General features: G+C 52.4%; 1 protein-coding gene and 1 long non-coding RNA gene across 14 annotated transcripts; one reads left to right on the top strand and one right to left on the bottom strand.

The window, feature by feature from the left end:
• Positions 1–1,711: 1,711 nt before the first annotated feature.
• Rnf32 (ring finger protein 32) lies at positions 1,712–33,654 on the bottom strand. Of its 9 annotated transcripts, none has more exons than XM_078040920.1 (9): positions 33,515–33,654; positions 32,567–32,655; positions 31,572–31,836; positions 25,461–25,603; positions 23,097–23,129; positions 22,448–22,572; positions 22,158–22,266; positions 3,103–3,270; positions 1,712–2,411 (listed from the first exon to the last, which is right to left on the bottom strand). In XM_078040920.1, exons 2-9 carry the CDS (start codon positions 32,579–32,581, stop codon positions 2,136–2,138), a joined length of 1,134 nt encoding a protein of 377 aa, XP_077897046.1. In that variant the 5' UTR covers positions 32,582–32,655; positions 33,515–33,654; the 3' UTR covers positions 1,712–2,135. The 9 variants fall into 9 exon arrangements, with proteins under 9 accessions (XP_077897046.1, XP_077897047.1, XP_077897051.1 ...); XM_078040921.1 differs by having other exon boundaries at positions 1,712–2,384; XM_078040925.1 differs by having other exon boundaries at positions 2,298–2,491.
• Positions 33,655–33,859: 205 nt separating this feature from the next.
• On the top strand, positions 33,860–71,116 carry LOC120891771 (uncharacterized). Of its 5 annotated transcripts, none has more exons than XR_013435562.1 (5): positions 33,860–34,126; positions 36,255–36,365; positions 61,620–62,171; positions 63,565–68,908; positions 69,877–71,116. It is a non-coding gene; the product is annotated as an uncharacterized LOC120891771 (long non-coding RNA). The 5 variants fall into 5 exon arrangements; XR_013435565.1 differs by lacking the exon at positions 33,860–34,126 and adding an exon at positions 34,910–35,630 and having other exon boundaries at positions 35,727–36,365; positions 69,877–71,115; XR_013435563.1 differs by lacking the exon at positions 33,860–34,126 and having other exon boundaries at positions 34,910–36,365; positions 63,565–64,724; positions 68,795–68,908; positions 69,877–71,114.
• Positions 71,117–121,896: the final 50,780 nt, after the last annotated feature.

Here is a 121,896-nt window from a genome sequence, read left to right as displayed (position 1 = left end):
GATTCAAGCACTGTACAGTTATGTTTTCTTGGTTCATAAAGATTCATGACAGTTATATCCTCATTGTGGGTTGTAACCTTAATTGTTATAAATGCCTCCAGCTCCACTAGTCTCTCAAGTATTTTCTCCTGCACTTGATGGTGGTTTTGTAATTGCCTCCAACCCAGAGCATGCCAGGCTCTTAATTATGAGGATTAAAGACAGAAGGGAGGTGTGAGGAGAAGGCAGGAGGAGAATGGGCTTCATCTTGCAAGGTGACCCAGGGGGCTAGCGCCTGCGAAGGGACTGCTCTGCCTGGCAAGGAAGCACAGGGAGACCCGGGACACAGCCTCACGCCCTCTGAACCCTCCCGCTAACTCTTATTTCTTTCTCAGTCAGTGCTCCAGTTTCCATCCGGGAGACCTAATGGGAAGGTGATGAGGCAATGTAAAGGTTTGCATGTCCTCGTGTCTGGACCCAAAAGCGTTGTGCTCAGATTGTCTGTGGAAGAGCTTTCTCCTCCTGTGCTGCAGTTGTTTCCACACCTCACAGGCTTGCCATCCCAGAAGGCCACTTTTCCATAATCACCTACTTGGTCTTTACTGTCACAGGGTGCCCAAGACCAATCCCTCAGTACTCATCTCTGATGGGGTCCCATGACCAATGCCAGACTTCTGTCCCCATTGACTTTCCTGAGAACCTGTTGCCTGCAAGTAGCACCAGGGAGCACTTGGTTGCAAAGAACAGAAGCAGACCACCAGCCAAAGCAGGAGTGGACTCGCTGTCACCTGTGCTCTGTGCAGGTTCCGAGTCAGGGCAGTGCAGTCACTGCCCACGGCCTCGCTGCAGGACAGTGCCCTGCCTGTCAGAGCAGGAGACACATCTGCTGCTTGGGCCTTCTGAGTGAAGGAGTGGGGCTCTGCGATGTGGCATCCCCCTGCTAATTGTACAAAGCATTCTCCAGATCAGTCTCTAGATTTTGTAATGTCATATACCCATCATAATAAAGGGTTTGAGCAAACCCTAACATGCACATTTATTCACATATAAATTAAAAGAACCATGCCAGAGTGTGAATGTGCCCCAGTGAAACCCATTATTCCCCATAATTATATGAACCAAAAGTAAAAAAAAAAAAAAAGGCTGAGATGAAAATAAACAGAAATATGGATGGTCACTTCTCTGGGTTAGTTTGGACCCTGGCATGTCACATGCTTGGCAGCCTGCCCCTCTGCCACCCTTGGGCCAGGCTGTGCTACTTCTGCACATAGACCCCACCTATCGGCCTGGTCTGTCTTCAAGCAGATCTACCAGGGGTGCTGTCAAGGAGCTGCGGCGCTGGCGGGCCTGACGGGTGGACCCTTGGCCTGCCTCACTGCTCTGTTGGCAGGAACTGGGTAGGGTCTCCTCTGTGCAATGCCACTCTAACTGGCCACTGTAAATAACCAGCCCCTATCCACGGGGTCTGCATCTGTGGATTCAGCCAACCTGGATCAAAAATATTCAGAATAACATCTGTACTGACCACGTACAGATTTTCCTTGTTATTCTTCCCTGGCGGGATTTACAGTGGTGATCTGAAGCATTCGGGATGCTGTGCAGGGAGCCAGGAGGGCGCTGCAGCCAGTCTCCACCTCAGAGACAACTGTCAGTAGGGCTGCTTGGTCAACTCATGTCGCGGATACAGTAGTCTGTGCTGTTCTGTCACTAAAGTATGACTGACTCTATCGAATAACATGGAATATTTTTATTTTATTGCTTTACACAAAGTTCTCAACTACAACAGCAATCTATTACCCAAAATAAAATGATTATTACAAAGTAAGTTTAGGACCAACAGACTGTAAGGTATGTGTTGGTGGAAAACATCTCTAACTTAAAAGTGTTTCAGTTTCTCAGCTTCTTGGTCAGACACTAACTGTATTTTAGATGACAGAATTCCTCATTTTATTTCAAGAGATTAAACTAAGGAATCTGATATTTTTTTAAATAAATAAAGGCTAAAACTAGATAGGTTGGTTGACAGGTTTTGCAATATAGTTATATTTCTTCTCTGTAATTACAAAGAGTTGTCACTGGGTTAGAAATGGCCCTGTAGTATTTAACTCAAAACTCAATACAGTCCTTAAGTTTTCTCCTCAGAACTATACAACTTTTCAACATTCAAGAATTTTCTTTTGGTAGCAGGAGCGGCAGAGAGGACACACATGGAAGGGGGAACGATCCCCCACGGAGAACTCCTCCAGAGCCTGTAGGCAGGTGTGGTGGAACAGGTGCGCACAGGACAGGAGGACTGTGGCCCGGGGACGGGGACACGGGTGGCTGCTCGTCCCCAGGGCTGCTTGTACATCAAGGGAGAGCGGGGTCAGGCAGATGGAGCACTCGCAGATCTCCCGATGAGCAGCCTGCAACACAGGGTGGACAGGTTTGTCCTGGGAGGTGGTTAGTCCCATCAGGCTAGATGCACAGACCCGGAGACCCGGAGTGAATCTTCTAAAGGACCAAGTTCACCCTGTCAGATGACAAATTATAGGCGCGCGCGCTCACACACACACACACACACACACACACACACACACACACATACGTACACACGTGAAATGGAAGAGATAGTAACCCACTTGTAACAAGCAGTTTTAAAACAAAATTACTTTGTAAAATACTGAGCATTGATGATATAATAACATGGTTCCTTCTAATTAAACAATAAAAATAGAAATGTTCACAATACTTGAGTCTTTGTAACCACTAAATCTCCCTACACTTAGGATGTGTTGTTTCCCCCCATGGCTTTGAGTCATGGGAGGCCTTTTCTCTCTGTCCCTGGGTTCTGTGAGTGCAGGAGAGGATGCGGGGGAGTCCCAAAAGACCTCTAGGAAGAGTTCTGGTTGCTCAGCAAACACATCAGGCAGACGGCATCTAAGCGATTTCACCATGAAGGGACCCTGGCAGCCACTACCTGGCTCATAAAGGCCTGCTGTCCCGTACGGGTGCAGGTCCAGCTAGGGCAGGCCTCCCAGGCTCCTGAGTCCTCCAAGGACCCCTGTGGAGCTCCTCCTGCCCTCTTGCTCACCTGTGCCTCAGTCCACTCCTTCAGGGGTCACTAGGTAGTCCAAAGCCTACCTGCACTTGGATCTTCTCCCAGTCCTCTTCTGTGAGCTCTTGCCCACACTTTTCATCCAACTGCTGAAGAATGCTTCGGTTCACAGCCAAGCAGTGATCGATTTCTGAGAAGAGTTCTTCTATGTTGGTGTCGTAGGAGCACAGGATGCGGTGACTGATCTCTATGAACTGGGGACGGAAGAGGTTGTCTAAGAGACTGCAGGCTGAGGGGAGGAGCTTCCTGGAGTCCTAACCACCTGTTTACTAACTTGCCTCAAGTCTGTGTCTGAACAATGCTTTTTTGGGCAGTAACTATAAATCCTGGCAATCGTTCTGGACAGATGACTAAAAATGTCGTGATGGGGTCAGGACACACTACTCGGAGATGCTGCAGCACCTTGACATGCTCAATAGTTGAAGGAAGGTGTGTTCCTTCGTGAAGGAGAATCAGCAAGTCCAGGAGAACTCTGACCCCTGCCCCTCCCCTGCGGTCAGGATGAGTGCCCTCGTGTGAGGGCTCCGTGTACCTGGAGGACAGGCCTTGCCAGGTTTTTTCAACCTCTGCCCTGTCATTTTCCCTTCTACTTTCCAGTCTTCATCTATCCTAGCAGAACCCCTGAGCTTAGCTGTTTGCTCAGAACTTCACGTCCTCAAGAAGGCGCCCATGTCACGTGTCTCCTGGTCATCTGTCTTGTTATTCTAATTTACCAGCCTGTCCAGGTGAAGAACGTAGGAGGGTAGGGGGGAAATATATTTTCTTCCCCTATAGTTTATTTGGTTGTAAACTCTAGCAAAGAAGCAAAGAATGCATTTGAAATTAAAAAGTAGGAGACAGGAAAAAATAGGATTTTACAAAATTAGGTCACATTGTCATCGTGCTCTGGCACCATTTACTCTAAGTCACGACTCCTGGCACCAGCAGAGCTGGTTCATACCGCTCTGCTGGCCAGCCGTCTCCTCACAGAGGTTGCATTTAGGTGAATTTAGTGTGACGTAAGAACACAGAATCCAAGAGAAAGAAGGTGGCCTTCTTTTGACTGACTTCACCCTGCTTTTCTCATTGGCTCTGAACTCGAGGTTTCAAAGTACTCCCTGCCTGAGGCCCTTAAGCAGCCTCTCGGGCACAGGGGTCGACTCCCACAGCAGCCTGCAGCACTCACTGCCAGCACTGGGACAGAGGCGGCGGTTCTGTCCCCAGACTACAGGAAACTTGCTCTGAAAGTCCTGTCCTTCCGGCATTCTGGAGTGGCCTCCAAGCCCACTTCTTTGATAAGCATTCAGGGCTTGGGGCATGGACTGCACCTGCCTTTATTCTCCCTCATCATCTCAGAGGTATATCGCACACTCATCTAAAAACCTTTGTGGACTGATTGATAGAAGCCATGATACAATTATTTTGAGGACTTTCTAATGGCATGGCTCAGGAGGTGCCCTTGACCACTGACCAAAGGAGTACAGCCCAGCCACATGCACTCTTAAAAGTTTCGAGTAATCACCTTAAAAAAGCTCCTAAAATTAATTTTAACTTTTGTTCTATCGGCACCACCAAAACATATGTTGACATCTGCTCGGCCATGAGCTGTGTGTTTCACATTCCTGTCACCCACCGAGGACTGTGCACCAGCACTTCGAGTGGGGTGGCCTGTGGCCACCTGTACCAGACCCTTCATGTCACAGGAAAGTGTACAGTTTCAGGCTGGGTTGTTGAAGGGTGGCCACTGATGTCATTTGTGAGAGCTTGCTGGGCTCACACCAGTGGCTCCTTTGAAAGAAGGTGAAACCTAATGCAAGTGGCAGGAGGACCCTGCCTTAGAGGGCAAGACCGTGGACGCCAGCTCTGCTCTCCTGCTCTGCTCTCCATCCACTGCACAGAGTGGCTACTGGACGCTGGCCTCTGCTCCGCTGGGACTCGGATGTTCCTCCTGACGGGATGGCCGTGCAGCTGGGTCCCTGGCCACACAGGCGGGTCTCTGAGGCTGTGGTGCAGCAGAGTGCCCAGGGCAGCTGCCGCCAGAACCCGCACTGCTGCGGGGAGACAGCCCAGCTGTGGCATGGTTCCGTCTGCAGGTAACAGGGCGCGTACCTGCCGGCAAACTCACCGCTCTCCACCTGTCCTGTTTTCTTTGTCCTGCCATTGGTTCCTCTCTCCAATTAAAATTTTTTTGCGCCCTTTTTTACTCTATCACCTTGAAGATGAAGCCTGTTTCTATTCTTGTTGCTGTCACCCTAGAAATGCATACCCTCAATCACACAGCGTATCAGAAGCTGCAGCCTCTGAGACAGGGCGGGATCTTGGGGCACTCGAACTCCAGGCCTCTCCTGCCTTATTCCTCTTCTTCAACGGGTGGGCGCCACTGTTCGCACTGGGCAGAATCAACGTCCACATGAGCTTCTGTTTTCCACCACGAGGGCCTCCGCCTCTCATCCAGGCATTCTCTCCTCTGAACGCATCCTTTAGCACTTGCCTTAATGAAGGCATTTGGAGGAAGCCGGGGTCGGTCGGTGTAAAACAGTGTTCCTTTTGCCTCTGATCCTGCACGTGGTTCTCGTTTGGTACACCCATGATTCTGTCTCCCTACTTCGTCTTTTCCAAGATGTGGCTTCTGCTGCTCCCTCCGGGGCCCTGTGGCAGGCCTTCTTCTACTGTAGTGGTGTCCCGGGCTTCAGACTTCTGTCCCACATTCCCTTCCCTTCTCAGCTCTGGTGACTGGCAGGGCCGACACATCCTCGTAGCAAGTGAGGGCCTCACAGCCACTTCATGGGAAACGATGATCTGGAGGAACAGGAGAGCCAGCCGCAGAAGGCCCTTTCCCCAGGCCTCACTCGCCAGGGACCAAGGGCGAGTGTCTGCGTAGCCCTTCAGCTGCTCCGGTCAGAACGAGCTGCACAGGTATTACAAGGTAGAAATTCAAACTATGATACTGGTGGTTCCACGTTTGAATTATGTTTATGTCTGTACTTGACCTGGCATGGTGCAGTTTAAAGATAACTGGTAAAGTCCATATTAAGTTAAAACTTTTCCTTGGAACAACATTAAATATTAAGAAAATAAGAAACAGCACAAGAGGAGAAGGGAAAGTTTTACGCCTGCATTTTGTTTTCCGGGCCCTGGACCGTGCTCCTCCTTCCAGCCCCCATGGGGCACCTGCCCACTGCTCTCCCCCCTCCTGGCTCTGGACCTCTCTCCTCCTACACAGGCCGCCAGGCCCTCCCTCCCTGGGCTGCTCCTCCTCACCAGGGAGTGGTGCTGGGAGCACACAGACTCCTCACTTGGCACTCCTGGTCCTTTCTCTTTTGGGGACCAGGTCCCTCGCCTGGCTTCCAGGACAAGCCACCTATCTGCTCTCCCTAGCACTGCTGGTCTCCTGACTGAAGACATGCCACCTTCTCTGTTCCTCCCCTGCCATCGCCCTGCAGCTTCCCACAGCTTGGAATCCTCTTCCCTACCTCCAGGTTGTCCATCCATTGCCAATGGACAGTCACTTGCAGCAAGCCCAAGGCAGTCCCGGCCCAGCCCCTCAGCCTCCTCTCCCTGCTCTTCTCCTTCTCTCCGAAGAGTACACTCAGGTTGCTTTGGTTCAGGTCCCAGTTGTCACCCACAGGTGTCTCTTTTTCATCAAATTCCATGTCCAGCTGATGAGCAAATCCGGTCAGTCTGCCCCTGAACACTTCCCCAAACTGGGAGCTACCTAGGTTGCTCCCCCAGCAACTGTGTGATCACATTGCAAATGTCACCGTGGGTTCCCACTGGCAGCTTCCAGAGTCACCAGTGAAGCACCAGACCTCCTGCCCCGGTCCTGGGAGGTGGGCTGGGTGGCCTCCTGTGCTGTGGTCCGGTCATGGACATCCTCTGGGAGCTGGGGCAGGGCCCTGTGTCTGTTTCATCTCCATTCCTCTCATTTAAAACACCACACTCCCCACTTTACCCTTGATTTCCAGTCGGCCTGTCCTTGTGGCATTTACTATTTCCTGCAGTTTCCAGTGTTTTTACCGAAACGTTCTTGCCTCTCCTGACTCGGCGCAGGCAGGCACCTGGTCGGCTCCTCACTGAGAATGCGGCTTTGCAAAGTGCAGCCACTCCAAGCATCAGCCCAGGAGGGCAGTTTAGGTGGACTTTCCACTGCTGGTTAAATTTATACTCTGGTACCACTGAGTCTGCCTCACCAAACAACACTTTCACACTTAGCACCTACACCCCCTTATGAAATCAAAGGCGTTTTTTTAAATGAGAAAAAGAACCTCCCATTATATGCAGTAGTGGTCAAAAGATGCTCTTTGATTCCGTCACAGGTATCGCATGGTGAACGACAGGAGGTTAAGCCCGTTTTCAGAAGAGCTGGGGGGCTGCGGAGCTGCTCCCCCCGCCCCGAGCTGCCCCGAGGCCTGGGAACACAGTCACTCCTCGAGGGAGCTCTTCCGGGTGGCAGGACAGGCGCCCCGCCACCTGAAGTGTTGCCTTCTGAAAGGGGGCTGGCAAGTGGAAGCAGGGCACAGGGCCAGGGGTAGCACAGCTCAGGCGAGTGGCCAGGGCTAGGTGGCCCCAGCGCTGCCCTGGCCATCCGCCGTGCTTCTTTGCAGGCTGCCATCACTTCTCTGTGTGAGCGAGATGCTCTGTTCCAGACCTCCCGCCCCGCTCCTGGGAGGTGGGCTCGTGACCCAGCTCTTGACACCCGTCTGGTCCTCCGTCTCCATCTCCGTCATGCCACTCCTGGGACTGCCGTGGGGGTCCTCCACAGGCACCCTGGTGCTCGGCTGGAGGTGCATTTTCTCTTCTTGGCTCCCAGTACTCTTCTGGTGCCTTCGCCTGCTGGAAGTTGTCCTCGTCTGCGTGTGTCCTTCTTCTCAAATGCGCCCTTCAGATGCAGGGAAGCACCTGGGTCCTCTGTGTAAGGCCCTTAGCATTCAATGAAATATTCTGACTTCAGATTTGCAATGGATTCAAAATAGGGACAAATATATGCCCCAGAGGGACGTATGTATCTGAAAGGACTGCAATAGAATTCCTTCTTGGGGGTAGAGAAAGGAGTGATGCGAGCCTTTGGTGATTTTGAAGTTACTTCTGGTGTCAGAATTTTTTTAAAAAATTTAGGCTATTAACAGAAACATTGGTGCTAGCTTGTTATTAAATATACTCAAAGCCCTTGGGCATGTGTTTATGATGTGCTCCTGAAAGTGGTCTGATACGACTCTTCTTGTAGCCCCAAGTATTTGAGAGCTAGCAAGGGTGATGTTTTGGGGTCTAGGGTGCATCTCAGTGGCAGGGCATGCTTATCAGTATGTGCAAGGCTCTGGGTTCCAGAAAGTATTTTTCAACATCAAGGTATATTGGCTGGCCACTATTGTAGTCACTCAAGGCAATTTTGCAAGGGGTGGCTACTGTGAAACATTCTGAAATATAGATCCTGAGGTACTCAACGTTCTCTCTTCCTTTATTTTCTCACTTTTCTTGTGGTGAGATGACCTTAGTAATTGAAATGGAAATAATTGTCCAAAGGGGGGGAAAAAAAAGAAACCGACAAGTGAGTTTTAAACTATGGTCAACATCACGAATTCCACACAAACAGATAAGAACACAAAATGTTCAATTTTAAAAAGAATATGTTTTTCTTTTTCAGTCTTCTATTTCAGACACTTGATAAATTAAGTAACCAAGAGTTGGGGGGCCATTGATATGTAAAGCAATTACTGGTCATTTACAAATAGCATACTGGCTAAACATTAAAAAAAAAAATTACTAACAGAATTCCAGGTGAACTCTGTCTGCCCAGGAGGCTGTCCTGAGTGATCCATCTTGATGTCAGCAAATTGCTTACTAATGTGTTGACTTATGGCCGCCCTCAAAAGCAAAATGAAAAGCCTGGAATTTACAGCATATCAATGAATCAGGTGATAAGCTTTTACTGGTTTAATATCCTTCCAGTCTTGCTGGTTGGAGCCACTTGAAGTTAGCAACAGAATGTTTGCCATCTCTATGTGATAAAGGAAGTCAAAGGACTGAACAAACTTCAAGACCATTATGCTGTTTGGTAAGATGGAAATGAAAAGCCCGCGGAGTCCCAGGCTGGAGGGTGGGAGCCGTGGCCCCTGCAGCCAGTGCAGCTCCTGACAGATAGCTGACCTGCCTTTCAAACAATGGTCCTGGCTTTAGCTGGGGTGGAGATAACATAATGCATCTGAGAAGTTTTAATTGCAGCAATAAAAGACCATGCCTCAATTACATGACATATGCTAGCAGAATTCCCAGATAAGGATCAGAGGCATTCAAGGACCAGCCACCGGCTCTGGGCAACCTGGGCTTTCTGTACACACTGCTGGTGGAACTTAGCGTGACAGCTCCAGTGGCCTCTCCAGCCCTCTTTGATCTGAGTTCCCAAGATTTTCCTAAGTGTGAGGGACTAGCCTGTCCTCCCCAGACAGCTCCAGCACCCTCTCTGACACTTGACTGTAGGTGTACCTGTGTGGTAGCACCACATCATCTTGTGGTGGCTGATTTGTTAGGAATGTGCGAATGGTACTTTAAAGCCTATTTATGGGAAGAGAAGGTCCCAGGGTATGTATTCTTACTTGTACAGAGATGAACCCTGTGTTTATTAGTTGACACAAAAGACACATGGAAAAACAAAGAAAAGACCATTGACTCTCCTGGGAACAGAGGAGTAGAGATGCAAAAACCACAGTTCTTTTACAAGTGAAGTAAATTAACCATAAAACCAGAATGGCCCGAGCTGATCTAATATGGACCGTCATACATCCCTCCTAGCAGGGAAACAAGGAACCCAACTCTTCCTAATTTACTGCGTTAAAACTATCACACAGATTATGCTCCTCTTTCCCGTTTTCTATTGGCTGTACTTCCTTTTCCCTGAAGGTGATTTATCTTTGACCCAAACCAGTAATTCCTAAGTGAAGCAAAGAGAAGCGTTGACTCTCATGCAGCAGAGGAAAGTTAAAGTCAAGGCTGGAACATAGGTGAAGGTAAGTGTGTGCAGGGCTGGGCACGGCCTTGCCACCTGCCAGGCTAAAGGCTCTTTTACTAAATGATCCTGAGAGTATATGGTGTTTGGTTTTTATACAACTCCTGTTTGGTAAAATAAAAAGTTGGTATGACTTGTTGAAGCCCCAGATTTCTCTCACACTTCTAAGATCTCAAACGTCTGGAAGCCCCTGAGATGCAGGAGTGAGAGGGCTGTTTCGAGACAGGAAGCTCAGCTGCCATTTCTCCAACATTTATCTACCTCCTTTCAAATGTGCCACATGGTTTATTTCTCCTAGTAATTGGGAATTTCATTTTTTAAAAATTAAAAATAAAATGAATTTGCCTCAGTTTAACTTTCACCAGCGGTGAGAATGGAGATTAGCTTAGAAATGTGGCTGGTGGTTTCACATGCCACTCCGACTCAAGAACTGTGGTCACCGACACATAACTAACAACTAGTCACATCCCATTTTGTAAAATGTCAAGTTTCTAAAATTCAGACCTTTGATCTTCAGTACTTCTCTGACTGCAGAGAACCGTGGGTTGCTCCCGCACACACTGCAGCTGTGCGAGGGCAGCAGTGAGCAGGCCTGGACGGTGGTGAGCTTCTCCACTCACAGACACACACCTGGCTTCCGGGAGCTGCTTGGTGGCAGAGCGGTCTGCTGCCCAAAGGAGCCTCGACAGAGCCCTGTCCCTGCTGGCCATGGACTTATTCCTTTTAGTGGAAGCAATTACTAGGAAGCCTACAGATAGCATCCCTGGCTCAGCTAAAGCTGGACTCCTTACTTTATTGCATATTTTGGTTCTGAAAAGAACTTTCAGAAGTAAAAGAATGAATAAAAGAACCATTAAGTCCTTGGCTCCGGACATTTCATTTATTCAAGTGCTAATGCTCTTCTGGGGAGGTGGAGGGAAGGCTCCCTTTCCCCCCTACATGGACTGCCTTTCTCACTCACCTGAAATGTCCCCCTGACTGCAGACTAAGAATTCCTCTAGGCTGATACATGCAACTTTCTACAGCTTATCGATTTTCTATTATTTCATAAGAATCTTAGTTGCCAAAAATATAGATAGATAGATGGATAGAGATATCTAGCAAGGATCATTAATCTTTCTTCTAAAAAATGTTTAGCTCTTTGTACTTGATGAGATAATCTTTAGAATTCACCTGTAAAATTCCAAGTGCATGGTCAAGTGCATGGTGAGTTAAAAAGGATACAGAGTTCATATAATCTGGAGAAAACAGACACTTTTGTTTGCATTCACCATTTTATGCAAGTTTTTTATTTCATTAGAAGAAAATCTGTCTTAAGCCATGCACTTCCTCTTTCAGTTTCGTCTTGGTGTCAACTACGAGGAAAGCGATCATTTCTCATTGAGTTTTATTTCTGATTAATGCTATTTTTCAGGAAACGATGACGTCATAAATGTGCTACGGGTTGACCCATAAACATGGGCACTGTCTTGTCTCCCGTGCTGCTTTCCAGCAAAGCCTGGCCAGGTGCGCTGACAGGGGGCTCCTTTTATATCTCTAGGGCTTCACCATGGGAACAGGTGCCTTTAGTCTCCTACACAGACTTGGTCACAAGGAAGTCTCACCTGGCTCTGGTGCTGACTGCCAGGATTAGTTAAATTTTGATGTCTTATCAATAAAAATTGGGATGCTTATCATTTTTCTGTCATATTTTAAAGTTATTTCCATGTTTGTTATTTTTATAGGAAATGATTTCAATTACATTTTCAGCTTTAATGACATAAAGTTATGAAAAATAGCCTTCTTATTTTAAAATGATTACTGGGTACCCTCCTTTTCTGTATGTCTGCATTCTGTTTCATGAAATGGTTTTTTAAAAAATTTATTCAATTGATTTTATTTTTTAAAATACACGACTGTGGAATGCATTACAGTTCTTATTACACATACAGAGCACAATTTTTCATATCTTTGTATATAAAGTATGTTCACGCCAATTCATGTCTTTATTCATGTACTTTTTTTTGCATTATAATTCTTATTACACATATATACTACAATTTTTCATATCTGTTTGTACCTAAAGTAGGTTGACACCCAATTCGAGTCTTCATACATGTACTCTGGATAATGATGTCCATCACATTCCACCATCCTTGCTAATCCCCTGCCTCCTCCCTTTCCCTCCCACCCCTCTGCCCTATCCAGAATTCATCTATTCCTCCCATGTTCCCCTCTCTACCCCATTATAAATCATCCTCCTTATATCAGGGAAAACATTCAGTATTTGTTTTTTGGGATTGGCTAACTTCACTTAGCATTATCTTCTCCAACTCCATCCATTTACCTGCAAATGATATGATTTTGTTCTCTTTTAATGCTGAGTAAAATTCCATTGTGTGTATATGCCACATTTTTTAACCCATTCATCCACTGAAGGGCATCTAGGTTGGCTCCACAGTTTAGCTATTATGAATTTTGCTGCTCTAAATATTGATGTGGCTGTGTCCCTGTAGTATGCTGTTTTTAACTCTTTTGGGTATAGACCGAGGAGAGGGGTAGCTGGGTCAAATGGTGGTTCGATTCCCAAGGAATCTCCATACTGCTTTCCATATTGACTGCACTAATTTGCACTCCCACCAGCAGTGTATGAGTGTACCTTTTCCCCCACATCCTCACCAGCACTTGTTATTGTCTTCATCATGGCTGCCATTCTGACTGGAGTGAGATGCTATCTTAGAGTGGTTTTGATTTGCATTTCTCTGATTGCTAGAGATGATGAGCATTTTTTCATATATTTGTTGACTGATTGTATATCATCTTCTGAGAAGTGTCTGTTCAGGTCCTTGGCCCATTTGTTGGTTGGGTTATTTGTTTTTTCAGTGCTTAGCTTTTTGAGTTCTTTATATACCCTAGAGATGAGTGCTCTATCTGATGTGTGAGGGGTAACAATTTGCTCCCAGGATGCAGGCTCTCTGTTCACCTTTTTCTTTTGCTGAGAAAAAGCTTTTTAGTTTGATTCCATCCCATTTATTGATTCTTGGTTTTAATTCTTGCGCTACAGGAGTCTTACTAAGGAAGTTGGGGCCTAATCACACATAATAAAGATTAGGGCCTACTTTTCCTTTTAATAGATGCAGAGTCTCTGGTTTAATTCCTAGGTCCTTGATCCATTTGAGTTTTGTGCATGGTGAGAGATAGGGGTTTAATTTCATTTTGTTGCATATGGATTTCCAGTTTTCCCAGCATCATTTGTTGAAGATGTTATCCTTTCTCCAATGCCTGTTTTTGACACCTTTGTCTAATATAAGATAACTGTAATTTTGTGGGTTAGTCTCTGTGTCCTCTATTCTGTACCATTGGTCTACCAGTCTGTTTTGGTGCCAATACCATGCTGTTTTTCTTACTATTGCTCTGTAGTATAGTTTAAGGTCTGGTAGAGCTTCACTCTTCTAAGGATTGCTTTAGCTATTCTGGGGTCTCTTATTTTTCCAGATGAATTTCATGATTACTTTTTCTATTTCTATGAGGAATGCCATTAGAATTTTGATCGGAATTGCATTAAATTGTATAGTGCTTTAGGTAGTATGGTCATTTTGATAATATTAATTCTGCCTATCCAAGAGCAAGGTATATGTTTCCATCTTCTAAGGTCTTCTTTGATTTCTCTCTTTAGGGTTCTGTAGTTTTCATTGTAGAGGTCTTTCACCTCTTTCGTTGATTCCCAAGTATCTTATTTCTTTTTTTTTTTGAGGATATTGTGAATGGGGCAGTCTTCCTCATTTCCTTCTCAGAGAATTTGTCACTGATATACAGAAATGCCTTTGATTTATGGGTGTTGATTTTATATCCTGCTACTTTGCTGAATTCATTTACTAGTCTAGAAGTTTTCTGGTGGAATTTTTTGGGTCTTCTAGATATAGAATCATATCATCAGCAAATAGTGCTAATTTAAGTTCTTCTTTTCCTATATTTATCCCTTTAATTTCTTTCATCTGTCTAATTGCTCTGGCCAGTGTTTCAAGAACTATGTTGAATAGAAGTGGTAAAAGAGGGCATCCCTGTCTTGTACCAGTTTTTAGAGGGAAAGTCTTCAATTTTTCTCCATACAGAATGATGTTGGCCTCAGGCTTAGCGTAGATAGCCTTTATGATGTTGAGATATGTTCCTGTTATCCCTAGTTTTTCTAGTATTTTGAACATAAAGGGGTGCTATATTTTATCAAATGCTTTTTCTGCGTCTATCGAGATGAATATATGATTCTTTTCTTTGAGTCTATTATTGTGATGAATTACATTTATTGATTTCCATATGTTGAGCCAGCCTTGCATCCCTGGGATGAATCCCACTTGATCATGGTGCACAATCTTTTTGATATGTTTTTGTATTCAATTTGCCAGAATTTTATTGAGAATTTTTGCATCTATGGTCATTAGAGAGATTGGTCTGAAGTTTTCTTTGATGTGTCTTTACCTAGTTTGGGGATCAGGATGATATTGGCCTTATTGAATGAGTTTGGAATTACTGCCTCTTTTTTCTATTTCCTGAAATAAATTGAAGAGTATTGGTATTAGTTCTTCTTTAAAGGTCTTGTCGTACTCAGCTGTGTATACATCCAGTCCTGGGCTTTTCTTGGTTGGTAAGTTTCTGATGGCATCTTCTATTTCCTCACTTGATATTGATATGTTTAAATTGTGTGTATCTTCCTGACTCAAATCTGGGCAAATTATATGACTTAAGAAATTTTTCGGTGCCTTCAGTGTCTTCTATTTTATTGAATTATAAGTTTTCAAAATAATTTCTAATTATCTTCTGTACTTCTGTAGTGTCTGTTGTGATATTACCTTTTTCATAGCATATGTTGGTAATTTGAGTTTTATCTCTCCCTGTCTTCATTAGTGTAGCTAAGGGTCTGTCAATCTTATTTATTTTTTCAAAGAACCAACTTCTAGTTTTGTCAATTTTTTTCAATTGTTTCTTTTGTTTCGATTTCATCTCTAATTTTAATTATTTCTTGCCTTCTATTGCTTTTGCTGTTAGCTTGTTCTTCTATTTCTAGGGCTTTGAGATGTATTGTGAGGTCATTTATTTGTTGACTTTTTCTTCTTTTAAGGAATGAATTCCATGTAATGAATTTTCCTCTTATTACTGCTTTCATAGTGTCCCAGAGATTTCAATATGTTGTGTCTATGTTCTCATTTACTTCTAAGAATTTTAAAATCTCCTCTTTGATGTCTTCTTTAACCCATTGTTCATTCAGTAGCATATTATTTAGTCTCCAGGTGGTGGAGAAATTTTTGTTTTTTATTTTGTCATTGATTTCTAATTTCATTCCATTATGATCTGATAAAATGCATGGTAGTATCTCTACTTTTTTGTATTTGCTAAGAGTTGCTTTGTGGCATAATATATAGTCTATTTTAGAGAAGGATCCATGTGCTGCTAAGAAGTGTATTTTGATGCAGGTTGAAATATTCTATATATGTCAGTTAAGTCTAAATTATTGTAAGTTCTATAGTTTCTTTATTCAACTTTTATTTAGAAGATCTATCCAGTGGTGAGAGAGGTGTGTTAAAGTCACCCAAGATTATTGTGTTGAGGTCAGTTTGACTCTTGAACTTGAGAAGAGTTTGTTTGATAAACATAGCTGCTCCATTGTTTGGGGCATATATATTTATAATTGAAATGTCTTGTTGGTATATGGTTCCCTTGAGCAGTATGTAATTCTATCTTTATCCCTTTTGATTAACTTTGGCTTGAGGTCTACTTTGATACAAAGGTGGAAACCCCTGTTGGCTTCTGCAGTCCATGTGAGTGGTATGATTTTTCCCAACATTTCACCTTCAGTCTGTGGATGTCTTTTCCTATCAGATGAGTCTCCTGAAGGCAGCATATTGTTGAGTCTTTTTTAAATACAATCAGCTAGTTTATTTCTTTTGATTGGTGAGTTTAAGCCATTAACATTCAGGGTTATTATTGAGACATGATTTGTATTCCCAGCCATATTTGTTTACTTGACTTGGTTTTCCTCTTTGATAGTTTTTCCTTTGGTGTATACCTCCCTCTGCTGATTTTAATTGTTATTTTTCATTTCCTCTTCATGAAATATTTTGCCAAGGATATTTTGTAATGCTGGTTTTCTAGCTAAAAATTCTTTTAACTTTTGTTTATTGTGGAAGGTTTTTATTTTATCTTCAAATCTAAAGCTTAGTTTTGCTGGATACAAGTTCTTGGTTGGTACCCATTATCTTTCAGAGCTTGATATATGTTGTTCCAGGATCTAGCTTTCAGGGTCTGTGCTAAAAAATCTGCCATTATCCTAATTGGTTTTCCCTTATAAGTAATCTGATTCCTTTCTCTTGTGGATTTAAAAATTCTCTCCTTATTCTGTATGTTGGGCATTTTCATTATTATGTGCCTTGGTGTGGATCTGTTGTGATTTTGCACATTTGGTGTCCTGTAGGCTTCTTGAATTTGGATTTCCAATATTATTTCATTGAATAGATTGTTCATCCATTTGGTTTGGATCTCTATGCCTTCCTCTATCCCAATGACTTAAATTTATTTCTTGAATGTTCTGCTCGTGGTTTCTTACCATTTTCATTGTGTGGTCTAAGTTCTTTTCAAGATGATTTATTTGATCTTCATTGTCTGATGTCCTATCTTCTAAGTGGTCTACTCTGTTGGTGATGCTTTCATTTGAGTTTTTAATTTGGTTTATTATTTCTTTAATTTCAAGTATTTCTGTTTGGTGTTTTTATAGAACCTCTATTGCCCTGTTGAGGTGATCTTTTCCTTTTTGGATTTGTTTATGTAGCTCATTGTCGAAGTGATCTTTCACTGCCTGTATTTGTTCTCTTACGTTTCTTTGAGTCCACAGAACATTTTAAGCATGTATATCCTGAAATCTTTTTCTGTCATTTTTTTTCTGCTGTAGCTGCCAATGATTCTAATGATGTGTTGTTTAATTTGTTTGTGGCACTTTCTTCCCTTATCTTTTCATATTGTTCATGTGTCTTCCTTTCCACCTCTGTGGGTCTGGTGTGTTATTGTTTTTACCCTATAGATTTGTAGTGCTCATGGAGGGTTCCAAGATCCCTCCTTTGTGGGGAAGGACGATGTTAGCAGATCCCAATATCAATAATACATCACTTATGAACAAATTGTTGTTATTAAGACATTTACAGTTTGGTCTCAATGTCCAGAAATGTTGGATCAATTATTATTTAAAATATAATCAGTAGTCTCATAAAAAGGTTCACAGTCTCTGGTGGTGGACGATGAACTGAGGGTCGGGCATAGGACGATATGCTGCTCAGATGGAGACCTGATCTGATAGCCACACCCACCAAATATGGCGAGAAAGGTTTTTCCAAGATGGATTTGGTCCGCTTGCAGCACTGGCGTGATGACCTTGTGCTGTGGGTAGGTAGCAGCTGAGTGACCTGCGTGGGAGTGGAGCACAGTCTGGAGTTCTGCAGAGGTGCTGATAGGGGATTCTGCTAAGCCGCTTGAGAGCCGTGTGTGTGCTAGAACCACGGGCTTTGGGTCTCATGAAATGGTTTTATAGTATTTTTAAACTCTGGTGACATATTTGTCTTAAAGTATTCCCCCCAAATACCAGCTCATCCACCAGCTTTGCTTTTTTCCTAATATCTATTTTATCTTTATATTGTCTACTTCCTTTATCTAAGAGAAAGTTCAGTGTTGTTTTCCAGATTTCTGACTTAGATGAGTGGTTCATTATTGTTAATATTTTGTGCTTAGTAATAATTCTATCTGACACTACTAATTTGCCCCTAAGAATAGCTTTAGCTATTCACCAAATAAGACTGGTATTCTGGTCATGAACATCAGAATTTAGAGTTTAAATTTCAAAACACATTATTTAACATTCAATTATGCTATTTTGATTTTCATGGGATCTCGTCTTGGTCGCTGGCATGGTTGTGGTGAGCATGCCTTTACACGGAGCATTTTTGTTTCATTTTGTTCTCCAAGAGTTTGCTATGAGACAGGGAAGTCTGTCCCGGTCATGTCTGTTACTGCTGTTTTACTCTGTCATCTTACCTTCTATTGATCATCCTTCTTTGTTGCCTTTTTCCCTTTTCCTGACTTTTGCTGGAATAATTTTTAACATATAATTTTTTTTATTTAATATAGAAATATACCAAGCAGAAAAAGCAGAGAACACAAATTTTCTCTACAGATAATTTTTGGTGAAGGAAACAAAATTCACACTATGTGTATAAGGTCAGAAAGTCCACAAAGGCTTAAACAAAAGGTAATTCTCTTCCTGTCCTCGTCTTCCCATTTTTCTCTACAGAAAACTACTGTTAAGATCCATACTATATGGTCCTAAAGATTACTCAGATTCACTTCTCATTTATGTTTTAAAAAATTCTATCAAATATCCCACACGTTGCTTTTCCACGTATCTTGAAAATCTTCCTTTCTGCACATCTACCTGGGGCTCTGTGGCTGCTGTGCAGTGGTCACCCAGGGGTCCTCAGTGGGCGCTCTCTGGTGGCTGGTGCTCTTCCTCTTTAGAAACGTGGCTGTCTCAGGCATGTATGGGCAACCTCTGAGCACTCCAGGGACGGTCATCAGGACGTCCCTTCCCCCTCGGCCTCTGGGCTGGAAAGTCATCACCTTGCTTTCCAGTTCTTGCCTCTCGGGTGAGGCGGGTTCTTACCTTTCATTTTAACCACAGGAAGGCTGGACACCCCCCACCTCAGCTTGTACCGCAGTCCCTCTTCTGCAGACTGCTTGTCACAGTGTATTATGGAAATGTTTAAAGACATGTATGCTTGCAGACATTTCCCTGATGTGGTCATCTTTTAATTTTTATCTCCCTATAAAGAAGTTTTGAAATTTTATGTTGTTATCATTTCCTTTATGGCTTATGCAAAAACACATTCAGAAAAGTCCTTTCTATCTCAGATCATAAATTTATTTTGTAATGCTTTCCTCCAAACACATTGTTTCCATCTGTTTGTTTTGATAGCAGGGATTAAACACAGAGGTGTTTGACCACTGAGCCACATCCCCAGCCCTTTTTATTTTGAGACAGCCTCTTCCTAAGTTGCTTATGGCTTTGCTGTTTCTGAGGCAGGCCTCAAAACTGTGGTCCTCTGGCCTCAGCCTCCTGAGCTGCCGAATCCATTTTGTTGTTTAACTATTTATTCCAAGCGATTTTCCTTCTCCTGCCATTTTGTTCTGCTCTGGCTACTGCCCACCCACGCTGGGAAGGGTGATTTATTTTTCTAATTCTACAGATTCAGATGCTAATCTTGCTTGTGTCCTCATGGACACACCCAGAGGTAATATCAAACAGATAATCTGAGCTGCCCTCAGCCCAGTCACAGGACACCTTGGTCATGGTGAATTCTGTAAGGCAGTTCAGAGCTCTCTCAGGTTCCGTGAACAGGCTGACCTTTCAACTATAGATTAATGGTCCCTTGTGTTTCTGTAGCTCAGGGAAGGAGTCTGATGGAGCCTTAAAGTCTTAGAGGTAGGAAGAATGCCCCACTGCAGGAGTCCTGTGACTGGGACTGCGGCCGAGGAGCTGGGAGGACCCTGTGGAACACCTCCCCTGACTTCAGTCCTCATGTGTTAAGGCCAGGGGAGGGGACAGTGCTCAGAAAGGAGGTGTGAGAACTGCAGCACCAAGGGCTGGCTGCTTGCGGGTTTCTGAATTGGTCAGGAGTCTAAAGCAGATCTCCCAGGACACTTGGGACACTCCTGTGTGTGCCACGAGCTCTGGCAGGACCTCAGAGTGCTCCAGATTCACACATCCCTGTCCTGCCCTCCCTTCCACATGACAAGGGGCCAGGCCTCCCTCAGAACCTGCTTCAGCAAGCCCCTCTGTGGAATGTGCAGGGCTTCTTCCCCAGGAGCCAGGGACCGCCCCAGGTGAGTAGCACACTGCGGGCGGGCGGGCGGGCGGGCGGGGCTGTGGAGAGGAAGCAGGACAGGGCTGTGCAGGGAGCACGGGGGTCTCCTGAGCGGTGGGCACATGCCATCACTGTGAGGGTGCATTTCCTGCAGGGCAGCTCTCCAGAACCTGCCCCTAACCCTCTGCCCCCTCCCCAGTGCAGGGGCACACACACGGCAGGAGCTGTGCCTCTCGGGCTCTTGTCAGCTGGTAAACTTTACAGGGTCATCTCAGCCCCAAGTGCAGACCAGGCCGGTCACACACCAGTTTATGCAGCTTACGTGTGCTCCTTTCCTGCCTCTGGGACAGCAGTCACCTGGAACCCACGCACTGCAACAGTGAGATCCATCGCAAATAAACGAACCGAAACCTAACGCTGAGAGCAGCCCCAGCGCGAGCCTGACCGTGGAGAGTGGCCCAGGGAGAGCCTGACCGTGGACTACTGCTGCAAAAACGCACAAGAAGGTGGGTTCAAGAAGACTGAAACCACAGGGGAGACCACCATCCCCTGACGGGAGAACGACCGCTGCAGCACCTCCATGTGGGGAGAGAGCCACCGCCTGGACACACGGCGCCCCGACCTGTTCCCGTGGCAAAGCTGCAAACGTGGCTGCCACTGCGACCTTGGCCCGGGGCCGGGACCAGAGCGGAGACCTAGAAAGAAGTTGGCTGCTGCTTTCTCTGCAGCAAGAGAGGACGAGCTGTCGAGAGAAGCAGAGGCCACACACATTCTTTATCCAGTTACTTGTCAGAACTTTTAGCCCATTTGCTGTGTTTTCTTAAATGGGGATGTCTGAAAAAGAACCAGGCAGTGTGGGCAGGTGGAAAGCTTCTCACCACCAGCACACAGCAGGGGAGGGTCTTGTACCAGAAGGTGGCCCTGCCTCAAATATCCCTGCCTCCCAGTTCAGTGGTGGGACCTCAGTCTCCCTTACTCCCCTCTGCAGGGCCCCCACCTCCCACAGCCTGGGACCCAGGCCAAGAGGGGACAGCAGAGTCCACCACAGTAAGCCAATGGGATGTTCTGTTACCCTCACTCACATCTGTGTTGCTGAAACAAACACTTAAGTGTCGAGGAACAGTTTTAGAAAAAGATCATCCTGTGTCAGAGTCACCGAGGCCAGGGCTGGCAGGACTCCTATGTGGTTCTGGGATGATCCAGGTAACAAAGGGGTCTCTGAAGCCACTCTTGAGGTACAAGGACACTGAGCTTTCGTCCAAGGTCACACCAAGTCACATGAAACCTTGCAGCAGGCCGTGATGAGCCCAGACCTTATCCCTAAAGCAAAAGATCTACTATGCCATGCCCCAGGCCCAGGGCACGTGGGGAAGGGGCCTGCTCCATACAGGGAGGCGTGCTCCCACCTCGCGTTAGTCCAAGTGGGAGTCCAAGGAGCTCAGCAGAGAGCCAATCACAGGGCACTGTGGTGGTGAGTGTTAGCTTACAAATGAAGCTGACTAAGGCACAGAGTGTCAGTAGCTCCAAAGCCCTTCCCATGCACATCAGCTCCTGTTCACAGTGGGAACTCCCAATGCTGCTGTGAGCGAGGCCTCCGTAAACACGCTGTCCAGGGCTCAGACTGACACTGCAAGCTGAAATCCCTCTCCTGTCACACACAGGAGACAGGCCTGGGAGCATCTGTGACCTGCCTGTGCCCATCAGGCCGAACAAAGAAGGCAGGATTGGGTGGGCTCCGCGTCTGGGGGCACCCTCCCCTCTGCTCTGTTTCAAGAGCCTTTGTTACAAGGCACAAATCATTGAAATTGTTAAATAAGCGCTCCCCCCCCCAGCCCAGTAAAAATAGAAGTAAAGAGCAGTACAAAGCTCTGCGTGCTGCAATCCGGTGGCCCCCAGCCCAGGGGCGCCCAGCCAGAGAGCTGCCGTCTTGCCCAGCCAGAGAGCTGCCGTCTTCCTTCCCAGCTCTGGCTTCTGCTTCCCTTAGAATTACCAGGACGTGAAAACTCAAGCCAGTTTCCAAATGGGGAAGCGAAAGTTGCTAGCAGTCTAACCTGTTGTCGTTTTATGATCAAGGACTGAGGAGAGTGGGGGTTTCTCAAGCCTTCACTCATCTAAACACCCTAAAAAATGAACTAAGCCTCAAAGTTCTCCTGCCCCTGTTGGCTCTACGGACCGGGTGTGAGCACCTGCCCACAGAGACCATTGGAGACGAGCGACCCATGCCTACCTTTTCTTCGAAGAACTTCTTCCTTAACTTGGCATCTGTGGGAGGCACTGCTTGCCTCAGGCTTCTGTACCACTTTCTAACCACGTGGCCTCTCCAGCAGGCTTGGATCCTACAACACACAGGTTTGCTCGCTGTTCTGTGAGCCCTGGGCTGAGCCAGGCCCAAGGGAGACCAAGGTGACCAGGACCAAGCAGGGACATGAAGCCCTCTGCTTTTAGGCTTAGCAGCTGGGGCCCCAGACACCTGCCTCACCTGGCAGGACGCTGGCCACAGCTGGGCAGAGCTCTTACCTGGTAGCACACTTGGCTTTGAACAGACGGGCCCCGTCATGGATCACTCGGGTTTGATACTGGTTCTTTCTACAGAGAGGACATGTTTTTTTATTTGTGAACCTTTCAAAAGCTTGAAGGCATGCCTGCAAAACAGATTTCATTTAACATTTTATGAGTAATTACTTATGAACAACATTTTTACTTCTAATATAATTATAGTGTTCTATTCTCTCATAATTATGAGACTTAGTCCAATTTAGACTATGAAGTGAAGGAGTTTCATCAGATGTCAACACCTTCCTCATGAAACCTGTTCCAAAAATGGCTTTTTACAAGAATACACATGCAGAGACATCAAAACCTCCTGAAGACCTACGGGTGGTAAGGCCAGCAGCCGTGTACAAGACGGCCTGAGACCACGGCAGGAATCACGCCGTCCGTCACTCATCCTGATGTGCCTCACTGCGACAATCTGTGGCACAAATGTCTGTGGTTCTTTTGTCACATAAAATTCATGGCTTTCAAAACAGGATGAACTGCAGTGTGGCCTACAGGCACAGTGCTAACTCCAAGTGGTGATCACGGGTAAAACAGAAGGCTCTCTGGGGACGCTCTAACATGATGAGCAAGCTGCTGGGGGCAGTGTGGCGGGGCGGGGGTGACTCACCCTGTGGAACACGTGGGAGCAGGAGAGCAGCACCTGTCCGCGGGAGACAGAGGGGCCGGTCAGCACAGCATCCTCACAAGGGCGACTGTCGGGGCCCACAGGGCAGCGGCTTCACAGTCAGGACTCTGACCCTGTTCTGTTTCAGGGACCCCGCGGCAGCCAGGCCTCATGCCTGCCCCGCGGATGAGTGGGTTTAGGGGTGGGGCCGCCGGGTACAGGGCTATTTCCAGGCAGATGGGGGCCGAGAGGGACAGACGTCCACAGGTCTTGTGGGAAGGAGCAGAGGAATGCTTTGTCCAACCTAATTTTTAATACAGCTTTATTGAAATAGAATCTGAGAGACTTAAATACCAGAAATCACAGATGAAGGAATCAGTTTTTCCCTTTTTTGAGGTGCTCGGGGTTGAACCCAGGGCCTTGTGCGTGTGAGGCAAGCACTCTACCAACTGAATATATCCCCAGCCCCAGTTTTTCTTTTGTAAATGTGGGGGAAAGTGTTTACAAGAAAACCTTACCTTTCTGTGACCCATATTCCCCAACAAAAGTGATGTGCTGGGACCAAGGTCAGGAGCTTAGCCCCAGTGAAGAGAAGCAGAGAGACCAGCAGGAGTGCTGAGCTCAGTTCCCCCCAGTACGCAGCTCCACCTGGGCCCAAGGTGCCCACGGCCTGGGAGGCCCAGGCTCAGATGCAGGCCCTGGGAGGCGGGGAGGCTGTGTTTCAAGAGCCCCGTCCTCCTTGCCCTCACTCACGCCATGATTCTTAAATAGGAACAAAGGAAGAAATGGAGAATTCAGAAAGTTTTAAAACCTTTCCTTGATGCTTCCTGTCAACAATAAGTGTAAACTGGACAAATTTGTGCTTAAAATCATCCAAGAACTTAATTACTCACTCTTGGTAGAAAAATCAGGTGTTTTATCAACAGATGATTGACCAACAATAAATAACACTCTACTTCTCTAGACTTAAAATATTATACTTCTAGATGTAAACGTCCACAAATGTGCATTACTGGCAAACATCTGGTGATATAAAAAATTAATGATTGATAGTAAACAGACTAAAGTGGCCTAGAAGTCGGGCCTGAATTCTAGCTGGGCTCTCCCGTGTCTCCCAGGTGGCCTGTGGAGCACTTAGATGACTGCCTCATCTGCTAAGTGGGCATGTGCCCACCTCAGAGCTATGAGCCTGACCGGAAGGCCCTCTGAAACGGTAAAGTGTTGGGAAAATGCTAACATGGAAATAATTATTAGATATGCAAAATAAACAAAAATAATAGAATTTAGTGAGAAACAAAGAGCAGAATGGAAGAAATATTGGGCAGGATGTACCCTGACACCCTTTAAGATATTTGATTTTGAGTTTTCCATCTTCATGTGAACAATCAGGCTAAATGTTCACAGGGTAATTAAGAAAGAGGTTGCTGAGGCCAGGAAGATCCCCGTGGGTTTATTAACTCTCTTGCTACACTCAGCACTAAGTTATAAATCGTCCTATCTGGCAATCTGTTGTTCTAAACTCTCTTCTAAAATGCTCAACTCAGGTCCTGATAGAGACCTGGGATATAATAAGCATGTTTCAAATAACCTGCGAATTCAAATTGGTGAAGAACAAAAGTCTAATGATTGTGAACTTACTTGTTGATAATTCAACTTTTTGAAGCAGATTAACCCTAGAGACTACGTGCCAGGGTGTCAGGGAGGCCTGGAGCTCCCCAGGCTGGGATCCACGCCGGCTCTGACCACAGCTGCTGGCCTGTCCTGGGGGAGCAGGGTGCTGCGGCCAGCAGACAGTCCCTGAAGGGCAGTCGTCAGTACCAAGGACACTCTGGGAGCCTGAGTCTGGTGACAGAGCAGCAGGCAGAGTGGGCCACTGGTCATCAGCCATTTACAAACCCAGGTGGGATCCTTGCTCACGCACCACAGGTTCAAGAGTCAAGATGAAAGGATACGGCCTTCTTAGGGTTCTCCCCCAAGTTCTTTGAAGGCATTCAAACACAGACTCTCTCCTCTTTTATGACTCAGTTCACAAAATAACTTAAAGTCCCTTTGTGCCATTCCCCTGCCCTGGGACTCGCGGGCCTCCCTGTACCCTCCACCTGCCATCTCTGCTCACGCAACAGAATACTTCCTGTTGTGCATGCTCCTGCCCTGAGACTTGGCATCATTCAGTAAATCACAAGCTGCCTCATGAGGCTGTCTGCTCCTTCACACACACTCTGACTGGCCACATGGGGAACGTCTTAAGGATCAGAGGACGGGGCTGGAAAGAGCAGGCCTGGCCCGGCATCCCACGCACGTCCGGCTCGGCTCACTGTGTCGAGAAGGCAGCCCCTAGCCTGACCTGCTCCTCTGCATGCCACGCACCTGGGGGTGCAGCTCAAACTCCTCCTTGCATATGGGGCACGGCTGCATGGAGTCCCCGTGCAGGACGGACCTCTGTTTCACACTCTCCCATTCTTCTGAGGACAGCGGCACTGGGGGAGGCGCAATGAGGCCCAGCTTCTGGGCTGCAGGGAAGAAGCGAAAAACGAGGGTGATGATTAGAGTATGAACCCCCCCCCCCCCCCCGTGATGGTAGTAAGGACAGGCAGCGCACTCGTGGCTCACACTCCATCAACAGTACACAATGTGTTTCTACAGAGGCGCAGAACTCAGTGGTTGAACATTCCCTAGACTTCCGCTGGTGATCATTTTTACTGGTGCACTGTGATCATTCACAGTGGTGGGGTGTTCCTGGTCCCACATGCACACAGCACTGCAACACAATTTGGCCAATATCCTTCCCCACTATTTCCCTTCCTCCCCTCCTCCTCCCCTGTCCCTTCCTTTCCTACTGCTCTTCCTTTAGTTTTTAATGAGCACCTCCCAGCCCCACCTTTATTTTCCCTTTTCCTCTCTATCTTTCATATGAGAGAAAACATACAACTTGACCTTCTGAGGTTGGCTTATTTCACTTAACATAATGATCTCCCGTTCCATCCAACTTCCTGCAAATGATGTAATTTCATTCTTATTTATGGAAGAAAAAACACTCCATTGTGGACATACACCCCGTTTTCTTTTCATCCATGGACGCACCCCTGGGCTGGTTCCGTGGTTTGGCTGTTGTGAACTGTGCTGCTACGAACACAGGCGTGCATGTGTCACTGTGGTACCTTACATCATCAATAGTGATTTATGTTTTTTACAAAGAACCTCCCATATCTTACTTAGCATTCTACAAGGCAAGCAGGATATTTAACTTTATAGAAGAGAAATTGAAGGGTACTAATTTTTTCAAAAATTTCCTCACTGTGTCCTGCCTGATTTACCCACAGCCATCAGCACCTCCTCCTCCACCTTGACTTGCTTCTGCCCCCAGTGACCATGACAAGGGTGCACAACCACACATCTGCCAACTCATCCCCGCCTGGGACTCCCTGTCCAGCACTGCCTGAGCACCCACCAGGCACCGCTCCGTCAGACCTGGGCGCACGCACCACGGGAAGCGCGTGGGGTGGAGAAGCAGCATACCTGGGCAGGACGCTGGGTCCCTCCTCACCCTGTGCAGAAGAGTGATGGACATCAGCCCACGAGGGCTCTGCAGAGGAGGAGGCAAGAGAGGCGTCCACAGACCCCGAGCGGGAGGCCTGACAGAGGACCCCTCCCAGTGCAGGGGGAGCTCTGGCCATGGAAACCTCGCCGTGGAAATGCCCTCCACCGAGGGCTGGGAGTGGGTAAGGCGAGCTCACCCTGTGGGGACAGGAGGGCGAAGGGACATCCCAACACGTTCCAGAGGAAAGCAGACAGAAGGGAGAGTAAGGTTCTGTAGAACACAACCAAAGGCTGCTCTGCCAAGGTGACGCCGAGTGGGGGCGGCAGGGTGAGGGGCACAGGAGGAGCCACAGCATGGCGAGCGCTTTCTCCTGTCTTGCTTACAGAGCCAGCTGTGATGAGTCGAGGCTCCGAGCATGCCACGGCAGCCTGGCCCTCCCTTGTCCATCGGTAGACGCCAAAGTGCAGTGACTCATGTCAGGTGGCGTGTCCCCAGCCTTTCCAGCCTGCCCCCTGCCATCTAGGACCTGGCCCTGAAACAAACCTCTGGGTCCACTCAGGTCACTATCATCACCCCAAGGTGGCAGGGCAGGGAAAAGGCTGTCCGGGCGCACGTGACCCCACCTTCTCAAGACTCGCTCCTCTAGTGGGTCCTTCCATACCTGCAGCGGCCCACATCTGAACTGACGGCTGCTCCCTGCCCACCACAGAAAGGAGCCACAGAGGCTCAGCCTGATGGCTTCGCAGGTGAGGCACCCAGGGCTTTCAGGAACGTATCCTATTTCATGTTATTTCGGGGTACTGAAGAGAGGGACGACTGCCCGCTCACTGCGTGACGCTAGTGTGACCTCCACCATCCCATGAGACAAGGATGGCACACGGACATGCCTGGTCCAGCGAGGGCCATGGCCACAGGCGTGAGCTCCTGGGCAAGTGTTAGGTGCAGCATCCACCATGGCTGGACAGCACCACAATCGGGCGCCACTCAACTCTCACAAGGTTTGCAAGTCTATCAGGGTGACTCACAAAGGAGGAAACTCACCAAGAGCATCTCAGTAGCTTCAAGCCCAAAGAGTTAATAAAGGACATCTATTTATGACTTTAAAAAACTCCAGAAACTTGTTTAAAGGGAAACTCCATTTTCAAAGGCTAACCAGAAAAACAAAATAGAATAAACCTCATATAAACTGAGAAGTTGTGTTAGACACAAGAGCAAGATGGAAACGCCAAGAATTACTACTTACATTTAACACAGTTCAGAAAATCCTGGCCAGAGCAAAAAGAGACGAAAGCGGGAAAGGAGGGCAGAAAAATGGAGGGGGAGAGACAGTGATCACCCCTGCAGGCCTGGCAACTTTCTCAGCAAACCCTGGGGTCGAGGACATAGGGCTGACAGTGACAACAGAGTTCCCACATCTCTACAAATGTGCTACTCCCCCTCCACCAACCCAGACGTCAAGATCTCCAGCAGAACTGTGTACGACCCTTAGGGGAAGCATGAGAAGGGACTTTTCTTACCTCTATTAAAATGTTACAAAAGTACATTAATTAAAACAGAAAGTGACTTGGAAACAAAAGCCACAAAAGGACTCAGCAAAGCGGGAGGGAGATGGGAATGTGCAAGACAAAGCTTTAAAGGCAGATAAAGAAAACCCCTGTGAGCTCTGAAGGGGAAGGATTCTTTAGTCTCCCAAAACCAACAAGGTGGGCTGGGCTGGGGCTCAGGGGCCCAGCGCTGGCCTAGCACGTGTGAGGCTCAGGGTTCCATCCTTGGCACCAGACTAAAAACATACAAAATGAAAGTATTATGTTCATCTACAACTAAAAAATTTTACAAAACATAATAAGGTGAAAAACCAATGGACAGGGTATCAACTGAAATGAAATGTATTTATTATAAAATAGCAGATAAGGTAGAAGGAGGGCCAGACAGAAGACATCACCGTGGTCGGATCCCAGGAGGTCTGTACGTAGAACTCACAGAGAACTCCAGAGAGCAGAGTGAAGAGACAGGAGCCAAGGGCGTGTGAGGTGGGTGTGGGTGAGTCTGTACCTGATGTGAAGTACAGTGTTCTGCTCACTCACTCTCTTTCACACTTTTATTTTCCATATTGGGAAGTTCTTCCTGATGGCCAATATAAATCTTTCCTGATGAAGTTTTTAAGACTGACCATGATGAATCTAGCTGACCATCTACATAAGCTCTACATGCACAGGCGCTGTCCACCGATACACTGTGTGATGTCATTCCAAGCCTCAGCAGGCTGCCGGACCACACCATGTTCTCCAAGCAGACATGCAAAGAGCCCCGTGGCACGGCTCTGCCTGCTGACACGCCAACCCACAGGCCTGCACAACCCTGTGTCCATCCACCTGCATCAGGACACAACACTCCAACCAAATCTATTCTCCATGCTCATCATTTTAAAACAAATCTTTAATGTTTCAGTTTAACATCATTTCAGATTTATGAAAGGCTGAAAGAATTCTTGTATGTCCTTAACCCCAAAATAACATAGCATATAACCCTAGCCAACAATCAAAACCAGGACATCAATGTTGACATGATCTGTCAATTACAGCAGTCCCCCTGCAATTTCACTTTCTGAGGTTTCAGTTAGTCATAGTCAACCATGCCCGAAAATACAGAATGGAAAATTATGGAAATAATGTTTCAAAATTCCATGGCATTTAGAGTAGCATGATAAAACCTCACTGTCTCAATCCACATCCACCTGGGAAATGAACCATCCCTGTGTCCACAGTATCCACACAGTATACACTACCCACCCTTAGTCACTATCTTGGTATTCAGGATCAACTCTTGCAGTATTGCAATGATTGTGTTAGTAATGGTTCCAAAATGTAAGAATTGTGATGCTGGCAATTCACATACATGAAGGAAAAGCTGTAAAGTGTTTCCTTTAAGTGAAAGGGTGAAAATTCTTGACAACACGAAAACAAAACTGTACAATGAGGTTGCTAATATCTGTGCTAAGAACAAAATCTTCTATCCATGAAATTGTGCAGAAGGAAAAATAAAATTCATGCAAGTTTTGCCACTGAAGCTAAGCCTCTGTCCCAGAGCAGTGGAACAATCCAGCAGGGTAGACTGGATAGTGTGTGGTGATCATGGGCCACGGCTGCACAGAGCCCGCCATACCAGCGGCGGTGCAATGAGCCTGAGCCGTGGCAAGACAGGGTGTGCCGACCTGCCGTGCCTTAGCAGCCCAACCCAGGCCTGGTGCAGACACCTGCTCTGCACAGCACTGCGCCCCGAACCCCAAGCATCCACCATCCTGCAGCCTCAGCCTCCCACCTCCCAACTCCGAGGAGCAGCAAGGAAGGGCAAGTGGGGCAGAGCCGAATGGCAGTTCAGACTCCAGCGTCACCAACAGCAGTAGTACTTTTCCAAAACCTGTCAGCATAAATTTGGACCAATGTTTTTATCAAATCCTGATAAGCATAAATTTGGAACAATTGCATTAGCACTTTTCCAAACCCTACAAATCCCTACACTAGCATACTAGGTGGCAACCCTATTGTGGTCCCCTCTTGTCCTGCAAGAGTTCTGTTTTTATCATTCTCACTTGAATAAACCCTACTCCTTTAACCCATGCCTTCCACTGTCCTGTGAGACAATAAGTCAGAAAGAAGTCGTAGTGAGCTCTGGGGTCTATTGCAACACTGAAGGGCACAGCCCACACTTACCACTACAGCACAGAACTTCAACACGCATAGTGAAGAAGAATCTGGCTTTGCTGGGCCTGCTCCTCGGAGTGGGTGCCGGCAGGCATCCCCTGCCGTGATTAGCTGCCGACACAAAACAGGCTTTCTCCGCAGCAGAGGTCACAGGCCTCCCCCACCAGCAGAAGCAGAGCATCACATTTTGTCTCACACTCCAGTTTCACCATCACACCCATGTGGCCCAGGGCTGTGTCAGGAACGTCACTTCAGCTAATCACAAGATGACGGGTGAGTACAGGACATGTCCACTTAACTTCTATCACGGGGTATCGCAACGGTTGTTCTGTTACTGCTAATGCTGCTAACCGCTTACTGTGCCTAATGTGCAAACCAAACTTCATCATAGGTCTGTATGTATAGGGGAAAAGCACTACATGTGGGGTTCCGTGCTATCTGTGACTTCAGGCACCCATGGGGGTCTGGGAACACACTCCTCAGATGGGCTGGACTGCACAGTCAACAGACCTCACTTAATTTCACTGTCTCACTGAGGTCCTTTTCCTGATCTCGGAGTGGATGTCACATGGAGTTTAGTCATCATGTCCCTGTAGTCTCCTGTCATCTGGGAGTTTCTAGGTCTCTGCTTCTCTGGAGGCTTTTGAAGAGTACTGGCAGGAAATCTGGGTCTGAGGTTTCCTCATGGTCACATTCAGATGTGCATTTTGGGCAAGCCGCCCAGAAGTGAAGTCACACCTCTTCTCAGGAGGCACATGAAGTCGAGTCTCTACTGGTACAATTTGCTGGGTGAAGGTGCTGTGTCCGAGGTCACTGTGTTACTGCCTTTCCATCTGAGTGTCCACCGTCTGCACATGGTTCTCCCTGAATTCCTTTCTGCTGCTGACCATTCCTGTGGTGGTCACCAAATGGAGGTTTTTCTGTCACCCTGGCAGCTGCAATTAGTTGTCATTCCACTCTCAGAAGTTTTTTTTTACAAAATTTATTTATTCAATTATTTATTTCTATTGATATGGGTTAATGGGTATTTCTTCTAATCTGCTGTTTTTTATTCTCATTCTACCAAGTATTACTGGCTTTATGTTCTTGTTCAAATTGTCCCTCATTGTTTGTAAGCTTCAATACATACACACCTTTCTGGGTAAGCACAGGATCTCTGTATCAAAAACCCTCTATTACAAAACTCAGCAGGTTCATCAGCGCTAATGAGCCAATGCGGGGACGGTCGGATCAGCTTACCTAAAGTCAGCGGTGGTGGTGTGGGATCAAGAACGTACTCTCTTTCTGGATCTTCTACCCTGGGGCTGTGCGTGGGTTTTTTAAGTCCAGTATCTACTACTGCTTTTGCATCTCTCTTCAGAGATTTTGCCTTGTTCTCTTTCTTTCGTACTTCTGTCTTAGAATTATCTGCTATTGAAAGATTTCCAAGTTGAAGGTCATGTAAAATGTGATCTTGTAAAGCAACCGCAGTGATTGCTAAGTTATCTTTTTTAGATGAGTGATCCTAAAAAATAGGAAAAAGGTCTCATTTACGGGAGCACTGTGTAATGTATCATTGGGAAGAATCATGAGGCCTGGCCCTTGATGGCACGGGAGATGGAATCACCTGGCAAAGGAGCTCGAGCCATGGCTTCTATACCAGAGCCAACCCCAGGCTCATCAGCAAGGTTAACAACAGGAATATCTGCTTATTTGATTATTAAAGCCTTAATTATAGTGTAAATAAATTCATTATGACCTATAAACCTATGCATGTCTAAACAAACCTACTGTTTCATACTAATTAAATTCGACTCCAGGCAAATCCTAAAGAGCATCTTGCACTTCAGTGCATTTTTAAAAAAATATTTTTTTTAGTTGTAGGTAGACATGATAACTTTATTTCTATTTACTTATTTTTATGTGGTGCTGAGGATCAAACCCAGTGCCTTACATATGCTAGGCGAGCGCTATATCACTGAGCCACAACCCCAGCCTCCTGTATTTTTTTTTTTTTTGGTCAAAATACATTTCTCCTATGGACGAGTTCCCCATACAGGATTCCTGGGCAGCTCTCAGAAACACTTGTCTCTACCTTCCACTGCCCCACACCATGTGCTTCTCCTCTCTGCTCACAATTCCTCACTGAAACACCACTGAGAGTGTACAAATACTATGTGTACACTTAAAAAAGGCGGAGTTAAAATCTATCCCATGAGTAAAAGCATGTGTATGTTTTAAGAAGGATGGTGTACCTTATGTTTTAGCATGCTGAATCAGGAAAAGTTCTGACTTGGCTTCAACAAATCCTACCATCACACCATATCACATTGCTTTCATTATTCTGCAAAAAAACACAGTGAACAGAAAATCAGAGTGTACATAAAAAGCTCTTATGGATTTTCTGGGAACATACATATCAAGAGTCTAATTGATGTTGGGTGGGTGGTACACGCCTATAATCCCAGTGGCTCAGGAGGCTGAGGGAGGAGGATCCTGAGTTCAAAGCCAGCCTCAACAAAAGCGAGGCACTAAGCAACTCAGTGAGACCCTGTCTCTAAATTAAGCACAAAATAGGGCTGGGGATGTGGCTCAGTGGTCGAGTATCCCTGGGTTCAATCCCCAGTACCAAAAAATAAATAAAAAAGTCTTTGATAATGAACTGATAAGAGCAAGGGGAGGAATTAAGCCAGTCTATACCTCAGTCCTGTCCCCACGCAGTTCCCCATTGACTTTGAGAGAACACCTTACTATAAACAAGAACCAGCTACTGGTAAATAAGACATAAATGCAACAAATCTTCAGACCAAATCAGAGAACTAGGACTAGTAAATGAAACCCTCCTGCAGCTGAGATCTGAAGAATGCGGCCAGTGGCATGTTTATTCTTTGGGGAGACAGAGGCGGCCAGACTCTGGAGGGAACAGGAACCCTGCCCCGCCTGGTCGCCCCGCACGCCGCGGCCTTCCCGGCGCTGGTCCGCTCGCCCAGCGGGGAAGCCGCCGGGAGTGCGCCCCCGACGCCGGTGCCCGTGCGCGGCCGGCGGCCGGCTCCTCCCCAGCGGGCCTCTCCGCAGCGCGTTCCCGAGGCCCAGCGCTGAGCCAGGCGCACGTTCCCGCGCGTCCTCTCGAAGGACCCGGCACCCAGGAGGGCGGCAGCGCTCCTCCGGCTCCGTGAAGGCTGGCCCTCCAGTTGTGCGGTCACCTTTCCTGTCCCTTCGGTCACGGCATCGAGAGACCAGGAAAGAGGTTCTCAACCAGTCCCCAGGCGTCGAGGGCGGGCCCAGAGCCGGGCCGTGGAGGACCCCGCGCCTTAACGCTGCACAGCCGCGGCGCTCGCCGCCAGCTCCGCGCAGTGCACGGCCTAGACGCCGCCAGGCACTGGTCGCTAGTGAACCGCGCGGGCCCCGGCCACACGGCCGCGCCGTACGTCGGCCGCGCTTGCCGTTGCCGTAGCAACCGCCGCCTGGGCACAGGACGCGGTGCGCATGCTCCCCCCCCCCCTCTCCTTTCAGCGCGCACGCGCGCCGGACACCGCCGCTGCGCACGCGCGTCGACCTCTCCCCGCGCGTCGCTCCCACTACCCGACGCCAGTGCGTCGCGGGACCGCGCCGTTGGCCAGTGTGGCGGGGAGCGCGCGGGGACCCGTGAGGCGGTACGCTGCGGTCGGCTGCGAGCGTCCCCAGCGCCGCGGGCCCCTCGGGGTCCAGGCTGTGCCTGCGCGCTCCCGCGCCCCGCCGACCTACCCTCCAGCGGCCCGCGCGCCCTGCCCGCCGCCTTGTCATCAGCCACAGGGCCTGGTCACAGGTGTCTACAGGTGCACCAGCCGTCGCCTGGCCACAGGCCACACAGGCCTGGTCCACTAGTGCCGCAGTTAGGCTGGGTCACAGGGCCTGGTCACTCTTGTGGTTACGCTGGGTCACAGGGCCTGGTCACTCTTGTGGTTACGCTGGACCACAGGGCCTGGTCACTCTTGTGGTTACGCTGGGTCACAGGGCCTGGTCACTCTTGTGGTTACGCAGGGTCACAGGGCCTGGTCACTCTTGTGGTTACGCTGGACCACAGGGCCTGGTCACTCTTGTGGTTACGCTGGACCACAGGGCCTGGTCAGCCAGGTCCGTGGGTGTGCAGGGTTGCCAGGCCTGCTCACCCACCTGCCGTGATGGTACTGTCAGACCTGGTCACCTGTGTCCGAAGCTGTCCTGTCACCTGGCATGGTCACACATGTCTTTGTCACACATGTCCACGGCTGCACTGTCGGTCACTGGGTCTGGTCACCCGTGTCCTCCGCTGTGCTGTCTGTCACTCTGGGCTGTCCCGGGCCTCTGATGACTTGTCTGCATCGGCACCTGCATCTGTGTGACAGCTGGGCCTGTTTCTGTGGGTCTTCTGTCCCCTGTGGGTGCCAGGCCTTGTGGGCGCTGGTGTGAGCTGTTGAAAGAGGCTTGCTCCCAGGGCTGCTTTCCCACCGGCCACAGCCCTCAGATGCCCCAGAAGTGCCCGGGCCGTCCGGGCTTCGGGTCGATCCCCACAGGCCTGAGCTGGTGCATGCTCAGGTGAAGACCTGGAGGAGCTCAGGTGAAGACCTGGAGGAGCTCAGGGAGACCTCGGAGCAGTCTCCACAGGTCTTCCCTCCTGGCCCCTGGAACCTTTTCTCCACATCCTTGCCAACATTTTATTGTTACTTGTATTTTTGATTGTTGCCATTCTGACTGTAGTGAGATGGAATCTCAATGTAGTTTTAATTTGCATTTCTCTTAATTGCTAGAGATTTTAAACACTTTTTCATATAGTTTTTGACCATTTATATTTCTTCTTCTGTGAAATGCCTGTTCAGTTCCTTTGACCATTTATTGATTGGATTATCTAAGTTTTCTATCCAAAATAGATTGGTCATTCTTGTTAGTCACACACAGTATTTTCTGCAGGATTTTACTTGAAATTTTAACCTGAATTACTACTTTGTGATTCTCAACAAAAGCAGACCTGACATGGTTGATATTTGGAGAGTAAGGAACAATTATTCATCCTTTCTCAAGGTAGTATGTTTTGTTGGGTTAAGTTAGATACTCAGAATGCAGCATTCTCAGACAGGGTTTATTACCATCTCTAACTCACCAGGCATTTATCTTCCATGGTCTGCCTTCAGGGCATTTGTTGGTGAGCTGCAGAGTGTGTTGGGAGGCCGTCCTGAGCCCACTCTCCAGGGCCTCTGGCCTTTGTGTTGTACTCATTCAACTAACTGGTTTTAGAATTTCAGAATCTTTATTGGCTGTCCTAGGAATGGTAAAGATGGATGAAAGAGAAGACCAGCGGGCCAAGTAGGTGCTGGGAGGCATGGTGACTCAGAGCCTTTGACTTCTCACTGGGCTTATCAGGCTATTGAGTGCTTTTGTCTGTTGATATTTTTGACTCAGGTGGATTTGCTGGGAAGCAGCCTTCTTGCAAGTCCAGGGCCTCTGTTCCCAGGATGTCAGAACAATTCCTGCTCCCACTTCTCTATCGAGCCCTGGACGTCCAGCTTAACCTAAGCAGAAGCCCTGGGCATGCGTGTTCTTTGAGCCCTTAACCTTCACCGTCACCACTCCTTCAAGTACCTCTCTTGATCTGGTACTGCCCTTGACTTCCCACAGCCACTTCACAGTCACCAGCTTCTATCCCAAGCCTGTTCACATGTACTTACTTTCTTCAAATGACCCTTAGTCATTTCTGTGTTTTGCATTATGCGAGGTCCAGAAATTTGTTAGGAATTGCCAATCTCTGAGTGTTCTGCAGCAGTCATTGCTATGAAGATTCAGGTACACCAGTGGGGACTTTCTGGAATCTTTTTTGTTCCTATAGATTGTATTATGGTTTTGTTTTATATTAATAAAATAGTGAAAAGGGGCTTAGGAAAAGCTGTTTCAGCTCTTCTTTAAAATGTTTATAAATACCTCCCCCGACAGTTTAGAGTGCCCTGACAGATGTCACATGATCATGAGGAACAGTAGAAACACCTCCTGTGCTGGGAAGGCAGAAGGAATTGTACTTCAGTCCTTCAACTGTGACCTAAAGTGGTGAGTGATACAAATGATCTCCTTTAAGAATTGTTTTCTGAATAGAGAAGGCAGCAAATCCATCCTTTGCTGTTGACTCCAATATATTACAACTAGTTTTCACTCTGTGTCTAATGTGCGACATGATAAAGGTATTCAGGCTAAGCATACTGCAATTTCTAGGTCCCAGGTACATATATGTGTGTATGTGTATTCACATATATAAATAAATACACATAAATTTATTTTTCATATTTATTATATTTTTGTATGTGTATATATACACACATATATTTGAGATGAGGTCTCATTATGTTACAGTTGGTCTCAAACTCAGGATCAAGCAATCCTCTTATTCAGCCTCCCAAGTAGCTTGGACTAAAGGCATATGCCACCATGCCTGGCTCCTCATTACCTTTATTAACATTTTTATTGTACATTCTGATTACATCAGAATTCACTCTTTTTTTTTTGTAGCTCTAAGAGTTTGGAAAAATGCGTAATGTCATGTACCCATCACTGTGCAGCAGTCACAACTGTTCTGCTGCCTTATCCCCCCCAGCTGCCCACTAGAACCCTGGCAGCCCTGCCCTATGACTGTCTCGCAGTTGGCCCTTCAGGCATGTCATCGAGCGGGAACCGGGCAGCATGTCTGACTGGTTCCTCTTGGCAGCAGGCCTTGGCGTTCCTCAGAGTCTTCTCATGGTGGACTCCATTTCCCTTTATTGAAGGGCCTTTTGGTTGCTTCCAGTTTTGTGATCATGAATAAAGTGGCCTAACATTCTGTCCAGGTTTTTTATTAGGCCCAGGTTTTCAGCTTCTTTGGATGGATAATAGGGGCACGATGGTTGGTCATGTGGTGAGAATGGGTTTACTCCTGCAGGGAACCACCAACTGTCTTCCCTAGTGGCTGTGCTACCGTGCCTGAGATTCCTGCCGCTCCGCGTCTCACAGCCATTGATGGGGCAGGTCATTTAGACTTCAGCCATTGCTAATGGTTATGTAGGGATATTTTATTTTTGTTTCAGTTTACAACTTCCTAATGACATGTGAGATTGAACATCTTTCATATGCTCATTTTCCATTTGCAAAACTACCTCAGTGAGGTGTCCACTCAGATCTTTTGACCATTAAAAAAAAATAGTTTCTTTTTTGTTGTTGAGTGACAAGAATTCTTTGTATATTTTATTTATTATTTATTTTATTTTATTTTTTTAGTTGTAGATGGACACAATATCTTTATTCATTTATTTTTATGTGGTGCTGAGGATCGAACCCAGGGCCTCACAGCTGCAAGGCAAGTGCTCTACCATGAGTTACAGCCCCAGCTCCCTTTCTTTGTATATTTTATATGCAAGTCCATGATGAGATATGTGTGTTGCAAAGATTTTCTCTGTGACTTTTCTTTTTATTCTCTTCAAAGTGCCTTTCACAGCATAGAACTTTGGGTTTTTAACATAGTCCTATTTGTCATTTTATTTCTTTCATGGATTATTCTTTTGGTAATGTCATTCCCAAAACCAAAGTTAACTAGGTTTTCTTACATATTATCTTCTGGAAGTTTTACGGTTGTTCATCTCACAGTGAGATCTTTGATTTGTTGAATTACGCATTTTATGAAATGTGCTAAGATCTGTATATACCTGGGTGTAGTAGTGCATGCCTGGGATCCCAGCAGCTCAGGAGGCTGATTCAGGAGGATGGTGAGTTCAAAACCAGCCTCAGCAACAGCAAAGAGCTAAGCAACTCAGTGAGATGCTGTCTCTAGATAATATACAAAAGAGGGCTGGGGTTGCTGGGCTTGAGGCTCAGTGGTAGAGCGCTTGCCTAGCATGTGTGGGACCCTGGGTTCGATCCTCAGCACCACATAAAAATAAATAAATTAAATAAAGTTATGGTGTCCAACTACTACTAAAAATAGCCACCCCCTCAAAGGATCTGTATGTAGATTTTTTTTCTCCATGCAGAAGTCCTGCATTTCCAGCAGCATCTATGGGAAAGATTGTCCTTTCTTGATTGAATTGCCTTTATTTATTTATTTTTTTTTGTCAAAAATCAGTTGATTATATTTGTGTGAGACTACTTCTGGGTCCTGTGTTCCGTTTCATTGTTTTATTCTTTTGTCAATACCCTTCATTGCCTTAATCACTACAGCTGCACAGTGAATCTTAAATTGGTGGTGCTGTCCTCCGACTTGGCTCTCCTCAGCATCGTGGAGCTCCTGGGGTCTTTGCCTCTCCATGTAAACTGCAGAGTAACTGGACTGCAGTACAACTTGTTGGGATTCTGTGTTGACTCTATAAATCAAGTTGGGAAGAACTGACATCTTAAAAACATGGAGTCTTCCTATCTACGGACATGGGATATTTTTCCATTTGTTTAGATGTTCTTTTATTTCTTTCATCAGAATGTTATAATTTTCCTCATATAGATCTTGTACATAATTTGTTAGACTTATACCTAAATATTTCGTTTTGGGGGGTTACTAATATAAATGGTATTCTGATTTTAGTTTAAAAATCCACTTATTTATTGATGATATATAGGAAAACAATTGACTTTTGTTTACTTACCTGTATCCAGCAACCTTGCTATAATTGCTTGTTGGTTCTAGGATTTTATTTTTGCTAAATAATCAGAATTTCTGCATAGGCAGTTAGTTGTGTCATCTGCAGACTAAGATGCCTGTCTTTCTTCCTTCCTGTCTACTTTTCTTCTCTTGTCTTACAGCTTTACCTAGGGCTTTCAGGATGAGCTGAATAGAAGTGGGGAGAGGGAACACTCTTGCTGTTCCTGATCTTACAGACAAAGCCTCTAGCTTTACACCATTAGACAAGGCTAGATGTAGGCTTTTTTTTTTTTTTTTGGTGTTATTTGTCAATATTAGAGGATTCCCAATTATTTCTAGTTTGCTGAGTTTTTAAAAATCAAGAATGGGTGTTAAATTTCAAATTTTTCTTCATCTGTTGCTATGATCATGTGACTCTTTTTCTTTAGCTTATTTATATAGTAGATTAAATTAATTAGATTTTGAATATTGAATATGCCTTGTATATACAGGATAAACTCCACCTGGTTGTGGTGTATAATTCTTCTTATACATTATTGGATTCTATTTGCTATTGTTTTGTTGAGGAATTTATATCTATGTTCAGGAGAGAGATTAGTCTGAATTTTCCTTTCTTTATATTTTGTCTGATCTATGAGGTCAGGTGTTTTAGTCAGCTGTTACATCACTGTGACCAAAATATCTGAAAAGAACAACCTAGAGGAGGAGCAGTTTAGGTGGGGCTCATGGTCTCAGAGGTCTCAGTCCACGGAAGGCTGACTCCATTGCCGGGACCCAGGAGAGGCAGCTCATGGTGGGGGAGAGCCCAGCAGAAGAAAGCTGCTCAGCCCGTTGGGGGTCAGGGAGCAGAGAGAAGGGGCTGCAGGAAAGAGCCCCCTTCCAGGGCAGCCCCCTGGGACCCACCTCCTCCAGCCACACCCCAGCAACTCAGTCATTCCAACTAAGATGGACTGATTAGGTTACAGTTCCCACAGTCGGATCATGGCACCTCTGAATATTCCTGCACTGAAGAAGTTTGGGGTCACCTCAGATCCAAGCCATGATATTAGGTAATGTTGTCCTCATAGAATGAGTCAGGAAATTTCAGACTCTGTATTTTCTGGAAGAGATTGTAAACAATTGGTATCAATTCTTCTTTTAAGTGTTTGGTACAATTCACTAATGAAACCTCCTGGGCCTAGTACTTTATCTTTTGGAACTTATTAAAACTATTGGCTGAATATCTTTGATAACTATAGGTCTATTCCCTTCGTCTTTCCCTATCAGCCCCTCCCATCTAAGTCGTCAAGTTTGGGGGCATACAGTTGCTCATATATTCCTTTTCCATCTTTCCAATGCACAGGAGCTCAGTGCCCGCTTTCATTTCTGATTAGTAACTTGTTCTTCTGTCTTCTTTTCATGCAGATAGGTCTGTCAATTTTAGTTTTTCTGGAGCTTCTCTATGTATTTCTGTTTTCGATTTATATTTTTGCTCAATGTGTAGAATGTCTCTTCTTCTGCTTTTCCTCTGGTGTCCGGGTGGGAGCTGGCAGTGGCTCTGGTTGTGACTTTCTAGGGCCTGCATTCAGTGCTGCACATTTTTCTTCAAGCACTGCCTTTGCTGCATTTTATGTTTTCATTGCATTCAAAATATTTTTAAAAAATTCTTTTGTGGCTTCTTGTTTGACTCATGTCTTATTTCATTATGTTCTTTGATCTCCAAATATTTGAGAATTTTCCATCTGTTTCTATCAATGATTTCTAGTTAATTCCTTTGTAGTCCGAGAGGGTGCTTTGTATGGCTTCCACTCTTTCCAGGTGTGCAGGCATCTGTGAGGCCCAGAGTGTGGTATGTCTTGGTGAGTGTTTCATCTGAGTCGAGGAAGTGTTCTGCGGTTGGGTAGAGTGTTCTGCAGTTCTCAGTCGATTCAGCCAATCCTCGGTGCTTCCCACTTGATGGACGGCATCCTTGCTGCCTTTCCACCTGCTGTCTGGAGCTCTCCAATGCAACAGTGCATTCATCTGTCTGTCCTTGCCATGTGTCAGCTTTTGCTTTGTGTATTTGAGTGCTCTGCTGTTGGACGGATACACAGTGAAGATTGCTCTAACTCCTTGGGCAGTTGACACACGTCATTATGCAGTTGCCCCTCTTTATCCCTATCAGTCTTCCTTGTTCTAGAGTCTGCTGTGTCTGGAATTAATATAGCTACTGCAGCCTTCTTTGTTTGGTGTTAGTCCTTTACTTTTAACCTGTCATCATCTTTGTATTAAAAGTGGGTTTCTTGTAGATGCACACAGCTGGGGCTGTCCATCCTTTTGTTTTATCTTTGTGGCACTAGGGATTGAACCCAGGACCCTGTATGTGGTAGGCAAGTGCTTTCTCATTGAACTACAATTGCAGCCCAAGCTTTGTTTTAATTGGTATATTTTAATTGGCATATCTAAATATACCAATAAAAAACACAAAGATATTCACATTTAATATATTCATTATCTTGACAGATTGATATCTAGCATATTTGTAACCTTTTTCTATTTTTTGAACTTATTATTTTTTAAAAATTTCCCATTTTCAATCCCTAAAAAACAAATACCAAATGTCTTCTTTGATATAATGAGAGCAACTATGAACAGAGCAAGGAGGAAGAGCAGGAAGAAAAGACTAACATTAAACAGAGTCATGAGATGGGAGGGAAAGGAAGAGTAAAGGGAAATTGCATGGAAATGAAGGGAGACCCTCATTGCTATACAAAATTACATATAAGAGGTTGTGAGGGGAATGGGAAAATAAACAAGGAGAGAAATGAATTACAGTAGATGGGGTAGAGAGAGAAGATGGGAGGGGAGGGGAGGGGGGATAGTAGGGGATAGGAAAGGTAGCAGAATACAACAATTACTAATTGGGCATTATGTAAAATTGTGGATGTGTAACCGACGTGATTCTGCAAACTGCATTTGGGGTAAAATTGGGAGTTCATAACCCACTTCAATCTAATGTATGAAATATGATATGTCAAGAGCTTTGTAATGTTGTGAACAACCAATAAAAAATTAAAAAATTAAAAAAAAAATTTCCCATTTTCTGCCTTCTGTGGTTTTAGTTGAGCATTTTTAATGATTCTTTTTTGTTTCCTTTCCTAGTTTATCAATTCTACTTCTTTAAAAATGTATTTTAGCGGTTGCCCTACTGTTTGCTGTAGACATTTAGAACTAATCTAAGTCCAGTTTCAAGTGACACTACACTGTGCCATGGCCAGGGTGGGTGCCTTATGAGACTGCTCCCAATCCTTCCCTCTCGTCCTTCCCCAAACCACTCATTCCACTTACTTCTAAGTTGCAATCATCCAATGCTTTGCTTCTTTTAATTATATTAAACTGTGATATTAGGAAAACGAGAAGCAAAAGCTTGTTTGGCCTTCATTCTTTCTTCCTAACACTCTTCATCAAGGCGGTCTGAGTGTCTGATTTATATCACTTTCTTTCTCTCTGCACAGCCTTTTGAACTCTCCTTGCAAGTCACGTCTTCTGATGGCATTCCCTCAGTTTTCATTTGTCAAAAAATAATCTTCATTTCTCCTTAATTTTTAAGAGAATTTTTGAGGTAAATTCACACACAATAACGTTGACCATTACAAAGTGAGTGGTTCATTAGCATTTGGTTCAGCCAGAGCTGTGAAACCCCCTCTCTGGTTCTAAAACGTCTCTGATTCCGCAGTGGAGTCAGACCCCACCCCAGTCTCCCCTGACTCTGCCCCAGCCCCTGGCTGCCTCCAGTCTGAATTCTGTGTCTGTGGATTTGCCTCTTCTGGGCCTTTTATACAATGTGTGGCCCTTCACGTCTACTGCTGTCTCTTGGCATGTTGGAGGGTGATCCTTGTTGTAGCACACGTCAGAACGTTGTTTCTTGAAGGACAGTCATATTCCATTGTGTGTATGTACCAACTTGTCTATCTGGTGGAGTGGACAGACGTTTAGGCTGTCCTCTTTAGCTGGGGTCAGGAGTGCTGCCTTCAGTGCTGGTGACTTCTTTGAGTCAGGTCTTTGGGTAGGTTCCAGGAGCTGAGGTCTGTTGCTCCATGTCCCTGCCACACTTGCTATTTTCTACTTTGGTTGCTAGCTGTCCTGACGGTCACAAGGGCACCTCATTGTGTTTGATGTGCATTTCTGTGACAGTGATGCTGTGGAGCATCTTTCCATCTTGTGGCTGTTTAGTTGGGAAGTTCCCTGTGACGTGTCTGATTCCTGTCTTGAGCATGCTCCATCAGTTTTCACTTCTGTGACTGTGTTCTCAGGTTCTGGTGTTGCCTTCTGAGTCTTTCTGAAGTGTCCCTCTCTCTGCTTACATTACCCATCTCTTCTTGCCTGCTGCTCACCTTTTCCACCAGAGTCAGGTGATGGTTTGATTTGTTCCCAAGGCAGGCTACTTTACAAAGAAAAGAGGTCCATTCAGGCTGCAGTTCTGGCCTTGGCTTGGCCCTGGTGAGGGACTCCTGGAAGAAGGCTCCCAGGGCAGGAGTGTCTGAGTAGGAGAAGGTCGCTGGCCAGGCGGGAGGCCAGAGAGTGAACAGGGCCGTGCTCAGGCTTCGTAACAACTTGCTCTTGCAGGACCTAACTGGGGTCCCACGGAGCTACCTTGACCCCAGTGCCCTGAGGATCTCCCACCTCTCCTATCTCATCACCATGGCAGTTGGGACCAGCCTCCAGCACAGCAGGCTTTGGAGGACAGACCCCATCCACGCCATAGCAGCCTTAATCTTGTCAATCATCGTTTTCAAGCCCCATTTGCGGATTGCACGTTCTCTGCCATGGCTGCTTCTGTGGCTGTTTTCCCCTGTGGGTTGCTGTTTCCTGGCTGGAAGCTGGATGTGTGGAGTGGAAGTCAGAGCTGAGGCCTGGGCCCAGTGTGGGGTGTGGCACCCCTGCTGGGAGTAGTACTGCTGGCTTGAAGCTGAGGGTGAGGCCTCTGCGTCCCTCCAGGGCCTTTTTTCTCTCGGGATTGTCTCTGATTCCCTTTAAACTTCTTAGGTGGATCCTGTCTTTCAGCTCTGTGACTGTAACCAGCCTGTGTTGGGCTTCCTCTGCTAGGTCCTGATTGGAGGGCGGGGCGAAGCATACTGGAGCTGGCCACTGTCCTGATGTCCTGGCCCTGATGGTCCACATGGGTTCCGGGCTGGTTGCTGTAGGTTGTGGGTCAGCGTTCTGCAGCCGGGTGTGGCCTGGCTTTGTGCGCCTGAGTCCTGAGCCTCAGTGTTTCCATGCTGTGTCAGTGTGTCGCTGCCATCTTGTTGAATTCCGACCCCTCATCTCCAGCACAGGGTTTCAAACATAGGCAAGTTTGCAGGTTGGAGATTCTATCCAGGCTCAGCTGGAGATTGTTTTGGTCTCGGATGAATAGGCAGTTTGCTGAAAAAGAAACCAAAGCAAGCTAACTTTCAGCCAGTGGCCAGTGTGCCAAGCCAGGCTGGCGCTGACTGGGGCCAGGGCCAACTCAGCCCTGCTCCACAGCCTTTCACTGTTGTGCTGGCTAGCCCAGGCATGCCCTTCCTGGTGCAGGGAGGCCACACCCGGAGTGCAGGCCTGCTCTGAGCCTGTGCCTGCACACCTGTGGGTATGCTGCCAGGCAAAACAAGTCACGTGGCGGAGCCCAGAACCAGAGGGGAGGTGCTGTAGGGATGCCTGGCACAGAGGTGCACGCAGGCGGGAGGGCAGGGAGCTGCTCTTGCAATCTCCTGCCACCCCTCAGCCCTGGGTGAGGCCACATGATTTGCTTTGTCTGTGCAGGTGAAAATGGTTGGACAGAGAGAAAACAGCTTCACCCGTGGCTTCACAGTTCAGAAACTGTCACACATGAAACACATCAACACTACCTTTTAAATGAGACCTCAGTCCACGAGTCCAGAATTTATGAATTCACAAAGAGTTTAAAATGAGACCACTAATTACCTTCTTCAGTTCGTTCTTTTATATATATATCTATATCTTATTACATAAAGAGTTTGGCAGTGCATATTTTATGAAAGTTTCAAGTGTCTTAGGTGGCTCTTTTGTTCATATAGTAGTTCTCTCCACCGTTTCTTAAATCCTCCAGGAGTTTCCCCAGTAAACAGCCTTTCATTTCATTTTGATTGGACTTAACTTCTTGGTTAGGGCCTTGAGGTAGCAGTGATCTTGTTGCTGGGTTTTATTTCCATTCACCTTAAATCTTGCTACAATAACTGTCACTACCCCTTGTTACGCTTAAAAGGACTCATCGAGAAATTTAGTTGAGACCATATTTAATACAGCAGGTGTGTGGATTTTAAAGGTTCCATTGTGTTTCACGTGTGTATTACTGTGAACCGTTCCATACCAGGAGAGGCGAGAGCCTTTTGTGGTTGCCCTGAAATGCTTTTGTATTCTGAAGACACAAATAGGTAATAAACATGACCTCCGAATAAACATCATGTAAGAACTTCTACTGAGTTGAACCTTCGTTAATAAGTTGCTTCATGCATGTAGAAATACGAATACTGAAGATGCTGCTTCTGTTTCCAAAATCACACTATAATTCTCTGTGGCTTGGTATTGCAACATTTTTATGCATATGCATATTTTTATGTCCATCCTGGGTTATTTGCGGCATAACCATGGGGGAAGTTGGTGGCATGTTTTCACATTTTTATGTCCCTTGTTTTATTCATTATACTGGTATGTTTTCTACAAGTGCTCTGCCAGGAACTCCAGCCACGACCAGGTCCAATCAGTAAAGAGCTGTACCCTCAAGGAAGCTCTGGTTTAGGCGGGAAAGAAAAAGAGTTCATGAAGAACTGAAACAGGTTGGGAAGAAGGATGGGCTGTTGAGGGGTGGAAGGCAGAGAGGAGAGCGTTTTTGGAGGTGAGGCTCAGAATCAGAAGAATTGGAGGAAAACAGTGGTAGTGAGAGGAGGAAGAGGTCAAGACGTGGCAAAATAAGGAGCGAGAGTGTCCTAAAGGAGCAGCCATGGTGGAGCAGCCAAGGTGGAGCGGCCAAGGTGGAGCGGCCAAGGTAGAGCGGCCAAGGGAGTGGTGAAGGTGGAGCGGCCAAGGTGGAGTGGTCAAGGTGGAGTGGTGAAGGTGGAGCGGCCAAGGTGGAGCGGCCAAGGTGGGGTGGCCATGGTGGAACGGCCATGGTGGAGCAGTCAAGGTGGAGCTGCGAAGGTGGAGCGGCCAAGGGAGCAGTGAAGGTGGAATGGCCAAGGTGGAGCAGCCAAGCTGGAGCGGCCATGGTGGAGCAGCCAAGGTGGAGTGGTCAAGGTGGAGCTGCGAAGGTGGAGCGGCCAAGGGAGCAGTGAAGGTGGAACGGCCAAGGTGGAGTGGCCAAAGTATGCGGGATGAGGAGCCCGGCTCCAGGGCCTCATGACAGGCATGGCCACAGGACAGGTGGGGTGGGGTGTTTACCAAGAGCAGTCGGGGGCCATCAGGAAGATGAGAGATGTTCTGCTGGTGGGAGATGGGAACTAACAGAGTTGAGGGAGTACAGGGAGGACACTTTGTCAGTGCTGGGCTGTAGGAGGCTGGCCCTGCCTGGAACGCCACCTGTGGGAGGGAAGGAGTGTGGATGGGCTCTGGAAACTGGATTCATGAAGTTAGAAGGAAATATGTTCTGCTGTGGAGGGCCGGTGCTCCCGGGATTGCCGTGGATGATCCAGACTGCTCCCAAAGATACTCCAGGGGGGAAAAGAAGAGTTTCAGATTCCTAATATGACTCTCAGGACCAACCATGAAAGCATATATCTATACTATAAAACGACTATTACCAAGCATACCCTGGTCGGCATGTGCAGCTCAAGAGCCCGCCATCTTGGCTGTTGGCCCAGGGCGCTGGTACTTGGGCACTTGTATGTCACATGGCCCAAGGCTTTGATGCCTGTTGGATGTCTCTCCATTATGGCTCTGTGACCACAAATTGTTGCCCACATTGTACATACTGTGGTTCTCAGCTGTTCTGAGTCATGGAAGTCACCACAATACAGGGCATGGAGTTTGGGGAATTGACCATTTGCTTCAGTTTTGGAGTCTAGCAGGTTCTGAATCCAAAGACACATTTTTTTTTTTTTAATGAATTGAAATAAAACATCCTTCTCACAGAATCCCAAGTCATTTCTGCCTGTTTTCTTAATTCTGGTAACCCCAGTAAGCAGCACAGAGCAGGCACCCAGCATGGAGTTTGTTGAACTCCTCTTCTTTCCTATGGAGGAGATGAAACAGGAGCCTCTTTTGCCTCTTTGATTAAGGAAAGAGTCTGAAACAAAAAGTCACTCCATCCATTTTTGAACCACTATGGTATTGCCTGTATTTTTAGAAAACAATGTTGTCACCTTAGTGTGAGGAAGTTTGGCTTTAGAAGTAAAGAGACAGGTTCGTGTCAGGCTCCGTTGCTTATTGGATGCATATGATCCTGGGCAAGGTAGTAGACCTTTTCTGTGCCTCAGTGTCCTCATCTGGAAAATGGGAGTAATGGCATCTGCCTGCAGGACTTTTGTAGGGATTGAGGTGGGTAACACATGGAAGCATCATCCAGGGAGGGTGAGTGCTCAATGAGTGCAATCCATGTTTGCTGATGGTGGTGGCCAGACAATGTTACAGATGATCCAGGTGAAGCTGTGTTTCTGTCCCAGCTTTGCTTAGTGTTGTTCCTTAGGGAAGGGCACCCAAGGTCAAGTTCCAAGCAAAAATGCCAGTGGTGGTGTCTCCTTGAATAACGGAAGGCCAGGTGTGATAGGGTGGGCAGGTACAGACACCTGACAGCGTGTCTCACTTGAAGAGAAACTTGACTTGGCTCACAACCAGAGTCTGAGCAACACAGACCTCAGCATGAATGGTCTCCAACTTGTTTTCATGGTCTTCCTCATTTGAGACGTAGTGAAGTCCACCATTTCAGACATCAGAATTAGCACTGAAAACATGGGGCTGTTCGTCGGATAGATGACAGTGACGCATTGTTTGCATGTCAAACACGTGTGTTGTTTGTCACATTGCCATCTATGCATCTTTCTAGAAGGTTTCCAATTTCACCTGGGTCAAAAGACAATCTGTCGTGCAGATGGCAATACTAAAAAACAAAACCCGGGTGCTGTGCCTGCCAACAGCCGCGGAGTCAGTGGGCTGGGGCTGGAGAAGAAGCCCTGCCCGCAGACCCAGGTGTGGAGCAGGGTGCCAGCTTAGGGGCCTCGCAGTGCCGTCAAGCGCAGGTTCAGGTCCTCGCTGCCCTGCAGGCAGACCCTCGTGTTCAAGGCCTCGCAGAGCCAGCTCCTGGGCATGAGAGGGCTTTCCTCACCTGTCAGCAGAGTGGCTCTGGGGACGTGCTTTTGGTACCTGGCAGGCCCATATTTGCCTTAGAAGGTGCATTTGAGGTGGCTCCCTGTTTGACCTTCGCCTCAGGACCTCTTACCTGCTCCATTCTGCGTTGAGGAAGCGCCTGGTCGTGAGGCGGGCAGAGTGAAGGAGAACACTGCCTGTGTGACTCCAGAAGTCAGTCCTGGCTCTCGAAGCCGTCTGCACACTAGAGATGCCGGGTGAGAAGCAGAGCGTGTGAGCCCAACCTGCCTGTGGGCCCCAGCTCTGTTGCTGATCCGGGACCGATGGCCCCCGGGACATTGGTTCTCAGGATCACACTTAGGCTTCTGTTCCTCTTGTAGCTTCTAACAAACCATGCTCAGGTGGATGGAGAAGCAAGGAGCCTGAGGGCTGAGCTTCACATCTTCAGACTGGGCCTCTCGAGGGAAATGTTGCTGTTCTGTCCAACCTGTGTTCCTGGTGTTGACTGGTGTTTAAGCCTGTGTACTACAATGTGATTAATAGTGCAGAACAGCACGAGGCACACACGTGGGTCATTACCCCAGCACTCCCTCAGCTGCCCTCCTTTATTTCCTGGGCTGCAGTAATTGCTTTCCTGTCAATTGACATCTATCTGCCTGGCATATTTTTAAAGTCAAATATATTGAGGTAAAAAATACAAGCACCTTAATCTCTCAGTTCTGTGATTTTTGACAGAGGCAGTGATGTAACCATCACCCAAAGCAAGCCTTACAACATATCCAGAGTCAGGAAAATCTCCCTTGAGTGCATTTCTGCCGGTCCCTCCCTCATGCAGCGCCCCACAGCACTGGTCTTTGGGGCCTGTGGCTCTGCCTGTCCAGTATGCTGTGTGCCGGAACCTGACAGCAAGCAGCCGCTCTAACTGGCTCTTCCCCTGGTGCAGCGCCAGACGTGCTCCTGTTGCTACTTGTGCCCGCAGCTCCCTGTTATTGCCAAGATGTATTCCACTCGGTAAAGGCACCTCCCTCTGTTTATCTCTTTGCTGTTGGAGGGGCAGTGAGTGGTTCCAGCTTTTTTGCAGCTAGGAATGAGCCACTGTAAATGTTCATGGGCTGGTTTCTGTGTGAGCACACATTTGTGTTTTTCTTGGATAAATATTTAAGAGTGGGGTTGCTGGGTCTTGTGGTGAGTGTGCTCAAGTTTACCAGGTATGTAAGACTCTGCCAGAGTCTTTCCCAGAGACCCCATGTGAGGGCCACAGCACAGGGCTAGTGCCTTAACTGTGGATGTCCAGCCTTCTGTCAGAGAATGAGCATTTCTTCTTTACAAATCACCCTGACTCTGATGTTCTGTTGTAGTAGCACAACACAGGAAGACATCTGCAGATGGTCATACTGGAGTACGAGGAGCAGATAAGATTTTTAAAATCAGAGGTTAAAGGTGCGAGGGCTCAATGACAAGAAAAGGGTGGTCCGTAGAATCCTCACACATCTGACTTGGATCTATTTAGAAGACCTTCAGACTCCCCTGGGCACGTCCTCCCGAGCTCTGGTGGTCCATTCCTGGGTGTTGTCAGCAGGTCGTGCCCCCTCCCCTTTTTCCGTTTCTTTCCTCTTCACGGAGACCCGGATGCTGCCCAACCTGGGCAGGCTTGCTGCTGGGCCTGCATCTGTTCTCCATGCCCCACAGAAGCAACAGCTGTTCCTTCGGCCTGTGAGATCCTGGAGGTAGAAGCTGCTTGAGCAGAACTGGGCCGGAGCTCCTGCTCTGTCGCACCCTCTACGGCACCTGGGCAGCGAGGGGCATGCAGAGCTCAGGCTTGGCGCACAATCCGTTGGCACCACCCACGAATGGGCCACCAGAGCTCGGGAGGACAAGGCCCAAGGGCCAGAACTGCTGGTGTAGCACCTCATTGTCTGTTCTCCCCAAAGGGCCAGGGACAGTGGTCATACAGGGCACAGACACGCGGGGACTTGGAAGGCACAGTTGAAAGCTGACTAGAGGAAGTTCTGGCAGGAAGTATGCATTTAGGTCTTAACCAAAAGCAGAATTTTCCAGGTCCAGTGTGTGTAACGGGTGGGAAAAACTGACTGACCCCAGCTGCATTCCCTGTGGGTCGTCGGAGCAGGCAGCGTGGATCACGCAGGTCAAGCAGGGGGGTCAGGGCCTCTGCCCAGAGCTCAGTTCCAAAGGACGGCAGCACCTGCCGAGTAGGGGGCGCCTCGTGGCCTTTGCTTGCCTGGGGGACTTGGCTCTGGAGTTACAGGAGTGCGAGGTGGGCTGGGAGCACACGAGCAGGGATTATATGGGCTGGTGTCGTCTGGCCTTGGAGGTGAGATGGGAAGGGAGGAGAGTCAGGAAGTGGGGTCTGTCAAACTGGCTCCGCTGTGGACTGACCTGAGGGGCCTCAGAGGACAGACGCCCTGCAGCACAGCCTGAGGAAGAGGAACGGAGGAGAGGTGAGTGAGCTGCACAGGCCCTCCGATTACTGCGTCAAAACCCAGGGACACATCTGACCTGAGATGGTTCCAGACACCTGTGAGGGGCGAGGCGTGGCATTACCAAGACGCAGCATCTTCAGCAGTAAGAAGCAACCGGGTCTGCAGCACGAGAAGCCCCTCATAGGAGGGCCGGCCGGGCCAGAGGTGTCCCCAGAGACAGGTTTGTCAGATGGTCCTGAGGGTGGAACTCTCCAGGTGGGGACAGGGCAGGAATGTCCCCACTGCAGGAAGGTGGGGAGACCCAGACTTGTCCAGAAGAAAGGGATGAGGTGGGTGATGGTGGGGACAGCACTGGGCGTGACAGAGCATGCCTGGGCAGGGCCTCGAGGGGCTTGGTCTTGGCCTTGAATTCCTACGCAGAGGTGACAGGGGTACGCGAGAAGTGTTGCTTCTCTCCCAATCTGTACTTCTGCGGTCGGTGGACTATTTCTTCTATGGTGCAATAGCCTTTCAATGATTTCCCCCATTTTAAATGTATTTTTCCTTCTAATAAGATTGGAGCTTCTTGGGGATGGGTTGTCCCTTTGTTTGCGGGTCCATTGCTTGGCACAAACTACTATTCCAACTGCCCTCCCAGGGTGAGTAGGCCTGAAGCCGGGAGTGTACGCACAGAGCCGTGGATGGCTGCAGGCCTTGACGGGATGAGTGTGGTGGGGACCGGAAGGTGGGAGAAGGAGCTGCCAGGACCCCAGAAGAGGCAGATGGGGGTGTCAGACCACGGGGTGGGGGGTCCTTGCCTCAAACAGACGCCCACCTCCCGGGTCTCCTGGGCCGTACTGGCCACACACTTGCTTGGCCCCGGTCTCCAGGGTCTCCTTCCCTTTGCTCACTCTACAGCAAGCCTGGCCCTTGTGCTTCCAGAACATGTGAGCGTCCTCCCCCTCTGCCTCCCTCTTCCACGGGCACCCACCACTCTGTGTGGCCCCCTCCCTGGGAGCTGCAAGCCCGAGTTCTTGTGGCTAGCAGCTGCCCTGGACAGTCCAGAGGTCTTGTTTCCTCTGTGTTTTCAAAACTCTTCCATCTGACATGCTATCGTGTTTTGTTTCTCTGGTTTTTTCCTCTCTCTAGAGTGCACATCCATGAAGGCAGAGCCGTTTTGCATCCATCCTGTTTGCCTTCAGCATTTGGGACAGTGCCTGCGCAGTGTAGGAGTGGTGACCTTCGGCTGGAGGGAGGGATGCTTGGAAGGGTGTTCTGCCTCTCTGGTCTCCCTGGCCCTCTCCAGGCCTAGAGGATGGGGTGGCCAGGCCACAGCCCCGAGTGGGTCCCCTCCTTGCCCCAGGGGTGGGAGGAGGAGGCTCCGGCAGAGCCAAGCTGCAGGTGTGTGGGGTCAGTCCTGGGCTCTCAGGCCTTGAGGTCGTTGCAGATGTTGACTTTTTGTTCAAGGAGATAGAAGCACACACCAAGCGGTAGGAAGAGTGACCAAGGGTCCACTCAGGTGACGAGGGGGGGGGACGCCATGCTCAGAGGGCCTGAGGACAGGAGCTGAGATCCAGAGATGGGAAGGAGTGAGGAGGGCGCAGGGTGTCCCTGTTGCTGCTGGTGTGGGAGGGCTGAGGGACCTAGCACCGTTGAGAGGGGTCTGGGTGGATCCAGGGCGCATGGTGCAGTCTGCCAGGCTGCTTGTGGGTATGGGGAAGGGTCTTGGGAACCAGAGCCCAGTGCTCAGTTCAGGGCTGGGTGGGCAGAGCAGGATACCCAGAGCCGGCGGCTCCCTGTTCACGGATCTCTGCCTTCAGTGTGCTGCTCACACTTCTCTGGGACCCAGTAGAAGAGGAGGTGCTTTCTTTCCTGTGCACCCACCAGTCCCTCTAGAGGGGAGACAGCCCGCTGCAGTTGGCACCCACTGAGAAGCGCGAATAGTGAACATCAGGTACACCTTGTTCATGGTCGGAGCCAAGCAATTGCTCAATCCTTAGCAGTAAAGCTGGCGGGATCCTGAGCATCTTCCCTTCTGGTTCTCACCTGTGGCTCCTGACTGAGTGGCACGCAGGGTGAGATCTCCTGCCGCTGGGCATGTGGTACTGGTGTGCTCCATCTCAGACCAGCACAAGCTGATTTGCCCTCTCACCTTTCGCCCTGGGGTCTAGACTGACGGTGAGGCCCGTGGGAGCACAGGGCAGCCGTGGGGCACATGGAAGAAGGGTGGAGATGGAAGAGGCATCTGGATTCCCAGGTAGATGGCAGCAGCAAGTCTGGCTGTGGCCCGTGGTATTCCAGGCCAGCAGGGCTTCTGGTCCCCCACCTTCCTGTCTTGGGTAAGCACATGAGAAGGACACCAGTCCCCGTCTCCCCGTGGCTCCTGCATCTGCACTGTCACCTTAACTGGGCCTGGAGGGTTCTCTGAAGGAGCTTCAGACAGCACAGCGGCTGGCCACACTGGGAAGGCCCTTCCCAGCAGGTGTGACGCCAGCCAGTACCAGGCACCGGAGTCTTCTCAGAGCTTCCTCTTCTAACTGCAGAAATGCCGAGGAAATAGCCACTCAGGTAGCAAAGACTGGCTTGGCAGCCGCTGTTTTATAGAGCTATTAACTCAGAGACACCATTACTTAAATGTAATTTTTATTATTACAATTAAAGACTGATTTGATTTTATGAGATCATGTATTTTTATTTTATGGAAGTTTTATAGATAAATTCAATTGAAAATATCACTCCATATTTAAAGTGAAATATAAGCAAGCAGAGTATTAAAATTATACTGTACTTCTCTTGAATGTCAGTGCAACCCATACTTTGTTAGAAACAAATGTTTCTTGTTCTAATGGTGTAATAACCAAAGATAAGCCAACTTGCCCATTTTGCTCATGAAGTCACAACCAGTTGTTGGCTTCCTAAGTCTATCACATCTAAGTGCTGGTGCTAGCTGCAGCTCCGTAGCAGAGCACCTGCCCAAACTCCAGGCCCTGGGTTCAATTCCCAGCACCCACCCACCCAACCCTAAAAGATAGATCTAACTTTATTGTTGATTTTTTACAGAACATCAAGTTGACTTCCTTTCAGCTGATTCTCAGAGGAAGGGATTTCTCTGGGTCAAAGAGAGCTTTCATTGTTGTTTCACTGTTTGTGCAGAGTTGTAAAAATTGAGCCGAGACCCTCCAAATGCCAGCTGTGGTCCTAAGGCCTGGGGAGGAGGGAGGCCACCCCTGCCTGCCTGGCATGCAGACTTGCCACTTCTATGTACCTGTGTTGTTTTGTTTTGTTTTTTACAGTCTTTTTCTTTCTTTTTGGTTTGTTTTTTTTTTTTTTTGAAGGGCAAAAGAATGTGCAGGAGTATTTGCACTAAATAGATTAAGCTATTAGTAAACATGTCCCCTTTAAATCAGCTTCTGAGGACAAAGGAAGTGCTTTGCTGCAAGTTCCAGAGACAAACCAGGGGAGGCAGAGCCCTCCCACTCCCCAGGGGAAGACTGGATTAGCTTCTTCCTGGGCTCTGCTGCTAAAGCTGCTCTTCTTTCTCTCCCTGGCTTTTCTTGGGAAGGAAACCTGTTTTCTTCCACAGTCAGATTAGCATAAGAACAAATAACTGCTTCTCAGGAATTCGGCTCTTTCCAGGGGTCTCAGAGCTGTGGTGCTGAGTCCCTGCTGGAGTGGCTGCAGATGCCCTGTGCCCCCCTCTGGGCCTGGCTGGAGGATAATTAATCTCACTGTCAGCTCTGGGAACAGAGGGAGCTTGTTCTGTGTCTGTGGTCTGGGCTGAGGCTGTCCCTGAGTGGACACTGGCTTCCTGTGAGGGTGTCGCTTTAGTGTGTGGGGGGCCAAAACGGCCAGTGGATTTTCAGCAGATTTTGTTGGAAGTCTTTGGTCCTGGGAGGGGAATGCAGAGCCTGAGGGGCTCTGAAGGAGGAGGAGTGGCACAGACAGGAGTGACCCTGGGGAGTTGCTCAGGTCTTCTCTTCAGGCCCGCCTTCCACAAACAGGAGCCCGTGTGGACTGGTGCTGGAGGGGGCCAGCGGCCAGAGCTGCTTCTCCTCCAGCAGGTCTACTTACTTAGGTTTTTAAAGACTGCTTACTTCCAGTCTTAAAGTGGAGCTGGGTTGTATTTGCTATTGAGAATTTGGGGTTTACCCACCCAAGTGATGGAAGAGTGGTCCACACCTGTTCTCAGACGTGGTGTTGACATTTCCTTCATGAGTCCTTCAGAGGAGACGGCTCTGTCTGGCAGTCCTTGGGTGAGGAGTTCTGCTCAGAGAATCGCCAGTCCTTAAGTCCTTTACTAAGGAATCGACCAGCCAAGACGGGGCTGCAGTGGTCCCCAGAGCCTCCACTCAAGTTCCCAGAGTTCTGTGGGGCATCTGGGGTGGAGCTCCTGCTGGCCCCTCAGGCAGCAGGTTGGGGCTGGGCAAGGTGGGCTCCCAGGCACTCACTCAGTTCACTTGGGTCAGCTGTAATCCCCAGCTGGAGGGTAGGAGCTGGGAAAACAGGGCTGTTTTCTTTCAGCTCTTCTCTGGGTCCCTGGATTTTGTACACCCAGATTTCTCAGTCCTAAGGTTGGTGTGCTGGACTTCAAGGTTGCCCACAGCCTTGGGAGAGTGGTTGCAGGAAGAAGTAGGTGGAACCCACAGCAGGAGGCCCAGGTGCCAGAGGGGGCCCATTGCCTCCCTGTGACAGGTGGGCAGGAGGCCTCTGGCCCGCCCACCTCCCATGCTCACAGTGGCAGAGCTACATTTTGCTAATCATGACTCCATGTTGCCTTAACCTTGACCCTGGTGATGAAGATAACCCTTCCAGCGGTCCCTCCTGCTAAGGGTTCTGGTGACATCACAGCAGCTTGTGACCAGGGCACTGCCGGGGTCCGATGGAGACAGAGCGCGCCCTTCCCGTGGTTTCCCTGAAGGGCACTGCTGTAATGAGCCAGCAGCAGGGGCTGCCGGCCACCTGGGTCTGGATGGCATTGGGAGCTCTGCCTGGCTTCCTGGGTGCCCGGGGAGCTTCAGCCAGGGGACTTTAACAGAAGTGAGGTGGACTGCCCTGTTCCCTGGTGACACTGGCTCTCAGTGCTCTTGAGTCCCTGCATCCACCCTCTAGAGGTTGGAGGCCAAGGAGCGCCATGGAGGGACTCCTGGCCCCATCTCTAGACGCCCATGTGGGGCAGAGCTCCTGGGACCAGCCCTCAGCCGCCAGCCGGGACCACAACCTCACACTGCACTGGAACCAGAGGAGAAATGAACATTTGTGTGTAAAACCACTGAAACGCTGTCAATAGTTTCTAAGCTAGAGACCCTGTGGCACCTCCAGCCCCTGACCCTGTGCCAGAAAAGGGAAGATTTCCACGTCTGGTTCACCCTGAGCCCAAGCCAACTCAAAGCCTGTCTTTAAATCATGCTTTTCCTCCGGGACAACTTCAGATTTAAAGAAGAGTTGGAGAACGTTACTGGGTGCCACGTGCCTTCACCTGGCTTGCCCCCGTGTTAACATCCCATGTGACTGCTCTGGAGTCACTGAATCAGAAGGCTCATCTAAGAGCTAGTGCCCTGACGGGACTTCAGGCTCCGTGGGTGTGTCTAGTTCCAGAGGAGATGAACTGTGAGGGCCGATGGCTGGCTCCTGTCACTGAGATCAGAGAAGCAAAGGATGGTTTTTGTAAAATTGGAGGACAGTCAGCAGTCCTTGGTGTTGTCACCAGAAAAACACGTGAAAATAGCAGCAAGGGGCTCTGAGCCTGATTGGATCCCAGGCAGGAGCCATGAGATCCCCCGAGGGAGGTGCCGGTGGGAGCAGGGTGAAGGCGGAGAAAAGGCCAAGGAGTGTGAATTTGGGGCATGATTTTAGGTATCTGTGAAAATCTAAGGTTTGCACAGAGAGATGCAGGCGTGATGTGTGCCAACTGGCTGATGTGACAGGTCAGTGCTCCTCCAGAGATGGGTCAAGGAAAGCAGAGTCCTCGCCCTGAGAGGTGATCCTGCGCCTTGCTTGTCCACTGCTGCCATCGCGGCACAGGCCGGACCTCACGCTCCCGGAGCCTGCAGGGCGCTGCCCGGTGTTGGAGGAGGCCGGGCTTGCGGTGAACTCCTCTCTCCCCTTCCCTGCTGCAGCCCGCTGGCTGGGCAAAATAACCGGGAGGTGACGAACAACTTGTGTAGATTGATACAGCAGGAGTGGGAGCTGTTAAAAGTGGGACAGGAGGGGTATATATACATTCCACACAGCTTACCTTAATTAACATAAACTAGACACAGCAGTCAGCCCATAAGGAACCTCCACACTTAATGGCTCGCTGGCGCTACTTCACAAACAAAATGCCAGGCGCCATCCTGACTTGTTGACAGACCTTAACACTTCCCGTGGCCCACCCTGGGCGCTGGGTCTCTGGGTGTGGCTGCCCCTTCAGCTCCCCCCACCCCTGACGCTGCACACACAGGAGGCATGTTTGGGGGCTGAGCTGGGGAGCTCTGCTGTGGGTGCTGCTAGAGAGGACACATGAGGGGGAGAGCCCTGGAGCTTCCTGCGCCTGGACGTGAGGGAGGGAGCACGTGGGGGGAGGAGGAGGCCAAGCCAGGTGGTGCAGACACAGGGCGAGACCTGCAGGCAGTCTTCCCCGTGCCCTCGGTCAGCTCTGGCTGGCAGCAGTACCACAGACCTGTGGCCTAAGCAACAGGAAGGTGTTCTTCCACAGCTCCCGAGCCCCGGGTCCAGCACCCGGATCCCAGGTGGCTCCTCCTTGGCCTCACCTGGGCTTGCAGACACCATCTTCTCTGAACCTTTCCATGGCTGATGGCTGTCCCTCTGCATGTGTCTGTGTCCTAATCTCTTCTTGTAAGGACACTGTCTGGACTGAACTCGGGCCCACCCCCGTGAATTCATTTTAACTCACCACTCCTTAAAGGCGCTAACTCCAAGTGAATCCCACTGGGGTTAGGACTTCAGCACATTGGTGTTTTAGGGCTTCTTGAGTCCATAACAGCCTGTCTTGAACAAAATCGTCTGTAGCCAGGAGTCACATATCCTGGTGAGGTCACTTTAAGAGGGCCAGGTCGGAGCACTTCCGCCCTTTGGTTCCTAAAGCTCTGGAGGCCAGGAGAGCCCAACTGAGCTGCAACCAGGGCAGTGCTTCCCACGGGCCCAGCCTGCAGCAGCCTGACCCAGAGGCCCCTCTGCATCTGTGTCAGGAACTGAGCTCCCAGCCCTGGCCTGCCCCAGATCAGGGTTCCCAGGCCGGGAACCGTGGGCACAGTTTCCACTGACTTGATCCTGTGATCCAGGGTTTCCTAGCTGTTGGTTATGCCTGCCTTTCTGCCCCACAGGCTCCCATGAAAGTCCACTCAGTGTGTAGAGAAAGCCTGGCGACTCTGGGGCTCAGGGCCAGGATGTGAATCTTCACTGCCGTGGATACTGCTTAGAGTTCGCTGGACCTTACCTTCAAGGCGGAGAAAAGCCCACCTGGCCTCATGCTCAGACACTCCAGGGCGGCCCTGGGAAGGTGTCAGTGAGCCTGGGCAGGGGTGCCGAGTCTCTGGAAGCACAGCCCCTCTGTGCTCCTTTGGGGTCCAGGTGCAGCTGAGGGAGGCAGGCAGCAGGCAGAAGTTGGTTCAGATGTGGGAGTTAGTGTGTTTGCTGTGGGGTGGAATAGCATGCGTAAAGATCCCCAAGAATCCATGGGCAAGCTACTAGAACTCACAGGTCAAGTTTTAGTTCTTAATAATCGCTTCTCTATACACTGTCATTAGCAATTTGAAATACAATTTTAATAAATTACCACTAGCATCACAGACACAAAATGAATGACGATAAACTCTCTGCACTGAAAATCACAGAAGCTCTTGGAGATAAGTGAAAAATAGCTTGATGGCTTTGCAGTGTCCACAAACTGGAAGCCATGTTGTCGGACGGGTGTCATCCTCTCCAAAGCCATCAGGTAGACCATGCAATTCCAATGAAAAATTCCCAGGGATATTGTGTGCAAATTGATGCACATTCTAAAGCCCATGAAAACAAAAAGGGCCAAGAGTTGCGAAGGTGGTTTTGAAGAAAACAGTTTAGAGAATGACTCCTCTTGTAACACCCCCCCCCAAGCTGTTGGAGATCAAATGGGCAGAAAGGGTAAAGGGCTGCAGCTGCAACACGCCCCCACCTGCTCTCCCCCGCATGACGCTGCTCCAACGGCAGGGCAGCCGCTGCTGCATTGGTCAGTGTAGGCTGCTGCACGCTGGGTGCCTGGACTATGGGGATCCATTTCCTCACAGTTCTGGTGGCTGAAGTCTGGGGTCGGGGTGCAGCGTGGTCAGCTCTGCTCAGGCCTCCTCTGGGCTGCAGGCCACGGCGTTCCCATGTGCCTCACATGGCTTCAGGGCTGAGCAGAGGGTGAACAAGGCTCCCGACGTGGATCCTGTCGGATCAGCCTCCACCGTGACCTCATCTGACTTTAATCATGTCCTCGGAGGCTCCCTCTCCACACGCAGCCTCCCTGGGTTAGGGTTCTAAGACTATACGGGTCCTTCCTCCTTCCCTTCTTGGAATCTGCACGCTTAAGTTGGACTTGTGGCTCACTAGTGTGAAATGTTTTTCTCATACATACCTACGGCTGCATGTTTCCGTTTGGTACTAGGAAAGCTATTTCATATCTGTGTCTACGTAGAGAGAACTTTTATCATCATTCCAGTCTAACTTTGCCATGTCTCTGCATGGTGACACCAGTGGGCAGGGTCCTGTCTCACAGCTGGGTGGAATGGCAACGCAGCCCAGTAGGCGCTGGGTTCAAGCTTTCTGTTTTATGGACATGAAACGCAGCGTCTGGATCCACGGCTATCCCACCTGGGCCACAGCCTGCCCTCGCCCTTGCTGGCACTGTGGCAATGGTTAGATACGTGAGTCTGTTCTTCAGCTCCAAACAGGGAACATGAGGCGGGAGCTCCCCTGCTCTGGCTCTGGAGCGCTCGGTTCACAGCGATCCGGTGTTTGCTTGGTGTGTCTTGTGCATTCTGTTTGGTCCTCGGCTGAGTTCAAGGACACTTTGCTTGGAGTTCTGCTCCTGCAGGCAGCACACTGTGGACTCGGCCCTACTGCAGAAGTCTGTACTCGCAAGGAGGGCTACCTCTCAAGCCTGGAGGGACAGCATCTTTACCTTGCTCTACTTACAGAGAGTGGTCTGCACTTCATCTCAGGGCTGACCTGGCTCCCTGCTGTGGCACAGCCATGCCCTCAGGGCCAATCCCCGACCCCTGGACACCAAGGGATTGATTGTCATCTTACTTCTGCTTCTCTACCCTCTTGGCCTCTGGAGGTTTCTTTGTGTTGAGCTCAGCTATGTATTTGCTTTTTGGGGGGTGCTAGCGATTGAACCCAGGGGCACTCAGCCACTGAGCCACATACCCAGCCCTATTTTGTATTTTATTTAGAGACAGTTGCTTAGTGCCTTGCTTTCACTAAGGCTGGCTTTGAACTTGTGATTCTCCTGCCTCAGCCTCCTGAGCTGCTTACAGGTGTGTGCCACCATGCCCGGCTTCAGCTATGTGTTTTTAAAACACTGTATTTGAATTGTTTTGTCTAATTTTTTCTAGCAACTCCCCTTTAACTGGCCTGCGGCGAGTCTAGACTTGAAGCAGAGCTGTAGCTCATTCTGTCTGCTCTCCTTCCAGTGAGCTGGGGGCTGCAGCAGAATCCTGGCACATGGCCTTCTTGCTGCTGTCTGAAGCTTAGAGCTGTTCCCAGCAGAGCACGCTGCTGTCCCTGGAGGACGAGGTGGGAGGGCCAGGCAGTGGACGTCCTCTTCACTTGGACCTTCAGGGTCACGATGTTTATGAGCTCCATGCATTCTGACTTTCTATATTTGCCTAACAGCCTAGTCATTCAGCTCTCCATTTCTAAGGATCCTCTTTTAGGCTGGTGGTCTCTCATGCTGTCCCTCTGCTTGCCTTAATACATCAGTTAAACTGAAAATCCATCAAGGACCAATTTCTTTCCCAGCATAACTGAATTTTGAAGGCATTTCGGGAATTCTTTGGGAAGAAACTGTGAAAGAGTATGTCAGTGGGTATATTGAACAATCCCAAGAAAAGCATTATTGGGGGACCTTAAATTATTTGCATTCTCTTCTTTGTTTTCTTGAATTTCTTTAAAAGCTTAAATTATAAAAAAGAAGCAAGTATCTTGCACTTTGGCCCACTGCCTGGATCTGCGTTAAGTTGTACCTTATAAATATTCCATAAAGTCCGACGTAATGGGCCTGCCTTTTCCTGGCAGTCAGCCTGTGTGGATGGCATCTTAAATATTTATGCCATTTTTGAAAAATTTGATGAAAACATTTCAGGCATTAATAGTTTTGTTAATAAATTACTCAGCACCCAAACAATACATTAAGAGAATTCTTGAAACCAGTCACTCCGCTGTCCTGCCTCTGACACTTGGCCAGCCACGGCTGCCTGCGGAAACTCAGTCCAGCTCAGCACCCCAGTTGGGACATTTGGAGGGGTGGTGCTGCTGCTGGTTGGACCCCAGTGAGGAGGGACAGCAGGGAGAGGCTCCTGCTGGGCCCTGGGGGTCAGGCAATCCTTCTCTACCTGCCCGGCCAAGACTGCTCATCATGGTGACATCAATAGCGTGTCCTGTATTGTCATGCACTGGGCAATGCCAAATCATGGAGGCCTTGCTGTGTGCGTCCAGACTAATGTCTCTGGGGGACTTTAACATAAAGGGCAGTTCTCCCCCCCCACGTGCCTGCTCACCTTCAACTTCCTGTGACTCTAGCTCTGCTCTGACTTAGAAAGGTTCAGCTCTCTGGTGATCTTTTGGAATTAGGCTTGTGATTCCCACTCACATCCAGGTCTAGCGACATTGCATAGGTATGTGTGCAGATGAGTGCAGGTTGTGGTTTGTCCAGCTGGGCTGGCTCCAGGGCACCGCCTGGCCAGCCCGGTTACTCGGGAGGATACATGTGCACCTCCTGCCGTTGTGTCCTTGTGCACAGTGCTCTGTGAGTCGGGCTTGTCCCCTTACAGTTTTCTTATCTTTCAGACTCTGGACTTGACGGGAGAATAGCCGGGAACTGCAAGGTGACAACATAAAACCCCAAGGAAACGGAAGTGCAGTGGGTGTGGAGGCTGACCTCTGCTGACCTCTCAGCAGTGTGGGGCCCCTGACTGAGGCGCTCCTGGGAATCCAGCATGGGCTCAGCTGTTCCTCTGTAGGAGACGGTGATGCCTGCTCCAGCGTGCAGTGCTTCTGCACAGAGAGGTTCCACACAGCATTCTGTTCTTCAAAAGGTCCTGCCCCTGGGGACATCTGAGAACCGACACTGTGGCACGGACACCAGTCTGCGCTCAGGGGCTGCGGTTTCCATCCTGGCTCTGACCAGGCCAGCGCCTGACTCCCTGTGACGCGGGCACATGGGCGATGGTCTGAGTCCATGGAGTGCCTGGCGCTTGCTGTGGACGGTGTGGTGCCAGTTCCCGTCCATGCTGCTGTGTGGTGGTGCTGGCTTTATGTCAGAAGAGTGGACGAGCAGGGGGCCTGGAGGCTGTCAGCGCTCGGGGACCGCAGTGCGCGTCAAGAGTGAAGAGCACTTGGGTGAGGAGAGGTGACCTGTGGTGTGGAGTGGGGCCGTTTTGATGTGTTGACATTCGATTAAAAAGCTGCCACTTGGTTTCCCAGCGAGGAAGCAGCCTGAGGAGGGCGGGAGCCGACTGGCCCTGTCCTCTCTGGTGCCCACGTGGTGCAGGATCCATGGCCGAGTAGTGTGCAGGTTGGTGGTGGCAGTGAGCACGGTGCCTCCTGTGCCGTAGATGCTTGGTCACTGGGGGAGATTCACAGTAATAAGATGAAACCCACCCTCGCTTGGCCACACGTAGGTCCACCTTGGCAAAGCCTCAGTTTGGCTGGAGTCCTGTGGTGGTGAGGGACTGAGGCCAGCTTGGTGTGTGTGACGACAAGCAGTTGGGTCTCCTGTGGCCCCGTGATTGGTGTGTGGAGGCCACCCAATGTAAGCGACTGCTGCCGTGGCTGGAGGAAGGCCCGCCTGCTGGTAGGGTTCTGGGCCTTCCTCCTCCTCGTCTTCCTTCTCTGTTTCAGTTGAGCATTTGACTGGAGTCACGTAGGACCCGTTTTCTCCCCTTCTCTCATATCAAGAATACTTATCTCTACATTTTTTCTCTGTGGTCACCCTTGGTGGTTTCTTAAACGGGCCTCTGAAGCAGTCTCTGTCCATTTCGGATGGCACTGTGCTTCTTGATGACTCATGCAAGGAAGGGGCGGGAAATGCCCAGCCCTCCTGCTACCAGAGGTCTCTGTCATGTGCTCTGGTCTCCCAGCACGTTGGGGTGCTGTCACGGGGGACAGTGGCTAATTGACCACGCCAGGATGAGAGTGGGGTCCTACCTGACCTCCACGTGCGCTCTGACGCCTTCACCACGCCTTCTCCTCAGTGAGAAAGGAGGGACCGGCCTCTCCAGGTGGGAGGACTGAGGGGCCTGGGACAAGCTCTTCCTAGGCAGGGCTCCCTGTTGGCTTGTCCCTTGAGAACTGGTGGGGTTTACAGGGACACCCATGGAGGTGTGGCCCTGGGAAACTGTCACCTGCATGCAGTCGTGGGTGGCTCCTCAGACTCACCACGAGGTGTCCCACCCACGTGGGGTCAGCCCTGCGGCTCCGGGCGAGCTGAGGTCACTCTGCAGTTGTGGGGCAGCGGGTGGCCCTGGGACCTCAGTGCTTTGATGGACCCGAGGAAGGTTCTCGCCTCTCCACTCGTTAGCTCTGTTCTGCTGTGAGGACAGGAGGGACAGCTGCTAGCTCTTCACGTGTCGGTGGCTAAGGAACAGTTTTGAAGTTTCTTATATTTGTTTATTTTTCATAGAGTTTAATAATTTTTCTTTTAAAATATTTTATAAACACTTTAGAAGCCAGATTAGATATCCTATCCCAAACACTACCTTGAATTTTTTTGTTAATTTTCCCTTTTCTGTAGATACCGCCGAGTCCTTCCATCTGGGAGTGTCAGTGGAGTGTCGTCTACACAGGGTGCTCCACGCTGCAGAGTGGCAGGAGGAGAAGGCCGCTGAAATTGCCCTCACATCACTCCTGTCCTTTATCTTCCACCTGATCACCTGTGGCCATCCAGCTGTGACACTTCTTCACATGCCCCTCCACCCACCTGTGACATCACACACTGCTTTTGGTCCCTGGAGCCCTGGGCATGAAACCTAAATGAGAGACGGTGCAGGAGAGAGGTGGCCCCTGCAGGTGTCCAGTCCTCCTGAGGGAGCGGAGTTGGACACTGCTGGGGAGACACGGTGGGTGTCTGCCTCGCACACTCGCACACAGGCCCCAGGGCATGTGGCTGGGCGTGACCTATGCTCGTGCAAGGCACTTCAGGTTCCCGTGGCCCGCCAGCCTCGAACCTGCATGGAGCAGGTGACATTCAGAAAAGACTTCTCTCCTGGCCAGCTTGACTTCCAGTCAGTGTGCTGGTCCCCAAGGTCACTGGGACATCCCGCAGACTCCGACCACCAGCAGCGCGCTGAGCGAAGTGTGGCTTCCGTCGGTGTCCTTAGGACTCCATTTCACCCTTCAAAATTCGGGAGCAGGAGGGCGGGAACAGCTGGGCGGTTCTCCAGGCCCTGAGCTGTGTCCTGCCCTCTTACGTTGTTATCTGAGTTCACGCTGCGAGCCCTCAACTGCAGAGACAGAGCTGCAGGTTTTGAAAGTGTAAAAGAAAAACACGACATTTTTCTTGATGGTATTTCTAATTTTCAAAATCCTGCTTCACCTCATGACAACGGACCTCAGCCCTGTGCACCGGGCCCTAACCTCTCCAGTTCCTCGCACGGGGACAGGCTTGCGACGGCTTCTCTGCGGGGGAGGCGAACCTTTGCTTTTCAACCTGGAGAACTGGTTTGCAGAACCTTTCCAGCCCTGGACTTGTGAGTGGGCAGCCTCAGCACTGCGGTTCATAGACACCACGTGAACGCTCTCATTTAATTGTGCTTCTGACAGTTCTGGGGGCGGTGACAGCTGACCACTTCTGTGGAGCAGGTAGGCAGACCTATTCTCTGCAGACGGGACCCGTGCATCAGAAGGCCACGCAGAAGTCTCCCAGGAGCACGTGTGGGCAGAGCTTGAGTCCAGGTGGGGCCAGTGTGGGGCTTTGTGGACACGAGTGGCGTGGTGGTGTGGTGTGTGTATCTTGTGAATTGTGTTGTGTGTGTCATCTGTGTTGTGTGTATCATGTGTGTTGTGTGTATCATGTATGTTGGGCATATCATGCGTGTTGTGTATTGTGTGTGTTGTCGTATGTGTTGTTTATCATGTGTGCTGTGTACCATGTGTGTTGGGGTATCATTGTGTTGTGTATCAAGTGTGTTGTTTATGTGTTGTTTATGTGTTGTTTATCATATGTGTTGGGTGTATCGTATGTGTTTCCTATGTGTTGTGCGTCTGTGTGGAGTGTGTATGTGCTGTGTGGAGTATGTATGTGTTGTGTGCAGGTCGTGGCCAGAGCAATTAAGCAAGAGGAAGGAATAAAAGTTGTCACAACTTTTCTGTTGTGAGACTTTTCTGACCATGTGAGACCTTTCTGTTCACGGAGGCGACCCTGCATGTCGATACTCCTGAGGAATCCATGACAACACTGTCAGAAACAACGACAATGGAAGAAACACCAATGTTCAGAATACAAGCAGACAAGCCTGGGGTGTGTGTGCCGGCCGTGCGCTGAGGCCTCGTCCTCCCTCCCTCCTCCCCTCCTCCTCAGGCAGGGCTGCTGGCCCGCCACCCACCCGCCCGCCTGTCTCACGGCCACCTGACGCGCCTGTGGCAGCCCCGGGTGACCGACAGCACCGTCTGCCATGGGGTCCTCGCACTGCCTAGAGCCAGCTCTCGGCTGGCCAAGCCACTACCCACGGAGGCCTTAGACCCTCCCTGTCCGCGGCTCGATGTCAGCAGCCCTGTCACGGCTCCGGTGCCCACCGTGGCCCTGCTTCAGTCCCTGGGCTCCAAGGCCAGGTGGCTGCTCTCCACAGCCGCCCAGGAGCCTTCTCTGGACTGTCTCTGTCCCACCGTGTGGAGGGCATCTTCCCCGTTGTGCTGAGTGGCTGGGCCTCCGTCCTCTTCTGGTCCCTGGTCCCTCCAGGTGCAGCGAGGTCTCAGGCTTCCTTCCTGTCTCCCACTCTGCTCAGGCACCGTGCCCAGCTTCCCCTGCCCAGCTTCCCCTGTCCAGCCTCCCCTGCTGCTTGTCCACCAAGAGGGTCCACCTGTGTGCACAGCTCAGGTGTGGCCACTCCAGAACGTCCTTGCAGGTCCAGCAGCCTCTCAGAGTCCATTGTGATCTGAGCCATTTGCTCTAACACCTTCCTTCTGGTGGAGCCTCTGTCCCTCCACAGAGGCCCATGACCTGGAGTGGCCCTGTCACGGGCCATCCCCAGGGAGCTGTAGCTGAGGTTTCGGGGCCCAGACCCCTGTCTGTACAATGCTGGTTAGAAACTGCGCCCTCCTCCCAGGGCTGTGGGGCGCCCACTGAGGGGGGCTCGGCATGCAGAAGGCGCTCGGCAAAGCTTCGACTCTGGGTTTACAAAAGTGGATCATTTTGTGCACTATTTTGTGGGCCTCTTTTCAGTGGTGCCCCCGTTTATCAAAAACCTTGCTTGGTCGTGCAGCAGCACCGTGGCTCTTGCTGAGCCCGCTCTTCTGTGCGCTGGGCTCGCCCTGCTCTCCTGCTTCCCTTTGGCCGGCCGTCTGCAGCTGGCTTCCTGGGGTCTTCCGAGCCAGACCCTGGAGGTGGCTGGTGGCTGTTGTCCTAAGCCTCTTCCTTGTCACTGTGTGGACTTCTTGCTGGGCCTCACTCCACAGCCCTGGTGAGGCCTGCCTCTGGCCAGCCAGACCCCTTGGCTCAGCCCCAGGACCGCCGGCCTTCAGGGTTCTCCAGCCCAGGAATGGAGACTGTCCACCTGGTGTTCCATGCCAGAAATACGGATGTGACGTCACACCCGACACCCTTCTCTTCCTCCTTCCCACTTCTAACAGTCCCAGCCCAGAGACTCGACCCTGACCTTGTCACTAGCCCCTCTGACCTCCCTGCCCATTACCTGGTGCCTGATGCCCTGCTTGTCCCTCAAGGTCCTTCCCGCCCTGCATACACTGTGACTTGTAAGGAAAACCTGGCTGTCTGTCCCTAAGAACCTTTCAGTGTGACCCGTGCGCTTCCTCCTGCCCTGGCTCCTTGCCGTGAGCCTGGCTGACTGGAGCCCTGCGTCTCCCCCTTTGAACTTTCTGTCGCTCCGTCCTCTGTTCTCTCCTGCCTCTGGGTGGTCAGACAGCTTGTTCTCTGGGACCAGCACCCTCTCCCCTGCGCCTTCCCTCGCATGCTGAGGTGGGCCCCCTCCAGAGCCCCCGTGCCTCCCCAGCAGGTGAGTCCTTCTGGGCTTCCCCAGCCTGGGCTTCCCCTGGCCTCTGGGATGTGCAGGACAATCTGTTCTCCACCATTGCTCCCTCTGGGCTCTGCATGGCATCTGGCCCCTGCAGGACTCAGGACACTTGGCAGAACACAGGGGGTGTGTGTCCATCTTCAGACCCACCTTGCAGGTGGGGACACTGAGGCATAGGAGGGTTGGGTGGGGACAGGATCTCAGAGCTGGCCAGTGGGTGTGCCAGGATGGGAGCCAGGGCCTGCCCTCTCCACAATACCACAGGGTGCCAGGGTCTCAAGACAGCACGCGCTGGTAGAGGAGATGAGTCGGGGTGAAGCCAGCAGCAGTCCAGACTGCCTGGGTCTGGCTTCTTTGGCTCAGCATGGTGTACTGAGTTGACCTGCATGGCATGGACAGGTGGCTCCTTTTCATTGGTGGACTAGCCCTGCATGGCATGGATACACCACAATTTAAGGCAGAATGGAGAGCCTCTGACTTTGACCCCAGGCCGAGTGGCTTCCTACTGCAGGACGAGGCTGTGGGAAGTGCAGGCTTCGTGGCTGTGAGCTTGCTACAGTGTTGCTTTGAACCTCTGAGTCCTCTTGCCATTCTTTCGTTCATTTACTTCTTCTGGGTGCTGGGTTTGAACTTGGGGCACCGCATATGCTGAGCACATGCTTTGCTGCTGAGCTTCACCCCAGGACCACATTCATCTGATAGCTAATCACTCAGCCTGGTTGCGCCCTCGCCCAGCAGAGGAGCACCAAGCATTCCTCCTGTGCAGGAGCTGCCCTGCACTGGGAGACGTGGGGGAGCCCGGTGCCCCAGGAGCTGCCCTGCAGAGCTCGCAGTCAGCGAGCATGTCGGCAGGACGTGTGGTGTCTGTGGCTACTCAATACAAGAAGATACTAAACTTTGGAAGGGAAGGAGGAGGTCTCAGGGCAGAATGCAGCTTAGGGGAGCGACTCTGGATAACCCCGTGAGGATGACAAGGGGCCCGTCATGCAGGTGTTTCGGGGACTGGTTCCACATGGAGGTCAGGACTGCCTTGCAGCCATGACCAGGTGGAGTCGACCACCATGGCTGAACCCTTGTCTTAGGCACTTCAGGGTGCTGCAGTGGCAGAGCTCAGTGACCACTGTCATGCCCACAGGGGACAGGCCTGCTACTTGCCTGGGTGTGGACTGACTTGCTGGAGTGGATGGCAAGTTTAGTGTCACAGGCTCAAAGTGAGAGTGGCCAGTCCTGGCCAGGGGTCGATGAGGCGAGAGGGAGGGAAGGCTGGGGCGGCTGGTCAAGAAGGGCAGGGGTGTGGAACTGACCTTATACGGGTGGAGAAAGAACAGAAGGTGCCGAAGACTCTCGGGGGTAAAGTGACCACTCGGGGACAGCAGGGTGCAGATGGGAGCTGGCCGGGGGCTGACTGTGGTTTGGACAGGGCTGGAGGCTCAGTAAAGGGATTTTACAGGGCATGATGGGCCTCAGCCACTTACCTGCTTAGGGAACAAAGACGAATCCAGACTAAAATATGATCCAGCTGAGTCGCAGAGGACCAGCGTGGAAGGTGGCCAGGCACCACTCTGCACTGACCGGCACGTGGAACGGGAGCAGCAGCCAGGCAGGACACAGGGCCACGGCAACAGCGGGTGGCATGGAAACAAGCTGGTGCCCAGGTTCCAGGGAGATGGGCTAACAGGGAGGTGCAATGGAAGGGGCAGGCGGGACGGGGCTGCACTGCCGGGCCTGGGCATTGTCATTCCATCCCTCTGGCCTTCTCCCTGCCCTGTTTTGAAGACGCTGCGGTTTGCTCCTGTCTGCTCAATGCTGGCTGCTCTGACGCTGAGTGTGACCCTCACGTGGACAGTAACGCCTCTGGAGCACAGAAGAGGCCATGATAAACGCTCTCAGGTGCGCGGCAGGTGGACCACACTTGGGGTCTGCAGTCAGGGAGGGGGGCCTATGTGACATTCACAGGGCCACAGAAATAAGGACAAGAGCCACTGGGAGAAGGTGGTGGGGAGCAAAAGAAGTGCACCCCAAGAAAGGGATGGCCACCCTCTGCCCTCTTTTGAAGTGTCCGTCAGAAGGCCACCTGATGTGAGAGTGTGATCGACAGCTGGAGGATGTCACCTCCCAGGCCTTCTGCCACCTCCCTGAGTTCAGGGCCCAACTGGGGCTCACTGTCCTGCACTGCAGGCTCCTGGTGACAGCCGCATGTGTGTGCTCCTCAACAGTGAGGGCCATCAAGCACCCCATTGCGCTACCCTGGGAATGAGTCCAGCAGCTGTCCACTGAGTGGTTCAGGGTGGGTGGCCGGATGTGGGCCAGGGACGCCTGGGAGAAGTGTGCTGGGCGTGGCGAGGAAAGCCCTGCCCCTTTCTAGTTGGAGGGGTGCCCTTCGCCATGCCCAGACCACCATGCTGCCCCAGGAGCTCAGTCAGCACCTCCGACGGACTCCAGGGAGGGACCATTCTGTGGAAGCCATCATTATGTGGAAGCTCAGCGGCCCCATCATTCCACCTTCTGGCCATTGAATTGGGTGGAGACCAAGTCCCCTGCTCTTGAAGGCACTAGCCGGTGACAGTGGCCTTAGGCTTTGTCCTGGGGCAAGTCTCATGGGGAGACACACCCTTGGTCCTGAAACCTCCACGTGGGCTCCCCTTGCCTCTGTGGTTCCAGTTCTGCCCCTGCCACAGGGAAGCATGAGTGCAGAGGTCATGCCACTGTCCATCACACTGCCACCCCAGATGGCCTTCCAGAGGACCCTGCAAAGAGGCATCTCTAACAGCTTCGACAACCGCGCGTGGGTGGACGTGGAGTGGGCTGTGGGGTTGCCGAGCGTCCTATGTAAGGCTATCTATCTTCTTCCTTTGCAGACTGTGAACTCTCCTGGTGTGACCAGACCAGAGAGCATTTAGATATCAGTGTCCCCGGGAAATCTGTGGCCTCCCAGCATGTGAGATGGCGAACTTATTGTTATTAAGAAAATGTGGGCTTTTTCACATTTTTCATTTGTCTTTCTCTGAAAGTTGGTTCACAAGTGATTGATCTCAGGTGTGCTCTCTGGTCCTGCTGATTGTGACGTAGACAACTCCGTCCCCCACCAGAACCCACTTGCTGGTAATCACTTACAGTGGTTTATGTTTCCTAATTTATGAAAACGTTTATTGCAGCCCATCTATCTGATTAGGTATATTCTTGTGATTGTGATATTGCTTCAAAGATTAATTTTCTAAACATATCACTTGATGCTGTTAATTAATAACGTGCCACAGTCTAAAGCTTGGTGACGTAACCTGAGGGTCAGGACCAGCGATTTGTGAACTATTAATTACCTATTAACTCATCCACTCGCACGACCTGTGGATCATCAGCTTGAGAGAGTAGGGACCTGGATGATCCTAAAGATATTTTTATAACTTTCAAAAAAAAAAAATCCCAGGAAAAGTTGATTCTTAGACGAGGGTGGGAGAAAATGTCCATCCACGTCCACAGCCTGTTACAGCCTCGGCTCCCGAATACAGAGCTCCACGGAACAGCCTCGCAGGTCCTCAGACACCCGCTAATGACACAGCTCACGGGACTGGTTCTCCCTTCCTCTCCTTGCGGAGGGGAGGGTCACGTGAGTCTGCAGACCCTTGGAGCGGGGCTCAGTCGCGACTGAGCAGGGCCTGTTCACTGAGTGCTGCCCTCCTCGCTCCCGTTCTCACTATGGATTTCCTATAAATCTGCGTGGGCCAACACCATCAACTCCCCACGTATCGCGGGACAGGCGGCGCTTATGAGCACTTGAGGACTCATCGATTCCTTGTCTTGATTGATCTTTTACGGGTCTCTGTGGTATTAACTCCAGAGGAAAGACTGCAGGGTGGACGGGGCAGAGCTCACTCACAGTTCTACTTCAATTACGAGATTTCCGACGCCTCTATCAGTCTGATTATGATGTTTCTGGCACTGACTTTTTTTTTGTCTTTATCAACCATGAGCATTTTTGAATCAAATTTGTTTTATGATCTACCAATAAGATATGTTCAAAGAGTATGTTTGACACTTAAGGATAAAAATGAATTTTTATTATGTTTTAAAAGAAAGTTTATTTCTGCTGATTATGTAAATTAAAAATAATGGTATTCTTGATGTGAGGAATCAGTGTCCTTGTTTTCCCGAGCGCCTCGTGCCCCTCCGAGGCCCGCTCACTGCTGGTTCCAGGTGGCGCTTTCTGAGCCACAGTGTGGTGGTCGGCTTTCTGTCGCTGGGACAAATGCCTGGATGAACAGGTTCAAGAAGAGAAGGTCTGTTGGGCACGTGGTGCCAGTCCACGGCGGGAGCAGGAGGTGGAGCAGAGCTGCTCAGCCTGGCTGGAGCCAGAGAGAGGGGCCTGGGCTGTCCCTGCCTGGGCTCACTCCAGGGACTTCCCTCCTCCCACGAGGCCCAGCCTCCCGGAGACTCCATCACCTCCCACTCTGGGGACCCAGTCTTCAACACAGTGGCCTTTGGGGGACACTGAAGATCCAGCCTGCAGCCAGAAGACCCTGCCACGCTGTGAGACTGCCACGTGTGTGCAGGTTTCAGAGTCTCCGCCAACGCCCGGTGGGGGGGGGCATGGTCAGGCTGCAGAACCTCTGCTGCAGAAGGGGCGTGGAGAGCGGGACCCTCTGGTCTTCGAGGTGTCTTGGGGAAGTGGTACTGAGGCTAGGTCCTCAAAGTCCTGGTTTAAGACTCCAAACCCTGAGTGGGGAGTCTTGTGGAGGGCTGGAGGCAGCAGCAGCTGTGCCCCCACCTGTTTCTGTCACCGCCTCCCCGGGGACAAACCCTCCAGCCCTCAGCAGGCTGGCATCCTCAGCCCTGTACCCTCTGAGCCAAGAGCTCTGCCAATTTCCTAACAAAGGGCACGTCTCCTGGGGTGGGGCGGGACCTCGGTTCTGGGGGTCAAGCAGCACCAAGCCTGCCAGTCCCTGCACTGGACACAGGCTTCTTCAATCCCACCAGCCAACGGTCGACAAGTCGGGGCGGAGGGGACTGCCGGGGAGACAGGACCACAGGAACCCTGGGAGAGGCAGAGCCCATGGCAGTCCTTGAGGACATGCCAGGATGCTTGCGTGGGCTGAGCAGAGCCTCGGGTTTCAGACGTTCAAAGCCACAGGCTCTAACAGCAAGCCCAGACGTTCAGTGTGGGCGGCAAGGTGCAGTCTGTGACTGTCCTCTCTGCTCCCCCTGGCCACGCGGCTCCAAGGCTCCTGGTCTTCCTGCTGCTGACCACCTGTAAAGCAGCCTGCCTCTGTCGATCATCTGCCAGGGAAGGGAACAACTCGTGCTTCCCGACGGCAAGAGCCGGAGCCCTCCAAGGCGGTGATCTCAGGTGGAGAGGCGGACCCCTGTGACTCACCACTGGGCTTTTAACAGCAGGGCTTAGGTTTTCACTCTTCTAAGCTTGTTGGTTTACTTGAGGTCACAGGTTTGGAGATGAGGGAGTCCTGTTTAAATGGATGTTCTGATTAATTGAGAGTTAACCAGTGAAGATCATTCTTTTTAAACTTTTATCGTTTTAACTTTTATCTGAAATCAGAAAGATCTGGATTGAAAACCAGTTCCATCATTTACTAGCTTTTTGAACTTGGGCAAATTACTTAATCACTTTTATTCATCACTCTAATCTCTGCCTCAAAGGGTTCTTGTAAGGATTAAATTAGGGAAGATGTGCCCTAACACACAGGAGAAGCTCCCAAAATGGCAGCTATTATTATTTAATGACCCGAAGTTTTAGCAAAAGGTGTGGTATGATGTAATAAAAATAATTGAATCCTTCAATAATGACTGATGTTGAATTAATTAGCAAATATCTAGGTGCCAAGAATTGGGACAATAAAGACGAAGCAGTTCCCACACTCCGAGAGGCCAAGTCTGCAGGTGAATCCTTCCAGTGGGATTTCCAGACGCTGTCTTTGGTGGGGATCGCAGGTGTGGAGTGAGGCAGAGGGCGGGCTCTGCCGGCCAGGTGGGAGATGACGATCTTGAGGTTTCCTTTCTCGGTGAGATGTCCTATCTTCCAGATAAGGATGATGCAAACCAAAAGTGTTCCTGTGAGCTCAGGCCTCTGGTTGTTTGAGTGCCAGTCACCAGGAGTGAGGCCCTGCGGTTATTGTGATTGAGCCTGGCACACGGCTTCAGGAGAGAAACTCCTCACTAAGCAGACAGTGAGCAGAGTCACCGAGCACCTGCTCCTGGGCAGAGTTCTCTGCCAGGTGCTGTGGGGGCCGAGGCAGCCAGCGCAAGGCCTGGTCTTTCTGCGCGGAGCTCACAGCATGCTTGGGAAAGCCAGACCTGAAAGGGGTCACACAGCAAGAGCCAGGCCGGAGGCAGAGGGCTCAGACGACTGGTGCAGGGAGGGCGGCCAGGAGCACCAAGGAACACTTCTGGCCAGGGTGACCAAGAAGGCCATGCGCAGAGTGGCTAGATGATAAAGCAGGCTGCCCAGAAAGAGCTCATGGCACGGGGTTTATAGGTTTATGGGTTTGAAAATGAAGAGATAAATTCTACCCAGTGAGGTATTGGCTCCGATGATTCATTAGGAAAATAAGCTCAAAGAGAAGAGTGTCAGGTTATACCAACAATACGTTAAACGCCACTCACAGCAACCCAGGGAGAGCTGGAGGCAGGGAGAGCACGGGTCCTGCCCCTCCGCCTGCTCAGGCCTTCCTCCGGCACCCCCACAGCCACTGCCCTGCAGCTACTCTGGTGGAGTCAGACCACCCCTCCAAGCCTGGGGGGGCATGAGGCTCAGGGCCTCCTGGAGGCAGTGTCACTGACTTCTGCCCCCAGACTCCTCCTGCCCCCAGGCTCCTCCTGCCCCCAGGCTCCTCCTGCCCCCAGGCTCCTCCTCCCCCCAGGCTCCTCCTGCCCCCAGGCTCCTCCTGCCCCAGGCTCCTCCGCCCCCAGGCTCCTCCTGCCCCCCCAGGCTCCTCCTGCCCCCCCAGTCTCCTCCTCCCCCAGGCTCCTCCTGCCCCCAGGCTCCTCCTGCCCCAGGCTCCTCCTCCCCCAGGCTCCTCCTGCCCCCCCAGGCTCCTCCTGCCCCCCAGCCTCCTCCTGCCCCCAGGCTCCTCCTGCCCCCGCCAGGCTCCTCCTGCCTCCCCCTAGGCTCCTCCTCCCCCCACGCTCCTCCTCCCCCCAGGCTCCTCCTGCCCCCAGGCTCCTCCTGCCCCCAGGCTCCTCCTGCCCCCCAGGCTCCTCCTGCCCCCCCAGTCTCCTCCTCCCCCAGGCTCCTCCTGCCCCCAGGCTCCTCCTGCCCCAGGCTCCTCCTCCCCCAGGCTCCTCCTGCCCCCCCAGGCTCCTCCTGCCCCCCAGCCTCCTCCTGCCCCCAGGCTCCTCCTGCCCCCGCCAGGCTCCTCCTGCCTCCCCCTAGGCTCCTCCTCCCCCCACGCTCCTCCTCCCCCCAGGCTCCTCCTGCCCCCAGGCTCCTCCTGCCCCCAGGCTCCTCCTGCCCCCCAGGCTCCTCCTGCCCCACAGCCTCCTCCTCCCCCCAGGCTCCTCCTGCCCCCAGGCTCCTCCTCCCCCAGGCTCCTCCTGCCCCCAGGCTCCTCCTCCCCCAGGCTCCTCCTGACCCCAGGCTGCTCCTCCTGACCCCAGGCTCCTCCTGCCCCCCCGGGCTCGTCCTGCCCCCAGGCTCCTCAGCCCCCAGGCTCCTCCTCCCCCCAGGCTCCTCCTGCCCCCCCAGTCTCCTCCTCCCCCAGGCTTCTCTTGACCCCAGGCTGCTCCTCCTGACCCCAGGCTCCTCCTGCCCCCCCCCGGGCTCCTCCTGCCCCCAGGCTCCTCCTGCCCCCAGGCTCCTCCTCCTGACCCCAGGCTCCTCCTGCCCCCAGGCTCCTCCTGCCCCCCAGGCTCCTCCTGCCCCACAGCCTCCTCCTCCCCCCAGGCTCCTCCTGCCCCCAGGCTCCTCCTCCCCCAGGCTCCTCCTCCCCCAGGCTCCTCCTGCCCCCAGGCTCCTCCTGCCCCAGGCTCCTCCTCCCTCCAGGCTCCTCCTGCCCCCCCAGGCTCCTCCTGCCCCCAGGCTCCTCCTGCCGCCAGGCTCCTCCTCCCCCAGGCTCCTCCTGACCCCAGGCTGCTCCTCCTGACCCCAGGCTCCTCCTGCCCCCCCGGGCTCGTCCTGCCCCCAGGCTCCTCAGCCCCCAGGCTCCTCCTCCCCCCAGGCTCCTCCTGCCCCCCCAGTCTCCTCCTGCCCCCCAGTCTCCTCCTCCCCCAGGCTTCTCTTGACCCCAGGCTGCTCCTCCTGACCCCAGGCTCCTCCTGCCCCCCCCCCCGGGCTCCTCCTGCCCCCAGGCTCCTCCTGCCCCCAGGCTCCTCCTCCTGACCCCAGGCTCCTCCTGACCCCAGGCTCCTCCTGCCCCCCAGGCTCCTCCTCCCCAAGGCTCCTCCTCCCCCCAGGCTCCTCCTGCCCCCAGGCTCCTCCTCCTGCCCCCAGGCTCCTCCTCCTGCCCCCAGGCTCCTCCTGCCCCCAGGCTCCTTCTCCCCCAGGCTCCTCCTGCCCCCCAGGCTCCTCCTGACCCCCAGGCTCCTCCTGCCCCCAGGCTCCTCCTCCCCCAGGCTCCTCCTGCCCCCCCAGGCTCCTCCTGCCCCCAGGCTCCTCCTGACCCCAGGCTCCTCCTCCTGCCCCCAGGCTCCTCCTGACCCCAGGCTCCTCCTGACCCCAGGCTCCTCCTCCTGACCCCAGGTTCCTCCTGACCCCAGGCTCCTCCTGCCCCCCAGGCTCCTCCTCCCCCAGGCTCCTCCTCCCCCCAGGCTCCTCCTGCCCCCAGGCTCCTCCTCCCCCAGGCTCCTCCTCCCCCCAGGCTCCTCCTGACCCCAGGCTCCTCCTCCTGACCCCAGGTTCCTCCTGACCCCAGGCTCCTCCTGCCCCCCAGGCTCCTCCTCCCCCAGGCTCCTCCTCCCCCCAGGCTCCTCCTGCCCCCAGGCTCCTCCTCCCCCAGGCTCCTCCTCCCCCCAGGCTCCTCCTGCCCCCAGGCTCCTCCTCCCCCAGGCTCCTCCTGCCCCAGGCTCCTCCTGCCCCCAGGCTCCTCCTGACCCCAGGCTCCTCCTGACCCCAGGCTCCTCCCACTGTCCCAGGCTCCTCCTGACCCCAGGCTCCTCCTCACCCCAGGCTCCTCCTCCCCCCAGGCTCCTCCTGACCCCAGGCTCTTCCTGACCCCAGGCTCCTCCTGACCCCAGGCTACTCCTCCCCCAGGCTCCTCCTGCCCCAGGCTCTTCTTCCTCCCCCAGCCTCCTCCTCCTGCCCCAGGCTCCTCTTCCTCCCCCAGCCTCCTCCTCCCCCAGGCTCCTTCTGCCCCCCAGGCCCCTCTGTCCCCCCAGGCTCCTCCTTACCCCCAGGCCCCTCTGCCCTCCCCAGGCTCCTCCTGCCCCCAGGCTCCTCCTGCCCCCCAGGCTCCTCCTCCCCCAGGCTCCTCCTCCCCCAGGCTCCTCCTCCCCCAGGCTCCTCCTGCCCCCAGGCTCCTCCTCCCCCAGGCTCCTCCTGCCCCCCAGGCTCCTCCTGCCCCCAGGCTCCTCCTCCCCCAGGCTCCTCCTGCCCCCAGGCTCCTCCTCCCCCAGGCTCCTCCTGCCCCCCAGGCTCCTCCTCCCCCAGGCTCCTCCTGCCCCCCAGGCTCCTCCTGCCCCCAGGCTCCTCCTGCCCCCAGGCTCCTCCTCCCCCAGCCTCCTCCTCCCCCAGGCTCCTTCTGCCCCCCAGGCCCCTCTGTCCCCCCAGGCTCCTCCTTACCCCCAGGCCCCTCTGCCCTCCCCAGGCTCCTCCTGCCCCCAGGCTCCTCCTGCCCCCCAGGCTCCTCCTCCCCCAGGCTCCTCCTCCCCCAGGCTCCTCCTCCCCCAGGCTCCTCCTGCCCCCAGGCTCCTCCTCCCCCAGGCTCCTCCTGCCCCCCAGGCTCCTCCTGCCCCCAGGCTCCTCCTCCCCCAGGCTCCTCCTGCCCCCAGGCTCCTCCTCCCCCAGGCTCCTCCTGCCCCCCAGGCTCCTCCTCCCCCAGGCTCCTCCTGCCCCCCAGGCTCCTCCTGCCCCCAGGCTCCTCCTCCCCCAGGCTCCTCCTGCCCCCAGGCTACTCCTGCCCCCAGCCTCCTCCTGCCCAATCATTCTGTTTTCCACAGAGCAAGATTCCTCTCCTTCCCAGGAGCGAGGCTCATTCCAGTCTCTCATTTCCTTCCTTCTGTTTTCTCCATCTAGGAAACTTCTCTTTTGGGGGAAGCTTCCTAATTAAATCCCGCCTATGGGAACATGGGTCAGGAGGTTAATCCTAAAATCAGCATCTTCAAGGTTAAGTATATCTGGCTCCTGTTAGTAGCTGTCTGTGGCATGCATATAATAACTCCATCCCACTGGGTCCAAATCCCCTGCACCTCCTGCTTCCACAGGCCGGAGGGAGCAGGCTTCCAGTGCATTGCCGTATTTCCCTGAGTTTAGGGAACCCACTGTGGCCTTCAAAGCGGGGTCTGGTTGGGTTAAGATGAGAAGGGTGCAGGGGAGGGAAAGACCTGACCCAAGGCAGGCGGCACCTCTGCGCTCCACCCCATGGAAGAAGGCTGCTCCCTGTCCCTGGGAATGGGATGTGTGACTGCGGCCCCAGGCCGTCCTGGTAGGACAACCCGGAGGCGGTCCCTGCTGTTTAGGTAGTGTTCCTGCTGGTGTGAGCCACGGGCAGTGCTGTGCTGGGGACAGCGTGGGGCCCTTGCCCATGATCCTCCCTGTGGAGAGGGCAGATTCCGGCCTCGACTGTTCATCAGCCGCGGAAGCAAGAAAAACCTGCATCCGCCTTGGGATGGACATCGGCACAGTCCTCTGTGTGCTCTCTGCCATGCCTGGGGGCCATCTGTTTAGCGAGGGTCGGCTGCCTTCTGTGACGCTCAGGCCTCCACCTCTGTCTGGACCCATGGCAGATCTGAGAGCAGGAGGGCCGGGAGGAGAGGCCCAGGGAGGAGAGGCCAGGGAGGAGAGGCCCAGGGAGGAGAGGCCAGGGAGAAAGGGGTGGGGGGGACGTGTCAGAGTGGTCCTGGGACTACCACTCGTCTTTTGCCTAACTCAGGCACTGTAGGAGGCTCTGGACAGCCCTTCTGGTGGGAGCTCTTTCCCCAGGAAAGGTCGAGGCCCAGTGGGTGCCTGCGGCCGCCCACGCTGGTCAGATTCCTCCTGAGAGGGAGGATCGTTACTCCCTGGAGCTTTGCTCGGGTTTAATGTCGTCTTGTCTTCTAATGGACAGTAATTGAAGTGGATTTATTATCTGAATTATTCTCTAGTTCAGGGTATCACTTAGAAAAATGGGACAATAAAACGACATCTTCCCGGTCGGAACTCGATGGGCAGGAGCTGCGAGTGAGGGCAAGTCCCGCCGGAGCCTCCCGCGGGACTCACGGGCCTCTTGAATTTGGAAAATTTATTGTATTATAAATTGGGTTTAGTGTCTTTCTTTATCCAATGGAGATAAATTGTCGGGAGAAAATACGTCTGATTTCACAGGCAATTCGGACTTGGGTGCTTTTGCAAGTGAGGGTGCAGGCCGCTGGCCTCCTCCTGACAGACCTACGGCCCTTCTCTGCAGCATCTGGGGTGGTGCTGGTCACTCCAGGCCCCTGTTCACCTCTCTCCTGGAGCTCTGCTCCGCAGGAGGCTCTGGTGGGGAGGAAGCGTGGGGTCCCCAGAGAGGAGGCCTTTGCCAGGTCACCCGCACCCGGAGCAGGCCCTGGCTGGCACCTGCGGGCACATTCCTGACCCGGAGACTCGTCCACCTGTCCTCCACCTGTGTCACAGTGCACGTTCAGGGCTGGCCGGGCCTGCAGGTCAGTGGACCCGTGGTTCCCCTCTGCTGGGCAGGGCTCCCAGTCGGCCTGGGGCAGCGGTGTGGGCTGCGGAGCAGGGGCCTCCCCAGCTTCCCCATGGGGCTGTATAGGCGTGGCGGGAGGCGGAGGCAGAGGCCTGGGGATGCGTGCGCCCGGGGCTCCCTAAAACTGCAGGCAGCTGCACAGCAGTGAGGCTGGAGCCTGAGGCGGAGGAGCTGGGCCGGGCTGTGCCCAGACCTTCTGCCACAGGGAGGAGTGTGGATTGAGCCCGAGAGAGAAACCAACCGCGCTCACAGGATGCAGGCTCAACAAGGGAGTTCCGCGCAGGGTCCCCGGAGGCCTGTGGGTGGCGAGTCCCTAGGATCCTACGTTCCAGGGACAGGTTCCCCCGCACTGAACCCGAGGGCCGCCTCATTAACTTGTAGCAAACACTGTGGACCGTCTAGGAAGGCAGCAGGTGAGTCTGGAGAGCAGGTGCCACGAGGGTGGTCTCCCTGCTGGGACCAGAGTGCCGACCCCCCTCCTGCACCCCAGCACCCCACTGGGGGCAGGGGCTTTCCTTCCCAGACCCTGTGGGACTGGCGGGTCAAGATTTCTCTGTCTTTCACATGGATTCCAGGCTGACCAAGCTGGCAGGTCCCAGGATCTTCTAACCCTGTCCTGATCTTGCTCGGGGCGGAAACAGACCACTACACGCTGGGCCTTGTCTCCAGGAGCCTGGCCTCTGGGGCAAGTGTGAGTGTGGAATCAGGCTGGACCCTCCCCCTGGGTGATGAACCCGCTGGGGAGACAGGCCTTCGTGCCTTCAGGGCGTGGTGTCTCTCTGGTCCTCTTAAAACCTTTAGATGGAGGAACACAGCTGGTTCTACCAAGTCACACACACTCGGCTGCCCCGGGAGGCCTTCTCTCCCTGGCAGTGCCATTGCGTTACCTGGGTGCGGCGGCTGTCACCGGGTGTGGTAGACCAGGGGGGACACCCTGCAGTTGGGGAGGTGCTCTGGGTCTCACCGCGCCTGTGGCTTGGGCTTCTCTCAGCTGCGGTGGCTCCCAGCAGGGAAAGCTGCAGGGTCCAGCGGGGCCAGAGGCAGGTAGTCTGTGCTGGGGTGGTCCCAGGCCCCGCGGGTGCTGTTTTCTTGCAGGATGTCCTCTCCTGCCACACAGACCCTCCCTCACCTGGTAGAAGTGGCCGCTGGTGACAAGCACCTGCCCAGGTGCAGCAACAGGAAGGGGTCCCACCCCCAGGACTCTACCAGGGAGTGGGAATCTACCCCGACAACTCCTTCGTCTCACCGAGGACGCAGACCTGCAGTGATCAGGTCCCCACGCCTGCCGCGTTGCCTGTTGACGCATGCCCATGGCTAGAACAGATGGCTTCATGCTGCCTTCGGGGTTCCACAGGGCAGACATGGCCTCCACTGGTTTTGCTCTTTGTCATCTCAATGATGTCTGAGAACTTTCAAAACACTAGTCTTCTATTGATCAATCGCCAAGTATTTCAGGCTTTAGATCGCTCTTATAAATGGCATTTGAAATTTTCAGAAATTCCATTTTTTTGTTGATAGATACAATTGATCTTTACATATTGAGTCTGCATCCTGAAAGCCTGCTAGACTGACTGGCTGGTTTGAGTAGTCTTCCTCGTAGTTTCTCATGGTTTCTTACACACACAGTAATGCCACCTGCAAGTAACAAGATAGTTGTATTTCCCTATTTCAATCTACGTGTCAGTTAGTTTTCTTTCTTGCCTCAGTAACGTGGCGAGAATCTCCAGTGCAATGTTAATTAAGAAAGGTAGGAATGGTTCAGCCTTTCACTGTTCAATATGATGCTGTAGGTTCTGCCCCTCTTAACAGGCTTATGGGAAGCCCCTCTATTTCTAGTGTCCCTGAATCTTGTTTTTTTTTTTTTTCTTGTAAATAAATATATATTACCACATTGCTGTAATAAGTAAATAGTCAGCAGACACAGAAATCCCTCCCAGTCCGGGGGTTCCTATCGCACCCCTCTGATGGATCTGGTGGTATTATACCGCACTTGTATACCGACTTTTTAAATCTTGTTTTCTTTGTTGGCCCCTGAGAATCAGCTTTAGGTATACATGGGCGAACTTACCCCTTTGGGGTAGGAATACGCAGGAAGGTAGATGTTTTTGTGTTGCTGGGTCATGGACTGTTGAAAGCGCTGTCCTCCGCCAGCAGTGGACGGCTGCCCCTTCCCTCAAGTCACTGGGATGCGCTGCCCCCCTCCTGATCCTTGCTGTTGGAACCTTCTGGACAGTGTCTTTTGATTTCCTGGTAAAATTGATGAGAATTTAATCATTTACCATCCGGGTATATTATTATTTGCATTTTAATCAATCAGCAGCATTTTCCTCTCGGCGTGCGGACATCTCACGTCTCCATGTCCACCAACACTCACGGCTTCGGCTTTGGTGTGTGTTCGCCTTTCCACTGGCAGATTACGGCGGTGGTTGTGTAACTATTTCCCCACCCTCTCACCTAGTCCACCTGTGGTTAGGCCAAGGGTAGGACGTCAGTGAGGGTCAGTGGACTTTCCCAGTGGCCACCTCTTGCACAGACCTCTTTCCCACCTCTGCCATGACACGCTGAACTCCCCGGGTGCTGGGGTCTGCCTTTGGGCCCTGGTGTCCACTGTGTGCAGCTGTGTCCCCCCACTGTCCCTGGGCTGTTGTGATCACAGTTTGTGGGTCATTTTCTGGTGGCACAGTGTCACTATTTTTCTTCTTTTTGTATCTACGTAAGATTCCCGATGAGTTGTAAAGTTTTTTTTTTAATAATAACCTCATTAAAACCTGGATGGGAACTGTTACCAACACAGAGTGAGCCAACACGTGACGATGCTGTCAGGTACGGCAACAACAAAACCAGGTCTTCCGTGTCCTTTCTCTCCTGGTGCGTGCTGTGGGCCGTGTGCATCGTGGAGGGAGATGACCGCAGAGTTTGAAAGCCCGTGTGCGTGGACACCTCAGGTACTGCCCTTTCTCCCGCGGAGTGTGGTGTCCACCTTGGAAGTCTGTGGCTCTGTTGGTCCGTGTCTCCTCCTTACTGTTTACCTGGGCAGTTAGATGTTGGGGCCGTTGTGTGACACACTAGGTCGGGGCCCCTGGGCTGCCAGGTCCAGAGACGGATGTACCACACTGTGGGGGGTGACCAGGGTCCTCCCTGGAGTTGGAGCAGAGACCTCAGGGCAGAGCCTCTGGGGCTGAAGCCCCAGAAGAGTGAGGCTCAGTCCTGTCCTTGAAGTAAGTTTGTCCTGGAGGCAGAGAGGGACGCGTGAGCTGGCCTGGCCTGGAGCCGGGAGGTGGCACAGTGGCTGTGGTCTGTGCAGGACGAATGCAGGCCTGCCCAGCCCAGCCCTCCACACCCCCTTGGGGGGCCGGGATGGAGGTGGGGTGTGTCGGGGGACTGCCCTGGGCCTGGGGTTGCCGCTCAGCCGCTACCACTCTTGCCTTTGGAGAGGTTGGAAAGTTCCAGTACGAGTCTCAGACACCCGTGCAGCTGGACGCCTGCCTCTGACCACAGAGGTGAGAGGATGTGCTTCCTCCCAGCTGCTCCAGGAAGCGTGGACAGCTGCAGACTCTGGCGAGACACAGACACGCTGGGCCCGGCAGTGGATGACCAGCCTGGCCCGCGTGCCACATTGTGCCCGCCCCTGAGACCTGGATTGTGACCTGAGAGCAGGATAAGTCACCTTGGTCAGGAAGTGCTCAGAGCCCGAGCTGTGCACGCTGACCAGGGGGTCAGGCAGCTGGGAAAAACCAGGCTGTGGCTGAGAGGGCGCTGACCAGGGGGCCAGGCAACTGGGAAAAACCAGGCTGTGGCTGAGAGGGCGCTGACCTTCCAGGTCCTGGACGCCATCTGGCCTTGGCTGTCTAGGATGGCAAGGCCCACAGGGGCCCTGGCGCCACGGTACCCCGGGTTCAGAGGGGCAGTCTCAAACAGAGCAAGGTTCCCGGGAGCCTGTGCCTTCCTGGTGCCGGGGCGGAGAAGAGGGGTGGGGAGCGGGTGGGGGGCTGGGGGTGCGCCTCCTTCAGTCCAGCCAGGCGAGGCCGCCCGGAGAGGACGAGGGAGCCATTGGCTTGCCTTAAGGTTCGACTTCTGATTTCACAGGTGTCATGTGGCTTTCCGTCTTGCTGGCTTTGTGGGTCACGTGGCTCAGGCTGCGACGTGCAGGTTGGGGGACGCTGAAATGCAGTCTGGATGTGCTGTGGCTCCTTCTCCACCGTCTGGCGGCTGGGAGTCCCCTCTCCATGTTGTTCTCTGGGAGCTGCAGGACTTCCGGGCCACGTCTGCAGGACACGGCGTTGGCCACGGCTGCAGGACACGGCGTTGGCTGGGGAGGTCTTCGTGGTTCTCGCCCACCCGCTTCCCCGGACCTCGCCCTGTGTGTCGGCTCCCTACAACGGGGTCCCTCGTTCTCTGTCCTCTGCCTCCCCTCTCTGGACCCGTCCTGCGGGCCTGGATCTCAGTTCCTGACCTCCCTGCTGTGAGACGCAGCCGTGGGGCTCCTGATGGCGGTCCTCGTGTTTGGAAGCTGCTGTGGGTTCCTCCCGATAGGCCTAGACTCTCTGCTCAGGTGGCCCATTTCCCCTTCCCGCCATTTCCTGGTGCATGTTGGTGACGGTCCAAGGTTCCTCTTCGGGTCCTGACAAGAGGCGCTTCACCGAGGGCTTTTCTGTTGGCTGGTTTGGCCTTGAGGTTTGAAGTGGGCCCGGCCCCTCGCATGGCACCTCCCCCTGGACGAAGACATCACGCCAAGCCGTGGCGAGGTCTCTCTGTCGCCTTCTCCTGAGGGACTGCCCATCAGCGGGGAGGTCGCGGGCTGTGGTTTGGTAAGGCCCTGCTCTCCCTCCTCCGGTGTCCCCTGAAAACCCCCGTGCACAGCAGTGTGGCCCCCAGGCCCGTTTCTCAGCGGCTCCTGAGCACTCCCCGTGGGTGGGCCTCCTCTTTGGCTTGGTGGCTTCCTGCACCTGCAGCCTCATCGTCCAGCAAATGTCTGGAGACAGCCCTTTCCGTCTCCCTGGGATCCTCTCCCTCATCTCTGTTTTCCCTCCTGGTCCACGCACACCACCGAGACCTCACGGGGTTCTCTGCCGACTGGCCCCGTCAGCACCCGAGTCTTGCTCTGGGGAGGGAGTAGCCCCCTGTGGCTCCCTCCTCTGTGACCATGTTCTCTGGGGTCCTTTCTTCTGTGTGCCCTGCAAAGGAGTGAGGCTGCTGGCAGTCCAGTGGCTCAGAGGTGGTCCCACACATGCTCCTTCAATCAGGTGCAGTGAGCAGTCGGGCCGCAGGTCTCACCGTGTGAGGAGCAGTCCAAGCGAGCGTCTCTCCCCTCCCCTCTCGGGTGGATTGCCTTCCTGCCTCCCTCCTCCTCCGCCTGTGACCCGGGAGACCACATGACTTTGCAGGTCTCCCTGTGAAAAGGGTGGCCTCTGAGTTCCTGCCCCTGATTTGGCCTCGGGAGCCCCGTGTGCAGGAGCCCAGAGGGCTGGCTCGCCTCCTGACCTCTTCCCAGGCAGAGACTAGGAGCAGCGTGGGCGCACTCTCTGACCCCAGCACCCATCCGCTGCACCCAGCTGACCTCGAGGCATGAGCCCCAGGCTGTCTCCCTTGTGCTCCTGAAGTGCTGTGATCGATCGCGGTGTGACTGTGACTGTAGGTGACTGTCAGTTGTCAGGGGCGGCTGAGACACCAGACCCTGTCCTTGTCCCTTGTGCCAGACGGGTGGGACAGGTGCTGTGATGTCCTCTGACAGTGTTCTGAGAATGGTCCATGAACTGCGCGTAGGAAAGTCCTGCTGTGGTCGACTGCAGACTCAGGGACTTTATGGTGGGCAGGAGGCAGCACGATGGCCCATGGTGGCCATCCTGGAGCTGGCCCTGGCCTCTGACTTCTGGTCCAACGTTGTTGTTTATGTGACAAGAACCATAGACTTCCCGTCTGTGTGTGGCACGTGTTCTGTGGCGAGTGACGGAGAGCCTCCTGGCTGGGAGGTCCGACATGGAGACGCTCGCAGCTCTTCAGGACAGCAGCAGTGCCCAAGGCCCTCCTGGGGCTGGGCTGAATCCCGCCTTGGCGGGCAGTGTCACATGGCCACATGGTGCCGGCTGCGCTGGGCGGTGCTCCTGGCAGCCTGTGTGGCTCTCACGGAGGCCTAGGTACCCGGGGGGGGGGGGGGTCCTCAGAGAGCCTGCCGCCCGGATCACAGCCTGTTCCTGGGGAACCGCGAGAGTTTCCCCAGGCAGCACCCAGTCCCTTTCCATTGGCACGGCACTCACAGTCGGATGGTAGGGGACGTGTCACACCAGGGTGGGGGTTAAGAGTGACAAGTTAGACGGCGCAGAGTGTGAAGGGGGGTCTACACTGACATGCAATCTCAGTGATCTACGGCTCAGTAATAGGCGCTGTAAATCTGAGAGCCTCCCGCAGCCCACACCAGTGAGGTGACTCCGTGGGTCAGCACGCGGCCCAGCTGCAGGCCACCGTGTGCTCGGGCTGCGGTGCCCAGGGTCCTGGACGGGCGGCCAGGTCCCCTCTTGTCCCCTCGGCTTCTGAGCCCCAGCGCCCACTTCTGCCTGCTCTCCTTGCATTGGACATTGGCCCAGCTCTTTTTCCATCAAACAAAGAAACAAAAAAACTTGACTGAAAGTGGGCTTATTTATGACTTCTAGAATGCATTGTTGAAGTGAATTGTAAATGAAGACCGTGTTTACCTGTGGGTGCATTGTAATGTTTTGAGCCAGGTGTAGATGGTAGAGTTTTAATCAAGCTAATTCATTCGTCCGTCGTTTCACCGACTTACCTTTCTTTGTACTGAGCACACTAGAATCTATCATCTTAGCGTTAGCCGCGATCACCTGCTGTGTGGCAGGTCACGCCCACTGGGCCTGCCTTTGACGGACACCTCTCCCCACGGCTTCCCTCGGCCCAGGCTCTGGTGACACTCCTACTCGGTTTCTATGGGAGAAACACGTTCAGCTTCCAGGTGTAAGGGGAACGCAGGGCTTGTCCTCGGTGTCTGGCTTTCCCTGGAGTACAGGGTCTTCCAGGCCCCTCATGCTGTGACATATGACAGTTTCCTTCTTTCTATGGCTGAATGGTATTCCATGGTGTCTCTGTATCACATCTTCCTTTTTTAAACTTTAAGGGGAGGTCCTGGTGCATGAAGTCGACCAAGTGATGTTATGTATGTGAAGATTCATCACAGTGCATCCCACTATTGTATATAATTAAAACACCAACTAAAAATCAAAAAATGTATCTTTATATATTTAAAAATAAAGTGAAGTTGGGTTTTACCAAAGGCAGTGTATTTTATTTTTAATGGACGCTCAGTGATCCTATGTATCTGTGGGCCATGGGGTGCCACTTCCAGACCTGTGTGCTTGGTACAGTGGTCAGGTTGGGGTGACCAGCATATCCATCCAGACAGTCCTTCATCTCTCTCTCTGCTGACATCATCCTGGTGGCCGTCCACTATCCATTCTTCCTTGTGGGCACGCGGGCTGCTTCCCCGTGGCCCAAGCGTCATGAGTTGGGGAGAACGTGCCAGAGTGGACGCGGGTTGGGCAGGCTGCTGCAGTCCCTCTGCGTGCACACGCACAGGGGAGGTTTGCTCCCTCCCAGAGGGTCCGGCTCCATCGTCCGAGGAACCCCATGCTCTTCCACTGTGACAGCTGCTTTCCATTCCCGGGTGCCAGTGGCCTTCCTCGTCCTCACCCACGCATGCTCTCCTGCGTTCTGGCGACCCCATTCCAGCAGGTCTGATACGCGGCTCCTGGTACTTTCAACTTGCACTAAGAGTGACCTTGAGTGTTTTTGCATACCCACTGGACAGTCCTCTCCTTTGGAGAAGTGTCTCCTCAGATCTACGTCCATCGTCGGATCAGGTGGTCTCCTTGCTGTGGACTGTTTGGATTCCGGGCCGTTGAGCTGAGCTCCTGATGTTGTGGATTCCAGCTCCTCATCAGAGGAGTGTTTGCAGGTGGTCCCCGTCCTGGGCTGGCCACTCACTCCGCCATCCTTGCTGGGTCTGTTCTTACAAGAGATGGTGGGCAGAAGGTGTTCTGAGATTGCATTTGAAAATCAAACATATATTATGTAGGACGTTCAATATAAAGGCTCGACAGATGGCAAGGTCACTAAAATGCCACGTGGAGTAAAACCAGGGTCCCGGTCAGCCCAAGCCCAAGGACTCGCTCGTGGCCCTTCAGGCTTTGGCCCCCGAGGGACGGTCCTTCTCCAGTTCTCCTCCAGACAACAACCAGACCCCACACCCCTGGAACGTCCACCTGCCCCCGCCTTCCCACGCCCACGCCCGCGCACAGCACCTTTCCCGCTTCCCAACCGCGGCACGGGCTGGCGCCTTCACACTGGGGCACCACAGGAAGTATCTGTCCTGTCGCGGCCCAGGGTGGCAGCGGGCTCCACGCCCAGCAAGATGAGAGTTGCCACGAGAAGTGGACGTGTGAGCCAGGACCGCTGCCGCCCAGGGGCGTTTAATCCTCCGCAGAGGAGCAGGCACGTCTCACGTCAGTCAGTCACGTTACAGCAGGGGACCGGGCTCAGCCGTCTATGATAGAATAGTCACAGGGAAACAACGAGTATCTGTCAGCCAGTAGCACATGCGGTGTTCTAAAACTCAGTTTCTACACCGTGTGTGACGCAAGGACTGCTGAGCCGGTGGCCATTTCCACGGCTATCACCTCGTCCTCCCAAACTTAGAGTTTCATCCAAGATAACGGGTTCTGGGCCCTGCTGCAGGACGAGGGCTGGCCTGGCCCATCCAGCCTGTGGCAGGCTCCGCCCCGGCACCCTGCCCCACCTGGGAAGTCCTGGGGCTGCTTCCTGGGGCCTCCCGCTGTTTGGTGCTGGGGTGCTTCCTGGTGCGCGGTGACCACTCAGCGTCCTCCTGCTGCCCGCTCCTGCTGCCGTCTCATGGGGGAGAGTGGCCAGCTGGTGCTCACCTGTGGTCCTGTCCTGTGCCGCGGGCGAGGTTCTTAGTGGCTGCAGCCCGTCTCCCAGTCTCTGCAGCCCTTCATCTTCAACGTTAGAAAGAGGTGTATTAAAACACGATCCACGGGCGGGCTCAGGGGAAGAGCGCTTGCCTCGCAGGATGAGCACTGGGTTCGATTCTTAGTGCCGTATATAAATAAATGAATAATATAAAGGTCCATCAACAACTAAAAAGAAAAACAGCAATCCACGAATGCCTAGTATGCCCTTATTATTCAATGCCATTCTGAAGATGTAAACAATTACAAAAGCGACATGTGATCCGAGTAGATTTGTTTAAAAAGAAGAAAAAAATAAGCATCACTGTAAGTGTTAAGACTGAGATTCTAAAAGGAGTAAGTGAGAAGCCACTGAATCTGGGGGTACTCTTTCTGCATATGCAACACGTACACCAGTGTCAGGGCCGTCTGTTGGGAGGTGCACTGCTGCAGCTGGCAGTCCCTGAGACCAGGAGGCCGAGGCAGGAGGACTGCAAGTTCAAGGGCACTTAGGGCCCTTGCCTAATTGTGGCTTGAAGAGGGACGAGGTCTGGCTGACACCACTGGAAGCTTCCAGAAGCTTTAGAGGCAGAGGCTTCAGAGAAGACAGTGGAGGGACTTCCTGGGCCTGGCAGCCAGAGGCCATGACTCTGTCCCCAGCCTCCCTCCTCTACTCTGGCTCAGGAGGTGAGGTCAGCGGCCAGGAGGTAGCTAGGCTCAACGTGTGTGGAGAGGAGGGTCTGGGCAGCCCCTGGGGACCAGAGCAGCCCCGGACAGCCACTCCGCCCCCAGACGCGCTGTAGCCCCGTACCTTGGAGGTAGGCCATGTTGGGGAGGCCACGCGCCTCCAGTCTCACAGCTGCACTGGCTTTGGCCCTGGCCGTGGATACCCAGTGAGGGTCCTCGCGGGCCGTCTTTGCCCTGAGCTCTGTGGGACACAGAGGCCCTCAGAGCTTCGGGCAGCCGGGCCCTGCTCCTTGTCCCTCAGTAGGAGTCGGCTCTCCTGGGTGCAGGCCAGCCTGTGGGCGTGTCCCCTGGCGAGTTTCCGGTACCCCTGACTCTGCCTTGGCAGCAGCTCCCCGAGGACTGAGCTGACCCAGCAGGTAGGTTGGCACGGAGGCCGTTGGCTCTGTGCGGGCCCCTGACGTGGAGGACTCTGGAATCCCCCACAGAACCACCACAAGCTCAGAGTCCTATTTTGGGAAGATTTTGAGAATGCTCCCTGCGGCAGAACACCAGGAGGAATGAGCGGGGAGACGGGCTCCCCCTGTCGGCTGGAGGCGCGGGCTGGAGGGGCCGGGTGGGTTGGTCCCGAGGCTGAGCTCTGGTCACCTCCAGAGACTGTCCCTTCATGGACCAAGCTGCCAGCCAGGCCCCCTCAGAACGCCATCTCCTTCCTCTCCTTCTGGAGTCTGCTCTCTTCTGTGCCACCTTTGACTCTGTCGATTCTTGAGTTAAAATTTCACAGACCCAGAGCCCTCTTTAGGAAGGGCTGAGCTCTGGGGTAGAGCCTCAAGCCCAGCTGGTGGTTGTCCTGGAGGACTGCCCGAGGCCCGGGGTAGCCCTCGAAATCCGGACGTTAGGCCAGGTGGAGCTGTCCCTAACTTCCTATGAAATGCAAAGACCCGTGCAGAACCGGCCACCTGTGACCACCGTGGGGCCCTCAGGACAGAGGGTGTGGCTCTCAGTGGTTCGCTGCCTTGGTGACGGACCTGTGGAGTGCAGGGTGATGACGGGGTCCAGTCCTGGCCCTCTGGACCCCTCTCCACTGAGGGGTGTGTCCTGTCATGTGCTCAACCTCAGGAGCCTCCCACGTGAGAGAGGAGAGGACAGGGCTGGGCATGGAGGACGGCCCCGTGCCAGGGCGATCCCAGGTCCTGCTAACTAACGAGGGGAATTCCAGTCGTGCCCAGGATGCGCCTTTCACAGCCCGCCTCGTTGGTCTCCTGGGAAGTCCTGTCTTGCTGCCAGAGCGTTTCCCATCACGCCAGCTCTAATGAAGCAGCCGGCTCCGGAGGCTTTGATGGTTGATGAGTCTTCGATGGGAACAGAGGAACACAGAAAGTCCTCAGCACGAGGCTGGGGGTGGACGGCCCATCACTCCTAAATTGCTTCCTGGGACGTGGAACCCAGTGCCTCAGCAGGTCTTCAAAGATCTGCACGGAGCTGGTAGGAAAATCAGGCACGGGGCCTCGAGCCTTGTGCAGAGATCTTTTCCCTCCTAGATAAGCTAGGAGATTCTTTCCCTTGGGCAAGATTTTAGTTTTGCTTTGAAGTTGGCTTCTTTATTCTACCATGTTATCAGGTTCATTTGATGTGAATAAGTGCAACTTTTGCCTTATGGAATCAACAACCGGCTCGTTTCTGAATCGCCCCTCACCACCTGGGAAGGAGTGCAGCGTGAGGAGCTGTTTTCCAAGCCCTGGAGCAGGGCTGAGCAGGCGCTGGTCTAGGGTCCCACCCGAGCCGTGCTCTGCCCCCGCACCCTTTCCCAGGAGCAGGCCCTGCACCCTGGGAGGCCTGGGCAGTGGTCCTGCAGTCATGCCGAGGGGTTCCCTGGGTTTTGTGGGGTTGACCCAGCGTGTCACAAGGCGTGGCCCTGAGGGGACCCACTGCAGGCTGGGGCCGTCTGAGCCTGGCCAGGGCAGGCCGCACGGCCTGGGTGGTCCACTGGCCATTCTCTCGGTGATTCAGGCTAGGAAGGCCTTTAATGCTGAGACTCCGGCTCCCTTCTGATGCGGTCACAGGAATGTGGACCACTCAGGTGGTCTCTGCCTTGGTGTCTCGGGTTTGCCTCTGGATTCTCCCAGAACCTTACGTGGCACAGAGATGGGAAGGGAATGAGGGGGCGGAGACCACAGAGGAGGCTGGAAGACCAACCCAGAAGCTGAGCACCAGGGCACAGAGGAGGCTCTGGGCAGGGCTGGCAGGGTTGGGAGGTGGCATGGACAGGCGTCCAGGGGGGTCCTTGCAGGGGGGAGGCCCAGCCACTCCATGACTGCTGCCTGAGTCTCCCAGTGGACAAGACCAGAAGGCAGGAGTCAGGAGAGCCCGAGAGGCCCAGCCCTGGGCTCAGCCTCGGGCACTGAGTGGTCTAGAGGGGGGAGAGGGGTCTCAGGCCAAGGGCTGACGAGGACACTGTGGTGCCTCAGGAATGCGAGGGCCGGGGCGCACGTGGGCGTCTGTGCCTGCCCTCTGGGCTCTGCTTCCCCTGGACGGTGCCTCACTCCAGTCCCCGGGGCTCTGCAGCTCAGGTCCAGAGGCTTGAGAACAGGCTCCAAACCGACCCGCGGGAGGCCAGCCCTGCCTGGGCCTGCTCTGGGCGGCTCCAGTTTCCAGGTCCCCGATTCTGGGGCTCCCACGGGCTCCGTGGCTCCACCCCGCCACCCCCCGTTGGTGACTGGGAGTCCGTTCCCCTTTGTCATTCTGTGATGATGCGCGAGGGCTTTCTGGACCTGCAGAGCCCAGAGCGTGTTTCGGGCCCCCTCTCTAAAGGACACTGAGTCAGCCTGTCCCTGGTCTCCTGTTAGTGGTACGTGGACACCACATCTTTATGTTTATTTATTTATTTTTATGTGGTGCTCAGGATCGGACCCAGGGCCTCCCAGGTGCGGGGTGAGCGCTCTGCCCCTGAGCCCCAGCCGCAGCCCACTGTGTGGGAGTCCTGACCCCCAAGACCTTGGAACATAACTGCACGTGGAGACAGGACCCATAAAGGGGCGACTGAGTAAAGATGAGGTCTTGGGGGGCCCGAGCCTAGGCCGGTGCCCTGGTATGAAGAGGTCAGGACAGGGGCACAGGGGGAGTCCGCGTGAGGACGGACGCAGAGAGGAGGCACCATCGGCCAGCCCGGGAGAGAGGCCTCAGGGAACCAGCCCTGCCCACCCCTGGACCTAGCAGAGCCCACTCTGTCCTGTAAGCCACTGCCACCTGCCTTGTTCTGTCAGACCCGGTGGATGGGTACGCCGTCAGGAGCTGCCGACGGGCAGGTGGAAGTGGGCCCTGCAGACGGCCATCCTGGGAGGCCTCATCCACAGAGGTCCAGCTCTGGGATGTGCAGCGAGCACTGTAGATGGGGACACAGAGGGGCGTGCCATCTCAGTGTCCTCAGGGACCAGGTCACCTCACACAGCACATTACATGAGCTTGGCCTCAGCCCTGTTCCGTGGGAAGGAAATTGATGTTCAGCCGTGGGTGGCCATTTAAAATTCCTACCTTAGGAATCTGTGTATGTGCTTGTCCCACATCTAGTTTCACACGAGTGGGAGGTCAGCAGGGGCCTCCCTTTGGTCACCTACTACAAGTAGGCAGGCCACTTCTAAGCCCTGTGCACCAGGTCCCAGTCTGGAAAAGTGAAAAGCCCAATTATTAATATTATTTTTGGTGCCAGGAAATGAACTCAAGGGTGCTTAACCACTGAGCCACATCCCTAGCCCTTTTTTATGTTTTAGTTTGAGACAGGGTCTCACTAGGTTGCTTACAGACTCACTAAGTTGCTGAGGCTGGCTTTGAACCTGCCATCCTCCTGCCTCAGCCTCCCGAGCTGTTTTCATTACAGGCGTGTGCCACCATGCCTGGCTGAAAGCCCAGTTACTTTAAGGAGAACAACGTACCCCTCAATTCCCAGGTGAGTGCACAATCAGCCTCCGGATGTGCTCCTCCCTGCACCTGCTGCCAGCCTTCTGCGCCCCCACACACATGCGTGCGTATGCCACAGCTCTGTGTTTTGAGTCTGCAATATGGCAGCCCCTCTGACACACGCAGCAGAAGTCTGAGTCTGTCTTTGGGCGTGAAGGTGATCTCCTTCAGCCTGGTTACGTGGAAGTTCCTACCTGGGCCAGGAGGGAGCGAAGCCCCACTCTACTGCCCCGAGCTACTCCTGTGGGGGAGCTGGCAGCCTGGGGCCAGGTGCAGTGAGACTGTGGGGCCAGGACTCAGAGTTGCAGGGAAAGGAGTGGAGGCCACAGGCAGGTCCAAGGTCCAAAATAGAACATCAAGCAAGGAGACAGGCAGCTCCAGATGCCAGTCGGGTGGCATCCTGTGTGCGGGCAGAAGGGTTGGCCTTGATGAGCCTCTGACTTCCACAGATGTCCTCCAGGGCTCACCTCCTCTGGCTGGAGTCACCGCTTCCTCCAGGCAGGGGCGGCGTGGAGGCCGGCCGGGTGGAGGCGCCCTGTGTCTGCTCTGGGGCAGAACTGTCCTCACGTCCCTGCACTGAGTCTAGAGCGCCAGGCACTTAGAGGTGGCCTCTCCTTGACACCCAGCAAAGAGGACAGCAGCTGTGGGCCCCAGGACCTCCCCTGACCCACGAGGAGCCCATTGACGTGTGCTGGGCGTCACTGATGGACACTTGGTTTTTCTTCTGTCATGAAAATTTCAAGAATAAAAAAGAGAATTAGACAATAGAAACTCACATAGCCACCTCCTACTTACATATAGCCACTGTCTACTTACAGGTAGCCACTGTCTACTTATAGGTAGCCACTGTCTACTTACAGGTAGCCACTGTCTACTTACAGGTAGCCACTGTCTACTTATAGGTAGCCACTGTCTACTTACATATAGCCACCACCTACTTACAGGTAGCCACTGTCTACTTACAGACAGCCACTGTCTACTTACATATAGCCATTGTCTACTTACAGATAACCACTGTCTACTTACAGACAGCCACTGTCTACTTACATATAGCTACTGTCTACTTACAGGTAGCCACTGTCTACTTACATATAGCCACCACCTACTTACAGGTAGCCACTGTCTACTTATAGACAGCCACTGTCTACTTACAGGTAGCCACTGTCTACTTACAGGTAACCACTGTCTACTTACAGGTAGCCACCGTTTACTCACAGGTAGCCACTGTCTACTTACATATAGCCACCACCTACTTACAGGTAGCCACTGTCTACTTACAGATAGCCACTGTCTACTTACATATAGCCACTGTCTACTTACAGGTAACCACTGTCTACTTACAGGTAGCCACTGTCTACTTACAGGTAGCCACCATCTACTTATAGATAGCCACCACCTACTTACAGGTAGCCACTGTCTACTTATAGACAGCCACTGTCTACTTACATATAGCCACTGTCTACTTACAGGTAGCCACTGTCTACTTATAGACAGCCACTGTCTACTTACATATAGCCACTGTCTACTTACAGATAGCCACTGTCTACTTACATATAGCCACTGTCTACTTACAGGTAACCACTGTCTACTTACAGGTAGCCACTGTCTACTTACAGGTAGCCACCACCTACTTATAGATAGACACCATCTACTTACAGGTAGCCACTGTCTACTCAGATATCCACTGTCTACTTACAGGTAGCCACCATCTACTTACAGATAGCCGCTGTCTACTCAGATAGCCGATGTCTACTTAGATAGCCACTGTCTACTCAGATAGCCACCGTCTACTTACAGGTAGCCACTGTCTACTTACAGGTAGCCACTGTCTACTCAGATAGCCACCACCTACTGCAGAGATGGCGGCCACCTACTCTGCAGATGGACACCGCCTGCTTTCTGTGGTCAGTAGCAGACTGCCCAGCACGGTGCTGGGGCATCTGAAAGGAAATGGCAGGTGTGTGACATCAAGACCCATGGTCCCAGAGCTTCAGCAGGATCCTTCAAAATGAGGCCACCTCCCCGGGCAAGGCCAGCTCTCTGTGTGAGCACACGCTATCGTCATGTCACCCTGCCGCAGTCTGGCTGGGCACAATTCAGGAGCCACTTGTCAAAAGAAACCAACTTTATTTTTAGAACCACACACACCAAACAAAACAGCTCCTCAGGAAAAACCCTCAGAGCCCAACTGCCACCACCGGCTTCCACAAGCCTCTCACCCCCACCCCAGCCTCTCCACCTCCCACAATCCTCCTGCTCTTGAGGCCAATTGGCTGGGTCGCATGGGCGGAGCCAAAGAAGTCCCCCAATGAGCAGCTCTGTGGTCTGAAAGGGCAGGGAAACAGCCCAATGAGCATCACCACAGAGGAGCCAATCAGTTGGCAGCTAAAGTTTGTGGGGGCCGCTGTGAGCCAATCAGCTGGCAGCTGGAAGTTTGCTGGCAGCTGGAAGTTTGCTGGCAGCTGGACGTTTGCTGGGCCCCTTGGGCTGTGGCTCTCAACATCACCCAGCCTTTCCCACCAGCCCTTAAGCACCTATGGCTTCAGTGTGATGACCTCTTTAGTTTGGGGTGGCTTTGGTCAGTTCCCTGGGCTGATGTTTTTCTCTTTTACTGCTAAATGGAGGTGACGGCACCCATGCTTTCTGCATTGCAGAACTTTTTGTGAGGATGTGGGGGGTAGACGTGGGGCCTGTTGTGAGGATGTGGGGTTAGACGTGGGGCCCGTAGTGAGGATGTGGGGGGCAGACGTGGGGCCTGTTGTGAGGATGTGGGGGGCAGACGTGGTGACCTGTTGTGAGGACGTGGGGGGCAGACGTGGGGCCCGTTGTGAGGACGTGGGGGGCAGACGTGGGGCCCGTTGTGAGGACGTGGGGGGCAGACGTGGGGCCCGTTGTGAGGACGTGGGGGGCAGACGTGGGGCCCGTTGTGAGGACGTGGGGGGCAGACGTGGGGCCCGTTGTGAGGACGTGGGGGGCAGACGTGGGGCCCGTTGTGAGGACGTGGGGGGCAGACGTGGGGCCCGTTGTGAGGACGTGGGGGTAGACGTGGGGCCTGTAGTGAGGACGTGGGGGGCAGACGTGGGGCCCGTTGTGAGGACGTGGGGGGCAGACGTGGGGCCTGTTGTGAGGACGTGGGGGGCAGACGTGGGGCCCGTTGTGAGGATGTGGGGGCAGACGTGGGGCCCGTTGTGAGGACGTGGGGGGCAGACGTGGGGCCCGTTGTGAGGACGTGGGGGGCAGACGTGGGGCCCGTTGTGAGGACGTGGGGGTAGACGTGGGGCCTGTAGTGAGGACGTGGGGGGCAGACGTGGGGCCCGTTGTGAGGACGTGGGGGGCAGACGTGGGGCCCGTTGTGAGGACGTGGGGGGTAGACGTGGGGCCTGTAGTGAGGATGTGGGGGGCAGACGTGGGGCCCGTTGTGAGGACGTGGGGGGCAGACGTGGGGCCTGTTGTGAGGACGTGGGGGGCAGACGTGGGGCCTGTTGTGAGGACGTGGGGGGCAGACGTGGGGCCCGTTGTGAGGATGTGGGGGCAGACGTGGGGCCCGTTGTGAGGACGTGGGGGGCAGACGTGGGGCCCGTTGTGAGGACGTGGGGGGCAGACGTGGGGCCCGTTGTGAGGACGTGGGGGTAGACGTGGGGCCTGTAGTGAGGACGTGGGGGGCAGACGTGGGGCCCGTTGTGAGGACGTGGGGGGCAGACGTGGGGCCCGTTGTGAGGACGTGGGGGGTAGACGTGGGGCCTGTAGTGAGGATGTGGGGGGCAGACGTGGGGCCCGTTGTGAGGACGTGGGGGGCAGACGTGGGGCCTGTTGTGAGGACGTGGGGGGCAGACGTGGGGCCTGTTGTGAGGACGTGGGGGGCAGACGTGGGGCCCGTTGTGAGGGTGTGGGGGGCAGACGTGGGGCCTGTTGTGAGGACGTGGGGGGCAGACGTGGGGCCCGTTGTGAGGACGTGGGGGGCAGACGTGGGGCCCGTTGTGAGGACGTGGGGGGCAGACGTGGGACCTGTTGTGGGTACGTGGGGGGCAGACGTGGGGCCTGTTGTGAGGACGTGGGGGGCAGACGTGGGGCCCGTTGTGAGGACGTGGGGGGCAGACGTGGGGCCCGTTGTGAGGACGTGGGGGGCAGACGTGGGGCCTGTAGTGAGGATGTGGGGGGCAGACGTGGGGCCTGTTGTGAGGACGTGGGGGGGCAGACGTGGGGCCCGTTGTGAGGACGTGGGGGGCAGACGTGGTGACCTGTTGTGAGGATGTGGGGGGCAGACGTGGGGCCTGTTGTGAGGACGTGGGGGGCAGACGTGGGGCCTGTTGTGAGGACGTGGGGGGCAGACGTGGGGCCTGTAGTGAGGATGTGGGGGGCAGACGTGGGGCCTGTTGTGAGGACGTGGGGGGGCAGACGTGGGGCCCGTTGTGAGGACGTGGGGGGCAGACGTGGTGACCTGTTGTGAGGATGTGGGGGGCAGACGTGGGGCCCGTTGTGAGGACGTGGGGGGCAGACGTGGGGCCCGTTGTGAGGACGTGGGGTTAGACGTGGGGCCCGTTGTGAGGATGTGGGGGGCAGACGTGGGGCCCGTTGTGAGGACGTGGGGGGCAGACGTGGGGCCTGTTGTGAGGACGTGGGGGGCAGACGTGGGGCCCGTTGTGAGGACGTGGGGGGTAGACGTGGGGCCTGTAGTGAGGATGTGGGGGGCAGACGTGGGGCCCGTTGTGAGGACGTGGGGGGCAGACGTGGGGCCTGTTGTGAGGACGTGGGGGGCAGACGTGGGGCCTGTTGTGAGGACGTGGGGGGCAGACGTGGGGCCCGTTGTGAGGGTGTGGGGGGCAGACGTGGGGCCTGTTGTGAGGACGTGGGGGGCAGACGTGGGGCCCGTTGTGAGGACGTGGGGGGCAGACGTGGGGCCCGTTGTGAGGACGTGGGGGGCAGACGTGGGACCTGTTGTGGGTACGTGGGGGGCAGACGTGGGGCCTGTTGTGAGGACGTGGGGGGCAGACGTGGGGCCTGTTGTGAGGATGTGGGGTTAGACGTGGGGCCCGTTGTGAGGACGTGGGGGGCAGACGTGGGGCCTGTAGTGAGGATGTGGGGGGCAGACGTGGGGCCTGTTGTGAGGACGTGGGGGGGCAGACGTGGGGCCCGTTGTGAGGACGTGGGGGGCAGACGTGGTGACCTGTTGTGAGGATGTGGGGGGCAGACGTGGGGCCTGTTGTGAGGACGTGGGGGGCAGACGTGGGGCCTGTTGTGAGGACGTGGGGGGCAGACGTGGGGCATGTAGTGAGGATGTGGGGGGCAGACGTGGGGCCTGTTGTGAGGACGTGGGGGGGCAGACGTGGGGCCCGTTGTGAGGACGTGGGGGGCAGACGTGGTGACCTGTTGTGAGGATGTGGGGGGCAGACGTGGGGCCTGTTGTGAGGACGTGGGGGGCAGACGTGGGGCCCGTTGTGAGGACGTGGGGGGCAGACGTGGGGCCCGTTGTGAGGATGTGGGGGGCAGACGTGGGGCCCGTTGTGAGGACGTGGGGGGCAGACGTGGGGCCTGTAGTGAGGACGTGGGGGGCAGACGTGGGGCCTGTTGTGAGGATGTGGGGGCAGACGTGGTGACCTGTTGTGAGGACGTGGGGGGCAGACGTGGGGCCCGTTGTGAGGACGTGGGGGGTAGACGTGGGGCCTGTAGTGAGGATGTGGGGGGCAGACGTGGGGCCCGTTGTGAGGATGTGGGGGGCAGACGTGGGGCCTGTTGTGAGGATGTGGGGGGCAGACGTGGGGCCCGTTGTGAGGACGTGGGGGGCAGACGTGGTGACCTGTTGTGAGGACGTGGGGGGCAGACGTGGGGCCTGTAGTGAGGATGTGGGGGGCAGACGTGGGGCCCGTTGTGAGGACGTGGGGGGCAGACGTGGGGCCTGTTGTGAGGATGTGGGGGGCAGACGTGGGGCCCGTTGTGAGGACGTGGGGGGCAGACGTGGGGCCTGTTGTGAGGATGTGGGGGGCAGACGTGGGGCCTGTAGTGAGGATGTGGGGGGCAGACGTGGGGCCCGTTGTGAGGACGTGGGGGGCAGACGTGGGGCCTGTAGTGAGGATGTGGGGGGCAGACGTGGGGCCTGTTGTGAGGACGTGGGGGTAGACGTGGGGCCTGTAGTGAGGACGTGGGGGGCAGACGTGGGGCCTGTAGTGAGGACGTGGGGGGCAGACGTGGGGCCCGTTGTGAGGACGTGGGGGCAGACGTGGGGCCCGTTGTGAGGACGTGGGGGGCAGACGTGGGGCCCGTTGTGAGGACGTGGGGGGCAGACGTGGGGCCCGTTGTGAGGACGTGGGGGGCAGACGTGGGGCCCGTTGTGAGGATGTGGGGGGCAGACGTGGGGCCTGTTGTGAGGACGTGGGGGGCAGACGTGGGGCCTGTTGTGAGGACGTGGGGGGCAGACGTGGGGCCTGTTGTGAGGACGTGGGGGGCAGACGTGGGGCCCGTTGTGAGGATGTGGGGGGCAGACGTGGGGCCTGTTGTGAGGATGTGGGGGGCAGACGTGGGGCCTGTTGTGAGGACGTGGGGGGCAGACGTGGGGCCCGTTGTGAGGATGTGGGGGCAGACGTGGTGACCTGTTGTGAGGACGTGGGGGGCAGACGTGGGGCCCGTTGTGAGGACGTGGGGGGTAGACGTGGGGCCTGTAGTGAGGATGTGGGGGGCAGACGTGGGGCCCGTTGTGAGGACGTGGGGGGCAGACGTGGGGCCTGTTGTGAGGACGTGGGGGGCAGACGTGGGGCCCGTTGTGAGGACGTGGGGGGCAGACGTGGTGACCTGTTGTGAGGATGTGGGGGGCAGACGTGGGGCCTGTTGTGAGGACGTGGGGGGCAGACGTGGGGCCCGTTGTGAGGACGTGGGGGGCAGACGTGGGGCCTGTAGTGAGGATGTGGGGGGCAGACGTGGGGCCCGTTGTGAGGACGTGGGGGGCAGACGTGGGGCCTGTTGTGAGGACGTGGGGGGCAGACGTGGGGCCCGTTGTGAGGATGTGGGGGGCAGACGTGGGGCCCGTTGTGAGGATGTGGGGGGCAGACGTGGGGCCCGTTGTGAGGACGTGGGGGGCAGACGTGGGGCCCGTTGTGAGGACGTGGGGGGCAGACGTGGGGCCCGTTGTGAGGACGTGGGGGGCAGACGTGGGGCCCGTTGTGAGGACGTGGGGGGCAGACGTGGGGCCCGTTGTGAGGACGTGGGGGGCAGACGTGGGGCCCGTTGTGAGGACGTGGGGGGCAGACGTGGGGCCCGTTGTGAGGATGTGGGGGGCAGACGTGGGGCCCGTTGTGAGGATGTGGGGGGCAGACGTGGGGCCTGTTGTGAGGACGTGGGGGGCAGACGTGGGGCCCGTTGTGAGGACGTGGGGGTAGACGTGGGGCCTGTAGTGAGGATGTGGGGGGCAGACGTGGGGCCCGTTGTGAGGACGTGGGGGGCAGACGTGGGGCCTGTTGTGAGGACGTGGGGGGCAGACGTGGGGCCCGTTGTGAGGATGTGGGGGGCAGACGTGGGGCCCGTTGTGAGGACGTGGGGGGCAGACGTGGGGCCCGTTGTGAGGACGTGGGGGGTAGACGTGGGGCCCGTTGTGAGGACGTGGGGGTAGACGTGGGGCCTGTTGTGAGGACGTGGGGGGCAGACGTGGGGCCCGTTGTGAGGACGTGGGGGGCAGACGTGGGGCCCGTTGTGAGGACGTGGGGGTAGACGTGGGGCCTGTAGTGAGGATGTGGGGGGCAGACGTGGGGCCCGTTGTGAGGACGTGGGGGTAGACGTGGGGCCTGTTGTGAGGACGTGGGGGGCAGACGTGGGGCCCGTTGTGAGGACGTGGGGGGTAGACGTGGGGCCTGTTGTGAGGACGTGGGGGGGCAGACGTGGGGCCTGTTGTGAGGACGTGGGGGGCAGACGTGGGGCCCGTTGTGAGGATGTGGGGGGCAGACGTGGGGCCTGTTGTGAGGACGTGGGGGGCAGACGTGGGGCCTGTAGTGAGGATGTGGGGGGCAGACGTGGGGCCTGTTGTGAGGACGTGGGGGGCAGACGTGGGGCCTGTAGTGAGGATGTGGGGGGTAGACGTGGGGCCTGTTGTGAGGACGTGGGGGGGCAGACGTGGGGCCTGTTGTGAGGACGTGGGGGGCAGACGTGGGGCCCGTTGTGAGGATGTGGGGGGCAGACGTGGTGACCTGTTGTGAGGACGTGGGGGGTAGACGTGGGGCCTGTAGTGAGGATGTGGGGGGCAGACGTGGGGCCCGTTGTGAGGACGTGGGGGGTAGACGTGGGGCCTGTAGTGAGGATGTGGGGGGCAGACGTGGGGCCTGTAGTGAGGATGTGGGGGGCAGACGTGGGGCCTGTTGTGAGGATGTGGGGGGCAGACGTGGGGCCTGTTGTGAGGACGTGGGGGGCAGACGTGGGGCCCGTTGTGAGGACGTGGGGGGTAGACGTGGGGCCTGTTGTGAGGACGTGGGGGGGCAGACGTGGGGCCTGTAGTGAGGATGTGGGGGCAGACGTGGGGCCTGTTGTGAGGATGTGGGGGCAGACGTGGGGCCCGTTGTGAGGATGTGGGGGGCAGACGTGGGGCCTGTTGTGAGGATGTGGGGGCAGACGTGGGGCCCGTTGTGAGGACGTGGGGGGCAGACGTGGGGCCTGTTGTGAGGATGTGGGGGGCAGACGTGGGGCCTGAGGAAGGCGGGGGGCTCTGTGTCCCCGTCAGGGTGTTTTCACGTGGAGATGAGATTCCTCAGAGGGAGAGTGGCTGGGCTTCTCCTCTTGGGCCCCCAGGGAGGTGCTGTGTGTTCAGGGACGCCCATCCGTGGGGGCCTCCGGACTGCAGCCACATGACCTCACAGCCCTCGCCTGGCTGAGAAGGCCCCACGCCAGCCAAGGAGAGACCTATGCTCAGGACAGAGGCCGGCTGTGTGGTCGCTGACCGTCAGCCTGGACCTTGACATGCTGGTCCAGGTCTGCCCTTCCAGGACCCTCTCTCCAGGTCCGCTGCCCAGGGGGGAAAGCCCCCACCACCTGGCCCAGGGGACACCTGGCTTCAACACGCCTTCCCCGTGTCCATCCGGGATGGGCAGCTGCTTGGGGGCTGTGCAGCCCAGCTCTGTCTTGTTGGGCTTCCTGGTGGGGCAGGCCCAAGGCCAGGGCTGCCGTCATGCGCTCGTGGAAGCCACGGTGACTAGTTCCCTGAAAACCCCCCTCCGCGTCCCAGAGTGCAGACGGGTGACATCCCAGGGTTGCGATCTTGGTCAGCTTGGTCCCTAAGGGAAAGCACGCGCCTCTTCAGTGGTGACGTTCATGGAGTCTGTCCTCCGGCTTCTGCTGTCACTGCTCTGCTGTCACTGTCTCAGACTTTCCTTCTTGGAAGCATTTGACCTTGGTTTAAAAACTGGAGGCATCAAGGACAGGTGACAGTCTGGGTGAGACCCGCAAGCGGCCTGATGTCAGAGAAGAGGATGGAGCTCTGAGTGATCTCTGAGTGGTCAGCGTGGGCAGGCGGCCGCACGCAGACCCACCAAGCCCTGTGGCTGGGATCCAGGCCACTCAGCGTCAGTGTCCTGAGCCCTGGCTAGGCGCTCACTTGGGGACAAGAACTTCATTTGGGTTTGGGTGAGTGTGGGTCTCTGCTGCTTTTTCCTACTGGCCTTGGGTGATCTTCAGCCCTGGTGGCCTCATTTGGAGATGGGGACTAGTCACGGTCCCTCTAGCAGGGCTGTGGGGTCATGAAGGAGCGGGTGCCGGTGAAGTGCTTGGTGTGGTGCTGGGCACATGAGGGCTCGTGCCACCAGCTGCTTTGTCATCAAGGTGTGTGACTCAGAGCGTCTTCAGTAAGACAGCAGATGTTTGTGGCCTCGCCTGGGCCCGAGAGAGGCCGCGCAGAGCAGCTTCCTAGTGACAGGATGAGGCATTTCAGAGGCCACAGGAGGCAGGGCCAGGAGGCGGGTGGGGGGGAGAGGTCGCCTCTGCTCCGGCAGACCTGCCGGGGGGCTGCTCATGCTCCCCCGAGGACCCGGAGCCAGCAGCCTGCACCGCGGAGACAGCGCCGTGGCCAGGGACCCAGGGAGGCTGGACACTCTCTCTCCTCTTGGAGAAGCACTGCCTCTTCTCGGGCCGACTTTGGTTGGGCTCAGAATTTCCCAGTCACTTGTGTCTTGATTCCCACCTCCTGCGAGAGAGTTGATTCTCTGGCTCCAACGTCCGTGAACACACTTCAGACCTGCTGGACCCGACGGTCCTGCCAGTACTTTGAGAGCCCGCTTCAGTCTCAGACAAGGTTTGCACCCTTCCTTACCTCAGCAATTCCTCCTGTGTTTTCCCGGGCCTGGCCACCCCTCAGTACCCGCTGCTTCTCCACAACACTGGTGAAGCCAGGGCCTGAGAGCCGAGTTCTGCTGCCCGTCTACCTTCTGTTCAGGTTTTGCAAAAGCATGTGAGATATCAGGCCTTCCAAGTCTAACTTCATATAATGAATAGAATCATAAAGTTCTGTGATAAACGGGTGGGATTATTAATAGTCCATGAAAGAGATGAACTTGGGAACAGAAATCAGCATCAGTGAACTTAGCCTGGGGACTGAAGACCACTCATCGGGCCTAACCGGTGGCCGTTTTGAGCCAGGATGTGTGATAAGTACAGTGACTCCTGTTTTGTTCGAGGAATCAGAATTTCAAGGGGAAAGAAGCAATGAGGCTAGTCTGTGATGACTTTCACGGGCTTAATTCATCATTTTTAAAATCCTGCAAGCCCCCACATCTTATTGGACATTAAAATTATTCTGATTTTTGTCAAATGAAAGGACGGGGAAGCCGGCAGAGAGTGTGGGGACGGGGGCCTGGGCCCGGCAGCGGGCCGTGAAGGGGGCGCCTTGTTGAGAGCCATAGCCAAAGGGGCCCCAGCAAACTTCCAGCTGCCAGCAAACTTCCAGCTGCCGGCTGATGATTGGCTCACAGCGGCCCCAGCAACATCTAGCTGATTGGCTCCTCTGCGGTGATGTTCATTGGGCTGTTTCCCTGCCCTTCAGACTGCCAGCTGATGATTGGCTCACAGCGGCCCCAGCAACATCTAGCTGATTGGCTCCTCCATGGAGCTGCTCATTGGGGGACTTTTTTTGGCTCCACCCACACGACCCAGCCAATCGGCCTCAAGAGCAGGAGGATTGTGGGAGGTGGAGAGGCTGGTGTGGGGGTGAGAGGCGTGTGGAAGCCGGTGGTGGCAGTTGGGCTCTGAGGGTTTTTCCCTGAGGAGCTGTTTTGCTTGGCGTTTGTAGTTCTAAAAATAAAGTTAGTTTCTTTTGACAAGTGGCTCCTGATTTGTGCCCAGCCAGACTTCGGCATTTGGTGGCAGCACGGGGAGCGACTGAGGGTAAGTAAACTGCCCGCCCCTGAGGGCAGGGCGAGAGGATGGGGAGCCATTTTAAGTTTCCTCTTTTGTTTTGCTTCATTTTTGTTTTAAGTTGCCTGTCCCTGGAGATGAGTGAGACGGAAGAAAAACCACTCACATCTGAGGAAAAACTATTTGCGTCTAAGGAACAGATAGGGAGAAAGGACGGATGCATATGTCAGGTTCCATGTCAGGAGGATAGAAAGGCTGATATAATGATTTTGTGTTGTTCCATTTTTTATTGCATTCTGTTTCAGTTTTGTTTGGCGTCATCTTGCTGGGTTGTATTATAGTAGAAATATGGGATCAGCAATTAGTAAAAAACAAACCGAAAGACTGTTAAGTAAATTGTTAGAGGAAGGAGGCATCTCAGTAAAATCAAGAGCAGTCAGGGCATACGTTGATACAATACAAAAATGCAGCCCATGGCTTTTTAAGGAGGAGTTGTTAAATATATCACAGTGGGACCATCATGGTGAAGATTTAAAAAGAATAGAAAAGAACAACCCAGGGACTCTGCCAGTTGGCACATTGCCATTGTGGACGTTCGTATCTGGTTTGCTTAGTCCAAAGCCTTCAGTTCAGACAAAGGTAGAGGAAGGAGAAGACATATTGATTCAAGTAAAAGAGAAGGTCTCTCAAGCTAGTCAGACAGAGGAAAAGATTCAAGTAAAAGAGAAGGTCTTTCGAGCTAGTGAGACAGAGGAAGGAAGTTTAGAGCAGAAAAAGCCATCAGGGGAAAAGTTACAACAGGAGACTGCTAATAACACCTTTCTATCAGAGAGCGTAAGTGTCCAACCAACAGCACCACCTCTACAGGAGACTGCTACTAACAGTATTCTATTACCAGAGGACGTAAATGTCCAACTAACAAGGCCATTTCCATATGCTGGGAGGCCCCCAACCCCCGTAGTTGATAGTTGGGATCCTGAGACAGGATCTCAAGTATGCCCTGTATTTGAGGTAGGAGGGCAGCGAATTTACCAGGGTTTAAATTTCAAATCAGTGAAGGAGCTAAAAGAGGCTGAAACAACCTATGGTCCTCAAGCACCCTTCACTGTAAGCTTGGTCGAATCCATTACCAACTTAAACATGACGCCAGCAGATTGGGCTAAAATGTGTAAAGCTGTGCTAAATGGAGGTCAATACCTGTTATGGAAGGTTGCCAATGAGGAATTTTGCAAGGAGACGGCTAGTCGTAATGCAGCAGCTGGTTATCCTCAGAGAAATCTAGATATATTGTTAGGAAAGGGACCTTATGAGGATCGGCAGCAACAAAATGCATATGATCCTGGTGTATATTCACAAATTACTGTAGATGCAGTTAAGGCATGGAAGACTTTACAAGGACATGGAGGTGTACAAGGTCAATTATCTAAGATAATACAAGGAGCTAATGAACCTTATGCTGAATTTGTAGATAGGCTTATTCAAACAGCTACCAGAGTTTTTGGGAATACAGAACAAGCAATGCCATTAATAAAACAACTGGCTTATGACCAAGCGAATCGTTGGTGCAGAGATATCATTAGACCATGGAAACAGGAAGATTTAAACACATATATTAAATTATGTAGAGACATTAATGAACAAGAGCAAGTCATGGCAGCTGCAGTAAAACAGGCTTTAGATGCCAGAGACATTAATGAACAAGGGCAAATTGTAGCAGCTGCAGTAAAACAGGCTTTAGATGCCAGAGACATTAATGAACAAGGGCAAATTGTGGCAGCTGCAGTAAAACAGGCTTTAGATGCCAGGCCAAGAACATGCTACAATTGTCAACAAACAGGACATTTTAAAAGGAATTGCCCCATAGGAGGAGGGTTTAACAAAACTAGGTATCAAACGAGTAGAATACCGGGTATTTGCCCACGATGCCGTAGAGGGAGACATTGGGCTAATGAATGCCGTTCTCAAACCACCATAGAGGGTACTCCATTATCAAAAAATGAACAAGGACAAGGTGTTTATCCACAATATTGTGGACAAAGGCATCGGGCTCCGTTGCCAAAAAATGGACAGGGGGCCCCAATGCTCCGGGGCCCCAAACCACAAATATACGGAGCACTGGAGGAACCCAGCAACCCCAGCAACCCCATCAGGGCAGTGCCCAGGACATTAGATCCCTCATCAGACAAACCAGAGGGAGCGCAGGGTTGGACATCTGTGCCTCCGCCAAATCAGTACTAACTCCAGAGATGGGAGTTCAAATCATTCCCACAGGGGCAAAAGGACCTCTTCCCAAAGGAACAGTAGGCTTATTATTGGGACGTAGCTCTTCTACTCTAAAAGGACTTTTGATAAGTCCTGGGGTAATTGATCCTGATTATGAAGGTGAAATAAAAATTATAGCCAGTTCTCCAAAGGGTATATCAATAATTTCACCAGGAGATAGAATAGCACAGTTACTAATAATACCAAGCCTACATGATAAATTTTCCAGTCATGCTGTAGAAAGAGGTTCCAAGGGATTAGGCTCCACAGGTGTAGATTTGGCTATGCTTTCTTTAAATTTAGATTCTCGCCCCATGCTAAAACTAAATATTCAAGGACATGAATTTAATGGGCTACTGGATACAGGTGCAGACCTTAGCATCATCTCTGGTCAAGAATGGCCAAAACATTGGCCATTACAACAAGCCACTCAAACGCTTCAAGGCCTAGGAGTGGTGACGAATCCCAATAGAAGTGCAATGGTATTAGATTGGAAGGATCCTGAAGGATGTGAAGGAACTATAAAGCCATATGTATTGGATCATCTTCCTGTAAATTTATGGGGACGAGATGTCTTAGATCAATTAGGTTTGACATTAACAAATAATATCAATCAAAATGCACCCACTATTATGGCTAGACAAGGTTCTAGGAAAGGAAAAAGATTAGAAAAACAAGAACAAGGTATAGCAGCACCAATACAAATAAATCAAGGAACAGACAGACATGGGTTGGATTTTCACAAAGGGCCACTGAGACAATAAAAATTACATGGAAATCAGAAAGACCAGTATGGGTTCCTCAGTGGCCCTTAACTAAAGAAAAGATACAAGTAGCCTATGATCTGGTCAAACAACAATTAGTGGAAGGACATATACAACCTTCTGTATCTCCCCATAATACTCCCATTTTTGTCATCAAAAAGAAATCTGGTAAATGGAGATTATTGCAAGATTTAAGAGCCATTAATAATGAAATGGTCATTATGGGACCTGCTCAATTGTCTGCTTTGCCAAAAACTTGGTATGTTTTATAGATATTAAAGATTGTTTTTTTTTTTCAATTCCAATTCATCCTGAGGATAGTCCACGTTTTGCATTTACTATCCCTGCACTAAATCATGAAGGTCCTGATCAGAGATATGAATGGAAAGTACTCCCTCAAGGAATGGCTAACAGCCCAACTATGTGTCAAGTTTATGTTAACAAAGTAATCCAGCCACTTAGAAATCAAAATCCTGAACTACAAATATTTCATTATATGGATGATGTATTATTAGCACACAAAGCTAAAAACACGTTGCTAGAATGTTATGCCACACTTACAAACTTATTAAAAATTATAATCTAGAGATAGCAATAGATAAAGTACAATTAAATTTTCCAATTAATTATTTAGGAGTTCTATTATCCTCAACCATGGTCCGTCCACCAAAAATTCAAATACGAGTAGATCAACTCAAATCACTTAATGACTTTCAAAAGTTATTAGGAGACATAAATTGGATAAGGCCTTATCTAGGTATTCCAACAGGAGAATTGGGAGCTTTATTTGATATCCTAAAAGGTCCATCAGATCCAAATTCACCCCGAATGTTAACGCCTGAAGCAAGAAAGGCATTAAAAATCATTGAAACATATATGGAAAATATGCATTTGGATAGAATTGATATAAGTTTGCCTTTATTATTTATTGTACTACCAACAAAAAATATTCCTACAGGAGTATTTTGGCAAGAAGGTTCATTATTATGGATACATTTATCTTATTCTCCTAACACTATTCTTACTAGGTATCCTGAGGCTGTAGGACAATTAATACTCAAAGGAATAAAAGCAGCAAAGGGAGTGTTTGGAATTTCTCCCAATAAAATTATTACTCCATATACTATGAATCAAATTGATGAATTAGCTAATGAGTTAAATACTTGGGCAATAATCATGTGCAAATCTAATGCTTCATTTGATAACCACTTACCATCTAATCCTTTATTGTCTTTTTGGTCATTGCATCCTGTAATTTTTCCAAAAATGACAAGAAAAACACCTATCATGAATGTTCCAAATATATTCACTGATGGGTCAAATAATGGTACAGCAGCAATAGTTACCCCTGATCAAGCTTTTACATTTTTAGTACCCAAACAATCAACTCAAAAGGTAGAGCTGAATGCAGTATTACAAGCTTTTGCAATGTTTAAAGATTCTGTATTTAATTTATTTTCTGACAGTCAATATATAGTTAATGCTATAAATTCCCTTGAAGATACTGGTAGGATTTCCCCTTCCTCTACTGTTTTCTCTTTGTTTTCCGCTATACAAAGTCTAATCTGGGACAGAAAAGATCCATTCTTCATAGGACATATCAGGGCACATACAGGATTGCCTGGAGGCCTTAGTTTGGGCAATGATTTAGCAGATAAAACTTCACATGACATACATATTTTTTCAGTACTAGAAGAAGCTGCAAATTTTCACAAGTCCTTCCATGTCAATGCTAATACTTTACAAAAGCATTTTAAAATAACTAAGGAACAAGCTAGACAAATAATAAAACAATGTCAAAATTGTGTGACCTTTTTACCACAAGTTAATCTTGGAGTCAATCCTAGAGGACTCTTATCTAATCATATATGGCAAATGGATGTTACACATTTGCCAGAATTTGGAAAATTAAAATATTTGCATGTTACAGTTGATACTTCTTCCAGATATTTGATGGACTCCCTTCACACTGGAGAAAAACTAAAGATGTTATAGCTCATTGTTTACAAAATTTTGCCACTGTGGGCATTCCAAAACAGTTAAAAACAGATAATGGTCCTGGTTATACTTCTACCTCTTTTAAACAATTTTGCTCATCATTTGGCATTACTCATATAACAGGAATCCCATACAATCCACAGGGACAAGGCATAGTTGAAAGAGCTGATCAAACTATTAAAATGTACTTATTAAAGCAAAAAGAGGGAATTGGGAAGGGGTATATACCCCCCAAAGATAAACTTAAAATAACCCTTTTTACTCTAAACTTTTAAAATTTGGATTCATCAGGGCTTAGTGCTTCAGAAAGGCACATGTGTCCAAAAAATGTACATAAGCCAAAGGTACTTTGGAAGGATATTCTAACAGGACAATGGAATGGTCCTGACCCAGTGATTGTCTGGAGTTAGGGGTCTGTTTGTATGTTTCCACAGGGAGAACAGCAGCCAATTTGGATTCCAGTGAGACTAACTAAAGCGATTTATACAGACCAAAAAGAAGATGATTTGGCTCAAATCCATAACAGCTGATATCCGGAACTCCAGTTTAGCTATCCTTACATCTGCGACAATGGTTCTCCCACACCTGGAGGCTAATGAATAATGAGCACCATTAAGGCCTATTTCAAATGTAAAAAACCTTGAGGCTTACTTGTAGGAATATCTTCAAACCCATATGCAAGTTACAGGAAGAAGGATGAGAGATCAAAAGAAGAGTCAAACCCAGGTGATAGCCAGGATGCTTTTTTCTATTTTATTTTTTGAGCTCATACAGACCTAGGTTAATGTTTTTCTGATCAGTTTTATTTTTTGATCAACTGTGGAGTTTTTAAACATTACAATGGAGATTTCACCTGTGAAAAGCTACAAGGCCTCTACTATTGTGTTATGTGTGCACACTTGGGTTATGTGTTGTATGTTATGTGTGCACACTTGTGTTATGTGTTGTATGTCTGTATGTGTGTATGTCCATATATCATTTATGAGGAGGGCTCATGAAAATTTAAAAAATAGATCCAAATATCTTTTATTCACGTGATATTCATAGTTTAATTTAAATTGGGTAAACAGATGAAAGTAAAGATATCTTTAAAATTAAGCTTACAAGTTTTTCTAGGTGTTCAAAATGTTTATGTCTGTGAAATAATCTACCTAAATTCAGAAATTTACAAGGATTGTTTTAAAATGTGAACAAAAAAGGAGTTCAACAGATCTGTTTGTTTACTTTCACCTTTCCTTTTCATTATATCTAATAATTCTGTTCAGGAAAGTATTCTAAATAGTTCAGAAAATTGTTTTCTTAGTGACTGCTGGATGCTACACAATTTTCTTTAGCCATAATTGCCAGAATTCCTACCTTCATCCCAGTGCCAGTGAAGACAAAAATACTTCTATTTCCAGTATTATTGAAAAACCAAATGAGACTTCGGAATTATAGCTACCATCATCATAGCTGTTGCTGTTTCTGCTGCTGCTGCTGCAGCTTCTGCGATAGCTATCACAACAAACTGTATAAACTGATGCATCAATACTTCAAGAAGGAATAGACATATTAATGGATTCCTCTGCTTTAAGCTGCTTACAGAACTTACCTGGACTGTGTATCACTTATATGCATTATGAACTAATCTATGGATAATTGTAATAGTACCAGGGTATCTTTGCTGATGGTGTCATCGGTGGTACAATTTTTCCAAGGGCTTTTCACTTGGAGCCGTCAACGGCTTGGTATTGTGGCATTTTGTATCCTCCTCCTTCTGCTTGTGGCAGGTTGTTTATGGTGTTTGTGTAAAAACCACTATGGTCATTATCCACAAGTATGGCTAAATATGTTGGGCCAGTACTCAAAGACGGGTAAGATCCAATTACAATGGTACCAACCTAAGCCAGGAGGCTGACGATTTGAGGTCAGACCATCCAATGACGGGTAAGGACCATATGTAGTATTGGACAACCTAAAACAGGCACGGTCCCTAAACCACATACTTGTTGTTTAATAAAATAAAAGGGAGGAGATGTTGGGGACCACAAATCAAGTCAAGATGGCGCCTGGCAGTTTTCCAGGAGGAGTGGTTTGTGAGGCAGCGCCACCGAGCCATTAAGTTGGTGGGGATTCCTTATTGGCTGACTGCTGTATCTGGATGATGCTAATTGAGATTGAGACAAGCTGTGTGTCATCAGTTAGGTATACATACCTCTGCTGTTCTGCAATAAAGCGGCTCCCGCTACTTTGGGTGCCCGCTACCTTGAGTTCCCGCTCAGTTCCCGCTGAGTTTCCTGGCAATAAAGCAGTTCCTGCTTCAACCTTCAAGTTGCTTGTCACCTCCCGGTTATTGTGCCCAGCTGGACTGCGGCAGGGACCTGAGAGAGAAAAACCTCAGAGGACCCTGAGGCTCCTCAGGGACACAGAGCTGGACTCTTGTGGCCAGGATCTCGGCCAGTGCAAGGACATGCCTCCCACCTTCCCTGTGGGCAGAAAGCTCCGGAAGAGTGGCCGCTGGTCAGCTGTCACTCAGTTGGGCTAGGTGGGCAGGTGGGGAGGGGTCCGGGCCTCCGGCCTGGGTGGCAGCCTTGAAGCAGAGAAGGTGTGGGGTGGACGGGGAGGAGCAGGGGCCGCCGTCTCTGAGAGGCCCCGGGATCTTCTTGGGCCTGTGCTCCAGCAGACACGAGGCTCTCGAGGTGGGCACCTCCCTTGGGATGTGGCAGTCTTGACCTGAGCAGGGGCTGGTCACTCCCTGTCACCAGATTCACACTCCCAGGGTGCAGGGGGCACTGAAGCATTTTGTCTGATTCCTGTGGGTGAGGGGTGGGCTGTAAGTAGCAGCCGCAGCAGGTACCTAGGGGTGTTTGCAAGCCTGGGCTGTGTGGACCAGGCCGTCTGGTGTCCATCTCGGTGCTGACAGTCTTCTCCACGGTGATGCCAGGTGGTGCTACAGGAACCCAATGGCAGTCAGGGTCCAGCGTCTGGGGCCAGTGTCTGGCTGACATCCTTCTGTGACCCAAGGGCAGAGGTCGCAGTCAACACCAAGAAGGAAGCCAAGTTAAAATGCCCTCGGGGCTCTGCCTCTGCAGTCCTTCCCAGCCTGGACACCAGGTGCTCTGGGAGGCCACCAGGGCCCGTCTGGAGCAGCCGGCCGTGTGACAGGCCCAGGGTGCAGACCCTTTCCCACGTGGAAAGCACAGGTACCAAGGCGGACCAGGGAATGCAGGAGAGCAGCCCGCCGGCCCTTGGGCCCAAGGAGCACCTGTGAGTGGTGAGCTGTCTTGCACACCCACTGTGTGCCAGCCAGTCACACACTGCCACCACCCTGTGGGGTAAGCCCTGTTGCTACTCCTGTCCCCAGGATGACTTCTGAGGTCACACAGGCCGGAGCCAGGGGGCCAGGGCTGGGCACACACGCCTGCAAGGGCAGCAGGGGAGCTGACCGGTCTGCAGGTCTCCCTGGTGCTCTGGGGACGGCCCTCGGAGGCGAGAGAGGGCTCTGGCGCTGGCCCGACTCCCCTGTGCTGCCGAGCTCCTGTGAGCCCGAGGTGTGGTTCTGGTCCGACCGGCGCTGGGCTCTGTGAACAGCTCCCTCGTGCGGCCTGGTGGGCTCTCGCACCTGCCTGCCCGAGGGCTTTGTGGGTCCAGTGGGCCAGGGTGCTGGGGAGGGTCCTGGGAGGCACAGCAGCCTGAGGGACTGAGGTCACCTTCCAGTGTCCCAAGCTGTGCCGTCCAGGCAACTCGGGGCACTGTGCTGGCTTTTAACTGGGTGCCAAGCCTACCACTCTCCCGGATGGTGTGGGACCGGGGTCTTGCTGGAGGCAGAAATTCCTCGCACCTGAGGTAGAGAACAGGAACACCTGGGTGGCGGGGAGCTCCGTGGGCCCTGGGGACCTGCTGCAGACTTGCAGGGCCCAGAGGGCTCCACACGAGGGAGGGAGGTGTTGCCCTGGGCCCCGGGCCGGGGCGCTGCTGGGAGGACCCCACTCTGGGGCAGAGGGAGCCGCCCCTCTTCCCGAGCAGGCCAGCGCGGTGGGAGGGAGAGGCGGGCTCCGAACGGGCAGCAGGCTGCAGAGTGGCCTCTGGCTGTGGCCACCGAGCAGACCCGCCCTGCGAGGCCCAGTCTGAGGGAGAGGTAGCAATAAAGAGCCCCTTCAAGGAAACGTGCCCAGGAGCCTCTGGTCAGTGGATCAAAGTACCGCACTTTAATTAAAAAACACCTGCTGCTGGTGTGTGCAGAGGACTGCGCTAACTGTGTCCACTAGCAGAGGGCGGGTAGAGCTGACCTCTGCGCTGTGAGGGGCAGGGCATAGCTGGGGCGAGAAGAGCACCCACAGAATGACCACGAAAGAGTTTCTGAATGTGGGGGCCCAGGAGCCAGGGTGCTGCAGTGTTGCCTGGGAAATTCTGTGGGAGGGACAGAGGTGGCTGGAGCTCCGTGGGAGGGACAGAGGTGGCTGGAGCTCCGTGGGAGGGACAGAGGTGGCTGGGAGCTCCGTGGGAGGGACAGAGGTGGCTGGGAGCTCTGTGGGAGGGACAGAGGTGGCTGGGAGCTCCGTGGGAGGGACAGAGGTGGCTGGAGCTCTGTGGGAGGGACAGAGGTGGCTGGGAGCTCTGTGGGAGGGACAGAGGTGGCTGGGAGCTCCGTGGGAGGGACAGAGGTGGCTGGAGCTCCGTGGGAGGGACAGAGGTGGCTGGGAGCTCCGTGGGAGGGACAGAGGTGGCTGGGAGCTCCGTGGGAGGGACAGAGGTGGCTGGAGCTCCGTGGGAGGGATAGAGGTGGCTGGGAGCTCCGTGGGAGGGACAGAGGTGGCTGGGAGCTCCGTGGGAGGGACAGAGGTGGCTGGAGCTCCGTGGGAGGGACAGAGGTGGCTGGAGCTCCGTGGGAGGGACAGAGGTGGCTGGAGCTCCGTGGGAGGGACAGAGGTGGCTGGGAGCTCCGTGGGAGGGACAGAGGTGGCTGGAGCTCTGTGGGAGGGACAGAGGTGGCTGGAGCTCTGTGGGAGGGACAGAGGTGGCTGGGAGCTCTGTGGGAGGGACAGAGGTGGCTGGAGCTCCGTGGGAGGGACAGAGGTGGCTGGAGCTCCGTGGGAGGGACAGAGGTGGCTGGAGCTCCGTGGGAGGGACAGAGGTGGCTGGGAGCTCCGTGGGAGGGACAGAGGTGGCTGGGAGCTCCGTGGGAGGGACAGAGGTGGCTGGGAGCTCCGTGGGAGGGACAGAGGTGGCTGGGAGCTCCGTGGGAGGGACAGAGGTGGCTGGGAGCTCCGTGGGAGGGACAGAGGTGGCTGGGAGCTCCGTGGGAGGGACAGAGGTGGCTGGGAGCTCCGTGGGAGGGACAGAGGTGGCTGGAGCTCCGTGGGAGGGACAGAGGTGGCTGGAGCTCCGTGGGAGGGACAGAGGTGACTGGGAGCTCTGGAGGAGGGACAGAGGTGGCTGGGAGCTCCGTGGGAGGGACAGAGGTGGCTGGGAGCTCTGGAGGAGGGACAGAGGTGGCTGGGAGCTCCGTGGGAGGGACAGAGGTGGCTGGAGCTCCGTGGGAGGGACAGAGGTGGCTGGAGCTCCGTGGGAGGGACAGAGGTGGCTGGAAGTCTAGGGGACCCTGTAGGTCCAGGACCTCTGAGCATGCTCTGACTGGGTTGGGACTGGCTGCAGACCGGAGCGTGGAGAGAGGTGTGATGGAAGGGTGGAGACTTGTTTGAAAACCATCTTTAGGGAGATGTTTGGAAACTGAGTGAGTGCATAAGTTTTTTGAGATTTTTAGGGCGACAACCCAAGTGCTAGCCTTGACCAGGTCTGTGGCCCTGGGCTTTGGGGAGGACAGAGGAGCCAGGAGAGGGGCATCTGGAGGGCGCTGTGCTCGGAGGCCCATGGTGGAGTTGTTGGGATGAGCAGAGGCCCGGGCTCTGGCTCTTGGAGACTGGAGCAGTCATAACCAGACTGCGGGGTGGGAGGGACACAGAGGAGAATCCTGAAGGGTCCTTGGCAAACAGTCTGCGTGGAAGGTGAGCGTGATTAATGAGCAACCCTTCATTAAGGGGAACATAGAGCTCACATGCAGACGGGGGGAATGGTGGGCTGGAGAGGGGCAGAGGGTGGCAGTGCTGGAGTCAGTCTGAGCTGGTTCTGACAGGTCTCTGGGGTTTGGATGTGCAGAGGTGATGGGCTAAGTGACCAGATCAGAGGGCAGGTCACTGAGGTTCAAACAGAATGAGGTGGGGTGATTATCAAGGCCACAGGGATGTGAAAGATAAGGAAAGATGGGTGGGTGAGTGATGAGGTCATATGGCATTCTGTACTGAGCAAGCAGGGTGCAACACACACACACACACACACACACACACACACACACACACACACACAATGTGCACAAAACGTGCCTCATCGGCTATAGCGTACTGCACATTGAGTTTTGATAGCCGTTAAGTTCATGCACCTACCGCCACAGTAGGACATGCTCCCCAGGCCCCCGGCAGTCCGTTCTCTCCCCGACCTGGCCTCTGGCACACTTTGGTCTGCTTCTCTCTCCTCAGTTGGGCCTTTCCTGGAATTTCATGACCCCAGAATGGCGTGGTCAGCATCTTCTGGCTCTGCCTCCTGCAGAGCATGACGTGATGGAGCATCCACACGGCTGCATGCACTAAGAGTTCATCTGCGTTTATTGCTGAGTAATATTTCACTGTGCGGACATGCTACCTTTGTTTATTCATCAGCTGATGGACATTTGGGTTCTCTCCAGATCTGTCTATTATGGAAACTGCTATCATGAGCATTCGCATAAAAGTTCCGTGTAGACATATTTCTTCATTTTTCTTGGGTAGATGCCTAGAAGTGGGAGTGGTGGGTCTTTTGGTAAATGTATGTCTGACTTAATAAGAGACTGCCAAACTGTCTCCGTCTCCTGCATCCAGCAGTAGGGTTCATGTGTTGTTTCCTCGGGTACCTAACGGTTTGTGAATTATGGATCTTTCAAAGAACCACCCCTGCATGCCCTTGATGTTGATCTATTTGCCTGTCGGCCATTTTATTGCTTTCTGTCCTATCCTAATTTCTCTTCCTCCTTTCTTTGGGTTTGATTTGTTCTTTTCTTAGCTTCTTAAAGTGGTAGGTCATGTTGTTGACTGTAGGCACTGTTCTTTCTAATGTAAAACTTTAGTGATGAATTTCCCTCTAAGTACTGCCTTGGCTGAACCTCATAAATTTTGATGTGCTGTGTTTTAATTTCATTTTGTGATTTCTCCTTTGGCCTGTTTGCTATTTATAAGTATTTTGTACAATTTTCACATACTTGGGGATTTGCCAGAATATTTTCATATTTTCATGTAAAATAGGGTGTGGCCAGTCACTTTGTGACTTCAGTCTTACAATGATTGAGTCCTGCTTTGTGCCCTAGAACGCAGTCTGTCCTGGTGATGTTGCATGTCTGTGTGAACACAATGTTCGTGTACTGACCTGTTGTTGGGTAGAGTACTTTCCAGGTGTTGCTGTGTGCTAGTGTTATTCAAGCCTTCTGTATAATTACTGGTTCTGGCTACTTGGCCTATGAGTTATGGAGAGAGGGTAGTGAAATATCAAGTTATGATTTTCAACCCTGTCAGTTCTTGCTTCACATATGTGGAACTCTATTGTTAAGTGTGTGTGTATATATGCCTAAGTTATTACATATGCAATTAATGCCATATTATTACATAATGCCTAAGTTACTACATATGCTAATAATGCCTCAGTTATTATATACGCTAATAATGCCGTATTATTACATAATGCCTCAGTTATCATATATGTGAATTGTGCCATATTATTACATAATGCCTAAGTTATCATATATACAAATAATGTCTAAATTATTATATATGCTAATAATGCCATATAATTACATATGATACAAGTGCATTTTATCATTATCAAAAGTGCCTCTTTTTTCAAGTAATATTGTTTAGCTTAAAAACTGTTTGATATGGGGCTGGGGTTGTAGCTTAGTGGTAGAGCACTTGCCTGGCAACTGTGAGGCACTGGATTTGATCCCCAGCACTACATAAAAAAAACTAAATAAGCAAAATAAAGGTATTATGTTCATCTAAAATTAAAAATATTTTAAAAACCCATTTGATATTAATATGTCCACTCCAGTTCTCCCATGTACACATGCCCTTCACCTTTACCACCTGTAGACAAAGTACAGTGCGACTTTACTTTTAGATATAATCTGACAATTTCTGCCTTATATTTGGAGTGTCTGGCAAATCTATATTTAATTATCGAGAAGGTTGAATTCATGCCTGCCATTTTGTTCTACAGTCCTGTCTTCTTTTGTGTTAAATATTTTAGTAGAGCACTTTAATATTGATTTCTTAGCTCTATTTCTTAGTGTACTTTCCTTTTGAAACTATTTTGTGGTTGCTTTAAGGCTTACAAAGGAATTTTGACGTCATAATCGATTTCAAGTTAACACTGACTTTCTTCTGTTAAAACACAGGGACTTTTACTGGTACAGCTTCATTCTACCACTCCCCTGTGCTGTTGTTGACACACACATATGCATATGCACATACATAATCTCCTCTATATGCATATCCGAATTGAAATATCTATGTAGACACGTACATGTACATATATGCACACTTGCTACATACCTTCTATGTTAAAGTACAGCAACGAAGTATTATAATTTTTGCTTTAAACACTCCTGTATCTAAACGCGTGTTTACCATTTCTGTTGTTTTATTTTTTCCTGTGAATTACCATCTGGCATCTTTTCCTTGTGAAGTTCCAATAACAACAGATTTTATCAGCTTTTCTGCAGCTAGAAATGTTCTGATCTCACATTTTAGGTGGCAGTTTAACAGGGTGTAGGGTTCTTGTGGAGGAGTCTTATAATTTTTGCATTTTGACTTGTCATTCTAATGTCCTTGTCACCATTGGTTCTGGTGAGAAGCTGGGTCTGGGCTTCTCTGTGTGTGACGTGCCATTTTCCTCTGGCTGCTTCCAAGAGTTTCTCCTTGTCATTTGCTCTCAGCAGTTTAGCGTGTGGACGTGACTTTTTTATGGTCAATCCTACTTGGGCTGGGTGAGTTTCTAGATCTCTAAGTTAATGTTTTTCACCAAATTGAAAAATTTTTATGCACATTCCTTTAATCCTACCTTCCCTTTGCTCTACTCCTGGGACCCCATGGCCTGTGTGTTGGTAGCACAGCGTTGTCCATCAGTTCTGAGCCTCTGCTCACTCTTCTCCACTCTTCTTTTTCTTTCTTTGGATTGAACATGTTCTATGATCTTTGCCACCTCATATCTGCTCTTTAGCCCATCTGGTAAATTTTTTATTTCAGTTATTGTACTTTTCAGTTCTAGCATTTCTGTTTGGTTCTCTTACACAGTTTCCATTTTTAAAAAAATTTATCAATTCACTCAACTTAGCACATTTTCCTTTAGTTTCTGAGCTTATTTTCTTTTGAACTTATTTATATGGCTTCTTTTTTTTTTTTTTTTAAGGGTCTGCAAAATTCAGCCGTGTTTTCACCTACAGTCACTTTATATTGATTGTGAACTGGGCTTGAAGCTGGGTGTGTGTTTGGAAGCCAGGGTGAGCACATGCAGAGACAGTTGACAGCAGTTGCAGACCTGGACTTGGGCACCAGCTCTGAGGGCCCCGTCGTTCCTCACCTTGTCCAGCAGATTCCTCACTTCCCCCATGGGCTGATCTGGTGATGTCTCTAGGTGGGACACAGCCATGATGACTCTAGCCATCTGACGAGGAATATTCACCTTAGCCAATGCCCAGCTTCCTTGGTAGCTGTGGAGGACAGACTGCCCTGCCGTGGACGGGGAGGTGGCACTGCCTTGAGCCATATTTGTTGCTTTGTGATCAGAGCAGGAGGCTTGGCCAGTCTGTGGGCATCGTTGCAGAAGCTCTTCTCTTGCTAACTCGTGCCTGAGGGGCAGCACGGGACAGTACTGTGGTGCAGCACATGGTGGATGGTGGATGGTGGACGCTGAGCCGAAGCGAGGAGCCTGTGATAGTGCTCAAGAGCTCACACGCCCTGAACCATCTTTGGTGCCGTGGTGCCTGTACCGGAATCCACCCAGGAGCCGCCGCCGCCGCAGGCCCAGCACTTTATTTCCAACTTCATTTTTAAAACTCAGAACTTCCAGGAGAGGAGAAAGAATGGCCCCCAGACATGCAGGGGGGACTGCTTACTTCACACCCTTTTGTCCATGGCAGCACCGCCCCTTGGTCACTCAACACAGAGGGCACTTGAGGGGACCAGAGGGCAGGGAGGCCCTCTCCCCAGGTGTCAGCCGCAGAGGCCCTTCAGTGGTGCCTCCCGCAGCCTCCCTGCAGCAGCCCCGCCTCTGCTCTGCCCGCATGCCGTCCAGCTCAGGCTCGCTGCAGCAGAGTGGACCCTCAAGCTGAGTTAACCTGGGGAGGGAAGTCATTTAAGGAACCCGAGCGCTCACGGGAGCCAGACAGGAAGAGAAGGGTGCTGGGTCTCTGAACTGGGGAGGGGCCAGGCCACCCGGAGCTGAGCAACGGCCGTGCTGCTGGCCCTCTGCGGAGCCCTCCAGACTAGAGGAGCCACCACAAGCCCACAGCAGGAGGGTGGCCTGTCAGAGCAGGCACGTTGGTGGGCGCAGAGACACCTGGGGTGTCAGGGAGGGTGTGAGTGAGTGCGGGGCGTGGGGGGAGCACTCTCAGTACCCTCAGGTGCCTCCAATCCAAGCAAAAGTCCTATGTCAAAACGTCACGTTCCTGTCACCTTGACAGAGGTTTTGCAGGGCAGGATCCCTGGGTGGGACTCAGCGTAGCCAGCACCCAGCACGGGCACATGACTAACCAGTCTCTGTCCAGCTGGGATCCAGGTGGCCAGCTCTCACCCAGCAGCACTGCAGCCCTGTGGAGTGCGGTGGCCTGTCCGGGGCCTCCAACGGGAATGGCGACAGCGTCCTCAGGCTGCTTTGGGCAAGGTGCGCGGCGGCTCAGCCCCGGTCCTCACGTTGCAGTTCAACTCCATCCTTTGTCGTCAGTGTCCCCTCCTCGATGCTCTGCCTGCAGCCCCCGCAGAGTCAGTGTTGATGGCTGGACTCCAGGGGCCTGTCTCCAGGGCAGGGGCTCACCTGCGTCACCCCTCCTGGAAGCTGCCCATGTGTGTCCTGGGGGATCGCGAGCTCCCAGGGTCAGCAGTGGCCCCTGTGCAGCCTCCCACTTCTGCAGGCTGATAGGGCACAATGGGGGGGTCATTCCTGCAGTTTTCTGCTCACCAGGTCCCGTGTGGGCTTCGGGGAGCCAAGGCCAGGATCAAGTTCCGAGCAGCCTGGAGGGCCTGGGTGTGAGTCGCAGATCCAGGCGAACACAGGAGAGGTGTGTGTGAAGGTCCTGATGCCCCTGAGGGGCGAGGAGAAGCTGCAGACACAGGTTCCCTGGCTTCCCCTCAAAGGCTGTGGCACGTGTGTAAGAAACACCCAGGGAAGAAGCAAGGGGCAGCCGAGTCCACGGGCCCGGGAGGAGCTGCTGCTGGCCGGGAGGACCCTGCACGTCTCCACGGAGCATCCAGTGGCCTGGGCTCTGAGAGAGACACGTGGGCCACGCTCCCTCACCAGGATTGTTGGGGTTCAGGAGCCTGCCAGTGGGTCACGTGACAGCGGAGGGAAGCGCGTTCCTCTCACCCGACCGCGTGGAAAAGGGTCTCTTTCCCCGGCCTGGTGAGCTGAAAGCGGATTCAGGCTGAGTGGACGTGAGGTGAGGAAGGGCAGGAGGGGCCCTTGGGTGGCTCCTGCAACGAGTTTGCTAATGTGGACGTGCACACGTCCCCCTGGCTGTCCTGAAAGCCAGGCCTCCTGGAGATGCTCCTCCATGGGTGCAGCACCCTCCCTGGGGAGCTTGGCAAGCCCTCCCTGGAGCCCAGCCCAGCCTCGCGGCAGCCCAGTGGGAACAGGCTGGGCAGGACAGAGCCACAGCTGGAGCAGGCAACGTGGACTTCGGAGCAGGGGGCAGCGTGCGGCAAACGGAGCCCAGGAAAGAGGCAGAGGAAAGCCAAGGGTGTTTGCATTGTGCTGACTGCCCTGGGGGCCCCAGAAGCTCACCTTGGCTGCCCACTGCCCAGCACAGAGTTGGACTAAAGTGGTGCGTTTTGAGTGAATGACCTGAAGATGCCAAGGAGGGAGGAAGGAAGCAGGGCCTGGGCAGGCATCTCGCTCAGCAGGCGTCTCCTATGGCAGAGCACCCAGGGCAGTCATGCAGTCACCCAGCAAGGTGGCCACCAGCATCGTCCCTTTGCTCTGCAGAACTCCAGAGAAGTCGAGGCCCTGGAGAAAGCAAAGCTGAGTGAGGACAAGTGTGACCAGGCCAGTCTTGTCAGCAGGAATGAACCAGATGGGACCCAGGACTGAAGGAGGGATCCCAGATGCCCCAGTGTGATGCTAGCAGCAAGCAGATTTTTTGGTGAAAGTCAGTTCTGAAGTGATTGGAGGCACTTACACTAAGAACTTATTTGCTGCTGTTCCAGGATCCAGTCCAGCCGGGTGCTGTGCCTTTACTTGTGTATCTCTTGGCTGAATCTTGCCACCCTCGCTGGAGCGTGGTTCTCGTGAACTGGGGTGCGGTCTGGACCCCTGCATGGAACATGCAGTCTCCCGAGCACAGAGGTGGTTTCCGAGGCTGCAGACCCAACCCTGACTCTGTGCGCAGTGCAGGGGAGGACCCTGGGTGCCGTGCAGGGGAAGGGAGGTCTTTGGGCCGAGGCCTCCACTGCTGGCCGGTCCTTTCAGTCACAGGCAGTCGCCCCACCTGGGTGGACGTCGAGGGTCTGAGGTGCTGGGCTCTGTGGAGAGTTCCGGGGCAGTGCGGCTGGTGGTCTGAACCCTGACTGGCCAGCGCTGAGAGGAGACCCACTCAGCGTCACTCCGGCCTCACTCTACAGACGGGCAGCTGAGACATGGGGGGCAGGTGCAGGACCCCCATGTCTTCCTTCTCAGAGGCAGGTGGAAGGTGGGGATGGGGTGACAGCCGGAGCCCCACTTTCCCTGGGATTTGGAGCTGGCATTTGTAAATGTACTGGAAGAAAAAAAAAAGATTGTGTGGCAAAGGTACAAGGCAGTGGGTGAGGCCGGACGCCAGGCCACACCTGTAC

This window comes from Ictidomys tridecemlineatus, chromosome 2 (assembly GCF_052094955.1).
Source record: "Ictidomys tridecemlineatus isolate mIctTri1 chromosome 2, mIctTri1.hap1, whole genome shotgun sequence".
Classification (NCBI taxonomy): domain Eukaryota; kingdom Metazoa; phylum Chordata; class Mammalia; order Rodentia; family Sciuridae; genus Ictidomys; species Ictidomys tridecemlineatus.
Note: the sequence above shows the minus strand (reverse complement) of the source record. Positions and strands in the feature narration are given on the sequence as shown.

What these genes read in the sequence shown, in the direction of transcription:
- Rnf32 (XM_078040919.1), bottom strand. An exon ending in ACCACCACCGCTGACTTTAG is followed by an intron (nt 25,604 to 31,571) that starts GTAAGCTGATCC and finishes TCTTCCCTGCAG; the next exon opens with CCCAGAAGCTGGGCCTCATT. An exon ending in AAAGCCAAGTGTGCTACCAG is followed by an intron (nt 22,267 to 22,447) that starts GTAAGAGCTCTG and finishes TGTGTGTTGTAG; the next exon opens with GATCCAAGCCTGCTGGAGAG.